Consider the following 144,179-nt stretch of genomic DNA (forward strand, 5'->3'; position numbering starts at 1 on the left):
GTTTCTAAAAACTAAAAGTGCATCCTCATTATTCTATATGGTGTCAGGAGTATTTTGCATTCAAGATGGAAAGTTCAAAACTACCAGAGCCGATGAAATTTGATGGAAATCTTGCTTAAAATTGGCAAAGATGGCTGCAATCATTCGAAATATATGAAGTAGCTAGTGGATTACATAAATAAAGAAGAGAAGGTAAGAGTTAATACTTTTCGTCATGTAATAGGAATTGGTGGTGTTGAAATATATAATACATTTTCTATGGAAGAAGCTAAAGAAATTATTAAGTGAAATTAAGACAAAATTTACGGAATATTGTGTTCCTAAGAAAACATTATATATAAAAAAAACTTATATTCTTTACTAGAAATCAAACCGCATCAGAAACCATAGATAAATATGTATGTAACTGACCTTCGAAATAAAGCTCGAACCTGCGAGTTTGCACAATCAACGGATAATTTAATAAAGGATAAAATTGCTTATGGTATTAAAAATGATGTAGTGAGCAAGATTGTTACATGAAACAGAATTAACATTAGCTCTTGATATATGCATATCTGCTGAAATAAGTGCACATCAAATGAAAATCATAAAAGATGAGGAAACTGTTGTAAACTTAGTAAAAAAAAACTAAGTAAACATAATACGAATACCTACAAAGAGGTAAATACCGAGAAACAAAAGACAAAAGTTTGTTCTAAATGTGAAACATCTCATGAGTATCGAAAGTGTCCAGCATATGGAAAAATCTGTCATAAGTGTAAAAAGGCAAATCATTTCGCGAATCATTGTAAAAGCTATATAATAAAAAATGAAGCAGTCAAGGTAAACAAAAAATATAAACAAATTAAATTAATAAATCATGACTCTGAGGAAGAGTTAACATTAGCAATTATTAAACAATTTTATGTAAACACATTAAACCTTAATTCAGATAACAAGGAAAGAGAATGGACCTCAGTTTGCAAATAAAGAATTTTCAGAATTTGCAAAGAAATACCAATTTAAACATATAACAAGCAGCCTATACCATCCACAGTCAGACGGATTAGCAGAGCGTTCAGTACAAACAGTGAAGAAATTGTTAAAGAAAGCTCAAGCAGATCATACTGATCCTTATTTAGCATTGTTAGCTCATAGGAACACTACAACTAATGAGATGCTAGGATCATCAGCTCAACGACTTATGAGTAGAAGAACAAGAACGATTCTTCCTACATCCGAAGAATTACTAAAACCTCAAGTTGTGAAAAGCGTAAAAGAAAACGTCAACCAAGAAAGAACTAAGCAAAAGTCATATTATAATCGCCATACAAAAACATTACCATCGCTAAACAAAGGAGATTGTGTTAGGGTATATCAAGATAATCGCTGGAAACCCCAGAAGTATATAAGACGCCTAGATAATATATACTGAGATCAGGTGGATCAGTATTGAGAAGAAATAGAAAAGACATTAGAGAAAACAGTTCAGCTGTTGAAGAGAATAGCAGAGGAACAGAACAAGAAGTTAATGCACAGAAAACAGATGTAAAAGGATATGATTCCAGATATTCTCAAAGTTTAGAAGAACAACTACCAAATTCTGCTAACTCAGAAACAAAGGATGAGAGCAAAGAACTAGAAGTGGAAGAATGATTAGAAAGCCGGCCAGGTATTTGGACTGATTTTAGAGTGTTAAAAAAAAATCTGTAAACATAAATTTTATGAAGCTATAATTCGTTCTACGTGCATTCAATGTTACGAAGCCATACGCACGCAACAATATTATTTTCTCTTTTCGCTCTTTAATATGCTTAGAATCGTCTTGATGCTATCTTCAGTAAGAGTTTATGAACGGGTTAATAAGAAAATATAACATCTTTATTCTTTAACCTTCTTTCGTGTACTCATGCTTAAAAAGACAGAAGAGAAATGAGACAAGTGGAAAAATACCAAGACCAAGGGAAAAGAAAGGAAGAAGTTTTGGGGAAAATATTTTAATTTTCAACTTAACTGGTGAGAGTATAGGCAAGTAAATTTAGGATGGAGAAAACATAAGAGAGTAAATAGACAACAAAAGAATAATTGTAAAAATAGCAATTTAAAGCATCCTCTAGAAATCTACATACAGGGGAAAAGGCTCCATACTCAGCTAGATATGAAGGCGAACAATTAACCTTTTGAATTTGACATAGAAAAAGAAATTCGGTCTAGAAACTCTATATCATAGATGTTTATGCAATGTTGGCTATATCACAGATGTTATATCTATATCACTTACTGCGTACATTATGGTGTTGATGTAGTTGTCAATGCCCGTATAATCGATGTTAATATAATCTTTCTTTGTTCAAAGTCTTCGTCTTCAACAAACATTGAAACAACAGGTGAGTAGTTACCGTCAGTGCCACAAATTAGTAACTGTTTTTTTTTTCGAATACTAGAAATGAAATATCCTAATGTTTAGCCTATTTCTGAAAACCCTGACTTCTGTAGAAAAATAATTGCTACCTGATATGTGAACTGAACCGTATTTATAATCCTATAATGTTCAGCCAAACTCAGGTAGTTCAAATGTGGATCCCTGTAACATTTGACAGGTCTTGCAGTTAATTCTGCAGGTCAGCTTTTCTGCTTCTTTTCTCTAGAAGCGTAACGTGTTCTTCGAATGATATCTGTAGGCATCTAACGGATTTTTTGCAGTCCCCATTAAAATGATGTCGTAAAGTGATTCTACAATGTTTAATTCTTGTAAACTATAATATTACATCTAAATTTTACCGATACTCTTTTCCAAAGACTGTAACGTATTTTTACCGCATAGTCTAATTGCGACTGATCTCGAATGAAAAGTAGTTTATACTTTGCTGACACGTTTAAATACAGACCGAGCTTAGGCAGCAGCTTTAAATTCAGCAAATGAAGATTAGTGACAGTAGATAAGATAAAATTCAATCAAAGAGAAAACTAAGCATTGTCTCACGTTGGCAGCAGAACCTATGAGATGGAGAGAGGTAAATCCATGACAAAAATTGTAAACTGATAGGAATAATGGAAGCTAGAAGAAAAACAACGAATGCAAGCACACCGCGAATGGTGATATGTGACAATGCTGCAAAGAAAACGGTGCAGGAAATGCAATGATGTATGCAAAGAAACAAAATACAATTCAATAAAACCGAAGAGAATAAATTCAAGTAATCCGAAACAAAATTTGAATCAGATAAATTGAAACTGAACAGTAATAATAACACTGCACATTTATAATAGAAGGCTATAAGATATTTTCTCCCTCTTTTCTGCATGCCTATGCGGTGTAAGGGTAGCCCACTCGGCTCGTATTCGAGAGGTGCAGGTTCGGGTCCCGAAGAGGGCATTGCTCATTTTTCACGTCTTTAGCAACGAATTAACCTAATGACTCTACAGTGGCACCAAGAAGGTGGTAGATGATGATTCTTCACCATCAGGATATGGCGATGGGGTCCCCTAATCCCCAGGATTAGGTGGATTAGGGCGATGGGGTCGCCCTTCAAAAAGGGGAGTGTATAAGGTATTTTCTGCCTCCTTTCTGCATGCCTTTGTAGCATGCTCGGCGTGTGTTCGAGTCCTGGCGAGGGCATTGCTCATTTTGCACGTTTTCAGCAAAGAAATAACCTAATGACTTTACAAGGCTATCACAAAACTGTGGTCCTTGAGAAGATATTTAGGAATAGCATGATAAACATGTGTTCCGACATGGTTTTTAAATGTTGAGGAAAAATTGCTTGTTTATAATATGTAGACTTGCTGAAGAGCTTCTCATTGCATATGATGAAAAAAATTGGCTATACAATCAATCATATCATTTTGATTGATTTTGGAAGTTTGCTCCATATATTCTATCCTGATGATGATATTCAGTATTTATTCTGCACAACTTGCAATGCGTAAAAGTAGAAGACGGATGCTGCAGTCAACACCAATGACGTATTGCAGGGAATGGACCTCATAATCGTAAATTTGTTGTTTATGACTAAGATGATGGTTTGGTTTGATTTAATTCATTATGGCAAAGGACACTAGGGATATATGCCTATGGGTAGGGTGTCTTCGCGGAGAACTTTCTAAGAAAACTGGCTCATATACACATGCACTTGACGAAAGCCATGAAAATGTCCATGCAGCCATCCCATTCGCCTGGAATCGAATCTAAGTCTGAACTACCAGTTTACCAAGCTACCAGTTTACCAAGGATAAAAGTTTATTGATCCTCCCAGTATTTTTATGACAGGTCAGATAATCTTGTGATTAATAAAATTCACGTATAATTTACATTAATTACCAGTTTCAAGTTCGAATGCAAATTGTACTACTCAGCAATAGCACTGTTAGACTACAAAGATTTTACTGAAAGTGGGGATGTCTGTTAACACAGCAGAAGCTAATTGTGGCTGAGCTTCTACCCGGGCAAAGTCACAGCACAAAATAAGCTAATAATTGAATCCAAGCTTAAACTTATGAAACCCCGCACCGTTAGAAATGTTTCTGCACGTAAACACTTCCTTGATTCATGTTAAAGGTACAATGTTAAAGGTTGAGAAAGAAAATGGGTGACTATAACTGACTTGCTGCAGTACTTCAGCTTGCAAATCAACCTTCTATTCCCGACGTTGCCAAAGGCTTTCGCCACACCTAGCATTGAGCGAATAGTGCAATTTTATGAGGGAGAGGAGTATTTATCAGTTTTGTTGTCCTGACTATTTGTTTCATTACTTGTGAAGCCGCTTTGTTCTTCCGGGATTAATCGGAGAAAAGGCTGAATAAAAATCTTTTGCCACATCTTCGCTAAACTTAATGCTAGTTAACTGCTAACTTGCAGCAAGCTAACTGAGCTGAATTGTGCCTCAGTATCTCAGTATATTACCTTTCTCTGGCTTAAAGAGAGGAAGACCTTAACACATCTTAAAGGAAATGGGAAATAGTGTTGCGAAAGACCGTACCAAAAATGCACGTAAATTTAAAAATGCCTTTTTATGCGTATTCTTGATTATATTATTCGTAATGCCATCTGATTAGGTAGTCTTCTTTGGCAAAGTCTACGGATGATACCTAAGATTTCACCTGGTACAGTTAGCAATAGTTATGTTCCACAGTACGAACTTTTAGCCACTGATGACCATACAATTACATGATGTCTGACCGTACCATTCAGGTGAAAGCAATCTGCTAGAGCTCTTGCCCGTTCTTTTTTTTTTTTTTTTTAAATTATCTCTGTAGATTATCATCAAATATGTACGTTTTACCTGCATCCGAACAAAGTATTTGATTTTCTGAGAAGAGAGAATGGCTCTTGTTTTTAAGTTGATTCGCAAACTTTCAGAATAAATCATTGTCCATTTCTAAGGCAATTTGACATCTACTTCGTATTGCAAAGATTCATCCTTGACTTGCTTTCAGTATTCAATGAGAATTAGGATCTTCTTTAATGTCTGTTCCTTGTTCTGATGAACTCCTAGATCTCTCTTGGGAATTTGGGTAAAGTATTTGTAAATTTCGAAATATTGGTAGGCTCTTGATAGGCATCACTGAGCCTGACTGTTAAATAGTCAATGGCTTCTAATTCAGAAGTCAAACAACAGAAAACAGCGTTATATTTACAAAATTAAAACCATCGAAACTAGTCCCGTGAAAATTTTGTAAATACGCTGATTTTTGTTGTTTGACTTCTGAATTAGTATTTATTCGGCGTGTTATTGTGTCTTAATTAGTCAATGGCTTCGTCAATGTCGTGTTTGTTCCAGTACCATTAGATTCCGGAAATTTCTTTGAGACTGGGATGTCAACGATAATAGGTTTATTTTTTGAAGCACGATCCTTGACAATTCTAAATAAACCGCGGTACACAGAAGTATTGCTCGAGCATCTAATAGCACAGCAATACTTCTGCTAATAGCTATCAAACCTAGATGATCGGGCATTCTGACAGTCTTCCATTTAATTAGTTCTTTATTAACTGTCAAGCAGTGTAATAACATTTTCTATCTTAAAACAAAAAGCAACAGTGTTAAATGTAATTGCTTAAGGATTTGCATAAAATCATTTGAGTTTAATGGTGAATGTAGTGAAAATATGTGTGCGAAGTATAAGCGTCTACTACAAAGATGGAAAACTTTAATGTACAGTAGAACTCCAATTATCCGAATCAACTGGGACCAGACCCCCATTCGGATAATTGGATTTTTTCCGAAGAAATGGTCTATACAATTTAATTAATTACTGTATGTACTGTGTGTTGATAATGGAAGAAAAAAAACTATTTTTAAATAAAAGGAAGTTAAATAAAATGAAAAGACAACACTTTTACGTACATGTTATATAGCGTACTGTGCATTACTTACGAGTGCTGAAAGTCATTACTTACTGAACATCTCGGGCAAAGTAAGCTGTTTGACTGTCTTCATCAGTTTCCGGGCAGCCAAGTCGCGCGTCCGCCTGACAATGAGAAGTTGCATGTGGTCGCACTCGGGCTGACGCTCCATCCACTTCAGCGCAGTTTCAAGGCCGGCAAACGCTTCGCTAGCAGATGGTCTCGTTTTTGCTTTAACTTCGACATTAAGATCATCTCCTTCCCCGACACTTTCTGCTCTCACACTTTCAGTAAATTCATCATTTAGAATTTGAAACCTAAGGTCAGACGAATTACACACCATCCATTCTGCTGTATCCTCAGCACTAACTTCTGAAAATCCAGGAATTTTTAAAAGAATGTTTCTTAACTCCTCAAGTAACACGTCATCTTCATCTTCTCCTGTATCTTCCCTTTTCTTTTCTTGAGCATCTTTTTACTTTTTCTCCTTTGCCTTCTCTTCTTCAGTTGATTCTGAAATTCTGAAAGTGATTCGATAATCGGAGTTTGGATAATTAGAGTTGTACTGTACCTGAAAGCGACAGTATAACAAACTAGGTTTTTCAAGACCCCATGTAGCTTTCAATACTTTTCTTACCAAGCAATATTTTCCCCTCAAAATCAGATATTTGTTGCCAGTTTCTACGTACAGTTTATGCTTAAAGACAAGACTTAGTTTTATTCAAAGATCAAAAGGGAAATTAAATAAGGTCACGGCTAATCATAATTTTGAAAAGCTGTCATGGTTATTTTTTAGTTAGCGGAGGAGTGGAGCTGCTTGAGTTAACACAACTTATTCTTAGGTTCTGTTTTCTGCGCATTTTGGATAGCAGCCGCTTCATGTTCATTAGTTCTTTTTGTTTATGATATACGTTAGTTTGAAATGATAAACTCGAGCAAACAGAAATGAAAAATGTTAACTGTTTTAAAATGAAACCTAAAGCTTTGAAAGGTATTGGTAATGGAGAACTTGTATGTTGAAATAATGACTTCAGAAAGAATTATGGTGAATGATTGTGGAGTTATTTTGCTTTAAAAATGTGATGAAATGAAAGCAAAACGCAAATGAAAATTTCTGATTTAGTTTTATTAGATAAATAAACACTTATTCGATATCTGTATATAAACAAATACACATTTTTAAAATCTGATTGGCTAATTATAAAGTTATTTTGCGCGTTCTTTTATATTACCAGTAATTCCTTTATCCAGCTTATGGTCTGATAAATCAGGTGCCTACTGTAACGCTTTTTCAATTACCTAATGTCATATAATATTTAATTATATCATATTTCTATGTCATTTTATTTGATCCACTAAATGATAGCCTTGATTCACAATCTTGCACCTCTTTCGTATTTTAAGGAAAAATATAAAGATTATAGAAGGGTAAGTTATTCTACAAGATAGCACAGCGAGAGTATTGACAAAGATAAGGATATTCAACAGTTTTTCAAATAAAAATTTCAGAATATTATCTTTTGAAAGGTGAATTTATTTTAAGAGTGTTGATAATTGTCTTAACAATAACAACTTTGACAATTGCGAAGATTGCTAACAGATACATTTTTTGACATAACTAACGATGAGCACTTCTTCAGGGAAATGTAATTGCCAAATCTACAGCAGTGCAACTGTTGTTTTCATTAAAAATTGAAATGATCCCTATATTTCGGCCAAGAAGAATAACAAGATAACTAAAACAAGAGATTTTATACAGCCCAATGGAATAATCGCAGAAATGCAGCCTTTCATATAAATTTCGGTTATATGGCTTACTCAAATTCCAGTACATGTCTATAAATATTTAGTATACTCTCCACAAGCATGTTCAAATGCACATACTGTCGGGATATTTTTTCATCCTCCTTCCGAGGTATTTTGATGTTCCTGTGCATTTTGCAAAAATAATATACACACATATACTGACAGCATCCATGAAATGTTCAACTAGATAGAAATTGAAGAATATGTACACCATGTCATGCAGATAATGTTGAGAGCCGACGCTTCCAATAAGGTATCGAAGCAGAAGAATTACATTAGCGTCTAGTTTCGCTGACATCTATATTTTCCATATTTATATATTGCTTTAAATGCCTATGTGCATATTATTTCACAACCACATGCAGGTATTGCAAGCTCAGCGTCTTTCTGTTGCTGTTTTAAGCTGGTAGATATAATATGGGTCATCGTACATACCTAACAAAGATAATTTTTAATGGTAATGTACAGACTTCATTGAATTTCTTTAAAAATGGTTCTATTATTACCATTAAAATTAAATTTAAGTTCTAAATCTAAAAAAAAAAAAAGCTGTTGTACTGTAAAAAGTCAAATGCGGTGTAATGTGCTTGGTTTGTAAGTTCAAAGCTTTAGAAAAATTTTCACTTGCAAACAGATACGAAACAAGTCTTTAATACAAGTGCTTTATACGTCTAATAGTTTTGTGAATATCAAACTATAAGATGTATGCGTACTAAGTTAAAAGATTTTGAGACAGCATTTTTGATCCTTCGTGCTACTAGATGTGGAAATTCTGTACTGGGATTTGTGACGATGATATAGCGAAGTGTTCGAACTTGCAGTTAGATAATAATGATCTTCAACTGCGAATGGAAATACCTAGAATATTTTGTCGTGGGGCTTCTCTATTGTAGACCTTTGTGTAAACTTCGGGAACAGTCGCAGCAAAATACTTGAAATGTTACAGCATGCATATAACGATGAGACTTTTACCCATACTTCAGCATTTCAATGATACAAGCACTTCAAGAAGGCAACACTTCAGTGATCGACAAAGCACATTTCAGCAGGTTAACAATGATGGTTACAGATGCCATGACGACAAATAGTAGACATTGACTATTAAATAAACATCTTTTTTTTTTTTTTTTTTTAAACTTTTGCATTAAACTATGAGAAAGAAAGACCGGATTTACTCAAGAAACAGTGGTTTTACTCTAAGATAATGACCGACAACACGTTGCTTCTGTGGTATTGATAGTAACGTCTGAAATCAATCTGTCAACACTAGAACATCTGCTCACAACCTAGACTTATATGTTGTGATGCCTGAACATGCTTAACACTGAAAAGGCAATTATGCGGAAATAGGTTTCAGAAAAGGAAGTTATAAAATCACGTCCACAGTGCCAAAGATGTCACAAAGTAGCTTCATGTTTTTGGATTGCTTATAAAATTTTGTGGAAAGTACAATTCAGGATGAAGAACTAAAATTTAGAAAAATAAAACAATAAAAGGCCTTTACAGTCCTTTAATTCTGAATAAGACAAGGTTGCAAACTTTTCAGTTAACTTGGGGCCATTTATTTCAAACATCAATAACAGAATTTAGGTCATAGAATGCAGGAAGAAGATTATAGTCAAGCTACAAGTTGTACCCGTAAAGAAACTTAACTAAATCTGAACTAAAACTTTTCTGTAAACAGGCCTCCAGACGAGAAAGTAGTTAGTGCCTCTGACTGCCGTATTGAAGGGCCTGGGTTCGAATCCCGGTGGCACGGATGTAAGTTGTCTGTCCCTTCATACGAGCTAACGACGGCTGCCTATTAGATGTCTTCATAATAAAATAACCACCGCTTCTGGCCTTATTAGTGGCTAAAGCTTAAAATAGCTAGGGTCAACCATAAAGGGAACCTTTCTGTAAACAGAATTTTTTCTTCTTTTTTTGAGGAAAGAAGTAAGTTGCTTTATGAAATGATAAAAGCAATTTAAGTACATTACAGGTTAATTAGCATTTACTTAAATTATGTTAGATCCATAATTTGTTAAGGGCTCTGGGCCTACTGCAAGTTTATACTTTATGCTATGATATATTTCACTTATTTGCATAGTAAATTAAATATTTTTCAGTGGACTAATCTTTCTTATCACTAGAAAACAATGTTTCAGTGTATGTAAGTGGGAAAATTTTAGAGGTTATCTTATTAATTTGAATAAAATGAACACTACAAAAACTTAATTACATGTTTTCTTGAGATGTTCAGTAATTTGTCAGCTGACCAGTCTTTCCTATGCAACTTTTAATAAGTTTTTAAGTGTTTATTTACTTGCATGCAAAAATACTAGCAACTGCTTGATTTCAGTGCATTGTGTAAACACTTGTGTTATTATTCCTTTTAAAGTTATGTAAAGAAAAGACATTAATCACTTATATCTACAGGAGTTTTATTCAAATATATGATATCAACACATAAATACATGATTATGGCACAATGATCTCTCTATGCTGTACAAAAATATTCACATGTACAGAGTTTCCATAAGATTGAAATAATATTTTTGTTACATTTTAGTGAATATTGCATAGCTGCGTTTAGTTTTATTACATATCTTGAAAGTATAAAAAAGGATATTAAACATCTCTTTTTTTTTTCAACTTCTTAGTAAAAAAAAAAACTTAAATCATATGACATCAATGTTTTCTTATGGAAACATTACAAATAAAATCTAAAATCTGTATCTATCAGTTGTTACTAATTTTCTTTAAACAGTTAAATTAAAATATTAATAATACAGAATATATCTCTAGCTGACTGACTGCTTTTAAGCCCCCTTTGGTTATATAAAAAAGTCTATATATAGCAATATTTGATTTCTAACCATTATTAGTAACAACTGACAGGCTTAGTATAAATTGTAATATGTTCATGTATATATATACAGTATTCATTTGTATATATATATATTCTCTTTGAGAATGAACCATAAATGTTACTCATTTTTTATTTACTAAAAATACTTATTAATCTTCACTTGAAATTTTGTTCAAAAACTAATTTCATGTTTCATTACTGCAAAAGATATGCTTAAATGGCAAAAGTATTGCCTTTTGGAATAACAGTATCACATTAGCAGGATATTGATCTAAATGTAATGAGAATTTTCTAAAATGGATAATTTAACCAGACATTCTCAATCTTTTCCCCCCCTCTCCTATCCCAAACCTGAAAAATGCATACACATTTATTTCAATTTAGATTACCTTTTTAAAATGTTTTTATAAATTAAACAACAAAAAGGTATAGAAAAGATTGATAAATATCAAAACTGAAATATAAGTAGTTTTTTTTTAATATATTCATTAATTATAACTAAATAGTTATAGGTAAATAAAAAGCTCACTACATCCCCTCTCCTGAAATTATGAAATGAGGGTGAGAAGCTCCCGTTTGAGAGCTCCTGCTTTCACTGCTGTTGGTTCAATGAAATTGACAAATTAGTTTTCTTCACATGACAAATACTCCACTGCTTTACATTTGGTCATATTATAAAACTGGTAATAGAGAATTAAGTTTATTGCTAGATGTTTTGTTACTGGTGAACATCACAATTAAAAATGACTTCATATTATAAAGTCAAATGTTATGTCATATAATAATATATCATGTGCATAGGAAACTTTTTATCACATTTACATTGCATAAATTTAACAGTCCCAGTTTCTCAAAAATGCTGATAATTTTTATTTGTGCTGACTAATGCTTTACACAAATGGGAGAACTTCTTGAAAGAATACAATAGGGATGCCCAGTTCTTCAAGTTACATTATGAATAACTTTTCATCATTCCTTAAATTTAGTTCTAATTCAACTTTTGATTAGAATACTAAATATTACAACTAGACAAGAATAATTTCTTCTGTATTTATATGAGCATACTGTCAAAATTTTAACATACCTTAACCATACAGTCAAGATTTACTTAAATATGAAACATAAAATCATTATCAACTGTGAATTTTCAAGTCACTTTTGGAATTTCTTCATAAACTACTATGCCAAAATTTTACCTGAAATACTAATGGAATGACTTACTGCAAAATAAATGATACTAAGATGCAACATTACATTTTCAAATGATTGCATAGACTTTTTTATTACACTGGGCAGCATAAATTAGTTGAATACCCCTCACAGAATTTTCTTTATTATGAAGGATGAGTTTGTCTTGGTTAATTAATATATTAATAGCATGAAATTAATGTTGCTTACATAAAGCATGCTTAATACATTTCAGGAAAACAGCAGCCACATGGATTAGTTTTTAAGATGGTTCTCTTCTAATGTACAAGTGAACTTCTTTGTTAAATATTTTTGAGTTCATTTACATATATATACATATAATATTTAATTAAGAAAACATTTCTCTGAATAAACATTATTGACAAATAAAGAAAGTTGCAAAATTGGTCCTCAGAGTAAGTGCTATTGCAATACATATCAAAAGAGAAGGAAATATATTTTTCATTAGAAAAATCAAAATACTGATAAAAAAATTAATTTAAGCATTTTAAATAAATTACTATGTGGAAGAACTCCAGTTTCGACCATTTATTAGATATGTCAAGAACTTATTTAGTTATAAGGTTCAGAATATTGATTTCATGTAGAAGCGATCATTAATCCATATTACAGTACAATGTGCATGACTTAAGACAATTAAGTATTTACAGTCCAACAGATAAATTCAGAGAGCGAAAAATAGACTTTCCCGTCGTTGGCTGTGCTGCTGACAGTCACTGTTCAACGGCTCAGAAAAGTTTTTCGTATAGTGTCGCCATCTATTGTTACACTTGAGCAACAACTTCAACATGGTTGTTCGATGTGGCGACAGAGGGCGTTGATCGAACTGTGTTTTGCGTCGCAGCCGAGGAGACGACCGTTAAGGAAGAAATGACATCACTGGGAAGGTGATGTGAGCTTGATGTAGAAGGATTATTGATCAATTCCACATCCTCCGGCCCTACTGGACTGGGTTGACCCGCAGAGCTTGGTCTGGAACGGTAACTAGGAGGTCTGCTGTAATCCGAGATCCCAATGTTCACTGGGAATCTAAAAATAAAAGAAAAGTGCATTTTAAAATAATATCGCTAGAAAGGGAGGGGGAAATCTGATTATGTTACAACTGCACATCGATTACTAAACAACGACTGAGTGCAAAGTTAATTTCCAGGATTTTATTCAAAACTAAAAAACTGGTCTAAATCCGACCAGACACTTCTGCATTCGATTCATACTTTGCACGTGTTGCTAAAGTACGCCAATAAATATACCCAATAAATCAAAAAATTCTTCAAACTTCATATTTCTTCAAAGTACTTAACATTTCAGCACAAAAATATAGTAACGAAATAGTGATTGTCTTAATCCTACTCTTTCGAAGTCATATACGAAATTTTGTTTTAAATTAGCGAATTGAAACATATGACAAAGGTATACATATAAGAAAAATTAAAATAATAATAACATATATATATATATATTACATATATGAAAGAAAATATATGCACATTTTTTCCCTTTCAGAGAAGGGACATACAGACTTTCTTTTTTTAAAATAAGGTATGGTTACAAATAAAACAAATTCTAACTTTTGTTTAAATATATATATATATATAGTTCTTATCTTTACACTGCATAATGAAGAAGTAAGATCGATGCTATATACCCGGTAAGATGCAATACGACAGGAGTGGCTAAATATCGTGTTTATACAAATGAATTCTCAAAATATTTGCTTCTAGTTACAAATCGTTTTAGAAACGTAATGCCTGAACAATTAACTATAAAAATTGATCATAATATACAAGTGACTTTCATTGTTAAATGTTTTTGTGTTCATATACTCACAGAAACATTGTATTTCCCTATGCAATTTTCATAAATAAACCTTCTTGTGTGTAAACATAATTATCTATAAATATATAATATTGTTTTTGCTATTAATTTTTGGAATCTAAGACTTTTAAAAGCAAACAAAATTATCCCGAGAAAACAATTCAGATTGCTGTAAATTTTGAATAAAATTTTGTCGATTTCCACAGCGATCAGACGTAGGTTCTTTTCTTAATGAATTAAAAAAAATGAGATTAAATTTCTGGTCGCCTTCCATATCTATGCCAGTCTAAGGTTGCTTTGCTGCTTAATTTTTAAATTTCACATTGGCATGTTACTCTTTCATTTAAACAAGAATAAAATTTTCTTTAATAACTTCATAAATATATTCTAACGACTTTTTTTTTGGGGGGGGAGAAATAATTTTGTAGGAAAGTTCATGCTAAGAAAAATAATATAAAAATGGGCAAATACGTTTAAAAATGCTTTACTGTTCTTCAAAGAAAAGAATCTATTTGCAACGACAGGAAGAACTGCTCTTCAAAACTTCGTATTTTTTTTTTTTCACTTTTTTTCATATATAATTGTTCCTTTTACAGAGTGTTTTCGAATATTGCTTAGCTTAAAACGCACATTTATTTGAAGTTTACATTCATTAAACATCTGAAACGCCAAATATGAAATTTTGACACATTTAAACTTATATCGCAGCATTAAATGACCTTAACATATTCCTTCATGTAAACATTATCTCATAAAATAACATTTTTTGAATCATTTCTCCTGAAAAATAAATTCGTAAATAAGACACTGGATTGTTAAATTTAGTTCAAGGGTATGTAAAAAAGGCTGTTTTGAAAATTTTCTGTTGATGGGAGTGTTATTTTGTTTAAAAGAAAATTTCTATTTTGTAACAGCATAAAATTATTAAAATAAAAATTCACTGTCAGAAATAAATCAGAAAACGAAGCACTGTTACGCTTATTTTTACGCAAATTAAATAAAAATTTCATATTGTAAATTAACATCCATTAAAAATGACAAACTTCAGTGACAAACAAAATTTAAAAACTGCGCAGAATTTTACTCTGCTGAACAACTTCATAAAAAAAAAAAAAAAAAAAAAAAAAAAAAGGAATAACTGAAAGGTTTTAGATCTTAAATTATGTCCAAAGAGGCGTTTTTTTAACATTTTGTCTGTTGTCTTTATTTATTAAATACAACTTTATCAAAAAATCAGTAAAAATGTATTATATATATATAAAAAATGACAATGAAATATGCCAATCTCTTAAAGCAGTGACATAAGAAATACGATGAAAAATTGTTGCCAAACCCATATTTCTAAAAAGAATGAAACGATTCAAAATGATGCGATTTCATCAAAAATCTATCAACAACAATAAGGAAGGAAAATTGTTGCCAAAATCACATTTTTAAGGAAGCTTCATTCAAAAAATTTTTAAAAAATACAAAATATTATCATTTTTCCAAAATTCTTTTTGTAAAAGAAGTCGCAAGGATGAAAGTTTAACGTGTCCAAAAATCAAAGAAAAATAAACTGTTCATTTTTAAAAATAAACTTTAAAAAAAAAAAAAAAAAAAAAAAAAAAAAAAAATCCTGTTGAAAAGGTGTTAAGCTCACTTTGTTAAATAAATTCGTATTTAATCGATTTATTGAAACACGAAATTTATTTTAAGTTCGTAAAATAGCTAAGTGCCTACGTTTCCTGACGATGTGAAAATGGAGTGTGTAGAGTAAAATCTCACTTTGTTATAGCCCATTATGTCTCAAAATGACACGATTTTGTCACAAAACATAAAATAAAAAATTCGAATTCGAATTTCGAAAAAATCGCTCGCTTCGAGGTGCACTGGCTCTTATCTAGATGCACCTATGTACCAAATTTCGTAGCCGTGGGCCTATTAGCTTACGCGCAGCGCGAACGAAAGACCCACACACAGACAGACTCTTTTTATCATTATATGTAGAGATGAATACATATCTTCATGTGCATTAATATATTTTAAAGTCTCAATAAAAGGTTGTTAGTTAAAATACAAATCTCATGTTCTAGCGTTCAAATTAATCACACTGCTTAATGTTGGAGGGGAAGGAATGAGTTTAATAGTGTTCATCTGACGTATTTAGAATTAAATACAATAGAACTTAATCTATTGTTTCGCAATAATCCTTTTCCCCACGGCAAATTTTGAAACCCTGGCTGATTTTTGTGGTACCCAAAAATTTAAGGCTTTTTTTCGCTTTCATTTTTTTATTTTATGTCATTTTTACAATTTGCGGTGCCACTGAAAGTTAGTACTATTCCCCCTCTATTCTGCTATACTTCAAGAATTAAACATCCATACTTATCATAAAACCAGACTTTTTTACCGCTATTTTTAACAGATTCAAGATTTTTAGTTTTTCGTTAATGGGCAAAACATATCACGATTTCTCTTAAGCTTACACTCACTGGTAACATCACGACGGGTGCAGAAAGGAATGAAACGAGATGTGTCTAAATGCACGAAAGGGGCAGTCAGAAACTTTGATCGCTCATAATGACCATTGTAGTCCTCTGTTGATATTTTTAAAGCCATCAGAGATATGAGAACTCAGTAAAGTATGATTCTGAGGAGCGATCTGTATTGAGAATGTGTAATATCTTAATATTTGCCACTCCGAAATTTATCACTTTCATCTCCCTCCCATTTAACTGCATCCGTTCAGAAAGATACGCACGTGGTGGAGGAAGGCAAGAAATCCGGTTCACATCAGCATGATGCACGTTCTCATTCTCATGATTACCCTGGGAATTTAGAATATATTCGCTTGTTTAAGTGGCTGTATTTTACAGTTTCAAAATATAACAAAATTTGTAGAGACATTAGGATTTTTGATACTGAGAGACGTGAAAAATGAGCAATGCCCTCGCCGGGACTCGAACAACGGGACGGGCCTCTCGAATACGCGCGAAGTGTGCTGACCTGTACACCACGAAGGCGTGCTAAGAAGACGGGAGAAATACATTATAATTTTACTTCATTATTACTCTATTAACAAAAGGCTCGTTGCTACAACGAATTCGCCAAACTCTAGTTGAAACAGTGCTGTATTAAGGCTAACAAGAACCTATAAAAGCTCTGATTTTAGCAAATGCCTCTCGATATCGATGTTTGATTGTTCATACAGCGTAAGATATATGCAAACCAAACCTTCTCAAAAGTTCTTTTACGTATGTTCCTTTATAACACGTCCCACCAGCGGCCGAACTGTAAAATCGCTGAACACTGGTAGTTCAGACCTGGATTCGAATCCAGGTGAACGGGCTAGCTGCATGGGCGTTTTCATGGTTTTTCCCATGTGTAACGTGTTTACGATCTAGTTCCCTAGTAAAGTCCTCCAAGAAGGCATCCCCTTAGCCCTAGAGTGCTCCGCCATAATAAACTAAACCATGTTTGCCCGTAATGTACCATGAAACCATGTACCTCGCTTTCTAATACTATATTTTAAAGATATCTGTAAATAATGCTCAATAATGGATTCACCATGTTATTTCAAACATAATTTATTGATTACAAAATTGTTATTTTCCCTTCCTTCCACGGAAACAGAGAAAACACAAACATTTAGATTTGATATAACGCGATTAATACAAAACAATGAAGACTTATTCAAACCATGCAAATATATTCGTTTAATGCTCATTCCTCATTAAAGCTATTCATGAAATTCAGTTAACTTCAAAATCACGAAAAAATCGGCCTTTACAAGTGCGGTAAATAGGGACATTTTCTAAAACAAACATTTGAATATCTTTAAAGGTAATTTTATAACATGATCACTTTCAAAATGATTTCTATGAAAAAATTCGAATGCATACGATGCTCCGAAATGACATGATGCTCCTAATTTTCATCTTAATTATATTTTCTATAAGTAAACGTGCTTCTAGTTTTAACATTTTTTATAGGTATTGTCTGCTTACTATTTCGTACTTAGTAATTTAGTTAATGAATGTGAAACTATCTTCCTACGATTTAATTCCTTATAAAAACATGAGTCCAAAACTGTATGCTATGGCGTTACAGACATTCCCATATGTTGAAAATTGCGTTCACTCAGGGCACATATTTAAAATGAAAAAGAATTTAGCACTGTAAAGTTATATTAAACAATTAGAAAGCTGACAATATTCAAATCAGTACAAGATACATTAGAATTACTTTTGTGTTCCCCCAAAATCAAAACGGCACTTTATTTCTTCTCTCAGCGTGTTACCTGTATATGAATAATAATTTCATTAGTGTGCATTATAAAACGAAGAATTTAATTTCCTACCTAGGATACACAGTCGCTGGTCCTCTATACATGGGAGGAGGAGGTGGTGGTTGAGGAGGCGGTGGATGCGTAGCAGGAGGTGTCTGTCTGTCCATTAACAAAAGACGCAGTCGGTACTCTTGCATCGAAGCCTGGTATGAAGGAGGTGGTGGTCGAAGCGTTATATCCGGATAAAGCATTGCTGTTAAAAAAATATATACTAAAGTTAAGCATCTAATGTTCCACAGTGTCTGACACAATTTAAAAATTATCAGGGAATAGCATTTAATTATTGCAATAATTAAAAAATACAAAAACATTATTTTGTAATAAAATCGTCATTAGTTTCAGACGCAGCTTTAATTTCATCACAAATGTTACTAGTTAACTAGCCTGTTTATGAAACTGAGTATAAAAACGATAATTAAGCGATGATTGCGAAAAGAACAGTCGTCTCTCGTAAGTTTTCAAATGGCATTTGATTGAGCTATTTGAATGCCACTAGCTTGTATCACTAGATTTATAATAAAATATTCTAAAATTAGCAACCTCTTCCAACTTAGGAATTAATCACAATAATGAGTAACCCTTTAATAGTATAAAGGACGCTTCTTCTTGTATTTCCTCATAATGAATAGCATGATTTTGATTTTAAAAAATTTATTTAACTTAATAATTTTATGAAATCATTGGGTTATATCGATGCTGGAAACTGAAAAATGTGTAATGCCTTCGCCGGAATCCGAACTCTGAATATCCCAAATATGCATCAAGCGCACTTCTAGTTACACCAAGAAGGCAGGCGGAAAGGAGGGAGAAAATGCAATTTTTAAACTGTTTTATTTATAGAGGTAAACATATGTAGTAAAACGAAGTGCAGTTTTTCTTGCGCTCTGTTTGCAAAGCTCTTACAGAAGCAGTTTGTTAAAACTCTACACGGAACATGGAATGAAAGTAAATCTTAAGACAACTCTTATGACGTTAGAAAGCTTTGAAAATCCGATCTCTGAGAAACAATTATATTTCTAAGACAGCCTTTTAAAGTTCACCTTTCCTGTGATGATGACCTGAGATCCATTCCATTCTTAAGACAAAGCTAGAATAAATACAGAACCTTTTTACAGAACGAAATTTCGAACAACCATTTAATATTTTCCGATACATCTTATTCAGAAATAATAACAAATGATAAAATTGTTGTATATCATTTGAAATATGTTAATAAACTCGGAAAACAAAGCGAAAATGAATAAAGTTCGTTAGGCGCAAAATCAATCTAAAACTAAATGAGCACAAGACATAAAATTATACTCAATGGAAAAGCAGAGCAAATCAGATATGGATTTTATTCAGTGATGAATGAAGAAAGGCAGTTCTTTATTATATCCGCTTATTCTTTACGATAAGAAAGGTCCTAAAAGAGAAAAATCTGCCATTTTCAAATAGCTCTTTATTTTTAAATAAAAGCTCACGTCTAATTAAAAATCGATATATTTATCCAGAAAAATACGTTAATTTATGTGATCCACGTGGCTTAATGGACAAGGCGTCTAACTTCGAATCAGAAGACTGTAGGTTCGAGTCCTGTGGCTCATTATGAATTTAAATTAAAGCGAAAAATATGAAAAGCATTTATTGCATTATCTAACATGACATCAACGTCTCTTCAAATTTTGATTCATAGCATACCTTTATAAGGTATTTTCTCCCTCCTTCCGCATGCCTTCGTGGTGTAACTGGAAGCAAATTCGACGCATATTCGGGAGGTCCGGCGCTCGAATCCCGACGAAGGCATTTCACGTTTTCTGCATAAAAAAAAAAAAAAAAAACTAACGGCTCTACAAGTGGCGCCCGAAATAAAAGGTGGCGGACGGTAATTCGTCATCACCAGTATTTGACAATTGGGTCCCACTATCTCCAGTCACCCTTTATGACTGAAGATACATAATGTATTTTCTCCCTTTTCCACCTGCCTTTAGAACACATTCGACGAGTATTCCGGAGGTCCGGCGATCCAATTCCGATGACGGTATTGTACATTTTTCACGTTCCAGCATAAAAACCTAATGACTGTACACAAGTTCGTTTCACGACAAGATAGTGATTATTGAGCAGTTCACACCAAGACAAATGAAGTGTTAACTCCTATAGTAAGTAACTAAAAGGCAATAATAACTAGGCTTATTCATTTCATTCATCAATAGTTAGTTTTTGGTTAAATTTCATCTTAAACAGAACTCAGAAGTAAACTTAAATTTAGATACATAGCGAACACACAAGACTGTTAATAACACAAACATAATATAAAATAAATAATAACCAACATAGGCAAAAATATAAATAATAGAAAACTAAAGTCAATTCCTAACCACAACTTATATAAAACTATACAAACTAGAATTTACTTCAGATTCTGCAAAAGCTGCAAGTCTTATCAATTAATTTCCTTCTACAGAACGATCCACTTCTTTACAGAGACATCTATTAGTTATTACCACCTTAGCTCAGCTTTACAGAGACATCTATTATTTATTACCAGCTTAGCTTAGAATAAAGTAATAAAACTCGTAAACCGTTATTTTGTATCTACAATTACATTTCACTTACAAATCCCAATTTAAAGCGATGTTTAGATCAAAAGGCCACAAACAAATTCTCAGAAATGTTAAGCAAACAAATTATTAGCTGATAGCATTTTTAAATCAGCATTTAACAATAACATGATTCATGATTTTTGTTTCCTCTTACATTAACTGGCATCTTCCGGATAGAATGAGAAATTTTTGATAACCGAAGACAGAAAAAAGCGACTAAAAATTGTTAATCAGTGAATATAAATCTTCTTAAAACCTTGAAGATTAATTTGCAATAGAGTTGCTGATTTACCGAAAACCATCAAAAAGAAATTTGGCAAAATAATAAAATGAAGAGCTTATTTGAGCGCTGCAATGCGCTTTTAGCAAATTCAAGATAAGAAATGAGGTTGTAGTGAAATATTACCTAATATACTAACTGCTTTAAAACAGGCATTTTGGAATTCATTTCCAAGATAAGATTCTGATTAAAATTGCATTTTTGGTCCGCTGTGGTGAAAAGCACTTCCCCCCTCCTTCCTTTCCGTAATGACTCAAGCAATCAAGCATTTTCTGCTCAGCATTTAAGAGCGAACCTAATAATAAGATACTAATTCATCACCTTCCACAAGAATTCCAATTTGCGCCATCATTAGCACAGTTTAATACTTTTAAAATATCAGAATTAATTAAAAAAGCAATTAACTTCAACTCTGGTGGAAATACGTGCAAGCTCACTTCATTCCAATTATTCGTGAAGTGCTTTTTGTGATATGGCTTTGCATTTTAGGCAGATTAATTTTTCCTTTGTATTCTATCAGATTTTGCACTTTTGTTAAGGCATCAAATCTAAAGCCGACTTTTTAAAATAATAACATCGAACATATATGTATTTTTTACCTTATCTATTATCGTTATTCAACATGCATACGATGTATTTGTAGAACGACGTTATATTAATTTTCTCAGAGCTATCTGTGCAGTTAAGGGAATGACGTTATATTAATTTTCTCAGAGCTATCTGAGCAATTAACGGAGAAGCGTGATACAGTTTTCAAATGGTTATGTACATCATACAGCAGTGGGGAAGAGAATACATAGCAAAGCAATGAGCTTGATTCTTCTAGCTCCACCGCATTGCTATGAAAACGATTCTTCATGTGCATGAGACGGAAGGAAACACACTTACCACTAAAAGGATGCGGCCTTCCGTAATGAGGCACCCTGGGAACAAACCTCCTATGGGGTTCATGTCTCGCCCTCCTCAGACCGAACATAGCTCTGCAAGAGGGAGACTCTCTAGATGTGAGACGCCATGCCACGCCACTCATCGATACTAGTACGATGCCTAGACCTGAAAAGCAAATTAACATGATTGATTTCATTTATGGGTATATTATTATTTATTATACACAGTTTCATTATATGCATTAGCTCAACTTCAGTGAAGGAGGAAACTCAATTTTCGTACAATAGAAGTGTAACATTCTCGTCAATAATTCAGATTACTAGATATCTTTTTTTTTCCCCGATATGAAATTTCAACTGGTTACATATTAAACAGATAACCTGAAATACATCAGAAAGTTGACGTATTTTCTCCCTCCTTATTACGTGCTTTCGTGGTGTTTGGAAAGCACGTCCGGCTATCATCGTAACATCCGAAGTTCGAATCCCGAGGAGGTCATTGCGGATTTATCACGTTTTCTGTCTCAGAATTCTAGATAATTTTACAAGTGGCGCCCGAACTAAAAAAAATGTATGGACGATAATTTGTTACCACCAGGTTTTTGCGATTGGGTTCCCACTTCCCCAATACCCCTTTAAGTGGGGAAGAGTGTAAAATATTTTCTCCCTCTTTACCGCGTGCCTTCATGGTGTAATTAGCATGCAAAGGTACGGTGTTCGAATCCCAGCGAGGAACATTTGTCACATCTCCCACTCCGACGTAAACCTAATGATTTTACACATTTAGTGAAAATAGTACCTACATGTGCTCAAGTTTTTACATGTTATCAATAGAAAGAAATAAAATTTTCGTTAGCTACCATAAATTCTGAAGATAATATATATTTATAGAATAGGTATGATATATATACAGAATAAGTATGAAGAAGTGTGTGTGTATGCAAAATAGGTATGAATAAGTGTGTGTGTGTGTATAGTATATACAAAATAGGTATGAATAGGTGTGTGTGTATATATGGTCGATAGGTACGATATAAAACAAAAAAGTGAAAACAACTCTGAATTTCTGTGCATAAATAATAGTTCATTCTTTAAATTACAAAATGAATTATGCTTTATATTCCAATTTTCTTTATCTCCATTCTCTTCCTATTACAGTTTAACAGAACAAAATCTGTTGGTAATCCCCATTTGACAATCGTCACAAATGTGTCATTGCTGCATGAAATAGAACCCACCCAAAGCATTCGACGCAATTTTCAACATTGCATTATCTGGCGAACAACAGACGAATTTTAAACAATGGATAGAAAGTGAGATGTGGGGATTTCGTATGAGCTCTTTTGTTTGTGGCGAGGGGGATTACAACGCCCTCGCGAATCAAATATAGACACAAAAGACCACAACATGTGTTGCGCAACCTTCACGGCAACCGTAACGGATCGATGGTGGTGAGAAGAGAAATGATTATACAACTTCAGCTCAAAAAGAAAACCACCAGTCACGTAATTTGAACGGTCTGGTACAGGATTCAAAAGGGTTGGATCTGCTTTTGTTTAGTAATCCAATGTTTCTTCCCACGATCGACGCATAATCGGGATTGAAGCATCGAGAATAACTATTCAAGAAATAAATTAGTTGCTGAATTTCCGGAAATATCTCTTACGACTATTCTACAAATTTGCTCATTCCAAATATTAATCAGCTATTCTTTCTTTGTTGCTTTCCTGTTTGTTTGCTTCTCTTTTAGTATTTCAGGAATGATATTCCGTATATTTCTGAGCTCATGTATTCTCATATGAAAAACTTTCAAAATGTCTTCACTCAATTTACATTTGTGCACAACGGACCCCCTTTTTTGTCTGTTTATGTTTTTATTACAACTTTAAACAATTTATTTTTATCATTTCAGTCGTGTGATCGAATTAAACTCTTTGCATAAAATACAAAAAAGCAATAAAATCAAGATACATCATACAGTTTGATATCATCAGAAGACAAAGAACATTAAATTATATGAAAAAACAAAACCATTTTTAACGATGCAGCAAATTTTAATATATGTTACATACATTACATATCATGAAAATATCCAAAAGGAACCAGGGAGTATACTGAAGACTACAATACTCTAAGAAGATCAATTTCATATAGAACATACCAGTTATATTTCTGCTTACTAGAAATTTAATTGAGGGATGTCATCTTCGAAGTAAACTTATATCCTAAGCAAGATTGGGAAACTTGTGATGAGAAAGGTTATAATTAATTCGTCCTTATATTGTAAAGAAATTCGCAGTTTTCAAGCTTTTTCACTTTTTCGATTGGACGATGCTGAATCATGTCAGTATAACTCAGTTTAATAAAGAATTCAAGCGTTTATTAAAATTCCGTTGTTCAGTTTATTAGAACCAGAGTTGTTAAAGAAATATACTTAAAGATTATACATATCTCTGTCCAAAAGGTTAGGCACAAAAATAAATAAATAAGTGAAAAAAATAAAATAAAATAAAGAAAGAAGAAAACAACCGAGCAGGATTTCAAACCTGCAATGTAAAGTAGGATATAATATTTAGGATAATACATTCCATCTCGCAATAAACTGTCATTAAAATTTAAAGAACATAATCACGAATATGCAGTTTCAAATTTCAAACCTTATGGATTTCATGAAATATGTATCGTCTCCATCTACCGTTAGACGTTCCGATTTGGTATCACAAACTCCAGCACGACTTTTGGTAAACAAGTACTTTAATATTGCCAGTAAACAACATCTACTCTAAGCAATAAATAAGCAAGTTTTAAATTACATAGCAAAAATCGGCAAAGAGATACGCGCACTTACTTCGAAATAACGCGCTATCAAGATTTTTACATCGTGATTTTCCAAAACGAAATACGGAAGTGAGGGTAAGTAGTTATAATTTCTTGTTATATATCTTGGAACATCAAGGATAACAGAGCTTCACGCAATGGCTGCAGATGTGAAACTTATTTGTAACAAACGTGCTTTCAATTCAGCCTTAGGTGAAGAATCTTTAACGAAACTCTCTACCATTGTCCATATTAATGGTAACGAAGGCAAAGTCGTGGAAAAAAGTGCCGTTTGTCGAAACTGCTTTATGCTATTACATCGCTTCACGTTTTCTTTCCTCGGCGAAGCAGTTCTTTGACAGCCTTGTATAATAAAATGTACTTTAAAATAGACAATGCACATTAAGTAGCAGCCCACGCTGTTTGCCGCAGCATATGAATTGTAGCTATCACTTTATTCCATCTAAGCTAATTCCAGAATTTTTATAGCCCATTCTTGAAATTACATATAGCTCCTTTTTCTCAGGGAGGAAGGAAGAGGTGAGTGAAAGCCCCTAACATATTCGAAGTCAGTCTATGTTTTGCAGTTTATTTAAATTTGTTTTCTTAATTCAGTTTATTGAACCATCAAGCAACGTGTAATAGTTCAGCACCGCTTATAATTCTATATCATTCTTTTCTATTTTTAATTCTATGTAAAATTTTTATATCTACTATGTGATGGCAGTTTCAGTCACAGAGATTTTCTAGGAAACGAGTTCATCGTTCAGGAAGGAACCAGTTCTCTCTGATGAATCGCATTCTAGAATCCTCTATGGTAGAAAAATCCTACAATGGACTAGGTTTATTAGCTTACGGTATAGCACTCTGGAGCAGAGTTCCTCAAACTTAGGTACTACATGCAACAATAATGGTACATTACATTATTTTTATGGTACATTATTTACGCAGAAGATTTTTATGAATGTTCAAGAGGAATGTAAAATCGTGCTAATTCCAACCGGAACATACTTTTATGATGGTACATATATTTTTTATTCTTATTTATAAGATACAAAATTTAAAATGTTTGAGAATTGCATTTGAGCTTTCTGCCGAAGACAAAGGAACTCGTGGAAGATTTTCTACGAAAAAATGGCTTTGTACGTCACACGTAAGACAAACACAAAAATTCTCAGGCTACCAGCTCGTTCAAAGGGATTTGAATCTAGGCTGAAGTATCAGTGGTCTTATCCGCTCGACTGCTAGTGGGCCTTTCCAGAGGAGCAAGTTCTGCCAGTTTTTTTTTTTTTTTTTTTTTTTTTTTTTTTGTAAAAAGTTAGAACTATTTTGTTATATTTTGACAAATATAGATTCTAAAAATACAGCATTTATTTGCTCATATGCTTGTAATGCTATGTACTTTCTTAACTTACACAACACTTTTAATCGAACAGACAGTCAGCTTAAAAATTAAAGCTTCTTTACTTGCGCTAAATGAAATCCTTATGCTTACAAAATTTGTTCAAGTGCACAGTGAAGTAATAAAAGATATTTTTACGGTGAAGTAAAGGAATAATTATCCATTTACGATACGGTAGTAATATAAGAAGCTGCCATGTTATACAACAGCAGTTTTGCATAGTCGCTAACATCTCGTTCACATTAAATTTTACTCAAGATACCATTAAAAAATTCCAATGAAGTGAAAATTAATGAAATAATTATTTTAGCAAGGACTAATTAGAAGTAAATCTTCTGATAACTACAGACAAGAAGTCTTTCCCCCACCCTCTTAGCCAATCGAACTCATTTCTCCTTCAAAGAACCAAACGACTGAAAGAAGTTTAAAATTCAATTCAATTTCTTCTAGTTTCTTATTGAAAGCTGGACAGAGATTTACTGCAGCTGTAAAATTTCTAACACAGTGAGCACGCGAAACTGATAAAGAGTAGAAAACTCCTCCGTTCTAGTGAAGTAAAAGATGAATACAGAAAGAAGGGGAGGGGTTGTTACAAGAAAGAGGGAAGAAGCGGAAAACAAAGAGCACTTTTATTTGCGAAAGAAAGGATTAATTGGACAAGAACAATGGGACAAGGCGGCAGTTGTTATACCCATTTTAAACGGAACAACTTCGAAGATTGCGCGTTACTCTTATCTTAAACATATATTGCACCGTACATTTTATAATGCTTCGGAAATAAGTTCATGTCACGGAACAGAGAACACACACTTTTTTTAAAAGACTTTATCTATACACTTTGTTCACTCTTTTTCAGTTTTAGAAGCATGGGTACTTTCTTTGCACTTGTAGTTCCCCCCCCATTACTATTTATTTTATTATTATTATTTTATTTTTAGACTACTCAGTGAAATCACAGCTGTGTCCACAGGCTGAATTTGAATCACATATCCTATTTTGTGTAAATACGAGAAAAGAAAGTAGGGGAAAATCCACATGTTATAAAAACGACATTCTGATAGCAATTTTGAGTAAATATACAAAGACTATCTTATTTTTTAATATTACGAATGTTGCTTCAGCCACCTTTGATTAGTACAGCGGTTAGCGATACTGGCTGCTGTATCGTTGGTCCTGGGTTCGAATTTCCTGCGTTCACAATGATATTGCAACTATGGGAGTGGCTTCCAAAGTGGACCAATGGGCTTCTATTGCAAAATTCACTCACATGAGCTTACGTGAAACGGTGAAACATGAATTCATTTTCTGCTAAAGTTCTTCTTAGTATCTACCATGCATTTATACTTTTTTAAAAAATTTAATTAATCATATACTTAATTCTAAAGTTCGGCCTCAATTCTAACATGCATTCAGATTTTTAAAAATTCAGTTAATCATGTACTGAAATTTTCACATATAAGCACTGAAACAGTTTTATTGTTGAATATAATCAACGGCAAAATTATGATGGAACAACAACTTACTATTTGCCCCAGTGTGGTTTGCCCAGTTCCGCTGCCCCAGTGTGGAAAGATCCCTTCCCTATATTTGTGATTATAATGTGTAGTTAGGAAATTTGTATCTTGGAAAAAGCTTGAATATATATATATTTTTTTTTTTTTTTTTTTTAAGTAAATAATGTCTGAAGGCACTTAAAATTGTATGTCCTCTCGAGAGGTTTGGTGATAAGAAAAATGGGGTAGGAGAACCTCGACCCTCGGCGTGTTCAACAAAAAAAAAAAAAAAAAAAAAAAAAAAACTGGAACAGAACTTCTTGTTCTTGCGGGTATAAAATCGGTCGCCCCTGACGACAATGTTCTCATTGATGAGATAGCTAAATGACAAACGTGATTTGGCCATTTCCGAAGAAATAAATTACAGGTGTCTGTGAATTTGCCAGCCGAGCTTCGATTAGCAGAAAATGAAAGAAACGGAAAATAATTCGATTCATCAAAGCGTCAAGTTAATCTCAGGCATTTTACACTTAAACAGCAGTTGCTCTTCTAGATAGATAGATATTCATATTTAAATATATCTACCAAATCCAAATCGAAATCATTGCATACACTAATGGAACACATTATTTAGATAAAAACTAAATATTGAAATGTAAAAACAATTAGGACTTTGAGTTACGCTGTTACATCAAGTGAAATGACAAAAGAAATTCTGGGGAGAATGAGGATAGCAGGAAATAATGATATAGGTGAAGAATCCAGACATCACAGATTCACTTGAAAATAATGGAAGTATTGAAATGCTTCCTTTGCATTTGAAAAATATTGTTCTCCGTGTCAAGAGTAGAGTAAAATGATGAATGCAAACAACGTAAGAAAAAGCAATACTTTAAAGACGATTTGGGTTCTTAAAAAAATATTTTCAACTATAACATAAAAATATCAAAAAGCCATTTTTCTTTGATGTCAAATTAAAATGACAATATTTTTAATGTTCTATTTGAAATTTTTTCTTTAAAGAAACCAAAGCGTTTTTAAGGTATTGCTTAAAAATGAACGCAATTTGGTTTCTTAAAAGAAAAATTTTCAAACAGAACATAAAAAATATCAAATATCAAACAGCCATTTTTTAAATATCAAGTTAAAATGACAATATTTTTAATATTTATTTTTGTATACTCAACAGCATTGAGTGCAACTGTTTGTGGGGATGACTAAATACCATGACCCAGTGACTGAGGATAATATCCACTAACTTACCCTCATCGAGAAAGAAAAGAAAATTCGTTTTATCAAATTTTCGTACAGCCTATTTTATTTACCTAAAAACAGAGAAGGTGACAGAAGAAAAATCCTTTAAATTTTGACAAGAATTTCTCATTCTTCGAGCTATTTTCAAGAAGAGATAATATTGTACTGTATACGTATAAATTGTATTAGCAATAGAATGTGGGGGTTACATGTTAAGTTTCTCTCCTGTGAACATGTGTTTGGAGGAAACGTAGACCAAGAGAGTCAACACTTGAAAAAAAAATTAGGCTCAAATATTAATTCCAGGAAGAGAGCAGCTCATTTTGCTGTTATAAATAAAGTATTGGCTTATTTTTTTAAGCAGATTTTCTTTTATCGCATTTTTTTAATCTTCTTTTATTTCATTATTTGTAGTTTTTTATTTTCTTTCATTTCATGTCGAAAATTTATAAATTCACTTAAGAGCCATTTTTATTTTACATTTTCCTGTCGATTTAGAAAGTCTAAAATTTACACTCAGTTTGCTGCTGTATCCCTGTTATTAACCAGACAGCTTATACCATTTCAAGTGCCATGTCAGCTTCCTTAGCTAAAGAACCCTCCTTCTCGTATTTTATTTCTTTTTTGTAATTTATAGATTTCACCTATACTGACTTGATCATACGCATAGTGATGAATATATCCTTCTAGTTTTATTAATTTAGTGTGCTGGGTTGCGCTTTGCATTCGGTTTGATTTTTAAAAAAAAATTACTAATCATACGTATGACATAATTTGGAAATTATCACGGCTAATAGACTCTGAAGCACAAAACAGTTGAAACTTGCAATCATAGCAGATTTTAATTATTTAATTTTACTTGAATTGACAATTGCGGCCACAAGTAACTTGACAAACTAACAGCGTTTATCACATATAAAATGTATAAATGGGCAGTGCACTGGCAGGTCTTACATTTGTATTCAAGTTATTCATGTGAAAAGGTCTCTGACGTGGCCGCATGAGGGGAATTAACAGATTCTGAATGCGGAATGGTAGTTGGAGCTAGACGCATGGGACGTTTCATTACGGAAATTGTTAAGGAATTCAATATTCCGAGACCCACTGTGTCAAGAGTGTGTCGAGAATACCTAATTTTGGGTATAATCTCCCATCATGAACAACGCAGTGGCGGACCGCCTGCACTTAATGACCGAGATTGACGACGTGTGCGTAGAACGTCAGTGTTAACAAAGAAGCAACACTGAATGAAATAACCGTAGAAATCAATGTGGAACATACGACGGACGTGTCTGGCAGGACAGTGCGGCGAAATTTGGCTTTAATGGGCTATGGCGGACGAAGCTCGAGTCTAAGTCTTTAAAGGCCTATGGCGGAGGAAACCTTTACTAAAAGAATGACATCGCCTGCAGCGCCTCTCGTGGGCTCGTGACCATATCTGTTGGACCCTAGACGACTAGAAAACCGTGGCATGGTCAGAGATATGGCGCAGACCCCACGATGCCATGGACCCAAGTTGTCAACAAGGCATCGTGCAAGCTGGTGGTGACTCCATAATGATTTGGGCTGTTGTTTCATGGCATGGCTTGTGTCCTCTGGTCCAAATGAGCCGATCATTGACTGGAAATGGTTATGTTCAGCTACCTGAAGACCACCTGCAGTCATATTCATGGACTTCATGTACCTAAACAACGATGAAATTTTTATGGATGACAATGCGCCATGTCACCGGTCCACAACTTTTCGCGATTGTCTGAAGAATATTCTATACAATTCCAACGAATGATTTGGCCAGGTACATCGCCTGACATGAATCCCATCGAACATTTATGGGACATAATCGAGAGGTCAATTCGTAGACAAAATCCAGCACCGGCAACACTTTCGTAATTATGGATGTCTATAGAGGCAATATGGTTTAATATTTCTGCAGGGGACTTCCAGCAACTTGTTGAGACCATGCCACGTCGAGTTGTTGCACTTCGCTAGGCAAAAGGAGGTCCGACACGGTATTAAGAGGTATCCCATGACTTTTGTCCCCTCGGTGTACAATGTAATGCTATCACCGTTCCAACCACGACAACGACTTAAGTGGTTTTCTCATCGTACTCTTTCTAAATATCACATACATACATACACACACACACACACATATATATATAATTCTGCCATGTCCGCTAGAAATTGATTTTTGAAAACTTTTCTCTTCTGCAATCTTTCTTCCGTTGCACTTCCATAAACTAACAATACTGAAAGACGCCTAGTGCTCCGCTGCAAAAACATGTAAACTCAACAACTTTTTAAGAGAAAAGTAATGCAAATAATAATAATAATAATAATAAAATCTGAATCATGTGGCTTAAGGTTTGGAAAGGTAATGAAAGGAAGAAGAAAGTCCCATTTTTAATAAAATTATTTAAAAAAAATATTTAAATATTTGGGATAAAGATAATAGAAGTAATTTGATAACAAAGTATTTGACAAGATGATTAATATCTGCGTGAAAAACAAATAAACACTTTTTATTTTAAATACTAAATTACCATTTACAAATTAAATTTAGAGGCAATTAATAAGCAATTAATTCATTCGCTAATGATTGCTTTGAGAGGATCGTTGTTTTATTTTCCTTAATTTCTCCTCAGTTTTCCCAAGAGAAAAAAGAAATACTTGCAAGTAACAATTAAAACGGGAAAGAACGATAATGATAATCCGATTATTCAAAACCCATTTGATCTTTTGCGCACTATACGAAACTTTTCTTAATTGTTTTTTGATTCGCAATGAATGACAGTATCAGTAATGAGTTAAAGCTGCATAATCAGCCATATACAGTCTAAATCCTCTGAATTCTAAAACGCCCAAAAAGACGCTCAAAATTCCCTTTAGATTATAACACGAGTACCAAACTAATATGTTTAATAAATGTTTGTTCTTAAAGAACAATCGACGAAGTTTCCGAGTTTGAAACAGCAAAAGTTTTCGCATTAGTGGAATAAATTCGGTTGGCTCATTATTCAATTTTTACACACTTATTAATAGTATTAAATCGAGTTACAAATTACACTTCGCAACTTGATAATTTCAAACCTTATGTGTTTCATTATCATCATTCTTTTAAATTGTATTTGGCTGAAAGAATGTATTATCTTTATGGCAGAAGTAATATATGCTGCAGATAAGATGCAAAGGAAAAGCATTATTACAGAAGCAATTATTATATTTTACGACGTGTATTTATTTTATAGAATTAAGAACAATTACCTCGATGAAATTATATAAATAATAGATTTCTTTATGTTTTTATTGCGTAATAATAATAATAAAAGACCTTTGAATGTCTTCCACGAAGGTCTTTGAAAGGTCCACGACCAAACCACGACCTTCTTGTAGGCGGATAGCGCTCGAGTTGTTTTGCCTTAATTAATAAACCTAACCTAACTAAAAAGAGACAGAAAAATAAGAACTACCTATTCTGTTTTCAATATCTAACATGTCTATTTCGAAGTTTCTATTACAAAACCAACTATTTAAGTTTTATTCAAATAATACGAAATCTAACATAGTTTAATATTCATAATACTAATTTTTTCATCTTTTTCTAAGTATTTCATCATTACAACAGTTTTTGGTATTCCTACATTTTTAGAAGGGAATGTATATTTTTACTTTTTTTTATTAAATTTTATATAATAAGAGCAGAATGTTTTCTAACAACAGAAAAACAGCTCAGCAATTTGTGCTACATAACAACTATGATCTTTCGCTTTCTAGCTTACCTATTTTATAATTTCTCGCTCTAATTAAGACAAGGTCTTTCGAGTTCCAAATAAATTTTAGACATACAAATCTAATTCTGGAATAATAGGTAAATAGCAGAAGAAATTATCATTCTGGCTCGACGAATAACAATTTCATGCTTGAAGTAGCATGAAAGAGCAGTGAAAGTGATGTTTTTAAATCATCTCTCAAACAAAGCGTTGCGTTGGTTTGTTTTGAACACGGCATTCAAGATCCTTAATTTTCTGCTAATATGAACACCCTAAAAGAGTTTAAAAGTAGTAGGTTGATATCCTATTTATTCTGAGAGGTTATTTTTCTTATATATGTATAATATATAATTTTTGTAACAGAGATTTCTCATAATTATTATCCCCCTTTATTTTTATACTTCTGACAGCATGATTCTTTACGATTAAAATCCAACAAAACGGAAGCAAATATTTGAATTAGGATATAATACAAATTATCGTTAAATTACAAATAATAAGAATATAATTATTAAACAATAAGAAAGTTATTCAAGAAAACATTCCGCTTAATTAATTAACTTGAGAATACTAAAAACTGTAAAAAAAATAAATAAATTGTGAATTATTAAAGTACAGAAAGAGCTTCGAAGAAAATTATGTCTACAGAAACATAAGTAAAATGATAAATTTTATCCTTAGTCTCATCATCTAAATTCAGTTGCAGAAGTTATTTTGCTCTTATTTAAAATTATTTAGGAATTTCGATTATTGAAAACTTGTATTGAAATTCTTTTGAAATTAGGTACTACTGTGAACAACTAATATGTGCGGCTGCAAAAGCTAGTTAGCATAACTGGATATTTAATTGTTGCACCCGGATCCGAATCACCATTAAGGTACGGACATTAGTTACAACACAGTATCCCTAGGATGAGATGCACGTCAAAATCTGCCGGAACGAAACTCAGAATGTGTCGGTAGGAAAAAAAAAAAAAAAAAAAGGCACGAGATCCCCGGATTCCATTCCTTTGTCATGTTTTTGATAAAAATTGGGATTAACCTGAACATAAAGTCATTCTGCCCAAAAGCTCAACAGCCTAAAACCTTTGCCCGTAAACCTAACTCAATTAACTTAATAAGCATTTTAAACGTGATGCCATTCGAAGGGCTGATCACTGCCTAAGACCACAAGATGCGGATCTATGGCTTCTCACAAGCCTGTTTTTCTTTCTTTATAAAAACAAGGAAAGTGACTTTTGGGGGCCTCTGGAAGAACGCTGCGCCTAGGATTGTAGACTGTCATGATCTTTCTTTGCCATACAAGGAAGGGGCACATGCTTGGACCTGGGAAAGAATTACAATTAGTACAAGCTTTTAAAAATTAAGAAAATTAAAATTTGGATGACATTTGTTTTATGAAAATTTTTTGAAAATGCACACTAAGTTCGTATTTGAGAGGTCCAGGTTCGCGTCCCGGCGAGGGCCTTGGATATTTTTCACGGTTCCTGTCGGGGGAGGAGGACAAAAATTGCGATTTTGCCGCTATAACAGATGTAATAAAAAAAAATTAAAAAAAAACCTCTTTTTCGCTGACCAGGGGAGGAGCAGAAAAACTGTGGTTCTGCCGCTGTAACAAATTAATGATGTAAAAAAAAAAATTATGAGACTGAGCTTTGGAAAATAATTCAGTTTTTTCCAATCGGTAACTAAAGACGATATGTTTTGCACTAATGTTGATAGCTTCTAATAGAATATTTAATTTAGGGATAATTGTTTCGGATATGTGAAGAAGACTTTTATTTATTTATTTATTTATTTATTTATTTTTTCGGATGGGAGATAGTTTTAATAGAAATAGAGAAACTATTAAAAGAACTTAATGCAACAAACTCAAGTTTATAACATTTAGCAACAAGAAATGGCAGAAATAACCTTTTCTCCTCCTCCAGCAAGTATTTCCGTATTGGACTGATTACCGTAAATTAGAATGCTTTATCTTCCCCTTTAACTGCACAGGTTCCCTCTGCCAAACAAGAGCGCGGGAGGACAAGTTTATGCTAGAATCGTGATAGCAAACTCAAGCGTAGGCTGGAGGCGGGATGAGTGTGGGTGAACTTGAAGCGTCTGGGAATGGACCGGATCTCTGAAGTGAGAGTTATTAATGTCCAGGAGAAGAAAAAAAGAGAGTAGGAATGTAGAGGAAGAGGAGAACAACCACACCGTCAACGAACGAACTCGTTCCTTCCGCGCTTTTTTCGACGTCGCAATATACGAAGCGAGGAATTCGTGGCTAAACACGCCCCGTGGCCCTACACCTGAGCTCACGTAATTTCAACCACCCTCATACGGCTGCTCTTTCGCATTCGTGGCATTTCTTTCTTTTTCCATGTTTTTTTCCCCTTTCTCCTTCAACCGCCATTCTTCGACGAATAGAATAGGAAAAAAATGGCAAATAGGGTATAATGTTTAGAATGGCCCATCGGACAGAATGCGGCTAAAATGAATCTAATTAAAAAGGCACTTTTACCGCACTTTTCTTTTTATTTATTTATTTTTGCGCTTTTATGAAAAAGAAAAGTACTTCAGCTATGGCGAATTTGCGTTTGTAAAATTACAATGCAGTTATTTTGCAGCATACACGCGTTTTTCTTTTGGCAGCAACTCAAGCAGCATGAAACTGCAATAGGTAATTTTTCTGTTTTCCGCTGTGTAACAATTCCCCATTACAAAATTTTTCCTAGGCTTTTATCGCTTTTTTGCTATCTACTTTGTGTACGGCAATGCAGATCAATAGGTGCAATGTAGATCTACCTCCTAGTAGTGCATCCTGGCAATGTAAAAATACGGCTAAGTAATCTACAAACTCGGCTGACGTCTAAGCATAACCTTATTCCAACTCAACCAAGTGTTAACTTGAACATTTTAAAGGTTGTCATACTCTCTGATTAGCTGCTTTTCTAGCCATTTCTTCTTCTGAATCACCAGTGTCTGTTGATGTTGTAAAATGTCCGCAGTTTCTAAATAACGTAACTCAGGAGGATAAAGAAGTTGCCATTCAATGGATATCACCACACTACGGCCTTCAGGGAAATGATAATTCAGATTTGTTGGCAAAGAAAGGGGCTAATATGCTCCAAATAACTGACAACCACATCCCTGTTTACACTGCCAAAAGACTAATAAAAAATTACTAGAGAAGCTTTTTCGAAAGACATTGTAAGGATTATGTTAATTTTATTAACAGTCAAGTTTTAAGTTAAAGTTCCTTTCCTGTCAAATTCTTAACTTCAACTTACTACTTCCAGCCAGAACGTAGTTTTGGAATCTTTCTGAACTTTAATGAGGAGGAGCGGTATTTAAATCGCGAAGTTTACTTGCAGAGTTAGAGAGAATCAAGAGTTTCTGATTTACGCGCGTCTGCCTTTTGGCCACTAGTTTAATTCTTAGTCTCTTAAGTTTAAGCTCAAGTGTCGGCTTTGATTGTACCCTCCAAGACGGGGTTTTGTTAAATCTTATTGGAATAATAAAGAGTTAGTTACACTTCCATCTTGTTTCTTGTCACACGAAATTAAGCGATTATTCTCTAACTAGTTCGCTTAAGATTCGTCACTTTCTACAGTAACTGAGAATTACACTAAGTGAAAATCTTACAACATTAACGAATGAAACATTCATAAAGTATGGTTTAACAGTTTTTTGACACTTCTTTATGGCCAGTTTTGTTCTGAGCTTTTATGCATTTTTGCCTTGCCGCGAATTGAGAACTGAATTTATTGAATTAGAAATACTATATCTCTAATGGAATTAGAGAAATGAGTTTAAATAAAGTCAGCAAATAACGTGTATAACGTTTAATAAATAACGTAACAAATAACGTTTAGTAGGCAGTGCAAGGAAGTCATGTAGTGTCCGCATCAGATATTTGAATTAAAATTTGAAAGGAAAGACGTCTAAAAAAAGAGGGTGATAAATTTAATGAAAATTCGCTATTCTTCCATTAGATGAAAAACTTCGCAAAGGAACGATCAAAGTGTTATCTTAAAACTTTAATTCAAGTCAAAATACATTGCTCAACAAAGTCTTTATGCTAACATTGGATTAAACACAAAAAGAGAAAAGAAGATAAAGCACCAAAAGAAAAGAAAGAAAAAAAAGAAAAAAAAAGATAAGAGTGGAGTTTCGGAATGGCAGAGGATTATAAACAAAGAAGATAAGAAACATCTTACAGTTAATGATACGATTCATCTTCCGAGAAGTGGATTAGATAGCAGCGCCCCGGAAATGCTGCAAATTTTTTTATTCCGTCCAAAAAAAGATAAAGAGAATTACATTGCCAAACGGAACAAAACGCCAGTGACCCTGAAAGCCACTCACAGGAGACTCTTCTAACAGTGGGAAATAGAACGTTCCCTTTAAGAAATCTAATTTTTCAACTTTCCGAGAGCTTATGCCTTTCTTTTCAAAATTACTGAATGAGGTTGAATGTTATAAGCTCTTTTTAAAGAAATGGTGCTCATTCCGCGAACATAATTTCGTTGAAATTTCTTCAACAATGGTTCTATAGTTACAACGACTGAATAACCACATGAAATTTCATTGATGGAGCGCTATAAAAAGACTGACATTTTAATATGAAATAAATTTAAAATTTCGTATCAGAAGCTTTATATAAAACACATGTACACCCTGCCCTCCCCCCAAAAAAAAGTTCTATATCTTCCGTTGTCCAGGGCTTGTCTCGAAAGCACGACTTAATATATACTCGATTTATACATAAAATCAATATATATTCTAAGTCTAACATAGGTATTCTGACACAAAATCGGACTTTTCTGAAATGACATGCCGATTTTTTTCCATATTTCGATTCTAGAACTTAAATCATGTCACTTTTTTTAAAATCGTACGAGTATTTTTTTAAAGATCAGCTGTCAAAATTTTAATTCCTCAGTGTTAATTGAATTTCTATACATTTAATAACATCTCTCCTTTTTTTTATTAAACTTACTTGATTCCTTCTTTCACGTTTCGAAATTGATATTCAATTCAACTTAATTTCGCAACTATTTTCTGATTTGTTTTGAAAACTTGTATTTTATAAATTTTTCTTTTACCATGATCTTATAGTAGATGTATTTCTAGGCAAACCTGCAAAAAATTAGAGTTTTTTTATTCAAAATTTTAGAATATATACCTGAATTTATATATTGCCGCTTTCTGAAATTCGGCATATTTGTTATAAGCGATACTAACGCCAGATGTGCTTTATGCACTTCCTTAAAATTATTTGAAAGAATGAAAGATGCACTCTTTTTTTTCCGTTCATACACAATGCAAGAGAAAAGAAAATAGGTTACTATAAATTAAGATTTTCGCCAAGTGAATCATTCTTGGCGCAAACTGAAAAAAGTGCGCCAAGATAAATTAATTTCTCGGTAATTTTCTCATCAAATTTTACAAAACTCACTATTTGGGCGTAATGGGGTCGTAGAATCGAAATATGAAAAAAAAATCCGCATGTCATTTCAGAAAAGTCCTATTTTGTGTCAAAATACCTATGTTAGAACAATGATATATGTATAAATCTAAATATATAGCCTAAATCGGGCTTTCAAGACATGAAAAAAGCACGTTAAATAATTTCATAATTCAGCCCTGTAGGAACGGGAGATATAGTACTGTCCCTCCCTTTTTTATGTGTGTGCCAGGTGTAGAAAGTAACATAGTGGGAAATCAAAATAGTAGTTTGTTTACAACATATTTATTGTAAACAATGAAATGCCCATGATATATACGCTATTGAATATAATTCCTGTTTAGTGCAATCCACTGAGTTTACACTAGTCCCATGGCGCGAAAAGAGGGAAAAACGCTTTCCGCGTATAGCAGTTCACACCTGCGCGGAATTCGCTCTAAAAGTTATCATATGCGCACAGTAGATGGCTCTTCATATCGGAAACTCGGGGAAAAACGTGAATTTTTGTGTGGCATTTTGATTTTTTACGGTTATATTTTTTAATTAAAATGGACTTAAGAACCTTTAAAATGTATCTACATCAATTAAGATATTGAACAAAATTTGCCTAAACAAAACGTACAAGAAATGTAATATACAGAATCTTACACATAGATATATAAAAGATGAATTTCATTTTGCGATTGGTTTGCGCAGTGGTGCTCATGATAAGTATATATCAGCGTACTTAACAATCTTTAACTTTTGAAAAGATCAAAAGAATTCTCAATCGATTAGTAATTTCTGAAAAAATGTCATTTACACTAAACGAATGCCTTCATTCAAGGAAATCGTTAACTATCACACTAATGACACTAATCTTTCATATACCATGCTTTAGAGACTGACAATTCGAATGAATAACATTTTAAGTAAGATTAATATTATGTATTACTTATCGAAATCAGATTATTGTTATATTAAATTTTTATTCCATAAACTTTTGGTAATTTATTAATAAGGATTTTTTCTTGCCTGGACTTCAATTAATTCCATGTTAATAACCACTCGCGATTACATTTTCTAGAAATATTTATCAATATATAAATGTAAGATATAATAAAATACTATGGCTGCGCTACGAAATGATTGGCGACCTCAAAATTGACTATCCTAGATTTTATGTTCTCCCCCTAAGTTCCTCCTTTCTCCCAAATTCGAGATCTTTCTAAATTATATAACACTGCTTGAAAAGAGAGCTAAAACCTAAAACTAACCTATCGCAGCTTAGCTGTACATATGCACCTGCCTAGTATAAATACTGCTTTGCGAGCAATTAAGTCACCTCTTCTTTACTTCTCCTGCCATGCAAAACCTCTGCGCTGCTATGTTTACTTGTCTAAGATGAAGTCGTACATTTAAACCTGTTTATCTAAAAATTATTGTAATTGCTTATGATCGAAAAATACCTTATCCACAAAAAAGATGATTTGAGAAAAAATAAAGATTGCGATTCTTCGAATTCAGTTTCGTCAGCTTCTTCTGTATGCCTTTACACTCAGCCATGTCGCCTGCCAGAAATTAAAGTACCGGGTTCCTTCTACGCATATATATATATATCTTGTTTGCCAACAGCGAATACGATGAACATTTCAGCAAATATAAAATTCAGATCATTACGCCCAATAAGAATAATATGAAGGCAGCATTGCTTACAGCTTTCATATGGAGACAGATTACTGACCCCCATCTTTTATTCCATACGCAGACAGACTACCCCCACTAAAATATTTGTGGAAAATTCTATCCATCCACTCAATACAAAATACCGAAACCACTGACCCGTTCGGAATTGCGATTATTGTATGTCTCCTACTGAGTTTCGTTTTCACCAGACGGAGGAGACCTCCCGCAAAGCGGCACGAATAGCAGTAGACAGGACAAACACAATGAATAACTAAGGGAATGAATGAATTCGCTGAATTTCTTCGGGGAAGACGTAAGCTCCTTGTCAAGACGAGGGGTGTTTTTCAAGTGGACGTTTATCCCTAGGAGATGTTCCGAAAGCCTGGGAAATGATTTGAACGATAAGAGGACTTTTTTTCTTTTTTTTTTTTCTTTTTAAGTTTTTGCAGAATACCATTAACGATAGGATGGGCTCGACTTATCCAAAATGTATTTTACAGGGATGGAAAGAGATCCTTTTCGAAGCAGGTCCGAAGATATTTAGTTTCGAATGTAGAAAAGAATTTTCACCACTAATATGAACTGAAGAATTTTAGCAAATGTTTACGTTGAAATTGCTGGAAAGGTATAAAAAAAGATTTATTTATTCATAATTATTATATTAATGTATTTTGGTCAGCAATAAAACCAATCTTCTAAAAAATTAATATCTAGCCTAATAATACTGAATCTTGCCACGGTGTGTCTTACTCAGTTACTTAAACATCACTTTATTCGAAGTTTTGCATGATAGAAATTTCAGTTACGTTCTCGGGGAAGGGGGTTATCCAAAAAATTACACTGTCAATGCCAATAGAAACGTCCATAACACCCATTACTCACATTTATCGTGGTCAAAGCTGCTATCAAATGGGGGCAACAAAAACAGTATCTAAATAATAGCAACATTTGCTCAATAAAATATAAAACAAGCATATTAAAATATTCCATGATTTAGTCTCTTCTAGAATTTGAAAAAAAAAAAAAAAAGTTTATAGATAGAATCTACAAAATATACTAGTTTGTATATTCATACAATCCATGAATGGCGGTTTTAAAATTTATTAAAAAAGTGACTTGTATATTTTAACTTCGTTTCTGCAATTTTACTTTCGGTCCTGATGCAATAGCTTCCGAAATGGGGAAAATAATAGTAGTAGTTAATACATGAATTCTCTTCAATAAAGAATTCCTATTAAAACCATTAATGATGTAATTAAAATTATATTCCGCAATAATTACTTTTAAATTGCATATTTTAGGCGCGTGAAAGTGCTTATAATATAAAACCTTTATTCAGCTTCTTAAAAAAATAAAGAAATTTGATTTAAAAATACTAGTAATATTATTATTAAAAGTTATTAATATTTATCTCAAAGCTAAATGCGAAATAGTATATCCACTGAAACAAGTTAAGTACTATATTCCTGCGATAATTTCTTAACTGAATGAGAAACGGATGAAATTTCGGAACCTCATACACATTCTTATTTGCTCCTCAGGATAGTACTTTTCTTTTAGGTCATCCTTCCCAATACCAATAAGGCTGTCAATGGGGAACCATGATCAAAGCATCCGATTTCCTCTCCTGTTTAATTTCCCTCTGTTTAGGCAGATAGTCATCGAGTGCATTGTCAAAATCAAATAAACCGAAGAAAAACAAAGCAAACATATCTACTCTGCTTTCAGCAATCTCCTATAATCATCAGAGATTTTTTTCTTATCTTCACGTACAATCGAAATTTCTTATTTACCCAGCAACGGCTTCAAAGCGTAATACTAGCGATGGTATAAATTTTTTAAATTTAAGAGAAACCATGATATGCCCTCTTCGTTAGTGAGAAAGTAAAAATGTTGGACATGACAAAAATGGAAATGGGGGAAGAGGGAATAGTAAGCAAAAATTGCCAGGTTTTATGGTAAAAATGAATTTTTAATTCTCAAAATGCTGATAAATAAAGAAAAATTTCATGCTAGTTTTTCTGTTTCATTGCAAACTGCAAAAGTTATTGCCATAGTGAGGAATCAAAGGCTATTAAAAGAAGATACTAGATTTCCCCCCCCCACCTTCTAAACAAGATCCTAATGATCCTTATCCCATTTTTTCAAATTAATGCAATAAAACAATAAAGTCTACATCATTATATTACCTCCTCTCTTCATATTAGTTATTGTCTTATCATCACATATCTACAGATGTCACTGAATACCCTAATAAGTTAATATCCTTTTGCAGAAATAAAATTTCCTTGTTGTATATTATGTACAGGTATGTACCATAATTTTTGTTTCTATTGCTTTGTACCAAAAAGAAAGGTTTTTATTCCTACCCCTTCAAACAGTTCATAATGCTACTATACAGTACAGGAGCTAGCTATACTTCTTAATTTTTTATTCGCCTTTAACAAAGCAGCCTAAGTCTTACTATAAAATGTACATGAGCGAGGGAAAGAGTATAGTGCAAATTTGAATTACTTTATTAGTACAATATATAAAATAGTATAACTTAACGCATACTATATATTGCTATAGTTTATTAATGTTAATAATGCCCTACTGTGTCAGATTCATCAATTAAATTTCATCCGATTTATGTATGCTTTATGAATATCCTGTCTCTGTACAGTTTTTCTGGTTTTTATCTTTATGTGAATTTTGTTTTTTTATAATTTTGCATTTCAGTTTAAGTTTGATTATGAATTTGTTTTTATTATTCGATTTTAACCAGTGTAGTGCCAAATATACGTCGGGGTAGTTCTTGTCACTATGGGATTATTAGAAATATTATTTAGCAATTTTGGATAATTGATTAACAGCGATTTCAATCACATAATGGCAGAAAGAAGAAAACGTGTGTTCGGCACTCATTAATCATCCGGTTTTAATGTTTTAAATACAAACCCCTTGAAAAGATCTGCTTGAAGCATTAAGCAGAGGGTGAGTAAGAGTTTTTATTTGCTTCTCTCATTAATATTATTTCAAACTTTAATTACTTTTTAATAAAGAATTTTGAAGCTTTAATATTTTATCTAATAATTTAACATTTTACAACCAATTAACATGAGGCAATAGTAACACCATAAACAATTTTTCCTATGATAGGATAATCTTTTTTTTTTTTTAAATTTCTTATACTAATTTCTGTATATACACTCACACGCACCCTGTTACATTATGCGAGGTATGTGCTGGAACAAATTACTTGCAGATAATGGGTGCTTATATATGTTTTTATTCTATTTTAGGTAATATGTGTTTCATGCAATTTTTTTAAACAGTTCAGTTTCGCCTAAATTGTTTGCATTCTGATGTATTAGATATCCAATGATATATGAATTTTAATTTTTACTCACGACACTAAACATTTGACTCTATTTAACTATTAATTTATTTTTATTAAGCTTAGAACTTTAATAATTAAAAATTTTAAAAATTTGTAATGCTTAGGACGAAATAAATAAATGCGGAAATTTCTAATACATTAACTAGAGAAAGCAGCAAAAAATATGGTTTTTTTATTTAACTTACTGAGCGAATTCTAAAAATATCTGAACTAAAATAATCCTAAATTTCCTCACTGCAGTTACTACAATGCCGGATAATACTTTTGCTTCTTAATAAGATCATAAGGCGATCTGCTATCAAACTGTTTACGCATCAGGAACTCAATATTTATGATCAATATAAAAACAGGAGCACAGCCGCTAAGCTTCGTGAGTCAACAACTGTTATTCTAATCTAGACTGAACATAATTAGTCCACGAAAAGTATTCTGTTGTTTTTATTGGGTGTACAAGTGGTCACGGAACCTTGGAATCTTCAAGCGTGCTCCCAATTAAAGAAGATTTAGTAAACATTAATTACATTTATCAGACATTTTATGTTAAACAATATTCTCGATAACAATTCTTTATTACCTCAGTCAAGTGGATTAACCGCCATGGAAAATAAAAATAAATACTACGTGGGGTTAAATTTTACAGTACAAATAATACATATAAAAAATACTGTACACCGAATGATGTGCAACGTACAAATAGATACTGTTTTAAACTGTAGAGTTATTAGGTTATTTTGAAGCAAGAGACATGAAAAATTAGCAATGTTTCCGCCGAGACTCGAACCTGGACGTCTCGAATACACGCCGAGTGGACTACCGTTACACCACGAAGCATGCTGGAAAGAGGGAGGAAATTTAATGTGCGTTGTTTGTCTTCACTCTTTTAAACTTTTGATATTAATGTCATGCTCATCATATAAAAAGTTGGAACTTTAAATATCAGAAATTATTGCTTCGTAACATTATTATCAAAATTTAAATGCAAAATTCCCTAGATCATAAGGATTATTTCCAAAAGCAAATTTAGGTATTGGATAAAATTTATCAATACCTAAATAATGTCTTTATTTCTGTTTGTTTAAGAGCATTGTTTACTTCAATGATTTACAAAGATGTAAAAAAAAGTAGAAAGGCAAGGAGATTGATCTTAGTTACACTGAACTTCAGTAACCGACTTGGAGAATGGTCCGTGGATCTGTCCAGTTGCTACTTATACCTTTTATTCATTATCAAGGATGGAAAAACGTTATTTATTTCAAATTTTAGAAAATTTAACCAACAGTAAGCAATGAAAAGAATAAATTGTACAACAATATAATTCAGTCTTTTATATGGTAAATTTTACCAATCTGTTTTCTAAATCAAAAGTCATTGACCAACTTAAAATATATATATATATATATATATATATATTACAGTTAGTTTTTAAGCGATAGCTTTTACTTCTTTAGTATTTTTTGTTGTTGTTACATGAAGTTACATTTTTACTCAGGAACTACAATGTCAAATGTATTTTTTAGCATTACCTTTTAAACATTCCTCTTCTTTAAAAAACTTTGTAAAAATTTTGCAGCTCAATTCGCAAAATTCTTGACCACTAAGGTCTCTCTAGTTCATGTTATCTTTCTACTTATATATATATAAATTATAAATATCTATTGCAGGGAATAGGGCATTTTATTTATTTTTAATTTATAAATAAATAAAGCTTCATCTCATTTACATATGTTTCATGAATATCGCATTACACACATCGCTTTATATTCGATTTCAGTCCGTGGAATGCATTACCCACCAATACGTGGCACCAAGTTACAATGTATTAATCGCAAAGGTTCCTAGTAAGTTTTAAGAAGATATTTAAATGACAATACTATCTTAGTGATTCATTACAGAAGAATCCAGCAGATACTTGGAAGGTACAGCACTTCTTTGGGATAAAAAAAAAAAAATTACTTTTTGATTCGTATACTGATATATAAAAAAAAGCTTGCTGATCGTTTTGTTTGGGTTCCATATTGATTAAAATGGTGACATAAATCTTTAAGAAGCTCGTTGTAATATTAGGCCAATGTGTAATGACTCTGAAATAAAAGAATTTTTTGCCCAAAATGGATTATATATTTATATAGCATACCTGCGAGTGTGGTGCTTACCATTTTTCATTCTACCACAGATCGTGATAGTATCTTTTGCGGTAATAGGTGTGGGAATTATTTTAATAAATAAACATATTTGATAACTTTGTTTTTCAATTAATATGTATATTTAAAACCAATTAAGTCTCTGTTCATACATTTTTTTTCTAAAATTTAATTTCTTTCTATTTAGTTTATTTTTCGTCTTAAATTAAAAATAGTCTCATATTTCATTTGGAACATAAGAATTGTTAGCCCAAAAGGACGAAATGGGATTTTGTGTGGTCCCCTGCAAATTCGTTGTTTCGCTCTTCATTTCAGTCCGATGCCATTCGAAAAAATGTAACATATTATTCTTTTGTATTTAATCTATCTGTGATTCATAAAACAAACTAGACTATGATATATATCTTAAAAATATTATTTTTTTTAATTTTTAATCTGATTGATTTAAATAAAAATGCGTTTAATTTATGATATAGAAATTCAAAACAACAAATATTTTTATAGAATTACATTACATATTTTTTCTTTTTTTTAAATACACAGAAGATATATAACATTCCCAGTTATATATCTTTTAAATGTTAGTCTAATGCATATCCATCTAATATCCTTTAAAACATTTCGCTATTTCACCTCGGTCATCTCTATCGATAATCCCTATTGATAAACTATATTAAATTTTAAGAGCCCTTTTGGGAAAACGTTAAAATTTGAATCTTTTCTTTTCTTTTCTTTCTTTTTTTTTTTTTTTTTTCTCCCGGCCTGATTTAAAAAAAGTTTTCTTCGTGGTTTATTTAGACGAAATCATCTTATATGCGGTCAGGTCGTAAATTTAGAACCCCTTTTTTCACGGGGGGAGAGCTGAAAAGGAGGGGATAATCTTGCTCGTGGTCTTGAGAAAATGTGGGGGTCGTTTAAACATCTAACTTCTCTACATTCAGTTTTTATACAGAGGAAAATACAAATTGAATTCTTCGAATGAATGCAATTTTGTACAGTGAAAATGTATTATTGAACGATAAACTGTAAGGCAAATAACATCTTTTTTTAAAGTCATAGAAGTAGGAAGACAGATATTTGTTACATCAATGAATTTGTAGTAAATATTGAATTTTTCATTTTGAATGCTATGTTCCATGTATACGAAGTAGCTGAGTATCTCAGAAAATAGTCTTAAGCCAAATGGCCTTCAACCTTTTCACGTCTAAGGACTGTTTTTCAATTACATTGTGGTCGCTGCTTTTTGGTTAATTTTCTAATGGCATATAAACATTAAATTGTTTTTAATTTGAGACTTATGAATAAAATAACGCAAACTAGACTGCAGAAAATTCTTTAGAATGAAGTTAATACTGAAAAATACATTTATCCTATTATTCAATTTTATCCAACAATAAATCTTTTTTTAAAAGAGACTTTTTTTAAAACCATATAGTTATTTTCACCTAAAAGCTATGATTTTAGCAACAGTGATGACGAATTTCTGGGATTCTAAGAAACGCTGATGTATTTGCTAATTTTTTAATGCAACAGTTCCGTTTTCGTTGTATAAAGTGTTATCATTAAAATTGGTACTTAATCTTTTTCTGTCTAAGTATTTTTCCCAAGTTTTAACCTGATAAATCACTGCGCGTCTTACAGGCCAAGAAATTGAGGTATAGTATAAATCGCCCTTCATTTCGTATCAGTGCCGACGATTTCGATGAAAAAAGGGTACCTTTTCAAAAACGAACTTCTTAACGAAGAAAAGCCGTTTAAAATTGACTTAAATTGACGTTTAAAATTGACGTTGGGCTTAAAATTGAATGCCTTCGAGGAATTTATCTACGCAAAAGGTTTTTTTTTTTTTTTTTTTTTTTTTTTTTTTTTTTTTTTTTTAACTAACTTTTAAGTTTGAAAAACAAGCTCACTTAACAGCTCTTTTTTCGGAGCTGAAAAGAAAAGATGTAAAGGGGGATTTGGTGAGCCAAGGGTGGAAAACTTTGGCGCTAATGATCTGAAGGATTCGGCCAACTTCGGAACAAAAACGCTGCGGCTGCTATAAAAATGCATTTTATTGCCCATAAACATCAAGTACTTCTATGTCCCTTCACTGTTGCCAAAGAAACATCCGCAATCAAGCCTTCATGAATAAACCATCAACTGCTCTCTCCTGAAATTTCCTTTCTTCTTTCCTTCAGGTGCGCATCTCTTGAAGGCCTTGGAACGATTTATTTTTTCCACAACATTAAAGAAATTACACCCCCAAAATTACCGATTTTAAATCAACGGACTTATAACAGGTTAGCCGAGCCGAGTACATATATCTTATTCCCCTCCTTGAGGATAATGATATCAGACCATTTTCTTTAGGAATGTAATAAACAAACTTTTTAAAGTTAAGGCCCTAAAGATAAGCTGTCGTGTTACATTCCTGCATATCACAGAATGAGTATTTTAAAATGGGAATTATTATGAATATAATGTAACTGCTTCTAGTTCATTTGCAAGATAAGGCAAAACAGCTTTCAGAAAAGTTAACGCAATATGTATACATCATAGCCTAACATGTTTTTACAAGCAATAAGAATCTGTAAATTAACAAATTGTGTTAAAATAAAATTTGTCTGAACATATTTTCAAAAGCTCTTTTCTTTGAAATTTGCATTCTTTTCTCATATTTATTAATTTAAAGGTAAAGAAAGCTTTATTATTAATATTATTCGGTAATAATTTAATTATTAACTATATCCTTAAATCCATTCAATCGAGCTCCTTTTCTTTAAAAAACAGAAATAGACATACATACATGTAGAACTCAAGTAGAAATTGTAGAGAATAAAAAGTAGTATCACTAATATTTCATTGAAACCGTGAATTGCAAAAATACTGAATCATCGGTTCCTTTAAATGAATACTTAAATGTTAATGTAAATGCAATATCTATATAGAGAGAATACGCTTCAATTATTTTTTTCCTGGACTGAGGTCAAACTAAAACGCACTAAAAGTGAATGCAGACAGTAACTGGGGGGGGGGGAATCAAAGGTTTTAGATTTTAAAGCTCACCCAAAAGCGTTTGTTATGTTCTTTTACGCTCTCGCCGAATTCGCAATCTACTAGTCTCCAGTTACACTTACTCCTACTAACTTTTCCCTTTCCCCCCCTTTTTTTTCCTGTTTTTAGCTTTAGTATTGAGCATCATTTTCTTCGCACTTACGCCATATACAATTCAACCGCAAAATTACAAAAATTTTAAAAGCAGCATAACAGTATACATTTAGGATTTCCAATGCAGAGTTAAATTTTTTGTTTTTTTTTTTCTTTCTTTTCTTATTTCACCAAATCAATGTTCAGTTTCCTTACTAAAATGGCTTTACAAAACACTTTTTTTTTTTTTTGTCTTTTTATTATTAACGTTTTGTGTGTTTACTTTGTTTATTAAATATCACGTTCTTGGCAATTACGCCAAGCAGCAGCAAAATCACAAAATATTTAAAAACAGCACATCTTTAGAATTTCCGACAGAGAATCTCGCGCGCTGGGGATAAAAATGTTTTATTTTGTACAGTTGCCACTGCTCGCTTTGAAATCATTGAGTTTGTTAATCAAAAATGTGTTAAAGTTTTACAAAATATGAAATATATAATGAAACAAATTCGAAATTCAAAATTTGTGAGAGTAACAGACATACATTCATACTGATTCTTCATTATTTAATTTCTTCAAACAAGGAGATAATAGTTGGTTGCAACAATTTGAAAATTGATAAGAGGTTTATAGCGATTACAAAGCGCAATATTAAGAAATTTTATTTTTATTGCATAATACACTACACCAGTTGCTCTGTGAGGCGTTAATGAAGCGACTCTTAATTATATATACCAGACATTCTTCTCTAAAAAAATTTTGAACTCAAACATTCCGACAGAAAATCTTTATACATCGGATCAATTCCTAACTAATTATATATATATATATATGTGTGTGTGTGTGTGTGTTGCATATATGTTTTATTATGATATATTCTAAAAATATTAATTTCCTTAATCTTCAATTTTCGTATAGCTCCACTTTTTCGAGCTAACTGGCATCGTTCTGACAACATTTCATTGACATGCCAGCTAAGAAAATTTAAACTTAGGTTAAAGTTAATAAGGAGGCAAGTAATTGGGACTAAAAACGTTATTATTCATGGAGGGCGGTGTCTTTTTCACACGGAGGCGCGCCCCCGTCTGTCGGTCCAATAAAAAGGAATGAAATAAAGTAGCAGAAACTCGTAGATATGAACTCCGGCGGCGAGAAGGGAAACTGGATTTCTTCGAAAAAGAAACGGGATTAATGCAGTCGTAGAGCGAACGCGTTTGCTTCCATCAGGGCAAGCGCTGTGACCCAACCCAGAAAATATTTCTAAGAGGGGGATCAGACACAAATTAAAAAGTAAACCTGTATTACAAATATGTTTACTCCTGGATGGTTTACTAGTTAAAACTATTGCAATAATATAAAAAAAAATCACAAACCCAAAATAGCTTATAGTAAAAGTAGGAGCTGTGCTCTTGAAATGATAACAACGAAGCTAATACAGGCAGTGTGTAGCAAAACAAGAGTTAAAAAGTTTCTGCTGTGTTTATAACTTGCCCGAATCAATAACATAATTACTGAAAATTAGAACTGTTCACCTCCCCTCTGAAAAGCAGTTAAAAATGTGACATCATTTCATACTGAAATACAAAAGAAAGCAGTAGTAACAGAACACTGAAGTCTACCTAAGAAAACTATTCAGGGGTATATACGATTTTGGCCTTCTATGAAAGTGATTCCCTTAGGAAGGTAATATTCAACGCATTATTAACGTTGATGATTTCAAAAACATTAGTCTCGTTGAAAGGTGGTGGTTATGAAAGCTTTTACTAGAGATATGTATAAGGATAATCTTAAAAGAAATATCTGCAAGTTTGGGCTGTAGGGAAGGAAATTTGAAAGTTTCAGATTTTGACGATCGCCCAAAATTGTTAAAATTTTTTACGTTATCTCTAAGCTTGTAGTTTACCAGCTTGCTCCTGCTTATCGTTTATTTTTCGTCCTTTTAGCTTCATTATTCAAGTTCATTTTCTTCGTACTTTCGCCATATACAATTCAAAAGCAAAATTACAAAAAATTTAAAGCAACGTAGCAGTATACCTTTAGAATTCCCGATGCAACGTTAAAGTGTTGGCATACAATTTTTTTAACAGTCTTTTCTTAGTTCATGATATCAATGTTTAGTTTTCTTACTAAGAGGGCTTTACAAAACTTTTTTTAGTCCAAAGGGGCTTTGTCCCTGAAGGACTATTGTTTTTGTTTTGCGATTTTGCGTTGAATCACTATAAACGGCATATCACTTTTCAAATTGTTACCACCAAATGTTAGAGTGCTGCATTATATTTGAAGAAATTAAATAATGAAGAATCTGCATAAATGTATGCATGTTTCTCGCATTGTGATAAAACAACGGTACCTAGAGCCATCCAGTTTTGAATGAAGTAATCCTACTGCGAATATGGACATCTGAAAGCCAAAATTTGAAATTTGGAATTTCTCTATTATTATCGATTTCATATTTTGTAAAACTTTAACGAATTTTTGAGTAACAAACTCCACGATTTACAAGCCAGCAATGACAACACTCTACGGGGGGGGGACCCTTTTTATTTCCTGCGCGCGGAACAGTGTATCGATTCAGCAGCAAATTCACAAAATACTTAAAAACAGCATATATTTAAAATTTCCTATAGACAGCCTCGCGCGCTGGAGATAAAAACATTTTTTTCCTTCTTCCCCCCCCCGTATAGTGTTGTATGAAGTAAGTAATAAAACAAATTCGAAATTCGGGCTTCTAGGTGTCATGTTCGGGTGAAGAACTGCGTTATTCAAAATTTGATGGCTGTAGGTACTGTTGTTTTTCACACTGCGAGAAACATGCAGACATTCATGCAGATTATTCACTATTAAATATAACATAGGGGGATAATATTTGGTGTCTACAGTTTGAAAACTGATACCCCGTTTGCAGTGATTTAAAGCAAAATGCCGTTCAAAAGTGATATCCCATTCGGAACTAACGTACCTTTTGGGCTAAGCGTTCTCTATTTTATTTAGAAACGTGTGGGGGGGGGAAGACAGATGAAAAAGGAAGCGTTATAAGTAATACTATATTGTTACAAAACTGCCATTTGTTACCGTTGTTCAAGATCCGATACCTATACCTTTAATATATAATAGCTAGTATGTTTCATTTATTTCTGTAACGTTATTAATTACATTTAAATACCTTAGCAGCTCTACGCTTCTTCGATACTTCATTCGTATGTACCGAAGTTAAAGCATGGAAAATAAAAAATAAAAATAAAGAATTAACATATTTAAAAAAATTAAGAAGTACGAAGTATACAGTTGGAAAGATGTCAGATTCTAACTGCTGCCTAAGCGAGTAGATCATGTTAATAAATTCCAACGAAAGTTAATAGCTACAAAAATGCAACAAGGCCATTACATTCGCAGTTATTCTTATATTTCTCATCAACGGAGCAGATACTTAAGTAATGTACACCTTAGATGTTCTGTACATCAGCTCATACAATCCATATACACACAGCGCTTTACAAATTAAAGAAATCATATTATATCTAATAGTGCTGTTACAAGTAACAAACCCTTCTGCTATTTATGATCATTGAAAAATGCAATTTTTTTTTATTATTCCTCTTATTTGCCAGATTTAGCACCCGAGGACTACGGGACTACTGTCTGCATTTTATCAGGACTTTTTTTTTTTTTTTTTCTTTTTTTCAATTATAAGGTATTTCCCCCCTCTTTTCCGCATGGCTTTGTAGTATAACTGGAAGCACGTTCGTCGCGTATTCGAGAATTCGGATCCTGGCGAAGGCCTTACATATTTTTCACGAAAATTCTATCGACTTCTCATAGTGAAATATCATTTTAAGGGCCTTTTTGTAATGAAACATTATCTTAAGGATCTATTTCGAGAACTTTTCAGAAAAATGTAGCGAAGAAATCAAAGAATCATCTAACAGTTGATTGTTCATAGGTATCCATAAATTCTAAGACTGAGCCAAAAGACGCGTGGCTTTGGAAGCAGTATATGAAGAAAAGCTAAATTGTTCAGTACAAATCTCGACTTTTCATAGTTTTTGCAGACAGTATCTTTTTAAGCGTGTATCTTACTTCAGGGGAAAAAAAAAAGGGAAGATGTTAAAGTAACATTCTGGATAAAGAAGATATTCCTCCATTCAGAGTGCGTCTAAACTCAGTATCACGGTTTATTTGTGTAATGATAGATCCCACGTTCCGGAATCGAATAATTTATTGCGAACTTGTGAAAGACCTTTCGCACCGTTTCATCCCAATGCGTTCTAAACGCTTCATTGCAGAATACATGAACGGTGAGAAAATGCTCACGCTACTCTATAAAAATACGAAACAACTTTGCTGGTGTTATTTTTAGCTTTTGTATTCTACAATTGTTTATTACACTGAGTTAGGCGTGCTATGCAAGAAATACAACCAGCAAGTAAAAAGATAGACGTACTTCTATATATATTTTGCAATTATGATGTTTCACGGATAATTTTTTCGAAATAGGAGCTTTGCAAAAGTAAATAAAAAAGTAGTAAAAAATTATCGTTTGTAATATATTTATTCTTAATATATACAGCGTATTTTGCGATAAAATAGATGATCTTTTAACATACGACTTAAGAAAGCAAGTAACAAACATTCATGGAGAAAATGTCAAACAGAAGCCTCCTGTTCAATAGTTCTTCCCAATATAATTCTACGAAATGCGGTATGCATTAAACAAGTTCAGATTCACATAGATCGTTAAAAATAAAACATGCAAATAAATCTGAAAGGCTTCAGGTTTTAACGGTTGCCCCAAAGGGTTTGTTAGGGTTTTTTATGGTCTTGCTGTTTACCAGTTGGCTGTTACACTCACTTCTACTAACCTTAATTTTTTGGGGGTCTTTTTAACTTTATTATTAAGCATCATTTTCTTCGCACTTACGCCATGTACAATTCCACAGCAAAATTACAAAACTTTTGAAAACAGCACAGTAGTATACGTTTAGAATTCCCGATGCGGCGTTATGTGTTAGCATTATGGTAAAACATTATGGGTTTTTTTTTTTTTTTTTTTTTTTTTTTGTGTGTGTGTGTGTGTGTGTGTGTGTGAATTTATCATATCAATGTTCAATTTTCTTACTAAGATGGCTTTATAAAACTTTAAAAAAAAAATTACGTTTTTTGTGTTTATTTTATTTATGACGTTCCACTTACGCCATATAAACTTCGATTTAAAGGCAAACTCACAAAATATTTAAAAGCACTATATCTACAGAATTTCCGATAAACAGCCTCGGGCGCTAGAGATAAAAATGTTTTAATCCCTACAGTGTTGTTTGAAGTCCGAATTTACATTATTTTCATTACCTATAAAAAACGAACATGAATAACACACCAGAAAATCTTTAAATGGAACTAATTCATTTATGATGTAATATACATTTTATTCACAGATTTGAAGATGCAGATTTTATTAACTTTTATTCGTACTTTGCAAAAAATAAATCGGATGCGAATTTTTGCTTTAAGAATTTCTATTTGGGAATACATTTATATGTGAACAGCTTTTTTTCACAATTCAAAATTAATAAGAAAAAGAGCTCGATTAGCTGATGAGCATCTACAATCTGTGATGAAGATAATTTATAGTAATTTCTCGGTTACAAACGGGTTACAAACGTTAACGGAATCGAAGCACCATCAAGTATGAAGTGGCTGGAAAAAATAATGAAGTTTTTGATTATTTAAATACAAGCCAGTGTATTTTTATTTATGTGTAGGAGAAATGTTAATAAATATGACAAACAGACTAAATTATCATTATTTATTCCCGATTTTTTTTCCACCAGGAACACTTTCTCTGAAAACTTATAAAATTTTAATAATTTATGCATTTTTAGTTTAAATTAAAGTAAATTATTTAATGATTAATTAAACATGCTAGAATTATTTGAAATAAATGTCAGTTTGAAAAATGTAATATTTGGCTATCAGTATATTTGAATTACAAAGTGTGACTAACAAAAATGTCTTTCAGGTACCAAAAATTAGATTTCACATAGAAGATTAATACAGTAAGACCCCGCTTAACGCTGGGGATACGTTCCATCGAAGTAGAGCGTAATGCGAAACAGCGCTAAGCGAGGCTATCTTAACATGTAAATAATGGGGTTAGGGAAAGACGGATAAAAAATGGTTAGGCATTAAATTTAATAATGTTTTTTTAATAAAAATAAAATCAAACATTTATTTCTTACAAAAATAAAAACAATATAAACGCATATACTTTTAAAAACAAATAAAATTCTCAGTCAGATCATTCAGTCTATTCTGGGTTTTCTGCCTTTTTGTCAAGAAGGCATTATGATAGATTTGCTTAATGGCATATTGCGTTCAATTTCGTCGTCAATCCATATAGACAGTCGTTTTCCCATTTCCTCTATAATGTTATTTCTAGAACGGGTAATTCTAGTTGCAGAGCTTGACGTAGTTGCAGTTGCTGATGACAGTATTTTTTCTTTATTCTTAAGAATTGTCCTTATTGTTGAAGTTGCCAAAATCAATGCAGCACTAATTTGAGATTGACGTTCACCAGAATCTAATCTTCTAATCACTTGCATTTGAGTTTCCAGTGAAATGCTTTTTCTGGTTGCTTTCTTTTCTTGTTTTTTATTATCACCCATGATAAAAACTAAAGATCATAATATTTGTCACTGTATTAATCGTTATAGTATTATACAAATTTAAACTTACAATAATGTCAACAAATGTTTCAAATGATAAAAATGCGTCCACAAAGCAAGAAACACAACTACACTGTTTCGGATATGTTATTTGGAAACCTAGCGCTGCGCACAATTTCGGAGAATCCCCGGGTTGAAATAAAAGAGCGCTAAACCGAAACAGCGCTAAACGAAACAGCGTTAAGCGGGGTCTTACTGTATAAGTTTGAATTTTTTTCCTTTACGATATTATTATTATTATTAATTATGTGCATCTGATAAATATTTAGTAACAGAAATTTAAAATTTATTTTAAATATTTTTAAATTTTATTTAGAAATTTTAATTTAGTTTTCAAAGAAAGAAAGTGTGGTCCGTGAGCCATTTTCAGATCATGCATTTTGCTTGCATACAGTTTGAGACCACTGGCTTACCACATAGACACAGCTCAAAGTGCTCAAGACATATAATGACACACTAAAATTATATGTTTCAAAGGACTAGTCCAGAAGTTTCTAAATCATATAATAAAAACCTAGGGAAGAATATGCGAGTCACGCAAGGGGGAAGAATATGTGAGTAAATGCGGTAATCCTTTATTTTAAATTTTTAAATGTATGTTTTGTGAATAGATATGATTAAGTGAAACTTCCTTAAGAAGACAACTCACAGTTCCAAATGATTTTGGTCTTTGTGGAGAGGATCATTTCACTAGTCACTTTCAGAGGTGATAGGCATGAGAGGTTTCATTTTACGTGCTATTTCCCCAAAAGATACGCATTATTCCCACAGATATCCTTCAATACATACTCCAACAAACAAACGAACAAACAAAAAACAAACAAAAACAAACAAACAAAAACCTGCTTAAATAATAACCAAATTCGTTTTACTAATAAAAAATGTGGAATTATATTAAAAAATGAATTCTAAACGGTTTACAATTTTCTGCCTTTTTGTCAAGAAGGCATTATGATAGATTGGCTTAATGGCATATTGCGTTCAATTTCGTCGTCAATCCATATAGACAGTCGTTTTCCCATTTCCTCTATAATGTTATTTCTAGAACGGGTAATTCTAGTTGCAGAGCTTGACGTAGTTGCAGTTGCTGATGACAGTATTTTTGTCTGGATTCTCTCAAAGGTAACAAACTCAGACATATATAATAGTATAAAGTATACCTATCTCTTTGGTTGTTCACTGCTTTATATAGATTCAGTGAAATATATACGAAAATATACCCACTTTCAATTTAGCTTGTCGTGTCACTTTTGTCAATGTTAAAATATGAGGACGTATTATACAATACGACTATGAGGCAACTTTTCGATTTCAGGCTTCAATACCACTAAATCATCAGTGAAATCATCTTTTATGGGAACATGCGAAGCACATGCAGATCATGAATGTTCAAGACCAGACTGTTTTCCAGTGTGTATTTAAAATTCGTTAATTCCATAGTCTTGTCGAGAAACTAACTGGAAATAGACGTATATATATATATATATATATATTATATATATATATATTTTTACCCCCTGACATGATCTCGATCAAAGTTCAGGTGAAGCTGAGCAAAATCTTGTATTCACCATTGGTTCTCAAGGTCTAAGACCAACGACATGCGCTAATGCACCTTCCCATGACTTATTCATGAGACCTGTCCATGCGTCTAAGCCGAGACTTTAAAAAAAGGCAACAACAGGTTTTCCATTAAAAGTAGAGCAAATGAATCATGCGTTGTGAATACGTGGATTAAAACCAGATTTGGAGGTTTCTCCCTGATGAGGCCTTTGAAGCAATCCGCTTTCCAATGTGGCTTGCATAATCTTGTCCCGTAGTACAACGGACTGCAACAAAATACGAAACAGAAGGGAACTATGTAAACCAAAACGCTAAAAAAATGATGCAATCAAAAAACCTCTGATTGTAGTCTAACACTTCGCACAGTTTATCCTATTAAAGTTTCAAAAGTAAATAAATATAAATAAAAAAAAAATAAATTAAGATCCTAAAATTAAAAGAAATTGAAATCTGATTTGATATAGTATATGATTTCAGTTTAACACCCAAAACAATTTTAAGCTAAGCAGTTTCGATAAACCTATCAATTAAAAAATTAACCTCTTTGTCTCCCCCCAAGAACTTAAAGATGTAGATCATAACATTTTATACTTAAAATGCGCTATTTAAAACAGTAAACCCAAATGATAGGAGTAAAATTACTTAAAAAAATTATTTCATCATGAATTAGTGTCATGTGAAGATTTGTATAGTTACTTAATAAGAAGAGACTTTATTACGCAAGACCTAAATTATTCACTTTCTGTAATGTATCCTTTGTGCACGAAGCTTGCAACTAACACTTTCCTCAAGTAGCAATGCTTTCTATTTTGCCAGAACACGAAACTTACTTACTGAGACCAATCAACAAGTCTTAGAAGTATTAAAAAAAGTACCAATTAAAAGAATGTAATCAATATTTTAAATTGCCAGTATTAAAATACAGACCTTAGTTATAATTTCAACGTAGCCTTTATTATGAATAGTTTAGTGTTAGTGAAGCTTGTTAATGAAATGCTATAACGCGGGACATAAAAAAAAGCATCATATGACCCATCGATTTCCGTACTGCAAAATCAGCTCAAATCTTAGAGGGTAGGAGTTAGAAAATTAACACCTCAATTCTCATTCGCAAACGCTGTTAGACAAATATTTGTATGAGAGAAAAGTTTCACTTCAAAATATTACGCAAATGATTTGGAAATAAATAAATAAATTGTCCTTGATAAATGGGTATTGGTCCATTGCAGCCGGAATCTTTCACACACGTAATTTTCAAGTTTAATTTTTGTGTATTTGTAAGAAGTTACACCTACGCTACTCATACAGTGATTTTGTACCCACTTGTAGCTCAAATGTGGATTCAGAGAACAAAAGTTTCAAAGAACAAAAGCAGGAAACCTGAAAAATGAGCAATGCCCTCCCTGGGATTCGAATTCCGAAACTTTGATCGCTATCCAGACGTGCTGTCAGTAACACTATGAAAGCAAGCAGTAAGGAGAGAGAAATTGCCTTACAGTAAAATTAAAGAAAATCATCTCGTATTATTAACAATTATTAATATCAAACTGGATCAACTGAATGATAAGGTAGTCAAACGAAATACTTCATACATAAATCGATTTGTCTGTAAACTCATGATTCATTAAGTTTAGCAAAAAAAAAAAAAAAAAGAAAGAAAAGAAAAAGAAAAAAAAAGAAAAAGAAAGAAAAGAAACATCAAAAAAAGATAAATAAATTCCTATAAATCATACACTAATATCTAGTTGTTCTTTCCTTTATCATATAGTGGAAATCTAGAAATCGCAAGTAATTTCGATGCTCAATTTTCGAGCATTAAGCAATACGTGCTTTCATTACTCTGAGCCCAATTTATCCATTCTTGCAATGGATTTCCAGATATTCTTCTAAGTGAGTATAAATTAGAAATGGTTTACAGGAAAATTGCAAAATAATATGTGCTCACATTCTAATTCCCGTTCTTCGAAAATTGATTTAACGGGAGAAACATTTGCAAGCAAAATTTTAAAACTGAAAATGAAATCGAGTTGGAATCTTAAGAATACTTGCAGCTCGGTTAAAAAAAAATCGTATATCATTTAAAAAGCGCATACTCATTTACAAAAACACTCTGCTATACATTTCACAGAAAACAGCTGCAATACATGTGACACACAAAAAGTACTTGCATAACGTTTTTTCCATTAAGAATGCAAAGAAAAGGCAAAAACGTAAAGGCAATGACAACTCAGCTTTATTTGAGAATGTTACATTCTTTATAAAATAACATAACAGCTATTTGGACTTAAAATCCCAGAATTTTACATTTTTTCCCCCTTCGCCTTAAAAAAGTTCTTACATATTTCTCGTGCTGTGCTAATTAATATGACACATATATATAAATTCGGCATTCAATTTCTGCAGGAATGAATTCCAAATTCTGCAGGAATGAATATTATTATCCTGCAAAGAACCTGACCACGCAGAATTTAAAATTTTCTTTAATTTTATTGTGCTCTGTTTAACGGGTATAAAATTCTAAGTCGGTATAATGAGTTAAGAACAGAATGACAGTGCTATTTAGCAAGTAAACGAAGTAAAATTTTCTCTGTTTTTTTACAAAGATACGCAAAAAAGCAAACTTAGTTTGGCATAATTTTGAACAAAGCTTTTGATATGAAGGCCGATCAGAGAATGATCCCTCTTCTTCCGGAGAGAAAAGGTGGATTGCGAAGTTTTTTGCTCCTGAAGAACAGAGACCTATGTCTGATCACTTTCAAAATCTATCCAAAACTAAGATTTTTTTTTTTCTTTTTTTTTGCTTGATTTTAAGTTTTACATTGGCATGTCTCTCTCACACATGTCGAATTCACATTGTTAGCTACGTAATGAGCACATAATATAAATAATAATAAAATGGCATGATGGAATTCCGTTTATAGTATATCTACGGTAGACATATTAAAAACATCAAATTTCAGTCAGAGACAGCGAGAAGGGAAAACTGAGGGTAGTGCCTAAAATGTTGGAAAAAAAAAATATATGATCCATTTACTAACAAATTATTCCCAACATGTATCTACTAAAGTTATTTGAGTGTTTTCAATAGTTTTTGAAAGAAATTGAATTAAAAGAGGTACAAAAAATAATACACGACAGAGAAAAACCTCAAAGGACTTAAATTGCACGCATGATACCCAATAATTAAAGCAGCATCGCTTTCGAAGCATTTAAACTGCAGGTGCGTTATGCTAGAAAGTACAGCAACAACTGAATAGTGGCTGGAAGGGGGATTCTCCCAAACACGCCTACTTTCGAAGTCCCCCTCCACTTTTCGTCCATCTACCTGTTCCTCATAAGGAAGGGGGAGAAAACAAGATTCCATGAGAGGTCAAGGGTGAGCTGAAAGAATGCGCAAAGGATAAAACCGCCACAGCGGGGAGTACTGACATTCCCACGTCAGCCCCGTACTGGTTCCAATGCACATTTTTTTTTTTTTTTTTTTTTTTTTTTATAATATTTATTATTCTGTTTCTTCTCTCCCACTTCCATACTTTCGGGGAGAGTTTTTTCTTTATTGGTGTGTGTACTCTTTCCCAGCAGACGCTTATCATGGGGTTCATGTCAGCAGCGTGCCTGGACATGTCGAATGATGCAAAACGACAAGAAGCTATGTGTAGTTCGCAAGTTGCAAGTTCGATGAAATAGTATATGTGGATAAGAATTACCTGTTTTCTCAACTCGCTTCGGAAATGAATGTAAAGAAGGAGCTTCGGTAGATTTTTGCGATTGCAATACTTTAATACAAAAATGATAATGGAGAATTCGTATCGTATTCAACAGCAAGAGTTTTAATCTAATAATTAAAATGTTCATTGATACGGCCGCTTTCTTTCAGAAACAAATTATTCTGCGTAACATACGGATTTTTAAGATTAAGATGTAAATAAACTGATGCCAGTGTTTATTTAGATGAAATGTAACATAGACCTAGTTTTCTTCTATTTATTCTACGAAGTTCAGAGCTTAACGAATAACTTTAATTATATTCGTTAAAATACTGTACAACGTATTTCTTTTTAAGCATTTGAAACGCTTGTAACTCCTCCGTCAGCAAAACGGCAATATCAGCAACACTGATGTTACATAATATAATTTTATTAATCTGCATAAATATGACGCTTTTTAATCTGATGAAAAGCGATAATGATATGTAAATTTAATAACTCACATATTACTAACAACATATATTTCAGACACCATTGTTTTCATTATTATTATTGCCAGTTTTAACATTTTACCCCATTTAATATTAAACTCTTTCATATTATCATTAGTTAAAAAATATTGATAAATATTTAACAAGCTACTTCCTTTAAAATGATTTTAAAAGATATTTTATAAGTAAAGCTTCCTTTCACGAAATAAAAATAGTCGGCTATCTCAACAAAAATACATTGTCTACTGAAATTGAAGACTTATTTGCTGCACATATCAATACATGCGTTAACTCATTATATGTGATGTCGCTTTGCCCCGTGCATACAAAAAACAGCTTTTCCTAGATCATTTACTCATATGACGTAGGCGAAGGTAACCATGGCAACAGCTGCCTGCTGACCTCTTCCATAACAGCCGCCCACAATCCGTTGTTGCTACGGCAGTATGAACTTCCCGATTTTCTCGGGGGGGTCCAGAAAACAAAACATAGTTAGTATGTTTTGATTAGCGCATTAATAAAATAAGATTGCACGTCGGAAGACCCTAGATGATCCTTATATCCCAACGTAAGCAATACAGCGCAATGAAACGTATTTAAAATTTCGATGGTTTTGTTCGCTTTTACCGTTCAAAAATTCAACGTAGAAATTTTCAGCCTGAATTTTGTAGCGTCAAACACTTGAAAACTTTTTAATGAACAATTCGAAAATTTCAAAACAGGTCAATTTAAAATTCCTTAATATCTATGTTTTCTGATAGATCACGACACTAACTCACTGCCCTCGAAAAATGACATAAAAAGTCAGAATACATTTTTTTTTTTTTTTTTTTTTTTTTTTGCAATATAGATAATCAGAAAAAGAAAATTTTTATTTAAATAACGAAGGAAAAGCAAATTCTGAATGTAGAATTTGAGGCAAAATAATAAAACAACTGCAATGATAATTGAGGCTTGTATTATAACTTCAGATTAAAAATCACTTAGAAGGAACTAACTAGTCCTTACTAGCATCTGGAAACGTAGATTATACGATGGTCACTATTACGAAAGTTGATAAATTATCCTCAACTGGGGTTTTTTAAAATTTGTTTCTATAATGGAATAGTAGCTATAACGGGCGATTATTATAACGAGCGTCGACTGCACTTGCATGACTTTTTAATCGCCTACATGCATAACAGCTGCATACAGTGGTTGCGTTTCCAGTTTTAAGCAAGCAAATAAAATATTACGAAAACACAATATTGTTGGTACTGGGCCAAAGCTACGAATGTGCAGTTTTTACTGATTTCATTAAAGCGCACTTTCTGTATTGTTTTTACGTTATTCTGCAAGAAAAAAACAAATATGAAGGAATTATTATAACTAGAATAGGCCTTTGTTAGTACCAGAGGAACTATTCTCGATCTTCACTATCTTTTCCGATGTATCATTTTCAAATGAAAGTCGGTCATACACATGTAATAGAGAGAGAAAGAAGTTGATCGTCCTTGTGCTTATAGAATCGATATTGTTTTTAATTACTATAAATATTTAAATTCCATCAGTTACGTTTATAACGCATATAATTTACTTTCATAACGCTTGTAACTTATTAATATAAAGCTTATAACTTATCCTCACCTTTTCATTGACTTTAAAGTTTATCAATCCCGCTTATAACCATCTTCACTTTTGAGGTTTTCAAATCACACACGGGCGCTTATGTAGCTCTCAAAATATCGTACTATCGAATATTTGTTTTTCGGACGGTAACATGTTTTGCTATGTGCAAGCTTAGCAATTTAAAGAGATTATGGATTTTTCTCGTTGCTGACGATAGTCCTATCGTTAGGTTACTGTAACTGGTTACCTAGAAACGTGTACTCTGTGTAAATAAAACGTTTGAATAAATCATAAAGCAATATTTTATGCAAATATAAACTCAAAGCAAACTGTAAATGGATAAAGTAAAAGGTAATGCTCAATCACTTAAAATAAGGAAATTTTAGTTTTATAGATTTTCGAGGGAATTTTAACAAAAACTAAGAAACATCACCCATCTTCCAATGGTATTTCTAAAACTTTCAGTAGTTCCATTACGAAAATGACTAAATTCATAGGAGAAAGGGATTTTCCCGCCAGAACATCATTTCCTTCAGCTGATATTTTATGGAAGAATGGGGTGGAGCAGTTCCGAAACTTTACGCTTACAGTTACTATTCAAAAGAAGCAATTCCAAGGAAAGTTACCGGATGGCAGTCTCCCATAGCCGCTGAACAATGAGATTGACTGTTAAGCTATTTTGAGGGACTGTGGGCGTTAAAATCCCTTTTCACTAGGTCATTTGCTACTCTTTTCAGCTTTAAAAAAGACTCGTAAATCTTCGGCTGGATAAGGAACGTTTAGGGTAACCACTTTGTACGCAGACGATAGTTTTGTGTTGTCTGCTTTTGACTTCACGCAAATCGGAGATCGCATTTCAAAAGGATAGAGTTGTTTACGGCTCTCTTTCAAAACTAATCATTTAGCTTTACTTCGAACATATTCTTCAAAATTTAGGATTGTTAATTTTCTGAAAAGAATTGTCTGCACAGAAAAATTTATTACACATTGGTAGAAAGCTGAACAAAGTTTCTTCTACTGTATAAAAATTACAGTTGCACAGTAGCCTACAACTGCTTTCTAGGGAAAAAAGTGTGTATTATAAGCATGGAAATCTGCAGTCCTAGTATTATAATTATAAACTGGCGATTAATTACAAGCTGAAATTGCGGCTATCATGAAAAAATATACAAAATACTTTCAAAAATGTAATGTGTTTAAAGCGCTGTTTTATTTCATTACAGAAATTTTCTCTTGTATATATAAAAAAGTAAATTATGGTGGTTTTTTTTTTTTTTTTTTTTAAATTTACATAGCTTCATTCCCCCTGAGGGGAAAAAAATCAAAACTTATTTTCAAATTGTAGTCCTGAAAGAGCTGTCAGCAAATTTTCTTCCAAAAAAATTTCGTAGAAACTATTATCTCAAGCAGTTTTATTGGCTTAATACAATTTGCACAGACAGAAAAAAATCCGCTAAAAGAAGCAAAAATACGTAAAACATCTTCATTAAAAATTGTAAAATACAGAAAAACCTAAAACCTAAAACACCAAATACAAGTAAAAAATACCCCCCCCAGTTAAAATTAAAGCAGCATTATCACCGTTATCTGATAAGTGTGTTCAATCTTTGATTAAGTCTGTCTCCCTAAAAAAAATCACCACACGACTGTTTTGTCTATTAAATTATACATAGTTTTGCTGCCTTTCACTTAAAACTTATTTCTTCGAATTTCAAATTTAGATATACTTCTCATTCAATTAGTTCAGTTCTCACAACACCAAATGCAGTCAAAGCAGTTTAAAAAAAAATTACAATTAAAGTTTTTACACAAAAACGAGTAATTCAGCTAGCGGGCAGGAAGACAGATTTTTCGGAGCACAAAACTTGAAGTTTACTTTTGGTCCAACTCGGCAAAAAGACACGGAAATTGGTGCAGAAACTGACTTAGTTCACTACTAAAAGTTTCAAAAGCACTTTAAATTGCTCATAATTCTACAACTACTGCATGCAGATTAACTAAAGGCATAAAACTCTTACCGGATCATACGAACAACGTAATTAAATCACTTTTAAAGCAAAAAATGCACAATTTACCGACATATAAGAATAAAGAAAGAGCTCATCGAGACGGGTTTCTGACATAGCATCGCTTCTTCCTTCGATATTGCAGGGAAACATAGTTTCAATGCTACGATGCTACTGCGTCATAATGAAATCTACCGCGTCATTTAAAATTTTTCCCACGCCAAAAATTACATACATTTTTCTCAGCATTTTATTTTAAGAGTTGATTACCTTAATTTTATTGGGGCACGTTCATGTATTCTTTTATGGGGCTTTAAAGTTTTAACATAAAAAAATGTACTTGTTACAAAGATTTGAAATTTTCAAAGGTTATGTAAGAAAACAATCTGGAAGGTGCGAAAATTGTTGATCTAAAGAATCTAATAGAGAATAGTAATGTTCACAAAAATTATCTAGAATGAGTAAAAAATACAGAACACTCAACTGTTTATGGATGACAATACAATGTGGTAAACCGATTTTTTTCATACAATGTAGCAAACCGATTTTTTTCAAAGTTTGTTTGCTTGTTTTTTATTTTTACTGTATGCACTATGGGATATAGAGAAAAAAAAATAATGCAGTTTATCTAATTTTAACGTAGTTTCTAACTTTTTTTGGCGAATTTTAAGAAATCGTTCGATTTTTTAGAAAACTTGACGTAAAAGATTATTGGATGGAAAAGAGTAACTTTGCATTAAAATTTCTTTAAAAACGACGGCTTTTCAACTAAATAATTTGACTGACAATGTAGATATCACTCAGACTAAAAAGATGAACATAAAAATAAGCTAATAAAAGATTTTATAAATAAACTTTTATTGAAAACTAATAAAATAACTAATAAATTGAAAGAAGAAAAATATGTTATCATATAATTTAATGGAAACACTAGATTAAATAATTCTCTTTACAAAATTCATCTGCAATTTTATGGCACGAATAAAAGCTCAATGCTCCCAAATAACGAAATGTACCAATCGAATTGCATTGTCTAAAATATAAGCCATTACTTTTAACGCTGCAATTATTGCAGATAATTCTATAAACAAAATTATTTATTATCTTGTTCCCATTAAACTATATGATCATTAATATTTTATAAGTTTTAAATAAAAGCTTATTTTGCAATTTTTAAAAAAAACCTTATTTCATTTAATACTGAAATATCCTTCTATTGACATCTAGGAATTAAAACTATTTACTATTTATCAATCCCAGGAAACAATAAGGTCTATTATTTATTATCGTATTTGTGTTGCTCTGCTTAATCATATGGTCTTCAGATTTTTTATTTCAGAGCTATTTAACTAAAATTTATTAAAAGCTTTGTTTAGAAATGAATGATATAATTTCAAAAAATTTTTAAACTTCAAAAAGTTTAATTATAAATATTATCACGATTTATTTAAAAGTCGAATATACAATTTCCTCTGACCGGCAAGGCCGTAAATAGAATATTTTTTGTGACATCTTTAAGAAAGTATACATACACTCATCTTGAAATATGTTCAAAAAAATTAAGGCAATATATTTAACGTACAGTACTGGTGAGTACCTCTGACACGTACAGTCAAAAGGTTAAAAGATTATTCTCATTTCCAATACAGTTGTATCAAATCTTGCATTCTACGTGGAATATAAAACTTTAAAAAATGATATTTATTACTTGCAAAAGCAAAAAATAAATTCTTTCAAGATCAATGTTCTCTTTATTAGCCTCACATCCACACAAAGCCAGATTTTTTTTTCTTTCATTACGATAGATTTTGGGAAAAAATGTACTACATTATACACCTCCTTTGCCTCAGCAGAAAACAACATAACTCAAGTTCTGTTTCAAAAGAGCAACGCTCTCTGCGTGACACAACTGCCTACGAACTGAGGTGGGAGTATAAAACAGTTACAGTTGCCATTCCTTTACCATAAAAAAAAAAGCATATAATTTGACATTTTTAAAAAGAATTAATTAAAGTATTGATGACAAACAAATAAAAAGATACTATTTTTAATTATGTAAAAAAAATGCTAATCATGCCACCTTTAAGGCAAATAACGGTAACAATGAAAAACATTTAGAGCTATTCACAAGCTTTCTTCAGTTTCTAAACTGTGGTACGAGTGAAAAAGATAGTTATGAATATGATTTGTTTTCCATAAAAATGCAAATAATTTAACATTTTTAAACATAATTTATTACAATTTGCTGATTAAAGGAGAAAAAAGGGTAATCATTTTAATTTATGCCAAAAAATATGCCACTATTTTTAATTATGCCACTTTGGTAGGAACAATGAAAAAATATCAGAATGGTTTAAAAATATTCTCGACAAAAATATCCGTGATGCACTGTTCAGTTTAAGAACTGTGTTAAAAGTAACAAAGATATCGTTACGATTGCATTTTCTTTCACATAAAAATGCAAATAATTTAACTTTTTTTAATGGATCAATTAAAATTTGTTGATTAGACAAAAGAGGTCTTTGCTTTTTATTATGTCCGTAAAATTTCATTGTTTTTAGCTCGGCAATAATGATAAAAATTCAGAATGGTGTAGACGTATTCTGAATAATGGGACAAACTGGAGTGTTCTGTGAGGCACTCCAGTTTCTATCACAATTCAAGTCTCATTTTTCTATTATCCTAAGCTAATACGAATTTACTTTTAAATTTACTATACATAGCTGAAAATATCGGACAGTTACATGAGCTTAATTAATTTAAAGAAATTATATTTATTTGTTTTAAAATATCTTATATGCATAGCATTACGCACATTAGCTGAGTATTATAGTATGTCTTATCTTAATATTTAAAGTACAACATAACAAAAATCCACATCTTTTAATCTTACTTTGTTCAATGATTTTCAACACTTTGCTTTTGATAATATCAAAAACAAATTATTAAATTCCCTTTTGCGTGCATTTTTATTGACATAATAATATGTGACTTTCTTCTTCTCTTCATCGTGATAAAAAATAATTTAAAGATGGAATTTCATCTTAAGCTATCGCGATATCCCAAGTGTCCTTCACGGTTCAGTAAGCACAGGCATTTCTCAAGTTATTAAAACAACAACAACAAAAAAGTACCTGTCCTGTCAGTAGTTAAAAGTTTTGCAGCATTCTAACAAGGTGCTGTGCATTATAAACCAGTTACTATGTAGAAGTAAAGCTTGTTGGCAAACGATCGGCTACTGAACTTGATAAAAACGATAGAAATCAGAATTAGAAACGAATGGTACTCCTAAGAATGTAGTTCAATTAAAAGCATAATGCGTGCCTTCACAGTAAACATGCTCACATATAGCCATTAATTTTCTTTGTTTCCGAAGTGATTGAAACCGATGGTTTTGGATCATAATCAATACTAATCTGTTGTACAAGATTTCATTAATTTTTTTTTTTTTTTTTTTTTTTTTTTTTTTGGGTCACTGTTGATTAAGATGCAAGAAAATTTTAGACTACGGCTACATGAATTTAAAAATTTAAAAAAAAATTGAAAGCTTTCAGGTTTTATATTACGCCCAAAGGGGTGTTTTTTAAAATTTACATACACATACACGTTTTGAAAGTATTTCAGTTAAAAATGTTTAAATACAGCATATCTTTGGAATTTTCTATAGACAAACTCGCGCGCTGGAGATAAAAATGTATTATTCTGTACAGTGCTGCCACTGCTCGCTTTCAAATCGGAGGTCATGTTAATAATAAAACCAACTCGAAATTCAAAATTCGGGCTTCCAGATGCTCAAATTCGGGCGTTATTCAAAATTTGATGGCTCTAGGTACTCCCCTTTTTTTTACAGCGCGAGAAACATGCATACATTCATGCAGATTACTCACTATTTAATTTCTTTAAATATAATACAGGGCGCTAATATTTGGTGGCAACAATTTGAAAAGTGATTCAACGCAGAATGCCGTTTGAAGCATGGAGGTAGGAAAGGGAGGAGGGGCCATTCCGCGCTAGAAGTGAAGCACTGCTTTGAAGCTTGGGTCACCAGACGGGGTGTTTTTTGTTTACATTCAGAAGCTCGCTTGACAAAATTCTGATAGTATTTCGACACACGACAGTTCCATAGAAATCGAAAAAGGGACACTCTCGCATGAAAGAAACATTCATAGTGTGATGGATAATAGCAATTTGTATAGTTTACTGACATTTACGCAAAAATCACATCTTGGTTATTTTTCGATAACTAACAACAGCGATTTTGATTATGAATTTGTTTTATAAAATTCTAAGCTGTTGCATTACAAAAATATAGATTTTAAGAAAATTGCTAAAAGAGATCTGCCAAAATTTATTTTCTAGAAGATTTGAAAAGTTTGAAACTTGATGGCTAAATGTAAATATAAAATTATGTATGTTAAAATATTTGTAATTAGGCACATAGGTCAGATTAAGTTTTTATTAAATAGAGTAACGCATGCAAGGGCTATCTGCCTAAAGAGAGAGATGCCATCGTGGAGGAATTTTGAAGAAAAACTGACCTTTGAGTGGGTATTAAAAATAATACTTATAATTTTCATTCAAATTATATTCATATATATTTTTTATGTAAAACTTTCGGGTGTATGCTAAATTAGTGTAAATTACTTTACACGAAAAATATAGTGAATGCACAGAAATTAAAGATTTGCACATGCCGGAAATGATAAATAGGAAATATGTATGGGTATTTATGCATGTGCTTGCAAAAAGCATGTATCTGCCTTTGACAAAATACTTAAATATTCATTAAATTATTTATAAATGTATTTGAAATGAAGAATTTATTCACTTATAAACAACTGTGATAGTACTGTGAAGAAATCTAATGATTAAATGTATCTAATTTATAATGATTATAAATGTTATCTAAATATATAATAACCTTAATATTGAATTGTAAACATAAATTGAAATCATGTTGACAAATATGTTATAAAACTATTTAAGCAAGAATTGTTCGTATTGGAAAGCGATCTGTTAAAAGGTATTGTAAAGCAAATGCTATGAGATGCGCACTTAAGAACGTAATAAAGAGTTTTGGAATATGTATTGTTGAAATGAAGGGTAAAAAAAAATCTGATAAGTATAATTAAAAGAATTATTCCTTTACATTTTATAATAACTCAGTTACAAGTTTTAAATAATACTTAGAAAAAAAAAAAAAAAGAAAGAAAAAAGAAAAAAAAAAAGAAAAAAAAAACTTATTTTATTCCCTTTCAGAAATGTTCAGAGAAAGTCAAATACTATTTTCCTAATAATTCTCTAATTTAAAATGAACCGAATAGAGCATTAATTATAAATTGACTTACATTTTTCGATTTAAAAGAAGCCAAAAAATCATGTCATATTTAAGAAAGTATTTTAGGAAGAAGCTCTATAAATAGAAAAGAAATAATGCATAATTTTAATATTAATAATACAATAAACTTTGATCTTAATTTTTGTACCTTAACCGAATAAAATCGAATTACCTTAATTTTTTTTTCTAATGTAATTAACGAAAACATGTGAAAATATTTCATTCAAATTAAACCATTCTGAGAAAACTGTCCTGTGAAAAGTATAGCATTTAATTCCGTTCAGAATGAAATGTTGTTTAAAAATATGTTGTTTTCACATACTTAGGACTTTGAAGTGTTGTAGAAAAAGAAAATATATACATTTATATGTATATTTGCGACGTAATTACAAAATATTTACACCCGAACGCGTCAAATCCCATAGAACTCAATGGTAAATGACCCAATGTTTTGGTCACCACGTAGGGATCGCCGGTGCTTCAGAGCAGGGTACGGAGAAACTTGTTTAGGGCGACTCCTTCTTACTTCCTACCTCCATGGTTTGAAGACTAATACCCCTTCTGGGCTGACGCTAAAAATTCGGCTAAAAATCATATGGTAAAGAATCTGACAAAATGTTAAAAGTCAAAGAACTGCAGATAAGTCTTAGCTTAAAGCATGTGAAAATTATTACAATACGACAAATTTCATAATTATCGAGTGGCTAGACCTCGTTAGACTAACAAATGACTAAAGCGTCACCAATTATTCCATTAAACAAGCTAAAATACATTACGTACTTCAATAACAGATAATGTAGAGAAAACACGTGCCGTTTGTCACAAACCTCAGGAACCAGAGTAGACAATATGAATTGTGCATAGCTACCACGATATCAAATATAACTTTTGCCCAGCCACATCCAGATTTCATCATAGCGTAAGATTCGAGAGTCTCTTAAGCTCCGTTCTAACATCAGTTTCACGAAGGAACTTTCATACGGCCCGGATTTTAAATTTTGCCACTCGGTATGGAGATTTTCTGATTATTCCCTTTTCAAAATGTCATTGTTCAGTCATGGAAGATACCTGTGAATTCCCCTATGGTTTATTACACTTAACAATCAAATCAATACGCACACTGGTGTGAAGAAATTTTAGAATGATGCATAAAATGTAAAATGTAATTCTATTTTTAATTTTTTTTTTTTTTTTTTTTAAATTTGCATCTTTATAACTGCAAGGATGCCCTTTTAAAATGGAAGTTTATCAAAATTTGAATTAATTAAAACGGAATATGGATATCTTGTGCTAATATTAGCATTCAAAGGCAGGTTTTATATACATATAAAAGAAATTTATGAAGTGACTAGAATTTATAAAATAATTTGTTGAAAGAGAATAGTTCTATATATTCGGAATCAAATGCTAAGCGATGTGAAAACAATAATCCATCTCGACTAAACAGTATTTTAATTGATGAAAGCAGAGGTTCACTGCGTCAGAATGTGATTTTTCGAAAAGAAGATGAATTGGGAAAATGGGAATCGATAGGGGACGGCAGCGGATGAATCGGTATGATTTTAAGCAGAAGCAGAATCGAGAAAAGTTGGACCGGAATTAAGCCCTCTATATGGATAAAGATTAAAATCTACGTTCATAGCTTATCCAGTAGCCTCTGTTGGCTGCTATAAACTGCAATGGAAAAAATACTTAATTCTTTTACGTAAAATTTAATAACTTTACAAGCAAAGCAAAAATAAAAACATTTTACAAAATATAGCCTAAAAGTTTCTTATTTTGAATAGAAAGAGATTTTAAGAAGTTACTCTCACACTAAATTACGGGAAAATCTAGCGATTCTGTTGTTTTCTGAAAGTTAAATTTATACTGCATATTTGCATAAACGAAAAATTTGCAGTAGAAATTTATTTTTAAAGCAGATGTAGCAAAATTTTTTTAAAAAATCTATCTATTCAATTGTATTTAAATTTGAACATATTTGAATTAATGTAATCAGAAGTTCTAGTCCATAAAAATACTTCTTATGTATTTTATTCAAAAAAAAAAAATTTTTTTTTTTTTCAATTAAAAGAAAGCTTTATTATTTTTTGTTCATTCCCCTTCCATTTATTTAAAGCTACATGGAATCAATCAAATTTCTTTTGCTTTGTGAATTCTTAAAAATTACTAAGATTTTATTTCATAACAATAGCCGCATCCATTGAACGAAGAAAAGTTTAAATGATCCAAACATAAAGGCAAGCATTCAGTGACACATAGATAAAGGTAACACCGTAAAACTCAGAATCATTTTATGTAACAGATAAAAGGGAAAAAAAAAAAAAAAAACTTGAAAAGAATTGTCTAATTCATTATTGTGTTTGTAAGACCCATACCTTTCAAAAATCCTATTATCCTTGTTATCATTACTGACGTAGGAGCAGTTTTTTACTGTTAGAACAATCAAGTTAATTCTTATTTATGCGACATCGTGTATTCGAAATCCCACTCTGTTATAAACTCCGTATACTTAGTTATCCTCGTTGCAAACAGACTCAGAAAAAAGGAGAAAACATCGTGACAGGGCTATTTGCTGGGGATTGGCGTAAATTTTCTGAGGCTCTTGCTACGGAGTTTCACGCCGCTAATTAGGCGGATATTAAGTTCTGTTAACAATTGCGAATTGTGCTGGTATAAATTAACGATTTCGAAAACTTTCCTAAGAGGAAATGCGTGAAATATTTCGTAAGATGCCTCCTCTCCTTATGTCTTGCATTAAAGCGCTTCGTACGAATAAAAGGCATTTCTTTCATTGAGAAAAGCTGGCTTTTTTATATGAGGAAACAGATGCTAGATGAAAGTAAACAATTTTTCAATAGAAAAAAGAACATAAATAATAAAAAAAAAAAGTTAATTAAAATCTGAAAATTTCAGACTACGGTCTTAAAAAATATTTAAATATTTAAAAATACAGAAGATATTTTTAAAAACTCTAATCTCTTGCTGATTCCAATTCAACACCTAAAACAGCTTTAAGCCAGTTACGATTAACCTACTTAGCTTAGAAATGATCCGCCAAAATCTACAGATATAGAACATAAAATCCTACATTGAAAATGAGCAGTTCGCAATAGCAAAGTCAAAACTATAGGAAGAAAATTGCTTAATTTTTCCATACTAAGTTAACGCAACAAGGAGACTATAGTACAGACATTTAAAGTAGAGATTTAATTATTCAACAGGTAGCAGTGCACTTATTCCAGTGCAACAAATATTGCCCCGACTAAACTTGTCCTTTTTTTCCGACGAACTTCCTGAGTTGATGCTGCATACTGGGGAAGTATTAAAAAACACGTCATTCCTAAGCTATGTTTGCTACAATATATACGGTTAACTACCCTATGCATTGGTAATGCAATACATTCATAGAAACGACAAACCGGTAAAAATATATTTAGTTCCGAAGACAATAAGGCTGTTATATAGCAGTTAATACAGGTCTTCAAAAGGTTCCAATTAATTAGACAATAAAACAGATTACCTGATATTCTTTTTTAATACACCTACAAACAACACATTTATTAAATAGCAGGTACCTCCTTGGAACACTGCAGTTTCCTCGCTTAAAGCATCAGCCATTAAAAAAACAAGTCATGGAGGACAATATTTTTTTCAGTTAGAAACTGAGAACTTAAATTTCTAGAATAACTAACGCGAGAAAGTATAAAAACCTAACAAAAGAACATGAGGGTAATGTATAAGCTAAGACTAGGAAAGTAACTAACTACTTGCACTTATTTTTAGCCCAAGGCAAATTAATCTTGAATGGGATATTAGTCTCGAAATGCCATTTTGCACTGAATTACTGAAAACGGGGTATTACTTTTCAAATTATTGCCACCAAAGATTATAGTAGTTCTGTATTGTATTATATTTAAAGAAATTAAATAATGAAGAATTTTTATGAATGTATGCATGTTTCTAGCACTGTGAAAAAACAACAGTACCTAGAGCCATCAAATTTTGTATAATGTAGTCCTCCAACCGAGCATGGGCACCTGGAACCCGGAATTTTGAATTTTTATGTTTTGCAAAACCTTAAAGAATTTTTGATTAACAAACTCAATGATTTTAAAGTAAAATAGGCAACATCTTAAAAAAAAAAAAAAAAAAAAAAAAAAAAAGAAGAAGAAGAAAAAGATTGTCTCGAAAATTCTAAAGATATGTTGTTTTTAAAAATTTTGTGATTTTGCTGTTGAATCGAATTTTATGTGGCGTAAACATTAAGAGCGTGATATTTAATAAATAAAATAAACACACAAAACATTAATAAAGGCAGAAAAATGTTTTGTAAAGTCGTCTTAGTAAGAAAACTGGACACTGATATGATGAACTGAGAAAAGACTGTAAAAAACTGGCATACATTTTTGTGTAATAAACAGAAAAATGTTTGCCAACACTTAAAGCTGCATCGGTAATTCTAAACGTGTACTGCTATACTGCTTTTAAAATTTTGTAATTTTCTGTTGAATTGTACATGGCGTAAGTGCGAAGAAATTGATGCTTAATAATAAAGTTGAAAAGACCCCTCCCCCCCTAAAAACTGGGGGTTAGTAGAAGTGAGTTAACAGTGGACTGGTAGACTGCGAGCTTAGCGAGAAATAAACCTTTTTGGTTTATTTAACCTTTTTGGGCGACCGTTAAAATCTAAAACCTTTCAGATTTTTTTAAAAATATTATGATGATTATTATAAAAATGGTTTTCGCTTTTGCTTCTTATTCCGAGGCTTTAACGGTAGCAGAGCCATGAAAATTATCGAAAACAGTGCATTCGCTTTTGTTTATAAACGTGGATACTAAAGATGACAGCATGACTCTGCCCATCCAATTTCTTTCATCGAAAGCATCCCATATGGTGAAATCGAAGGTATCTTCATCATACACATCCACCAATTTTTCGAGAAAGCTTTTTAGTTAAAATATAGGCATAGCAGTCCTACATGTTCATAATCTGCAGACAACTTCGACTTCCGGACCTTCAGCATGAAAGAAGCCTATACTAATTAGTATACCACTTTGATAGCAAAGACAGAAGCAGATTTGATGACACACTGCAAAGCGCATAGACTATAAAACCTATATATAGACTTGGAGAAGATATGAAAAAAAAAATAGGTTTTTGTTACTTATTTACAACAACACGTCATAAAAATATACACACGCTTTAAGATGTTGATATAATTTTGAGCAACCTTTTTCATAGTAAATATATTCTACTTAACACAGATTAAAATTTCGTCTGTGACAAAGGCTGCTTTTTTCAATTTGATGATCCGAGTCACGCAGCTATGGACAAAATCTGAAACAAATAGCTTTTTGTTGTGTGATTTCGCAATCCCTTGTTTGAAGAACTTCGACAAGAGTAAAAAATGTAAAGATGAACAAGCACTTCTCTTATTCCAAGATGGGGAAAACTGATATTCCCTCGTCGAATTTTCATGTCATGGGCTTGAATGAATGACACTTATTGGATTTCTCAAAAATAGTATGCGATTAAATAAAATGTGTTGGCGGGATGTTTCTTTGTAGTATGGTGAACTGGAAGAAGGAAATGGGTGACCGAAAGAGCCTTAATGATATATATATTTATTTTTTTAATATTTCTGTTGGCTTTCATTTGCTTAGTTTATAGTGACAGATAGAAAGACGTAAGCTTTATTTATCGCAACGGCAAAAGAAACCACAGTTAAAACGTTTGTCGTTTTTAGACATATTATTTGTCGTTTTTAGACATGGATTTGCTTATACAAAGCACAGTGAGATTAATTTTTCAGAATTTAAGCAGTATTTTAGCTTAACTAATTGTTTAAGCGTTTTGCATCAATAAAAAGCCTTGTTTCAATTGATTAGCATTTTATATTTTTCATCTTCCCTGACTGCTTTTACTGAGATTAATTCAGGGCCAATAAGGTCCTAAGCTATTTGAGATATAAGGCCCTTGATAAGTCCAGACATTATATGTCAGTGCCAAACATTATTTCCGAATTCCTAGAGGGTTTTTTGGGGGCCCCCAAGAAAGCGGGGGCCCTAAGCGATAGCTTGTGTAGCTTATATGTAAATCCTGCACTGGATTAATTAATATTATAAATATGAAATTTCTAATAATAGTCTAATTCCTCCGCATTTATTAATAATATTACCCATTATTTACTTTCGACACATACAAGCAACACATTAGATAATTAAAATTTCTAAACGGTTTTAGACCACACGATCCCAGGTCAAATAGCAAGTAAGACTGCAAAGAAAGTTAGTTTTTGCTGTGCTTACACAGGAACTTAAGTAATTGTATACGCACGCCCAAAACACTGAATGTCTCTAACTAGAATCAAAATAGCTGGAAGGTTTTGTTCCGTCTTCATGGGAGAGGAAAATTATCGTCCGCCATTTCCGGACGTGGCAAACAAGTCTTACCACGGCGTCCTTTACCTTGTAAAGAATGATGCAAAAAGAATACAGTTCCCTCTGGCGATATAAGCCGAGAGCCTGGGAAAGTACAAACTTACCATTGCATGTCATCCTTCGCATCAGTAGTTTCAATTTTTTTTTTTTTTTCTTTTGGTCAATGAAGAATGAATGGAATACACTAAATAAAAGAATCTTCTCTTCCACGACGAATTCTTACGATTCCATTAAATAGGATATTAAATTGGAGAAAAAAGAATTGCTCCAAAAAAGTATGTATTATTCGCACAAAAAGGAATTTAATTATTACAGACGACCTCTATGATCCTTTTTGATATTTACCGTGATGGTTTTATGAATATTTTATGCACCACAGATGAGATATTAATAATTAGAGCTTACTGAGGCTATGTACCTATCATTAAACTTACAAAAAAGTAAGAAGAAATACTAATAATAACCTTTGTGAAATAATTTTAATAAATAATATTAAAAAAAATATTTACGTTTTGCTACTTAATTTCAAAACGGTGGAATAATTTTTTTATTCAATTATTATTTAGTTCATTATATCATTGTGCTCAGTTATCTTAGTAAGAATTCTTACACAACTTTTTTTTTTCTTTGCTTTTTTAAACATTGCTTTCTTCGCAGTTACGTCACATAAAATTCAACAGCAAGATCGAAAAATATTTAAAAACTGCCAATCTTTAAAATTCTCAATAGTGTTAAGTATTGCCACACAATTTTTTATATTCGCAACATTATTTCTTTAAAAATCGTACATGGCAATAACACTTGGTGGCAACATCCTTTTATTAGTGTTGCCATATTTTTTTAAATATTCGCTACATTATTTCTTTTAAAATAATGCATGGAGATAAAACTTGACATCCTTTTACTTGAAAAGTGACACGAACAAAAAATGAAGATCGAGACTAATAGCCTTCAGCCCGACCAGGTGCACGCCTTCCTGTAGCCTAGCCCCTGTATTATTCGTCATAAAGGACTCTTTTTTTTTACCTATCTTAAGCGCAGGATTCTCTTGCCCATTACCACAACTTGATCTTACCTCGCACGTGACTACTGAAAGACTTGATTTGTCAAATAATTATTCTTTTTACGAAATTAAACTTCGGCCTTCTCCCAAGCTCACCATCTTTGCTATGTTAGCCACAGAAAACGATACGGTTTACTATTGTACTTTGCTCTACACAGGATCGGGTTCCTGCCCAGAAGCCTGTAGTAAAATAATATAAGGTTAGTAGCATTTCTGGCGCTTTAACAAAAAATCCGGTACTTCAACAAAAAATGTTTCATCTATGCAAAATGGAAGAGCGCGCTCTTTAAAATCCATACCAAACAGAGATTACAGAATATTTTCCCTCTATATTTTGTTTTGACAATTTTCTAATTTTTTTCCTCAGTTACTGTAAAGAGTCAGTTCAGAAATATTGCTATTGGTTTACAAAAATACATCTTCAACTGCATATAGCTCTTGCGTACTCTGATACATTAGTTTCAAATAATCTATGGCATACATGGATAATTTTGTATTAAAAAGTGAAATTATGCGACACTTCCTCCCTCCGAAAATAAGGTACATATTTAGAATGTATTTTTGCCCGAAATTACGGTATACATTGAGAGCTGTAATTATACTGAGTAAGTTCCATTGATGTGAGATTTAGTCTTTTCCAGAGCTTTTGTGAACACACTATAATAGCTCGTACCCATCCCTCACGACCAAGCTAGGAATTATTAATATAAACAAAGAATTTCCTCCACGCAGATTCTACATTTTGTGTTAGCAAAATTCCATTAGGTCTATTTCTCGAGTTTCGCTTACCTGGTTCTTGATAAACGATAAGCCATAACCCAATTTTTTCATCAAAAATTATTTGCGACAGGGGATCGTAACGTGATTAAGAGATAACAGCCATTTAACATCAGACGATGAAATTTTTGGCGGGTTCTTCATCTAGCATCGTCAAATTTTCCCACCACACCCACGGGCAAACTCACACTCTCCTAAGTACTGGCTGTTCCTACGTTACATTACCTTAGAATGTTCCCCAAGAAGGCATCCCTCCCCTCCATTGCTTTGCTATATTCAAATAAACTAAACGAATCCTACTGCTGTCTAATTACACCACGTAACCTTGTTGAAGTTTTTGATACAGAAAAAATCAAGTACCAGACATATATATCTCAGTTGTTTGATTACCATACGAATTTACACATGAAGACAATTCTTACTTACACCTCATTAACCTTTACAACTTTTCCAAATGTATACTGTACGGAATGAGTATTTACTTGTAGTTAAAATTCCAAGGTATTTTAATCATCATGACTATATAGTTTCATAACTTTTTCATACAGTGCTTTTCTTTTGTGTTAGCATCGCTGATCACTGGTATTCCCACTCGGGTCCGAATCTCAACGAATGGGCTAGTTGTATGCGGATTTTTCCACGTAGAGTAAGAATACAGGCTAATTTTCTCTAGAAAATGCTGTTCGAATGGCCTTCCTCCCTTTAAGTAGATGATCCTCACATATTTTACCACCACTTAACTAAACAACAATTTTCATTTTCGTGTATATTAACATTAACATTAGAAAAAGATATAATTACTTTAGATTCTAATTTAACTTTCAGTTTTTACTCCCTCCCCCCCCCTCAAAAAAAAAGAAAGAAAAAGGGTTTGAGTTTACACTGATCTGCTCATTTGGAAATGTGCAAAACCATAAGTAATATCCATAAAAACATTTTGCAAAGTCCGTCTTATTACCGAAACTGCAACACTAAAATTAAAGTAAATTAATACCGTAAGTATTAAACATTTAAAAGTACTTCGAATTCTTTCCTGGCGACCATCTTCCTATGACAGCAACTCCTGAAAACGATTAGTATATCTCACAACATAATTGGAACTAAAACATTCCTCTCTAAGAGAAACAATACCACAAAAGAACTGAAGGCAATCGTCTTAAAGAAGGTTCAATATCATAGTTATAATGTGAATCATATTTTTTTCCTATATCAATGGTTATTTATAAAGTTGTAAAGCTATAAGAGCAAAATGACTCTTCAGATAGAAAGTTCTCCCGAAATATTTGCTGTTTTCTGAGGTTCTAAAATGCAATAAAAATTGCACGAAATATCGTTCTTACATAACATGGCAAGAAAATCACAGCTCCCTAACGATGCTTTTAAAGTTTTGAAATTCTGCCCCTTCAGATAAATGAGAATGCTGAAAATTTTCAATTAAAGTGCGTAATACTTTTCCCATCCGAATATCGCCTGCTCTTCTTTTCTTCATTGAGCGGGAAAAAATATAAAATGTATAGATAAACCATCAAAAGACATTATTTAATAAAAAAAATTTGGCGCCAAAGTGCTCCTCCCTTCTTTTCCTTTACAATGTTCGAAAAGAGCGCGAAAATGCCCGAAGGTTGAGGAAAGAGGGGAGTGAAACAAAATCCATGGGAATCAGTGAGCGGAGTGGCGATGAGATGGGGCCAGGGACAGGTAAGGGCACGATTCTCTGCTTCGTGCCTGACCCTTGACCTCTCAGCTCAAGTCTCATTCTGTCTGAATTGTTTGAGTTCCAGCAAATGCTTGGATGATGTATTTTTCCGTGTACTTCAAAAATCTTTTCTTTGTGTGGTTGCCGAAAAAATTTAGCTGAAGTGTACCGGATATGCTTTTTTTTTTTTTTTTTTTTGTTTTTTTTTTGTTTGGTTGTTTGTTTTCGTAGAGGTATAGCTTTGGAATTTCACCTTCTTATGCTTATTACACATACGGCGAATGTTAATACTTAGCACTTTTTCATAGAACATTTCAACTTTAAATCATATTTTGGGTGAAATGGTAACTTAACATGCAACAAATAAAATAAACTATTGTTCACAATCGACTTCATGTCTGTAAATGACTGCAGATTGCTTTTACCGTACTCTTTTACACTCATCAGAATATCAGAATACCCTGTCATAGGTTTCAAAATAAAGATGATTCCATACTACGTCACATGTACCTATACCAGAATACGCTAAAAATAAAATCTTTGCAAGGGTCCTTCCAGCTGTAATCACTAAGATTTCGGTTACAACTAATTTAATATTCACTCAGCCGCTCACTTCTGAATAATGATCTTTTGGCCAGGGTTAAAAGAAAATGGGCGGACTGCCAGAAATTAAAGAGTAGAATTATGACAACGAAGACAAGAAAATTCTTCTCAGCAGACAACTAAATGCATCTCTTTATACATCTCCCTACACCTTCAAGATGAACATTACTTGATACATGTAACTTTGCTATCTTTTTCATTATTTTCCTAAAGTCTTATCCAACAAACAATGTATACATGTAACTTTACTATCTTTTTCATTCTTTTCCTAAAGTCTTATCCAACAAACAATTACGGTTTCGTAAAATATGAATTTGTAGACATTTACACAGAAACACAGAAAAATTCTAAGTTTTTTTGGTATTGAGGCAGAAAGTGACATTGAGGTATCGCCGTTACAACGTCAAAGAATGGTCGTTACAACATTACACTAATTGCCGCCCAGTCGGGAAAGTGGTTAGTGACTCTGACTGCCTAACCGAAGAGTCCGGGTTCGAATCCCGGACAAGGCATGAATGTCCGTCCCTTCATACGAGGTAACGGTAGCTTGAAGCCTCCATAATAAACTGACCAGCCCTTAGCAATGGGCAAAGCCTATAAATGGTTACAGCCCGCCATTGGGATTAAAAAAAAAATGTGCTAACTTCGTTATTACCTACAGCCATATAGTTGACATAGCTTTATGCATAGTATAATCTTACTAGTTTTAAACAAAATTTACCCGTTATAGCAGGACAGCGATTATACTAAAAATACAGTAGAACACCGAATATCCGAATTTTGATTAACCGACGTTCGTATTATGCGAGCCCAATGAAATAAATAAAAAGAAGCCGTTAAAATATCCAAGCTCAAAAGGTAAATAATCTGTAGATTTGGGTTTTAGTAATAATTCAAACCGCAATCCTGAATAGCTAGATGTCACGTAAGCAGCCGACTTTATGACGTTGCGGCATCCACGCAACACGAAGGGGAAAAAAAAAAAAAAAAAGGCAGCACAATGAAACAGAAGCCTATTACTTTTTTTTTTTAATGTGTGACACGCTATGTGTACTGCACAGCACTTCATTTATATTTTTCAAGTACGTATCATATTTAATACTAGGATATATATATATATATCTGTACATATATCTAATATCGTAGGCCCACCAGCGGCCGAGCGGTAAAATCGCTGAACACTGGTAGTTCGGTCCGAGGTTCGAATCCTGCAAATGTGAGTTTTCCCCATGTGCAACGTGTGTACGAGCCGTTTCCCTTAGAAAATCCTCCCTCCCCTTAGGCTAGATAGCCCTAGTGTGCTTAGAATACGGCAGTATTCTCAATAAACCGATATATTATATCGCTATGTACCTGCAATTTTCTTTGTATCAATCCATGTTATCTGAGTTCTTGCTTATCCAAATTATCTCGGTTAATTGGGGTAATCTACTGTATTAAGGCGTAATTTCAGATAATCTATGGTAAAACGTAGTTCGATTAAAAAAAAAAGAAAAAAAAAAAAAAAAAAAAGTGGGTCTGGGAAAGAAAGGAACTTTTTTTTTTTTTTTCTACACAAATTATTTTTATTAATTAAATGTTCCATTGACGGAGATCGAAAAGAATGAATGTTTACAATAAATCAACTCATGAAAATATAAAAGAAAAAATAACAAACTTGCGTTTCAGAAATCCTCTATTAAAATACAGGCAAGATTATAGATATTTCATACAAAAATATCCACATAGAATGGCACTTTTTTTTAATAATTTGTACAATTTTTATGCCTCCGTTTTTAGTAGTTAGTTTACTTTCAGAAAACTTTTTTTTTTTTTTTTTTTTTTTTTTACAAAGCAAAAGTCTATAGCCATAATGATTGGAATTAAACTGTAGATTTGTATAAAAGATAAAGAAGCATTTATTTTTATAGAGAGAGACTGATATGAGCGTGACAGGTCAGGATTAATCACTGACAATAGCAGTCTCTAATTAATATATTGCAAAAATTATTTTCAATACTTTTTTTTTTTTTTTTTTTTTTCCAAATTAGTGATATTTCTGTACAATACTTTCTAAAAATTTTCTGAAATCTCACACTTTACGTATTGGATCTTTTTTCCGCGCTAATAACTGTACTGATTACAAAGTATTAATTATCTTCATTCATATAAAATATTTTTTAAAAACTGGAGAAAGATAAAGCAGTTCGCTTTGTTGCTCTTGATGTTTAACATCATATTTAACATAACGATTTCATTTATTGTTTTTAAACGTTCGTTTCAAAGTATGGCAGTATCAAGAAATTAATTATAAAATCTACTATTATAACTAATTTTTGTTAACCTTTACTGTTACTAAGCTTTGTTTCCCATGGTTTCGGGAAGTTATATTATTAGTGTACACACATCATCGTAAAAACTGCATGTTAAAAAGCCTTTTTTTTTAAATTACAAGTAAAGATATTTAAAAAATATTTAAGCAAGTACTTGCACACATATGAAAATTACTTGAATAAGTAAATAAATAAACAGGATCTACCCCACATCATTTCCGCTAACAAGTAACAAATGACGCAGAATTTTATTATTAAATGCTCGCCTACTACCGTATATAAAAGAGAGTGATTCTATTGAAACACTTCTCACTCATGCGAAACACCAGATGGCAACAACGTATTTTCCCGCGAAAAACTAATGCAATAATATATACTACGGGTTTTAAGCTTGGGAAAAGTTATTTAACAGAAAGAAAATCTCAATCACATTTTTATGTTCATGTAAAATTTCGACATACAAAATTTAATCAAACACCAGTTCACAAACAAGCATAGATAAAATGCTATCAAATTTTTAATTTACGATTATAACCAAAAATTTTGAATCCTGAAATATGAATTCGCAAAGACGATCTGCAAAACTTATGGGTCATTCTTTTTGTTACAGTATAAAATTATTATTCAAGTTTTTAATTATCATGAAGACAAAAGATTACTAGTCACAGTTCGAATAATTAAAACTTAAGACTAATAAAAGGTTAAGTTTATTACTAAATTTATCATTATCTATAAAATATTTATCCTTCTATATAAAACATACGGCTATAATTTTTAAAAGGGAACATCTTCTCTTTATATTTTAATTTTATATTAAGCTGCTTTGAAATCTTTTAACGGAAAATTAATTTTATAAAAAAGAACAACTCATGCTACTTTATTCCGCAAGAATATTTACAGGTTTTTAGCTGGTGTGCATTTCTTTATAGTAAAGAGAGGGGATATAAGTATCCACGAGGGAAAAGGAGGGAATTTAGGAGTAAAAATGTAAAAGAAGATTCTACTAAATTTTCTGCTTTTTGTACATTAGTAAATGATAAAAAGTAGATTAATTTATTTGCAATATTTATAAAAATTAGAAATAATAGATTTTTTAGATATAGCAATACGGCTAACGATAGGAACTGGTAAAAAATATTAGAAACAATAATATAAAAGTAAGTGTTAAATGTGACGATTACTTTTACATTTTTTTAAACAATTTAATAATTCAAAGAAAAGAGTATTTTTAAAAATTGCCCTCATATATATATGTTTTATATATAGCAGAAAATCGTGGCGTAACCTTGCATGCACTTTTCATAAATAATTGCATCTATTTTCGCTGATGTTTAAAACAGCTTGGTTCCATGTCTAATTAGACCCCAGAAGGCTTCCCGCATTAAACCTCCATGCACATTACAGCAGCCTAGTTCTGTGATCTGAATGGATAACGATTATATCATTGTTCCCAAGGTTAGGAAATTGGGGTTCAGCCAGAACGTAATCAAACACCCGGCCCGGAATTAAATATAAACGCATCAGCTGTCGAGCTAAAGGGATATCCGTTACTCTGCATATGGCGCATGCAGGGGCGTCACGGACTGACACGCGGCGCGCGACGCATGCGTGCCAGGTGACCGGGGCAGATGTAACCCTTATTTTACAGCTGCGCACCTATATCCCTTCTGATTACGCATGCGATACGAATCTTCAATGATGCAGGACTAAACTATTAAACTCCAGAAGAAAAATGTTATCTGAAATTTCTTAAACTATTTCCTAAATGTATGCAGAAAAGTATTTCTTCAAATTTTCTTCTCTTTTGTTGTTATAAATGTGTCATAAATGTAGCAAAAATAAGTATACACTGTAACAAAGTAAGCATACATTGTAACAAGATAAGCATACATTCTAACCAAAACAACTTTCTGCCCAAAATTTATAAAACCCATCGCATTAAAAATTTTAAATAATTCAAGCTTCATAACTGCTAATAGTATAAATTGCTATATATGAGCTAACAAAAGATGCCATCAAAAATTTTAAGCATCCATTTATACATATATTTTTAGAGAAAATATGTATTAAAAGCATACTCATTTGTCTAATTGTCAGGATTATCTATATACCATTTTTTTTTCAACCAAACTCATATTCACATTTGATTCTATACAAATACATCAAAATATTATATATATAATTTAAATATTCTGAGCGAAAACATAATATACTGTAATGTACAATTATTAGAGTATTTGTAAGAAAATTTCGCATACTTCATACAAACACATTCTAAATGACACGAACACTAAACAGAGCGCTTCCTATACTATTTAATGAATCTACCATGCCAAAACAAAAAAATGTCGGACTTTAGTTAAATCGTAAATGGAATCCATTGGCAATTCCTAGAAATTAATTATTTTTAAAAATTGTTTCACGTTTAAATTTTATTCTCTCAGGGATTAAATCAAATAAACTCATTATTAGTTTTAATTTTATTACAATTAAAACAATGTTTTTAGAAGCATTGTTTCCTTCCTTAAAATTAAAATACTCGACGTAATTGAAAATGAAATTTCACTCATACAATAGTTCTGAAAATTCTAATATAATAATAATATAAATAATCATAATAATAATAGTAGAATAGAAATAAATAAATAAATAGAAGTTTTGCGGGATATTTAAATACATTCGGCAACAAGGTCTTCGTAAAAGAGTTTAGCCTTTGCTAAATTATCAGATAATTCCCTTTAAGGCACAATAAAGGCTGAATGTGAACGTTTCTAGTTTCTTTCAAACAGAAAAAATAAAAAATACAACAGAAAATAAAACGTATTTGACCTCCGCCTCCTAGCTGATCACCGTTCTGGTTGTGTGAGTACAACTTTCTGGTTCTGCATGAACGTTTTACACAGAGAATGAAAGGTCATAGTATTAGATGCACTTACATGTTCTATAGAATGATGATAAAAATTAAAAATATATAACTCTCCTGGTTTGAATATTATTTAAAAGATGATAAACATTTAGAATTTAAAAGATAATTTTCCATTTTGCAATTAAAGTAAGTTTACAGTTTGATCTAAATAAAATAATCAAATGAACATTCTGCACTTAATAATAGCAATACTGAATTGTATTATACAAGATAACTTAAAACATACCTATCAGAAGTAGCGCTACAGTGAGATGTTCCCTTCCAGTTGCTTTTACTACTCCAACTATCGTTCCAACCACGGAACATAAAAGTCCTAAAGCAGCTATAACAACAACTAACCACCTAATTGCAACGCTGTGCGTTGCTAATAAACCACAACACTGTTTACGGGCTTGTCTACGTGGAGTCACCAGATCTGGAAGAGGGCACTGATTTAATACATTTTGCGAAGGAGAAGTCACAGTGCTCGGCCTCCAGCAACTACTGCTAGCCTGTTGTTGATTAGACCAAGTTAGACTGTTGTTGGCATTATGGTGACTACTGCTAGGGGTGTTACTCAGTTGTCTGTCCATCTGAGCATTCCTTGTCACCCATGGACTGGCAGTGGTATTACTATTCGATGTTGGTGGGTCTCTTTTCCACTGTAGATTTGCGGAATTAGAAGGTTCTTGTCTTTGCTGGGGCAAAGTATTTACTTGATGCCGTGTATTGCTGGTTGTTGTAGTATTCAAGGAAGAATGGTGTAGTCCATCTTGCTGACTTCTAGCACATATAATACCTTGAGTAGAACTTCTGGAAACAAGCTGAGGCTGATGTTGTTGTAAATGAATATCGTAAGAACTGTTCGATGGTAACCTAGAATCATAAACTCCACCTACAGGCACCGAACGTGTCCGGGCATGTTGAATATTGGTCGGATTCGACTGCGTGTGGTGAGTGACATCGGGCAGTCTGCCCATGCTAGATTCAGCTCGACGAGTAACGTCCGGCTGATGATTTTCTAAAATTCCTCTGATTCTCCAAGTGTCCCCAGCAGAACGGGTGGAATGAGAATCACTGGAGTATCGGATTAAACCGGAATTGATGTTTGAATTGTAAAATCCTGTTGTAGTAGTGACAGGTCCTCTGTTCTGATATTGATGTACAGAAGCGGGAGATGTATAAGAGCGGCTAGATCTTCTGCATAAGTCAGGATAACCACTGGTCCTTCCTTCTAGGACATTATTGTTGTTGCTCAAATCCGGAGGAGGACGTGTAGCCTCCCAGAACTGGCGAGATATGTGACTAGGATCAACTCTACATCTTGGGCAAGATACATGATTTCGAGAACGGTTTCGAACTTCAACTGGGATACTAAGGGAGCGGTTGAATTCCGCCATCTTGATAGGAAAGAGTTGAGAAGAATCGATCGTCGAGCATCACAAACGCTTCACCACACCGAACTATTCTCCGTCCACCAAACGCAAAGATGACACTGAGAATACAGACTCGGCTGCAGTGAACGGCTTTTCCACTCCCTGTCAGAATAGGAGAATGATGCTATTGCCATCTATCGGTAGCGCAGAGAACGAAAATGTATCGAACAAATTTTCGGTAGGAAACACAGTTCGAGAAATATACAACTCAATTTCTGAAAATTCCTGTCGATACATGTATTGCTAAATGTTACAACTTTGCTCAAAACTGTTACTCTTTACAAACTCCAGGGAATGTTTTCTTCCTAATTGCAAAATGATTTTTATTTAATAATTGTATGATTGTATTGTGTGATCGTCAATAAACTTTCTGAAAATCCTAAAATTTTAAGAGACAAAAATTTGATTTTGCGGAAAACAAATAAATAAAACTGAAGAAAACCTAACAAAATAGTTTTTAATACATGAATAATATAAATAAATAAAATAAAAATTTTGTATTTTACCAGAATACTATTGCAATTTGAATTTTATATTATAATACATGAAAAGTAAAAATAAATAAATAAATAAAATAAACTTAGAATTTCTTATGAAAATACTAGCTTAAGATATTTAATTAATCGGTTTTTATTTTAATTAGTTCAGTTGCGTGTCTGTCATTCAATGGAAGAATGTAAAGAAGCTCTTAAGATTTTAGGACATAAATTTTTCAGTCTTGATAGAGAATATATAGTAAATTTAATCATATCTAATCATCTAACCGTCATTATATATAGTCCATCTAATCAACATCGTGATAATATAACCACTATTATAATATTATTATTAATATATTTTCTTCAAATTTTAAATGTTCTTGGAAAAAATTCGTCAGGTTTCGATGCGCAGACAGAGAAGATTTTTATTAAATATTACATATGACGATTTTTGCGAGGGCTTATTGTGTCCTTTGTCATCGAATTCCTGTAAAAATAAAGAAAATGAAGCTGCTTATATTTAAACCAAAATTATTTGTTATCATGCACTGAAAAATAAAATATGATATCTAACATAATTTAAACAAAATTATAGAATATTAGGAAGTTAAAAAAAGATGATTCATATTTAATTTCCTGTACTTAATCATTAAACAACAAAAATGTTCTTATGCATTAAAAACCAAATTAACATAAATAAGTTTTCGAAAAAAAAAAAAAAAAGTTGGTTCAGTAATCTAACTCTGATCTTTTCCTTTAGTTCCTCATTTTTACTTCCTTGTACGAAGTAAAAAGGAAATATTGTAATCGCGAAAAGTTTCAGGTAGCATATTTCAATGAAAATATCCATTTTGACCGCTATCGAATGCAATTTAACGATGTTTTTGCGTGATATCTGTACGTAAGGACAGAATAAAATACTCTTTTCCTTCAAAAAAATTATAAAACTGCTTTAAAATTAATTCTGAAGAGAATTTTTCGTGGCGTCTGTACAAACGAACGTACGTACGTACGTATCTCGCATAACTCAAAAACGAGTAGCCTCAGAACGTTGAAATTTTGTATATAGGACTGTTATAACATGTAGATGTGCACCTCGCATTTTGATTGCAATCGGTCGCATCAGACGTATATAAATATATTTATATACATATCCGCTCTGTTACCCGGCTCAGTGATCTCAGTTTCTTTACTCTTATATGTTTGTAAATTGTTCCTTTTTTGCTTTAAAAAGGATTGTATTATGTTGTTTTTATCTTCCGGTTAAGGTTTTTATGCCTTTAGTAAATCTGTATGAAATATTTTTAGAATTATCAATAATTTTAAAGTTATCTAAGTGCCGCTAGGCCTTTTTTTTATGGCGGCCATTGATGTTTACATTTGAAACAGGAGACTAGTAGATTTGTTGCCAATCTAGAGAAACTTAGCTTCACAACAACAAAGATAATGCATTCATTTATTATTGCCAATTAAATCATGCTTAATTCTTTCTGGATTTTTTTTCCAGGAAATAAGTGTTTAAGATTTACTTCGTAATTTTTAATATAGATATTGTGAGTTTTTATGTATTTTAGCCTTCTCGCGAAGTGAGAACTGAATTAATTAAATGAGAAATACTCAATCGTCTGTGAAAAACTGTTTCTTTTTTGTTTTGTTTGCTTAATTTCTTTTATACATCATTCTAGCTTTATTATAGTATTTGAATAGAACATGTATATATGGCAGCGATTAGATAATTCTATTCTTTAAATGATATAAATTTTGTGCATTATGAGTTATAATATGAACGAAATGTATAAGTTAACTGTTATATAATTATTGGATTATATAACAGTTAACTTAGTTTCCGTTATATAATTATTATATAAGTTAACTAATTATTATATAAGTTAATACTGTTAAGTGAATCTAGCGCCAGAATGTCGCTATGGTAAACAAATACTAGAGTGAATTTTAAAGAATGCATTTATTCTATGTTTATGTGCTGTCGGCGAAGTAGATTTAATTCAATCCAATAAGATTACATGAAATGCAAGAAAAAATGCGTATAATTTAATATTCCGTACAAGGAAGTCATGTGGTGTACACATGAGATTTTTTACTACTATGCTGCTGCCATGAACGTTGATCGTTCCTCTTGTATTGTCATAGCATATGCATTTATAAGGAAAGTATCTTTTCCGCGCTACAAAACAACTACATTACAAACTTCTCTTAAATCTAAATTTCTGTTGCTCTTCATACAGTCATACGAGACCTATTATACTCAACTTGAGCTTTTCAGATTGCACTTTTTTAACCATTGTAATTGATAAGCATTTGCACACCTTGCACACAAAATAAATAATTAAATAATAAAACTTAAAGCTTTCAGATTTTATATTACTCTCAAAGGAGCGTTTTTTTAACGTGTTGTGTATTATCTTTATTTATTAAATATCATTTTCTTCCCACTTGAAGAGCATATCTTTAGAATTTCTGATACACAGGCTCGCGCGCTGGAGATATATTTTTTTTCCTTCGTAAAGTGTTGCCATTGCTCGCTTTGAAATCGTTGAGTTTGTAAGTCAAAAATTCGTTGAAGTGTTACAAAATATGAAATAGACAATAAAACAAATTCTAAATTTCAACTTTGGGCTTCCAGATGCCCATAAGACTACGTTATTAAAAATTTGATGTTTATAGGTACCGTTATTTTTTCACAGTGCTTACATTCATGCAGATTCTTCATTATTTAATTTCTTTAAATATAATGCAGAGGTCTAATATTTGGTGGCAACAATTTGAAATGTGAAACGCCGTTTATAGTGAACCAACGCAAAAATGCCAAAACGAAATTAATAGCCCTTCTGGGCAACTGCTCTTTTGGGCTTAAGGAATAAATAAATAAAAAGAAAAGAAAATCTGAAAGGTTTCAGATTTTAAATTACGTCCAAAGGGCGGTTTTTTTTTTTTTAAACATTTTGTCTGTTATCTTTATTTATTAAATATCATTTTCTTCGCACTTAAACCATAAAATTCAGTTCAAGAGCAATATCGCAAAATAGTTTTAAATTGAGCATATCATCAGAATTTCCGATACAGAGTCTCGCGACAAATAATAAAAGCAATTGATGAAATTTCCGCGAAGGAACTTGTGGTGGACATTTATTGACAAAACTGGGTTAAGTGAAGGAATTAGTGTATAAGGTAATTTCTCCCGCTTTCCTAGCGTGCCTTCGTGGTGTAGTGGCTCTGCACTCTAGGCCGGTATACCAGAGGTCCGTGGTTCGATTCCCGGCGAAGGCGGTTGCTAATTTTTCATCTCTTCTGCTTCCAAAAATTACCTGATGTCTCTACAATTGAATCACAATCCTGAAGAGGTGAGAGACAACACTCTTGTTAACATTGATCAGGAGCGGAAAGTATGAACGGTGACAAATTTACAGAGGGACTAAGAACTGAGCTTTCAGAAACGAAAAGAAATTTCAAAAACTGTTTCATATTGTTTCAGAACTGTAACAAGAAATTATGAACTTCTATCCAAATCTTGCAAAGAAGCAAGTAATGAAGTTTTGTGAATAATTAACAATGGGTCGAAACAAATAAAACGTAAAAGAAAAAGAATGGAAGAAATAAATATCTAAATTATTTTAGATAATGTTTTGCTTAAGCGGAAGAATGTAAACTTTTCTTATATCGTAAACATATAATACTTCATGATTTGTTTTGCTGTTTTAAAGTAAATGTTAATAATAATAAAGTAATGTAAATAATTTAAATATTAATAAATTTAAAGAAAAATACTAATGTTAACAATAAATATAAAAGAATTTTTGATAAATTAATGATAATTACTTTTATGTACTATTTTTAAATTTTCGCCTGATTCCTTGAACTGAGAATTTCACCATATTTTCAAGTACTCGCAAAGATTAAACACCAGTGCCATAAGCCGCAGCACAGTCTACATATTAATGACATTATCATAAAAACGTTAATTATAGTAGTTAAAGTATTTGACTTAATTTTAATAGTAAGAGTTAGGTTTGCATTTTATTATTATGTCGTATACGCAAGCTTTATTTAAATATAAATTCTTGTTTTCATTTTCTGAAGATATTAGCATAAAACAAATAAATAAATAAAGTTCTACAAACTTAAGTTTTTCATACAGAAAGACTGTCATCATTCTTCGTCTATCGCAAATGACATTACAAACATTTCACTTCTCATCCTGACTATCCCAGTTACGTTCCTACGCAATTAATGTTAAATCATATCCCAAAAAATGAATATATCCCATATATGTGAAATCACATCTGGTAAAATGAGCTGGCGCATGGAAACTTTCGTGGTTTATCTCGAGCGCAACGTGAGTACAAGCAGTTTTCCTTAAAAAATCTCCACGAAGAATTCATCCCCTTAAGCAGATAGGCCTTTTGTGCTTTGTCAAAATAAAGTAATTCCAGTTTTCATACGCAGTTAAAGTCTGCACTTAGTTTGTGGTAAGTCATTTATAATTACAAAGAACGCAAGTATAACCTGCTTAAGGAAGAATGCATCGTAAAGGAATTTCTAAAGAAACTGAGTTATGTTTATGCTATATGTGAAAAAAATACCGAAAATTCCACGCAACCAGTTCAGTCAACCACTAGAAAATAGAAACCGGACAAACTACAATATTCTGTGGTCTTTTTCATTCTGCCGGTGATGGGTATGATTGTATTAAAAAATGGACCGCAGGAAAAGGTGGTATCTCCCCCCCTTTTTTTAATAATTGGATAGCCATGAAGTTTTAGTGCAAGAATAAAACCATAGTTCAAAAAATATGCTTTTCAGTAAATATGGAAATCATTCAGAGACACTTTTAAAAAAATTCTCTGTAAACGAAATGAATAATAAATCTAATTTCTTCTTGCACTCAGAAATTAAACGGGACTGGATTGTTGGTTATGTCAAAGCACGCGAAAACATTCTGCATAAGGTGAGGAATGCCTTCGGGAAAGACTTACTGACGGAAACTAGTATTCATGTTACATTAGAAATTATGGACTTCAAAAAACATAGTATTCTTATGTAACAAAGAATATAACTTTAGATTTACTTCATTTCATGCAGGGGGGGGGGACCCACTATCAAATTTAAAATCATCTTTAGGTTGACATTGGTTTTATTTTTTAAAAAATGCATACTTTAAAAGGGTGATAAATACAGAGATCCTTCTTCTTCAAGGAGCAAATTATTCTTTCATAAGAATTAACAGAATATTTTTACAAATTTTCTATGTGTTTCGAAGGTCCCCGTGTCTACCATTCTCGAAGAAATCCAGCATTTTGTATAAAACAAAATCTAAGGTTGATTTTCGCCTAATTTTAAATTTCTTCATCCTGTTTTTGAAATTCTAATTAGGAAAAAGAACTCGCAACTGAAAAATTATCAAGAATTCTTTCGTGTATATGATGACACTGGTATGAACCATGCTGCAGTATACTAAAAGCATGTTCTCAAAATGCAGAAGTTTTATTGCATGTGCCAGTTGTCTCAAACAGGCGCCCTGTGGGCCGCATTTGACCCCGGAAGCAATTTTGTATTGCACACGAATGCCTTTCAAAAATATATTTATTGCAAAAATTTCAAGATTTTAATTATTTGAGATCCGAGTTTATATTATTTTCATTTCCATCAAAATGAATATAAATAACGCACAAGAAAACCTATAAAAGGAGATTATTAATTCACAATATGTTATAAATCTTACGCAAGAATTTGAAGATACAGATTTTATTAATTTTTTTTTTTTTTGTATTTTTCAAGAAATTAAAAGAGGTTTTATTATGAATATTTGCACTAATGAGCCCCCTTTGTTTTTGAATACATTTATATGTGGACAGGAATTTTTTCACAGTGGAAAAGAACCCGACTGACCAAACGAGCATCTCCAATCCGTGGTGAAAATAATTTCAAGCAATTTCGCTCCAAGGTTACAAATTTTATCAGAATCTAAAATCCATCAAATGCCAAGCTATAGTAAGAAATAAAGAAGTTTATAATTATTTAAATACTAATATACTGTAACGTGCATACGGGTAAGTTATGGATTGAATGCACACAGAACCGATAATAGTTTAATGAAATTTATTTTTCCGAAAACACTTTACAATTCTAAAACTTTTCAAACACTCATATAACTCTTCTAAATATGAAAGAGCTCAATCAGTAATATTACCATTTTAAACTACAGTAGAAGTCCGATAATCCCGCACGTTCGGGACCGGCTCGGTGCCGGACTACCGAAAATTCCGGTCTATCGGGCGGTAACTATAAGAACAATTAGGTTAATAATTAAACTAAAAATACAGTATGCAAATACATACAACAAAGTTTATTTTACATTTCATATAATGTATGTACACGTACTGCAAAACATATTTCACTTAGATTTAAAAAAGTCACGAATGTCTTTTTGTTTTCTTGACTTTTGGCGTTTAGTATAAAATTTATTTCTAATGATATGGAAATCAATAATTTCTGAAGCACTGTAGCTAGTTCTAGCCTCGGCAAAAGAGATAAACTTATTTAGTGATTCTGCACTAAATAATTCTGCCCAGCTGATTTTTTCCTTTTCTTCCGTTTCGGCATCTGAGTCATTTTCTTCAAGATTTTGAGTAGGCTGAGGGTTTACTACAATGTTGATAATGTCCTCATCGGTTAGTTCTTGTTCAACAGGCTCATTCTCTTCGATTAAAAGCCACTCCTCTACCTCATCTTCAGGCAGGTTTTTCAAGGGATTGTCAGTACTTCTAACGACATCCAAAACCTTGGTCAGAGCGTCTTGATGGTTTTCTTCCTCATCAGTCTGTAGAGTTAGGTCAGATGCAGGGTTTGCAGCTGGCCAAAGTTTTCTCCAGCATTTTTGGAGTGTTGTATTTTTTACCTGGTTCCAAGACTGTGCAATAGCATAGACGGCATCTTTTACTGTAAACTTTTTTTGAAAATCAGTCACGTCACAGTCGGCATTTAACAGGCCTTGAATAAAAGACCTTCTATAAAACCATTTAAAATTTTGAATAACCCCTTGGTCCATGGGTTGAATCAAAGATGTTACGTTAGGTGGGAGCAGAGTAGCAACAATATTTCCAGAAACTAACTCATCTATTGGCGGATGGGCTTTGCAATTGTCCAAAAGAAGGATGGCTTTAGTATCTTCTGGTAGACCAAGGCTTTTGAAGGATTACTTGACCTCAGGCACAAAGTGGTGAAAAAAACCAGTCTTTAAAGAGGGCGGCAGTTATCCACGCATTTGATTGAGCATCGTATTGGACAGGCAAGTGTGTAACATTCTTAAAAGCCCTGGGTTTTGCAGATTTACCTATCACAAAAGGGGTCACTCGGTGGTTTCCAGACGCATTAGCACATAGCAAAACGGTTAATCTGTCTTTGTTTTTTTTAAGCCCTTGGCTGCTTTTTCTCCTCCCCCAGCTAGTGTAGATGTTGGTAAACATCGCCACAATAGCCCTGTTTCATCAGCATTGTAAATCTGTTCAGGTGTTAAATCATTATCAGCCACGATTTTCTCAAACTCGTCTTTGTATTTTTCTGCAGAGTTTTGGTTTGCTGAAAGGGTTTCTCCAGTTACATCAAGTCTTCGAATTCCATGCCGAAACTTAAAGTTTCTGAGCCAACCATCAGAATAATTACATTCACTTTCAGCAACTCCTAAATCTTGGCCGAATTTCTTTGCCTTTTCAACAATCATTGGCCCTGTTACCGGCTTTCCTTCAGAACGTACTGCACTAAACCATTTGAACAATACACTATCTAGCTGTTCCAGTTTTGGTTTTTTTAATGTTTGTCTAGAAGCCAATTTTTCAGTTGTTACCGATTGAGAAGCAAACTTCATTAGTTCATCTTTTTGTTTTTTAATGTCATAAATAGTTAATGAGCCAATATTAAACTCATTCATTAAAACATTTCTATTCTCGCCTTTTTCTAGCCGTTTGATGATTTCTAGTTTCTGATTGAGAGTCAGTGTTACGTGTTTTCGTTTCTCTCCTTTTGAACTCGAAGGCTTAGGTTTTGAAAACATGGTCACTGTACAGTTAGAACGAAAATCACTTTTTTTTAGAAACAGTTTCAAAAGTTACGTTTACTGCGATGTGAAAGGACACAAAACAAAAACGCACAAGAAAATGGCGAAGACGCTTCGTGATTGATTAACGGAGCTGCACTGCATCTGAATTTGTTGTGACAGCTGAGACTAGCCGGCCGCTAATTGTTTCCGAACAATACTGAGCGCTTCCGGATGATCTCGAACTACCCCGAAAACTTCCGAATAGCTCTCGAGCGGTTTTATTTGCTTTAAAGACACACTTTTGGAGAAAACCAAAATTTTTACAATTTTCCGGAGCGATGCCGGACTATCGGGCATTCCGGACTGTTGGATGCCGGACTAATGGACCTTCTACAAAAAGCTTCAAATGAGTAATCTCGCACCGTGATCTCTCAGTTCTCTAAATACTCGGAACTAAACTGAAAAAGGTGCACTCTCATGTCTTATATAGTCTTTTTCCCTCCGTTGAGAGATTTTCACTACCTTCGATTTCTCGAAATTGCTGGAAGCCATAAACAGTTATAATTATAAAAGACCGGATAAGGTTACAGTTACATAGGAATCGGATCCGTTGAAGTTACATAGGGATAGAACCAAAATGTTGTCAAATGGTGGCTAAATTTGGCATTTTGATGATTTCTTTCCAAATTTGGCGACAAAAATTTGTTGCCAAAAACCATCGCCAGCTTGGCTTTGTCTCGACAGTTTGGCGAGCTAGGTACTTACTTTAACGTTAAATGGACTTACCCATGTAAGCCTGTTTTTCCCGCCATGCTTCGACTCTTGAGCCCTTTCATGTTACATTATACAAAAGCTACTGTAATTTACCAATAATTTCACTAAAATCATACACATATATACAAAATGCACAACATTGCCCCTTTCCGAAGGCCTACACATCCCGGGCAGTACAGTTCCTGGACAAGAGGCCATACTTATAACTATGGTTAGCTTAATATTAAATGCAGTACAAAATAAATAACATGCAATTAATAAGATACTAAGTGAATACATAAATGCATCGATTTACAAATTTATATACACATAGGACCATGGTCTTACACTCTTTACACTATACACTAAGGTGCTACGTAATAAGCCCATAATAAAGGGCTAACCTGTCATAATAAACTATTTTAGGCTTCGAATTTGATGACTTACGGATCCGAACTACTTTATCGATCAGCCAGCTTAGAACTGTGTAAGGACCTTTTCAAGATGATTGTAGTTTAGAAGAAAGTCCTTTCCATCGAAACGGATTCCATAACCACATCTTGTCACCTTCGTTGAGTCAATGCTTCTCGTGTCGTACCGAAAAGTTTCTGATTTAAAAAATGCAATTTAAATTTTTCCCTTTACAAAACTCTTCTCGCTATGAAAAATATCGTTTGTTAAAATGTATTGCAATATCGTAACGAACTGGGGTATATGCAAACTCCATAACGCCAGAACATATGTTTCTGATCCTGCATCTTTGTTTGTTGATCGTGTAAAAAATGCAGCTGTTTTAAAGTGGTTGTATGAGTCTTGCTGGACGCTTAGACATTCAGATAAGGGATAAAGAGAGGGCAGTTTTGCCCAACTGTACGACATACAGAACTATTCATTTAGACCTGGTAACTTCTCTAAACGAAAATTCTTTGCTTTTACCATTTCATTGTTTTATTACAAGAAAGGAAAGGTTTATAATCATATATTCTGATAATGGAACTAATTTCGAAAATGCATTTAGTAACTTCTAAAACTGACTGGAAAAAGTATCTACCAAAGCAGAACTGCATCATACCACTTATAAATTCAGTCTACTGATAGCTGCTTGGGGAAGAGGATGAAGGGAAAGGCTTATCAGAATTACAAAAGAACTATATAAAAGAATGTTAGAAAGAGCTGCAAACTCTTATTTATTACAGCTGTTCTGTAATGAATTCACGTCGCTTTTACGAAGAGATTAGAAGATACTGAGGATTTAATTCCTCTTACACCAGCTGTGTTTCTACTTGAGAATAAGAAATCTAGAGTGATGACGTTAACCTAGTTGATGCAAGGCATATCATAAACGAATCCGTCATCTAGCCAAACTCCTGGAATATTTCAGACTGTGTACTCGTCGTGAATAGCTATTTCGAAAGCAGAATAAAAATATTGTATGTACTATTATCAAATTATGAAAAATTATTCTTAAAACAGATGTTAAAAAAAGTTGAATTGGCTTCTCGCGAAGGTTATAAAATTTGTACCTGATGAGAATAAAAAATTGCAAAATATTGAACCACGAGCAAGAATGGCTGTTATAACGAATCCAAATTCCAGTGAATAGACTGTCTGGCTGCCAACTTTCGTGGTTTTCTTCCGATCCATTTTCCCTTAAAACATCCTTCATTAAGGTAGACGGCTGTTAGACAGGTAGCTCTCGTGTACATTACCGAAATCCAAATAATTCAATCCAGTTCATATCTGTGGTAAAAGTAAACTAATTTTATGAGCACAAAATACCAAACTTAAACATAACTGAAGCCATTACCGATGTGTCTCCTCCTTAAAGTTTCAATATAAATTGTCGAAATTGGAATTTATTTAAGAAATTTCTCGGCCCATTGACTGGGATTCAGAACGCATTTCTGTGATATGTACAAAGCATGATCTACAGATCGCGAAGCCAGTAGTAATTTTCATGTTGTATTCACTCCTTACGAAGATACATCCTACGAATCTGGGGGCCATTCGACAAGGTAAGATTGCAGATGAAAGTGTAGGAGGTCATCTAAAAAATTCTGCATCTTATCTTTGTATTTTCTCTTTTATAACTAACTGAAGTAGGTAAGTTTCCAAGTTTCCAGAGAAGATCAAATCCACTGCTGGGGAAATACCAGATGAAACTGTAATTAACATTGACGGGGTGTTTAAAAAAAAAAAAAAAAAAACTTCCACTAGCATAACTCAAAAAGGAGTAGTGGTAGAATGTTAAATTTTATGTATGGGACTCCTACAACAGTTAGTTGTACATCATGCTTTTTCGTCGAAGTCGCCAAGCCAAACGTATATATATATATAAATAAAATTATTAAAAGTAAAGAAAAGTATATAATTTTAATTCCTATGAAGGCCCTAACAATTCTTTCTCACTTAAAGTAGTAACCCAAAAAGATAACAAGTTAAAATTATATATATTCCATTCCGTTACGTGGCTCGGTGAGCTCAGTTTTTTATTCTTATATGTTGGTAAATTGTGCATTTTTTGCTTTAAGAACGATTGAAATATGTTGTTCTTATGTTCCGATTAAGGTTTTAATACTTTTAGTTAGTCTGCAAGCAGTAGTTACAGAGAGGCCACCGTTTGTTAACATTTGAAACTCTTAGTAGAATTATTAATTAAGACAGTTGGTGCACCAACTTCAGTGTCTTTTTTACCCAGTGGAACCAAAAGTTAACTTTCAATTTTGTGCACCGAAAATTTTCTGTTCGCTCACCGCATCGCTTGTTTTTGAATACAAATTCTAATTTTAATTGTAAAAACTTTTTTTTTTTTTTTTTTTTTTTTTTTTTTTCTGTTTTTAACTGTATTTGGTGTTTTATGTTATTCTGTATTTTATAATTTTTAAATTATAAAATACAGAAAATGATATAATTTTATAATGGAAAAGTTTTGCTTTTTATGTGTTTTTGCCTTGCCGCGAAGTGACAACGGAATTAATTGAATGAGTAATATATCTCTAACAAAACTCGAGGAAATATGTTTAAATAAAGTGCAGCAAAAAAATGCATAAAATTTAATAGGCCATATAAGGAAGTTTTTGTATAATTTTACAAATAATACGTAACTGTCTATTTGCTTTTAGACCTGTTTCAAATAATAAGAAGAGTTTCAAGATGAATTAACTGAAATCATGTATTTAGGCAAATATGCTTCAATTGCTTTGCTGTAATCAGCTAAATAAACAAGTGATAGGTCTGATAAAGTACTTTATTTTGTATAATAACATTAAATAACGAATCACACAGTTAAAGGGAAAGTTTTCGTTTGCGCTTTGTAACAGTCACTTATATAAATAAATGGTTGGTTAACTGATTAAGGCAAAACAACTCGAAAGCTATTTGTCTTAAATAAATAAACAATTCAGGTATGTTATTTTATTTATATACCAAGATTAATAGATATTCTCTGATTCTTTAATGTTCCATTAATGTTCGTTCATTAAATAATTCATTAATTCATTCATTAAATAATTCATTAATTCACTTATTCGATATTAAGAATATTATATGCATCCTTTCATAAGCCTTTTTTTTTTTTTTTTTTTTTTTTGCATGTTATTTAAATCATCAGTTTTAAGCAAGTTTTGACATATTAAGCTCATTTAATTAAAAATCAATCCTGCATCTTTACAAAAAAAAAAAAAAAAAAAAAAAAAAAAAAAGAATACTTGTTAATTTATACTGTAGAGACATTAGGTATATTTCTAGAAGTAGGATAAATGAAAAATTAGCAACGCCTTTGCCGGGAATCGAACCACGTACCCTCTGGAATACCGGCCCAGCGTGCAGAACCAGTACCTCACAAAGGCACGCTAGGAAAGCGGGAGAAATACCTATAATACAAAGAGGACAAAGCTTTAATATAACACAAACCTATAGAACTTATATAAATAATCAGCATGAACATTTTCTTTCTAATAGATTAGCACTAAATTTTATGTTTGTTTATTAGAGCACGTAAAGCGCATGGAAATTATTTGCTTAAGGCAAGGGATACCATCATGAAGGATTTTTTTTTATGAGAAATTGGATTATATTTATTCGTGAGGGTCAGATTAGGTTTTTTGAATATGCATGCAAGTGCTATCTGCTTAAAGTGAGGGATGGCTTTGTGGAGGAATTTCTAAGGGAACTATTTCGTATTAACGTTACAGATGGGAAAAACAATACCCATGAGTGAAACCACAAAAAAAAAAAAAAAAAAAACTTACGTGGCAAGCTCTTTTGACTCAATTCAAACAATAACCGAACTCGCAGTATTCAGCAGTCTTTTTTTTTTTTTTTTTTTTTTGGTCTGTTTAATCAATTACGAAAAACATGTTTAGTTTAGTTTAGTTTACGAGTATGCTGTAACCCTCCTGGCCGATAATAATCGGCCTCGTGGTTTACGCAGCACACCCGACGCAGACAAACAAAAAATACAGTTAAGAGATAAAAACAAAAGATTAAAATACAGATTAAACAAATAAACACAGATTGTGTTTCTTTAAAAATACACTCACACAAAACAAAATAAGGAAAATCATAAGAATAATCTGTTAGAAAACAAAAAATAGTAAGACGACACATAACTCACTCACCCAACACATAAACTTGTAAACAAAAGAAAAACTATAATATTTAATGTCCTATTCCTATGATAGTCTTGTTTTCATTCACAATCCTCATAATTTCTGTTGCATAGCTATTCAAGAATTTTCTTTTTTCAATTACATTCTGTTCATTTATTCTTCCAAATCTCGGTCAGTTTACATTCTTCCATAAAATGAGCTGCATTTCCGTACTTCCCACAAGCCAAGCATTGATCATTGCCCTGGAGATTAAAACGTTTTTAGATAGGCCGGGAATCTACCATGATCCGTGATAACTTGAATAGTATCTGTATTATTAAATAGATCCATTTTTCTTTTTATGGTCAAAATTTTCAAGTAACTCTTATTTTTATTTGAACCATTCCATTCCCGAGCCCATTTTTCAATTATACTTGCTTTCCTCTTCCTCAAGGTAATTCTTCTGGAATTATTAATATCGTCATAAATATCACCCTCTCCCAGGGCTGCCTCTTTAGCTAGCATATCCGCGTATTGTAAAGTACTGTTTTAAATTTTTATAACTCCACCGCAGTGCCTCTCTAATTGCAACCGCGTCAGCTTGATACACATTTATTTCCTTCAAATCGTATTTTCTATTATAGATTTCGACTCCATAATGAAAAATAACAAAAGCAGAACCAGTTCCATCTTCATATCCGGAGCCATCAGTATATATATTAATCATGCCAGTATTCATATAATCTTTATCGTACGATATACCCTTAAAATCTTTTGAATGTATATTAATAAAATCTTTTCCTGTCAAGGCGTTACCGTTTAAAACATCACCATTTTCATATGTTAAAATCTTTCTAAAACCATAGCTGAGGAAAAATATTTCATAATAAAAGTTGAGAGGGGCGGAATGCCAGCACGTAAGCAAATAACTTCTGTAGAAACAGTACGGAAAGCTCTTGTGATTGCAAGCAGCCAGCTCCTTTGTAATGAATCCAGTTTAGTTCGCAGTCTAATCAATTTCCCTGCCCGGCAGCCCCACATGCCAATACCACATAAAATGTTTGGCCTAATAACATTTAAATAAATATCTCTAAGGGTGGTGCTTTTTAGTTTTAAAGTTTGTGAATCAAAGGTACTTCTATAATATTTTAAAATTTTCTCTATATCTCTGTGAATTGCCTTTAAAATGTTCAATAAAACTTAGCTTTTCATGAATAATCACTCCAAGATATTTAAAGTGACTTTTAAAGTTAATCTTTATACCATTAAATTTCAACTTTGGTTTTCTAGTAGCCTTACCACCCCTAGGAAAGAAAATGGCATTTATTTTTTCATTGTTAAACTCTATAATTTTTCTCTACTCCAGTTCATAAAATTTTCCTCTAAACTCTTAAAAGTTTTTTCGAGTTCCTCTAAAGAGTCATCATAGACAATAGCAAAATATCATCTACGAAGCAGAATAATTTAACACCAGCCATGTTAATAAAAATCAGCGTTCCTCATTTTTGGTGTCGACGACCCAAGCGTGAGATCAATCCATCCAACACCCACCGGCGAGGAAAAGATAGGAATCACTATCGAATCACTATCGTTAACAAACATGCTAGGGCCCTTTGTCTAAGAAGAGAAATGCCTTCTCGGAAAATATTCTAAAAGAAATTGAATCGTAATCATTTTATTTATACAGAAAACGGCGAAACGCCTATAGTGCCATTCCATTGGCTGCCTAGCGAGAAAAAGACTAGAACTATTGCCTCTTTATTTACATATTTATTTACGTGGCAGTCATTTTATATCCAGCAGATGTTTAAAGCACTCTTATTCAGCTGTAGTGCTGCTGAATTACATAGTTTCTTTACCAGGGTTTGTCTGTAAATAAACCTCTATCTCAAAACACTACTCACAGAGCAATATTAGATGAGACTGGTCAAGAGACTACTCTATTCCGCTCCATTATATTCTTTTTTTTTTTTTTTTTTAAGAATTCTCAAGTAAAATTCAAAATTTCAAAATTCCATTTCCTTCCCCTTCCAGTTAGTGGGACATTATACTAGAAAAATAAATAGACAACGAAGAGCAACTGAAGTTCTAAATGATGCTGTACTAACAGTTATCTCTCACTGAATAAGATATATGAATATTTCAATTACCCTTAATGTATCACAATTAACAGATCTTTTCCGTCATCGGACAATACTCGCCAAATAATATTTTACATAAAAATATAGGCGTCAACATTGCCTGTTAGCTATAATTGAATTAAACGCGTTTATCTTAACTTTTGTAATAGTGTTATAAGGTAGCTTCTCCCTCCTTTCTGCATACTTTCGTTGTGTAATTGGAAGCATACTCGACAGATCTAGGGTTCGAGTCCCGGCGAGGACACTGCACATTTTGTATGTCTCCTACTTTAAAACACACACACACAAATGGCGCCCGAATTAAAAAGTGGTGGGTAATAATTCGTCACCATCAGGATTTGGCCATTCTTTTAATCCCCAGTTGCCTTTTAAAAGGGAAGCATGTAAAGTATTTTCTCACTCCTTTCCGCGAGGCTTTGTTGTGTAATTGGAAAGCATATTCGACGCGTATTTGAGATGTCCAAGTCGGGACAGGTCAGGGTTCGAGTTCCGGCAAAGGCACTGATCATTTTTCATGTCTCCTGCTTAAAAAAATCCTAATGACTCTACAGTGTCTTTATTTTCAAACTAAGTTTTCTCAAAAAAAGTGTGTCATTCTATTCGTTCTTTTTTTACTAACAAACTTCAGAGATGTATATCTTATGTTCAGACAGTTGTACGCCTAAGTACAAGTGCAGGTAAAAGTATAATGGGACTCCAGCGATATATGACATAGCAGCTGATAATAATTTCTCATATTAACCACCATTAAAAACAGTAAGCCTGATAAGAGCTCACAAAACAAAATTTTGAGCTCCGCTGAGGTGGCGTTCGGAGTTTACCATAGAGTCTACAGCAGGAGTTGACAAAGCCGCGCCCGCGGGCACCAAGATGCTCGCAAAGGAATTTTAAAGTACTCGCAGTTCTAAATTTTGAATTCTAGATATTCGGACAACAAACACTCTTAATTGTAATGAATTATTTCAGTGAAAATTATTATTATCTTTACTAATTTAACAAGTGTACGAACTTCACAATTAAACTTTTGACAAAAATTTAATGTTATAGATCAACAACTAGATCCACATGCAAGGATTAATCAATATTTGACAGCTAGAAATATCTACAATGCTAAGCTTTACATCCGTAAACTCTTATACATACATAAACGGCCATTTCATGAATATGTGTTTCGAGAATTAGTTCCTTTTTTGCAATGTATTCTTCTTTTCAAATTAGAAGAAAACGAAAAGACACAGACATTGCTTCTGCAATGGTTACTGCTAAGAAAATAATTCCATTTCAGTTGGTTATTGCGTGTCAGCGACTTATTTCAATGCACAAGGGCCACAATTTACAGTTTCTGTGCCTGGCTAGCAACATTTATCAACAACGTGTTATAGCAGAATGTTTTCATAAACGTTTTCACGGCAAATTGTTAGAACATTGCAACTATTATAATACAAGTAAACTAATTTTGATATAAATATATATTTATTTTTGATATTATTATTATATGTTTATTTTCATTTAAAATGTGTTGTTATTATAACGCGCTCACGGTGCCCACCGAGCTTCCGTATTTCTGAATATCCACCCCTATTAAAAAAGGTTGTCAATCCCTGGTCTAGAGTTTACTTGTAGTGGTACATCGTGCAATTCTATCGTCTACCCTGCTACCAGCACTTATTAAAAATAATCCTTTGAGATAGCGGAATTGCAACACAATTTCAATACTACTTAAGATTCGTGAATTAAGTCGGAAACATTTGTTTTGGTGTAAACAAAAAGATCAGATAAACAAAAGCTTCCTGTTATTGAAACAATAGAATAAGTTTTGTTCATTATACAATGGAAGCACAATGGTACAATGAACAAAACGAAAATACGGGCTCAGAATATTTTCTAATTATAGTACACCGATCACTTAAATCTTTAATTATTCTCTCTAGGTTTTAATTTTCGCCAAATTTCTTTCAACCTTTTTGGTGACAATTGTTCCTGATATTATGCAACACAGCCTGAAGAGACAAAGTTTTAATGTATTGGAGCAATACCTTTTTCTGTTCTGTTGTGAAGTTTCTGGTGCTCGATGCACTTACCCACTTTTACCTGATTACCTGTTTATATATATTACACACACACATATCGTTTACTTCCACTTTGAAGTACGCTCAACTTAGTGTACGCCGCCCTGTCTAAACGTGAAAATTTTTTTGGTATACGACTTTTATTTGGAATATCACTAGAGTTCAATGAGTTCACGTCTGTGAATATTGCACTTGTTTATTTCTTTCGAGACAGTGCCCATGAGCATCAATACGCTTGTGGAAGAATTTTTTTAAATTAATGTATAAACAATGAGTTTTAGCAAAATTATGAGTCATACAAAAATTTTTATTTCTTCTCATTAAATTTCTTAACAAATGTTTTTCACAAAGTTACAAATAAGTAGTCGATTTTTCATGGCCGGGGGGATCAGAAGATAGCCCTCCCCAATATTTAATAGCGTATTATATTTATCTTAGGAAGTAAGGGCATATATTAATGTCTGGTTATATGTTTCTGTTTAAAAGAAGATATAACGAATAAACTATTGCAAATTAATTCTGATTCTGTTTGACTTAATATTATAATAACTGCTTAATTAAATTTAGTAGTCTGAAAACTGAAATTTAATCGTTTTATGCAGTTTCATTCCTTCTCAATCGTGTATCATCATATTTTTTATTATTAGCAAACACCTCATTTATCTCATTGTCTAAACAAAAGAACCAGATAAAAGTGGTACCATGAGAACAATATTTCCATTAGCCATTGATAAATATTAATTATAACTCATAAAAGCATAGTATTGTATAATAATTAAAGACTGAAATTAAACATAATAATTGGAAATTAAATACAATACCTTCAATTTATTTTCTTTTCCTATCGAAGAAATTCATGGCACGAAATAATAATCATATATATTAAATTCTGATGCATATGCAATAGAAAAAATTACAAGGACGATAATAATACGCTTATGAGCAGACAATCGCTGTATAGTTGGGTTGAGATTATTTTGCAGTCAAGTGTATTTTGGTTCTTGCACTAAATTCATGAATCAGCTATTTTTATCATCGGAGCATATAAGGCTGCTTCTCATATTATCAGCATCTTTGGACGTTTTTTATAATTTAGAATTTCATAAAACAGTAAAGTCATCTACAGACAGCTGCATGTAAATGTTTTTGTCTGGCATTATTATTCAAAGAAAAGAAACGAAAATTTTTGCGAGTCAGTGTTATTCATACATGTCGTTCAGCGAAAATAAAACTACAGGAATCCCACCTAAACGTCATTTTGCCAAAGCGTTTCCAAGCAAAGAAACAGGAAAATTCACAAGCATAGATGTCTTCGGAACACGCATCTAATAACAAGGATGGATTTTTTGGTAGGGAATGTATGCTAAATACACCCGGGATTTGGCTATTGTATACCGCATGTCGAGTCTGATGATGTCTACGATTTTGAAAAACAAAGACCTATTAAATCAGCTAATCTTGAAAAGGGAGGCGGAATCAATTACCAAACAAAGATCAGAGACGTTAGAACATATTGAAAAATTGTTTTTGATTTTGATAGCAAAAAAAGCATTTATGTGCAGTATATATTTTAACCACTGCATTTGTATTTTAGCATTAAACATTGTTATAATAATTTTTTTTTTCAAGAACAGGCCTTAGAAAGTTCGTTTGGTATACGTCCACTCTCATTGGATGTCCAAGGATCTGGAACGGATTAATGACCTGTACCTATGTACAACTGTATGTATATGTATAATGAAAACGACTTTGCAGTATTGATGTTCTACACCATCAATACTGCAAAGACGTTGTCATTATAGAATGATCAATCCGTAATAATACACAAGAATTTTGATGGCGTAGAATTTAGATCCAGAATGAGAAAGACACCGACAACCGAGGAAGATTAAATATTTATCTTTATTTTAAAAAGCATGTTGCGGCCACCAACAACTTGGCGCACTACTTGTGCCTATTTCAAAATGTGTGCATTTTTAATAGCTTTGCAGTAAGAAGAGAGCCGCAGGCAGCAATCCACCTAGGCCGAAGTGTAGAAAGCAAGTGCCCAGTTATTCAACACCGAAGCTCATCAAGATAAAGGCTTTAGCTCTGAAAACTTTGATTTCAAGCTCCGAATCAGCTACTTCATCAGCGTTACGCATGTCATATTTTACGGATTGATCTACAAATGACGCAGCCCATAAAAAGGCTTTACTACTTTTAGAATAGAGAGAGGGACTTAAGGGACTATTGCTAAATTAAATTATAAAGCTGATTTTACATATTATATATATATATATATATATATATATATATATATATATATATTATAGATACAGATAGATATTATGTAAGGTTTATATTACCACATAAAAAGAGAAGTAATGAATGTAGAACTCATAATTTTAACAAACTTTAGATATTAAAGGAATTTTATGAATAATTGATAATATAATATTTACATAAGACTTATTTAAACATGTAGTTCTGTGGCTTAAAAAAAAAAAAAAAAAAAAAAAAACGAATAGCCCCGTTACCATTTCTACAGTCTACTTGTTCCCAGTCTCGTTGCATACTTTTTGCTTTTATTTGAAATGCATAGTTACTCACATAATGCGTTTAAAATCCAACATTATAAAACATCCCATATTTAAAATGATACTTCTGCACTGTAAAAGAAAAAGGATAAAAGTCAATAAAATTGTCATATTAGATTAAAGAAATATTCCTTTCGAGAAGGATCCCCAATAGAAAAGATATTCCGCACAAAGAGATTATGAACATAAAGAACGGGAGGGTAAAAAAAGCAAATGGAAATCTTCACTTAGTACGTTATTTCTAGCTGTAGTATGCACCAATTAGTTAAAAGTATAAGAAGAAAGAAACCGTTGCTCCTACCGTTGAAGATATGCAACAATTCCAGAAACAAAGAGAAATAAATGAATAATAACAAAAGAATGCGATAATGGAGCATTTCACAATAGCTTTATTGTGACAGTTCTTCTTCCACTGTGGATCCGTAATTCATCCAAATAAACGCGGCAAAGTATTTTATCCTCACGAGCTTTCTCTTCATTAGCGGGAGGGAATTTCTTCACAAGAAATGATCACTTTCCTGGGGAAGGTAGGGGGATATAACAGAAGAGAGGGGGTGGAATCTAAGACGGGCAGGTACAGAGCGTGAGAAAGCAAGGCCAGGAAGACAAGGTCAGGTGGGCGTCATCCTCATCATCTGCAAAGTCATCGGAGGGTTGATGATGCCCCGCGGTGCCTATACTTCTTGATGTACGGGAGTGGGTACTCATTGCAATCCCGGCAGAGTTCTTTTTTAATGAATATTTGGAGAGATTTCCCCTTCCTAATGGTTTGCTTTTATAGCGGGATGCGGAGTAAAGTGAATAAATGTTTAACTGTCACTTTAGGAGTTTTATGGCACGTTTCCGATTATTCACACTAAAGATTTTTTTTTTTTTTTTTTTAGATTTCAAGCAGTGGCTTAGAATTATATCTAAGGCTAGCAAAAACTGGAAGGAGTCATTTTACAATGTATAACTGTATTCACGAAGATAGAGAAAGACATGTACTTACAGAAAGTTTTCAAAAAAGCGTGCGGGATATTTGCTTGTTTAAAAGTAGATATAGTTGGTAAAGACGTATACGCAAGAAAACATACAAGTATACATAGTTATATGGGTGGAAGAAGGTAAAAGATATTACGATAAAGTAGATAGAATATTTGAATTTCCCTATTATACTATTTTTATTTTTTTTTTTCCTTGTTAAAAATATTTTTAAAAGAAAAATACTGAAATAATAAATTCCAGAATCAAAACTCGTGTAACTTAATTAATTAGCTACCCCATGAAGACAAAATGTCTCAAGAATTTGTCACTTTTCTCTAGGCAACTTATTTCATCTGACTGGCTGCACGGGCGTTTTCATTGTTTTTCCCATGTGTAATGGGTATACGAGCCAGTTCCCTTAGAACGTCATCCACGAAGTCATTCCTCCCCTTAGGCAAAATAGCCCTCGAGTGCTTTTCCATAGCTAAATAAACCAAACCTTCTTCACCTGAAAAAGAAGACGGAAATGTGGGTGAGAAGCATTTGGTTACAAGAACCTTGGCCGCTGTCCTGCTTTCGCATACTTACAGCGATTGGAACCAACACTGTACGCCGAGAATATTGCAATTATGTACAACGTGTCCAGCTCCTTAAATACCAATAAATGCCATGGCTTAAATATCCTACAGAGCGGAGAGGGAAAAGGATGTCACCAATAAACATGTGTTCATGAGATTCTTGACCAGAAAAAATCAGATTAGAAACTAAATTGAAAAAATGTGATATTGTAACTGAAACTCTAAATTGCCATTCCAGTAAAAATTGAAGATATTAAATAAATTAAGTGAAAAATGCATACAAGAGTCATATACAGTGTCAAAACAAATATAGAAGATGATAAAAATAAAATATGTATATAATAAGCACACGCAAAGTTAAATGAGGAGGCTGTTGTTTTCAAAGTGGTAAGGTATGAAAGACTTTAGATCTTTGTTCTGTCTCAGGAATTTCTAGAGAAATACTCAAGTATTGTTCAAGTAATGATCAGTGTAGAACGCTTTTGCAGAAATTTATGCTAATCTGATTTATAGGTTTATCTATAAGCTTCAACATCATGTATACATGATGGCTTAAAGTTGGTCAGAAGTTATATTCTATAGAATATAGTTAGTTTAATTATTAAGTTATATTCTATAGAATACAGTTAGTTTAATTATTAAGTTATATTCTATAGAATATAATTAATTATATTATATTATATTATATAGAATATAATAATTATATTACATTCTATAGAATATAATTTCTGACAAGAAATTGTGAGTGTGCAAAAGTACATATTAGAAATTATCAGATATTTTAAGGTTTGGTAATTTCGTGCTCATTCGTGGTGACCCAGATCAGCGTAGTGTCTCAAAGAGTTAACCGATTGGACATATATAAAGTCTTTTCTCATCTTGAAATATCTATGTGTGTCATTATATAGCATACAGTGCGCATATTGAAAACAAAAGAGACGCATAAAGCACAAAGACTTCTCTAATAGACTTCTCAATATTATCCAGAAGGATGGAATCAAATCCTGAATACTTATCAGTAACAGGAAACAAACGATTTGTAATTCTGTTAGCTTCGATATACACGTTTTTAATGTTGTCAGACCACGTGAGCTTGTTATTAATGACCAGTCCTAAATATCTGGCTTTCTTCCTCTGAGGAAAAGAGTAAGAACTGAGCTCTTTATTTTTCTGTATTCAGTGGCCTGAGCTTTCTAGCGTGTACCCCATTTCTTCTGCAAGGGCAAAAGGAGTGAAAGTGGAGGCATATGATTTGCGCATCCACTTTCAAATGGGCCTCAAAGTCCTTCTAAATCCTGTAAAATATGTAAAATGTTATGCATGTTTCCAATTTCAGGGTATATACTAGATTCAAAAACTACAGGAGAAGCCAGCAATAGTTTTGTCCTGGGCCTATAATTTCATAAATCTGATTTAATTCCGATCACAAGTTTAGGGTCGGCGGAAGTGGGTTTGCATGTCGGTGCGCAGCAGGTGCGCGCTACCCCAAAAAGGGAGCCGATAGGCGGTTAATAATAATAAAAATTGCTATTAATGATTTCGGATCTCTAATGCAGCATGTAGTTGAAATAGGAAGTTAAAAAATTATGCGTTTTCACACTATGTCTATAACGCTTTATGTAGAAATGTATTAGCGACTGTTTATTGGTTGATGTGAATGTTTATTGCTTGATTTTATGAATCTTTATTGGTTAATTTTGTCTGAAGGGATGACATGCCATCCTGAAACAAAGCTTAGGTGAAATACTAAAATCTAATGTGTTAATGATCTCTATAATATTCAAAATTTATATCATTTGTAGTGTACATTATTCTATTTAAAAATATAAAGACGAAAATCTACAAAATATTCAATATTTCTTAAAAGGTACAATTTTATTTACATATTATACCTAGAAGAATAAAAGATAGACTTTAGAAGGTCTATCTTTTAGAGCGTCAATAATTTGAGTGTTGTTTTTGAAATACTTCAGGAGGAAAAAATTAAGTCCCAATAAAAAGCAAAGTTTCCAAACCTTCAGTTTTAGATTGATAAAATAAAAAATAAAAAAAAAAAATAATAATAAAAAAAAAAAAGATTCTCTGCTTTGAAAAAGAATGGCATCACTTAAAAATTTAACTGAGATATGTGATACATATATATTATACGGTATTTCTCCCGCCTTCTTAGCCTGCCTTCGTGGTGTAGTGGTTAGCACACTCAGCAAGAGGGCCGTGGTTCGAGTCCCGGCGAGGGCATTGCTCATTTTTCATCTCGCCTGCTTGGAAATAACCTAATGTCTCTACAGTGGTGCCCGAACTATAACAAAAGGTGGCACATGATGATTCTCCACAACCAGGATTTGGCGATTAGGTCCCCTTATCTCTAAACACCCTTTAAAAGGAGGAGTATGTAAGGTATTTCTCCCGCGTTCTTAGTATCCCTTCGTGGTGTAATGGCCAGCACACTCGGCGGGTATTCGATATGTCTGTGGTTCAAGTCCCGGCGAGGGCATTGCTCATCTTTTACATCTCCTGGCTTGGAAAAAACCCTAATGCCTCTACAATATATTAAAAAAGGAGGAAAAAAAAAAAAGGTGGGAAAAGGAAAAAAAAAAATCTCTCAGAGAATATCTCAATCAGAAAAAAAAAAATGTAAAAAAAAATCTGGAAGGTTTCAGATTTTAAATTACGTCCGTGCAAATGGGCGGTTTTTTTTTTTTTTTTTTTTTTTTTTTTTTTTTTACGTTTTGTGTGTTACCTTTATTTATTAAATATCATGTTCTACGTACTCAAACTATAAAATTCAGTTCAACAGCAACATCGGAAATTAATTTTAAAATTAGCCTATCTTTAGAATTTCGGATACAGAGTCTCGCGCGCTAGAGGGTTTTTTTTTTTTTTTTTTTTTTTTTTTTTTTTACAGTGCTGCCTTTGCTCGCTTTGAAATCATTTAGTTTTTTTAATCAAAAATTCTTTGAAGTGTTACAAAATCTGAAATCGATAATAAAACAAATTTCAACTTCAAATTAGGGCTTCCACATGCCCATATTCTATGGAAAATTACGTTATTCAAATTTTAGAGGCTCTATAGGTACCGTTGTTTTTTCACAATGCAAGGAACATACATACATTTATGCCGATTCTTCATTATTTAATTTTTTTAAATATAAGACCTGGAGATAATATATGGTGGCAACGATTTGAAAAGTGATACAGCCTTTTAAGCTTTGCGACGCAAAATGCCAAAACGAAATTAATAATCCTTCAGGGCAAATTGCCCCTTTGGACTAAAAAAAAAAAAAAAAAAAAGATTAATTTTAAGTTTTGGTATAAAACACATAAATTTTAAGTTTTGGGATTGCAAAAAGCAAATTTTCTAGCAAAAATTTAGCAGCATTTAAAATATTGTTAAGTGCAAAAAACCCTTTTTGCCCAGATGTGGTTGTTTTTATATAGTTTGTAAGGATCTTAAGTTTTACTAACGTTTATTTTATTTTAAATCTTTACTATCACTTCTTATTGTCTACTTCCGGCCAGAATTAAAAGCTTTAACTTATTTATGCAAATTTGTTGGCGAACGCCAAGTACTTAAGTTGTGGCTTTTTGCCAAGCGAGAGAGAGGAAGGAGTTAGTCGAAGCAGGCCGCTTGCCTTAGCAGTTTTTACTCGGTTGCTGGTTGCCTTACAGGCCAGAGGTTTAATCCTCTTGATAATTGTAAACGTATTGTAGTGTTAACAGTGCTCTGTACTACATACGGCTTCCTGTTAATATATGGCCAATCTTCCACGTAGGCCCTTGTTTATTATTCCAAAGCTAAGTTAGAGTTTAGTTAATATTTTTATATTCTTACGTTCAGACCACAAGTGGTTGGTCTCTGTATTCCGATGTCCGGAAATTATTGTAAAGAGTGAAAAATAAAGGGTTTCGTATACCCTTCCTGTGTATCTTGTCTACTTCCCACATTTATTGAACATAGCTTTAGTAAGCTCCCTGTTCCGAGTCAGGTTCTTCAATGTTCCCCAAGCAAGTAAGGCGGAACAATGAACCTGATAAGTTTAACTATCTATTTAGAAGCTAATATTTTAGTGTTATTTATTTCTAAAGGAACAGAATGATCTCTAGAATTTTTTGCCTTCGTAAGGACTTTTATGCGTTAATTAACCAGCCTTTAGTATAATTTTCCCTTTTTCTATTCCTCACCATAATGCAAATGAGTAGCCAGTATTTAAACTGAGGTTTGGGGATTTAAACTCAGGTTTGGGGATCCTGCAAACTCTGATAGTTGCAATTATTAAGCTTATCTTTCTTTTACTGCCGACATTTAAATTCTGATGCTCTGGTAGAGTAGTGAGCTAGCTTCTAGTATAGTAATTTATTGTACAGTATCTGATTATTGTTTCACGTTTAACTTAAATTTGATTGTTCGATTTATTTGCGTCACCACGAGCCGAGGTAGACCAGGTACAAGTATAGGTAAAAATAGAGGGGAACTCCCGATGTTCCATGGGTCAAATGGTAATACAAGAGAATGTCTTAGTATTCCAAATTCTGTTTAAATAAAAAGGTCATTTGTAAGCCTTTTACGGCTTTGTTGTTGTTTCAGAAATAGCGAATGGGTTATTGCACTAACTAGCATTACCAGATCAAGTGAAACCGTACACTTTATTTATTTCGTTCTGATGAAAAGCATACATGTCTTCTTCCATAAACTGTTGCGTTTGTCACTAAAAGCAAATATTTCCGTAACCAGATGCAGTAAATATAACAAATGGCTGAAATTCACAAATGGGTAGATAATACAAATTAAGGTTTTGCTCTTATATATTCGTCTATTTTTTTAAATTTTCGTTTTGAGGATCCAGCATCTGAAGAGGAATTAGGACATTTGGAATTCTGGAAAATCGCAAAATAGCGCTGTATCACCAATTATCATTTTAAAATATTTTTAGCAATGAGTCTATAATGCTGTAGAAGGTATATTTTAATCATTATGTGTTTTTAAATAAGCAGCTTCATGTACAGCCTTATTTTTCTATGCTCCATGCGCGCTGCTGCTTACTGAATTTTGTGAACTTTCCTTGAGTTTTTACTTTCTACACTCAATTAACTGAAGCCAGGTTATCTAAATATGGCAAAACCATGAGGGCTATCTGCCAAATAGGATGTCTCGTATTCACGTTACAAATGCGGAAGCGAAAAACCACGAAAATAAACCATGCAGCTAGCCCCTCTGCCTGCGTTTAAGCCCAAGCCAGGTCGAACAAACAGCATTTAACAGTCTTAATCAGTCGACCACAAAAAGGCATGTAGAATGCGACATATGCAGGGAAGTCACAGAAAAACTTCCCCGATATATAAACTCCTAGCGGCCTATCCGTTCAGACCACAGAAGTCAAATTTCAGTTATTGTTATACAAAATCGTGAACTCGAGATTGTGATAGTTTAAAACAACAGAATTCTCCCAATTACAGTTACAGTGAAAAGATTTTTGAAAAAACTTAGAAAAAAATTGCAGGCGTGAAAATTTGGAAAGAAGAGAATCATAAAGGAAATATGAGAGGGTAGGGGAAATAAAACTTTTATTGAGATGATTTTTGAACACGTGAAACATTTCAAGATAGAGACATCTCCCGTAACTTTGCAGTTTCGTGGCTATGGCGATCCCCCGACCTCGCTCCTACGGATTTCTGGTTCTGAAGTTATCTGAAATCTAAGATGTACAGATCAAATCCACGAGATTTGTCATATTTGAAAGAAGCCATAAAATGTGAAGTTATAGAGATTCATCCTGCGATGTTCCATTCGTCATTGTTATCAAGAATGTCTCGCATGGAATGTGTTAATATGTGCGAAGGTGTGCAAGCTGGAAACTTGTGATTCCAATAAAAGTTTTTTTCTCTCTCCTCTCTGGCTTGTAATTAGTCCTTTACGATGCTCTTCTTAGCAAATGTTTTACGCTAGCAATTTTCGTCATACGTGTATCGTTCCAATGGCCACTTATCTTTCTCCAATGCGCTGATCAATTTGCCAGGGGAAAAAAAAAAAAAAAAAAAAAAAATGGATGTTGCCGTTCGTCAAAATTTCGAAATGTTTTCACTGTAATCATACTCATGAGAGCTCTATTCCTTTAAAGTGCGCATACCTTCTAGTAACAATATCTGAAACATCATTTCGATTGGTTTAGCGGATAGGCCGCTAGGGGTTCGTATATCGGGGAAGTTTTTTAATGACTACCCTGTAAAGCATTCATGGTAATCGAAATAATGTAGTGCACCCCTCCTATATTTCTAATCTACGCAGCTAAATTTTTGCAGCATAGAATTGCATATTTCTGTGTTATGACTCTGTTTTCTGTTATGAAATTTTAAAGGAATATTGACTAGAATTAGTAGACAGTTCTAAAATATACACCTAAATAAACAATAGAAGATCACTTTTATAGGATTTATTGTATAAATATCCTGAATAATATATTGTAATAGTGCAAAAACATTCTTTTACATAATTTACTTGTTTAAGATTTATAAAATAATTTTTTAGCATTTTCTTTACCGTTTTAAATCACAGTTAGCTTTTTATTTATACAAGACTTGTAAAAAATACACTGAACACTCTCTAAGAGTTTAAATTTCTGAGACAACCTATCTTTGAAATATTGACCTGTGCTTCTGAGAACACATATAACCATCGCTGTTCATCATTAGTTCTCTGAGCTACTCACGTGATCAAAACCATCTGGAATTGTGGGTGGTCTTAAAAAAGATTAATTCTGTTAAAAAAAGGGGTGATTTTTATAATATTTGTATCCATGGTTTTATATATAATTTCTGAAAACCACAGACTTATTTGCTCATTGCACAATTGTTAAATCATAAAGTAACGTAAAATTTTACTTTACGATTTTACATTTGTTAAATTGTAACGTAAAATGAATAAATAGAACAAAAAAAAATCTGTTTTAAAAATTTGTTTGTCTGTTAAAAAAAAAAAAAAAAAAAAAAAAAAAAACAGTGGTAAAATAAATTGGACTATCCACTGAAAAAAAGGCGCCTAAAGACCGTCTGCTTAAGGAAAAAGTACCGTTGTGTATAATCTTCTGAAGAAAGCGGATTCATATTATTTACATTCCACACGGACAAACCAGGAGAACTGAGGATTTTATCGAGCCAGATTCTTCAGTCCGATTTGAGGCTTGCTGCCTTTACATTTCGTCAGGTACTTAACCAGGTCTAAGCAGCTGACGAAATGTAAAGGCAGCAAGCCTCAACTCATGTATATATGTAAATATCTCTAAGCTAACTAACCCTTTTTGCTAATTTTAGACTAACATTCCCAAAAAATTGTAAGTTGGAGCACCCAACAAAAGTAATAACTATTGTTAAATCTGTTTATCTATAATAAGGTTGAAAAGATAAACAACCAAAATAGGTTGCTGTAGCAACGATCAGAATAACATGACTGACCTGCAGTGCCCATTGAGGGGTGAAACAGCTGGAATAATGATAAATAAATAAATAAATAATGAGCTCAGCCGAACTCCTAGAGTTTAGGTGTTGGTGTATTTAATTATGGCAAAGCACACGAGGGCTATCTGCCTAAGGGGAGGGATGCCTTTCGTGGAGGACTTTCTAAGGGAAACTGGCTCGTATACACGTTACACATGGGGAAAACCACGAAAACGCCCATGCAGCCAGCCCGTTCGCGGGATTCGAACCTCGGACCGAACTACCAGTGTTCAGCGACTTTACCGCTCGGCCGCTGGTGGGCACCCCTAGAGTTTAGAGCGTCTTATTCACTCAGCGGCTGTTCGCACAATTAAGTTTGTCTATAGCATTTAATTTAGACTGTGCATTTAATTTAAACTGTCAAGAGCATCAAATTTGGGCTGAAATCAGTAATAATCGTGTGCAGTCATTAAAATTAAAATGTACCTGTACCATGCATATCAACGACATTAAAATGAAAGGTTATTACTTATCAGTAATATTTTTAATTTATAAATAATTCAGAAGCTGAAGAAAAACTGCAAATGAAGAATTATCGAAAGAAAACATTTTAAGAAAACAGTGAAAGTATATATAGATTTGAACAGATTTCGATGATAAATTACAAACAAGTTTTACAGGAAATGAGAATTAAGAAGAAAAGTGAAATATTGCCAAATCAACGCAAATGTGGAGAAACGTATATTATAACATAAAACTGCTGGCAAATGCTGAAAGAGCATATTTATTTAAATTTTATTTTCAAGGTTTTTTTTTTTTTTTTTTTTTTTTTTTGGTGGCTTACTTTGCCCATCTTCTGAAAAAGATACACGAAACACAAACTGTCAAAATTTGCCAAAAAACTTCACTCAGGAATAAAACCGATTTAAAACACTGAAATACCTTGAAGAGGAATGAACTTAATCGGAAAAAGGAAAATACTCTGTTTTCAAATCCAACTTAAATTTGAGGCGGCGGCCAGAGTTCTCTAGTGTTAGTGGTTCTTTGGGTCAATCATTAAATATATAGCATCAAAAGAATAAGGAGAAGTGCTTAAGTTTTCTTGCATTATTTCCTAAATTTCATACATTGTTATTTGCTAATTCTGTTTACGGAAGCTCATATAGAAATAATCTGACTGCAAAACTGCTGCATATGTTACTTTACTGTAGTAGACAGCGGAATCACAGTTTTACGAATTATATGTAATATAATAAGGTAAAAGCTTTTGTTTATTCTGAAACTGGCCAAATGCTATTCTAAGTTCTTTGGTGGCACCCTTCATGTGAGCAAAACAGTACACACGAAACTATTGTTACGAAATTTGTACATATGCAAATAATTTTTAGTGAAATGATTTGTAAATTATAGTATCCCTTGTATGACATAACATGAAAGGTCTCAAGAATGCTAAGCTCCGTCGGAAAAATAAGGTTACAGGAGTAAGTCCATTTAATATTGAGGTAAATGGCTACGCCAAGTCGGTAATAATTTCGGTGACTAATTTTGTCTCCAAGTTTGGAAAGAAATTGCCAAAAGTTGCCAAGCTTGGCGACATTTCGGTCCGACCCCTGTATAACTGTAACTGTGCCCGGCTCTGTATAACTGCAACTGTACATGCCTTCCAGGAATTTCGAGACATCAAAGATATTGGGCATTTTTCAGAGGATGGGGGGGGACAACTATATGAGATATGACAGAGCATCAGTTTAGAGTTGGGTTCAGAGTTTAGATTAGAGTATTGAGATCACTGCGCGAGCTTACGCATTGAGGCTTTTTATATTGTTTTGTGTTTAACGTTCTTAGTAGTTTGAAGTGGAGCTATTGATTTTGCTGTGTCATAGCGAGAAGTGCTTTATCATTACTTTTGTGAAAAGTTCCGAAAATGCTTCTTTTGGGAAAATAAATTTGACCAAACTATAATCCATTCTGTGTGCATTCAATCCATTACGAACCCGTGCGCACGTAACAATTTGAGGTGTCAAAAGTGGGTTAGGGTTAGGAACCAAATGGTAAAGGGCACCACACCTTTACCATTTGGTATTTTTTAGAGACATTACGTATTTTTTGGAAGCAGACAAGATGAAAAATGAGCAACCGCCTTCGCCGGGAATCGAACCACGGACCTCAGGGAAAACCGGCCCAGCGTTCAAAACCACTATACCACGAAAGCTCGCTAGGAAGGTGGGAGAAATACCCTACATAGTTCAGCTGTTATATCCAACTTAGCCTTGAGAGTTTTATTCCCAACTAGCCGCAGAAGGAAGAATTCAGTTATTTTATTCCTAAATAAGCTCGATCTGGAATTATCCTCTCGTATCATTTGTAGCTTTTTTCCCCATTTTTCCTTTATAATTAATTGAAAATGGAGTCAATGTGCATATGAGAGTATTTCTATTACAAGTGGTAGATTAACAGACCCACTGCCTATTTCAATTTTCATAGACATGCTTATAAAATCCAAAACTAACCTAAAAGACTTCTCATCAAAATACAGAGTTATGGGGCCTTTTAAGAAGTATATATTTTCTAATTTCTCTTTAAAGAACTCCTAGCATAATCAGTACAGCATAGATCACAAAATTAACAAGAAAAACAGAAGGGAAAAAAATGCTATTAAAATTCAGTTCTTAAGAACTATAAAATGCCCGTGTTGTTTAGTATTAAAAAGTGGACTACAAACCCAGGCCTAGTACCCAAAATTTTAAAGGAAACCAAATCGTACTGCAATTCTTATAAATATGATTTTTCCTCATAAAAACAAAGTTTTGAAGAACTTCGAAAAAACGTTTTAATTAAAATCTATACTAGTTTCATCGGTGCCTAGTAAAAAAGGAAACGGAAATAATGATTTCAAGGGGCGACGTTTTATTCTCTCTTTGGATTGAGAAGAAAAATTTTTACGGTGAAATTCGACGATCGTAATTTAGCGCAAACTTGAGAACAGCAAAGTATTCATGAAATAACGAAGCGGGTCTCAATTTTTATGTACAAATTATTTTGTGAATAATCATTTATTTTTTAATACCTACAAACAGAGGAACATGATCAAAAGTCTATAGCTTTTTTGCCTACCCATCGAAGATTCTCTGTTTTTATGGATACGAAGCAGCTTTTAATAATACCGAACCACTTCTAAAATTTGTCCTCTAGAAACAAAATCTCTTAATCATCTCAGCGGTTAAATGCAAAAAAATTCAGAAATTTTAAAATGTCAGCTTCAAAAACTCTTGAAAATTATTGAATCTGACCGGTACTTTCATCAGTATTCTGAATTTATGATACTATCCGGTTTTCTCTAACTAGCGAAACTTGTATATAGTTCTTAAACTTTAAATGATTAAAATCAAAATTTTATTGGTGTTGATGATTTAATGAAATCAAGTATATCATTCCATTTCTACCTGATCCATGTTAAATGTGATTAAGCATCACGTATAATAGTTCTGTAAAATAATAATAAAAGAAATATTATTGAGAAAAGATAAGATTATTTTTGTATATAGTGTTATCAAGCTGTTTATTTGGCTTATATAAGTGACATTCGTAATACTCAACAAGATCTTTGATTACGTCAGTATTTTTAACAAATGAAGAGAAAAAGAGATAAAAAGGAATTAAAGATGTTTGGAAAAAATTCGCCTTTTGAGCAATTATTATTTATTACTTACTTATTATACACTTTATTTTTATTCAATTATTAATTCTTTAATTTTTACTCCATTTTTCTTCCTTTTTAATTCATGGCATTTTCCATGTTGTTTGGAACTTTAAAAAAAATTATATTTTTGATGTGCTTTTTCAATTTCTTTGCCGACAGAAATGTAAAATACATTGCAATGTGGAATTTTGTCGTGTTATCTTTATATTTTGAGTAATATAAATAATACGTGTATTTGACTTTTTAAAACATATTAGCGAAAAGATTCTTATTTAGTTAAGACTCTTTTTAAACAAGTACTTCTAATGCTTTAATCTGAAAACTAATGCAGAGAATAAGAATTTCTATAGTAGCAAATGATATCTCAATATTTTATATTTTTCTATTATTTATTTACTGTTAAGTTTATAAGGTTTCGTTTAGTTTTACTAACCATTTTTTTTTTTTTTTTTTTATGTTCATTTGCTTTTCTGTCCTCCTGCCTCCCTTTTTTCCTGTCAGAATGCCGATTTTGACATTGCGAGTGTTCAAATGAGGTAAAAAGGAGATAGTATTTAAAGGAAGTTTTTTAGAGGGTAGAATCAGAGCGTGTTCCTCTTGCTGAATGCCACAATTTTAATTGATTCACTTGGCAGCTGTATTCTGCGACGTTGCATTATTCTCGCTATTAGGCTTGTCATGACGATCTTAGGCAAGAGCCAATTTATGCGATCTCTACCTGTGTGGCCGTTGGACTAACTTACATTTACTTAGAAATTTAAAAAAAAAAAAAAAAGGTCCTTTACACCCTTTCTCAGCTGATATCCTTTTGATACTTTAGATAGTGATAATTCACTTTCGGTCTTAGAAGCTACTTTTATTTGATGCTACCAATGAACACGAGACTTCAAAAGTTGAATAACTAAATCGATCTGGTAGACGTAATAGAAGCAATCAATACAATTTTCAGATCTGTAAATTAATGTTTAAAAAATTTTAATGAAAATATTAATCGCCCCTATAGTAAAGTATTGTAAATTTTATTGCATATTTATATTGTAAACATGTTTTCATTGTCTAAAAACTCTCTTCTGAGCAGTAAAAGTGGTCTGTTTTCATGAAGTGTAAAATGACACAACTGCGAGCTTTGACTATTTTACAACATAGTTTTTTTCAAGTGCGAAGTGTTAAAATATTACATTATTACTCTTTTTCTTAGGCGATTTTGCTTTGTGATTATAATGAAATAAGATAGGCTTCTACGTTGGACCGTTAGCTCAGTTGGTTAGAGCTAAATAACGCGTAGGTCATGGGTTCGATACCCCCATGGGCATACTTTTCCCCCTTTCCCTACTCACATCGTTTAAATCTATAATAATATGACACATGCATACAATTAAATCACTATACGTATTGACTTTGGTTTTGCAACTTAAAATTTATCATTTTGATTTAAATTTTAAATTTCTTCATGTTGACTCCGAGATAATTTCTTTACTGAAAGACAAAATTTGTGGATTTATTGCATTTTTAGGTTGATCTTTACATTATGGTAACTTGGCGTTTTTTTGGCGAAAATTTGGCGACCAACTCTCCTACAGCAACCCTCTATTTTTTTTTCCCGCCGCCATTTTGCCTTCACGAAGTAAAGACATGTTTCTTTTCTTTTTATCTACTGAACACTTCTTCCAACAATCTACTAGCCGAATTACACGTATGCTAGAAATTTTATCTAACAAAACTGCTTAATCATGATAAATGTTCACTGCAAAATTGGGAAAAAGTGCACAATACCATACTCCTTACGCGTTTTTCAAAATAACACATACACCATGTACAGGCTGACTTATTTTTACTTAAAAAAACATCCCAGAATTGCACAAAAATGGCATTGCGCACACTCTTCACTATATCCATGTACACTGCTTTTTTCTCATAAATTAGAAAAATTTCACGAAAATATATAACGTTGCGCGCCTCTAACTAGCACGCAACCAAGAGGTGACTGTGAAAGCTTGTATAAACCACAGAGTCTTATAAAGGGTTTAAGTCCCTTTTTATTCAACGTACTAATTTACAATTGCGTTCTCTTGACGCTTACAAACGGTGCCAACTCGGCAGTCAAAATAAAAATAAAAACCTGAAAAGAAATTAAAGACAATATTCTAACTACGAGGCTCTCTCAAATAACTAACTCACCGCGTTTTACAATACGGCTGCTAATTCAGCAGACTTGAAGCTCACTGGAACAATTGCAACTACTTCCCGCCAAGCACATAGGCCGCAACGCGGGGTTTTTCAAATCTCTATAACTACCTCCGCGCTCGCTAAGTAAGAATAACTCTCTCTCACCGAACTTGTTTCCTTCTATTTAAATCATACTACTTCCGCTGATAATTTGAATGCTTGCGCGTTCTACTCAAATTTACATATTCTGGCATTGGCAGTTCCAGGGGAAAGTAAGGATTGACAGGAAAGATAGTTTAAACTTAAAATAATTGTTAGTTAAAATAAATATAAACCCTACATTTGCCGCTGCCAGAATTTGGAAAACTTGGAAGCAGGTCCTACAAACGACCTGTTGTAAGTTTATCTAATTCTGAACTAACTGGCGAAAGCCTCGTTTACACAAAAATAATCTTATGTAACAATTAAAATTCTGTTACTCTTTACAAAGGTTTCTTCTTACAGCAACTTTTCCTGGACTTCATCAATCAATCTTGGTCTTTCCTTCCAGCATCTGGAAGGAATAAGTATCAGTATCTTTCTACATACATTATAATTTACACTTTCTTGACACAATAAATTTTTGTTTTTAACGTTTCGTTTTTCTTAGTTATTGCTTACTTCACATTCATTCAATTTTTCAAGCATTAATTTAACTTTACCCTGGCTCTCCACCGTGTGTGGTGTCAAACGGGAATATTCGTGTTTTAGTCTTACAACACTTCCCCTAACCACCATGATTTGTTAGAATTCAACAACCAAATAGACACACCTTACTCGACATTCTACAACTCAATGAGCTACTTTAATATTCTTAAAAATTCAAATGTAGGTGGAGAACCCTACAAAACACATTCATTCTAACTTCCCCCTCATTCATCTTTTAAACATGCAGGCTTTCGCTCTAAAGCATGACTTTACAGTTTAATACTTAAATTTTGACTTCATTGCTTTTAAGCATTCACTTTTAGCATCTACAATTTTATGCTTCTAGACTAAATTCTACTTTTACATAACATGCAAGTATTTACATACATTTACAAAAGTTTAATACATATGCTTTTTACAATTTACCATAAAATGATTAAGAGAAAATAAATTTTTACTTTACTCATCCTTCGCCAAGCTGGCGGCACTGAAACTAAAATTCTTATTAGTACATACAAGAATACGAAGTTATTTTTATCTCCGGCCAAATTTTGGCTTTAACATAACAGAATTAGTCTTTCGACCAACAGAAAATGCTTGTTTTTAGCTTTTACACTTAAAGAAAATAATACTTTTGCCTTAGCTAAATAAAGTAAAACAAAACTAAGTCTCAACCGAGACATATTGACTTTCGTCAAAACATAGAACTTCGTACTTATGCATAACATTTCGGAACAAAAGAGAAAAATATTTATAGAAGGTTTTAACTTATCTTTGAGTTTTCGATGCTTGAAACTCCGTCATCCGTTTTTGACAAAATTGATCCCAAGTTAGAGGTGTCATGGATGTCAATCTTCTCCTTGTTGATCTCCAATTGTCGTCCCCGTTGATCTTTCTTTTGCGTCCTCTACATGCTGGCCTCTTGACGGAGTAATCGTCTGGTTGTTGGCTTTTGCGTTTCTGCCTGGGACGGCTGGTCTTGACGTCCTCCGGTCTGGAGTCCTTGAATTTCTTCTGTTCCTCGTACTTCTGTGCTTCCTGTTGGCGTTTCTGTTTCCGGAACGGCGGCCTTGCTGGCACCTGACTCTGTGGCCGTGTGCGCGTTCTTCTTGATGTGTAATTCCTCCTGCCATCCTTTGTAGGTGGTGTTTCTCTTTTTACCACGGTTTCTTTACCCGGTTCATCTGTACTTTTGTTTTTCTTAAACGCCGGAGTTTGATAATCATTTTTTCTTTTTGATACCGACGTCCGGGTTGTAGAAGTGCTAGGTCTCTCTTCAGTTCTCCGTTTCTTGGGTGGTGGAATAGTTGTTGCAGTCTCTGGCCCTTCTATTTCGTTTAGACTTGAGTCCTGCAAGAAACTTTTAAGGATTTCAAAATCATTGGGATTATAGTATTTTTTCACCTGGTCGGGACTTGCTTTACAGATTTCCCCTCTCTCGTTTTTAAGATATAAAACTACTCCTTTGATTTCCTGAATTACATAGGGGCCTTCAAACTTTGGAGCTAGCTTTGCCATAAAATTGTCTGGGGCACTTGATAAAGAAAATTTCCGTTTCAATACTTTATCACCAACTTTAAAATCTGCTTCACGGCGTTTTTTATCGTAATAAATTTTCTGCCTATTTCTTGCCGTATCCGAGGTTTTAAGCGCCTGATCAATTAGTTTTTGCACGTCCTTTTGTTTGAATTCCTGCTCTCTTTGTTGCACAAAGAATAATTTATCTAAAGGCGTAATTAACTTTCTGCCTAAAAATAATTCTGCTGGAGTTTTTCCCGTAGTATCATGATGTGCCGTTCTTAAAGCATAAGCTAATTCATTTATGTAGTCATCCCAGCGCTTGTGATGTGTGCTAACGTAACTGCGAATTATTTTTACAATGTTTTTATTAACTCTTTCTGCTATGTTAGCCTGTGGTCTATACGGAACCATTTTGATATGGCGTATATCAAGTCCATTGCATATGTTTTCAAATATTTGACTAATGAATTGTTTTCCGTTATCGCTAATGACTTTTATCGGTGCACCGTATTTTAAAATGTATCTGTGTAAGAATGCATCTGCGACTGTTTTGGCTGACGCGCGTTTAAGTGGAACAATTTCTATCCATTTTGAAAAATGATCTACTATTACTAAAAGAAAACGATTTTTGTTTAACTCGCTCTGGGGGAAGGGACCAAGGAGATCTATGCCTAAAATTTCATTCGGAAATGTAGCGCGAATGCTATTTAAGTACCCGGCCGGGCTGTAATTAATATCATTTATTAACTGACATTGATTGCAGGACCTGACATATGCCGTTACTATTTTGTATAATTGCGGGAAATATACCGCCTCGCGTACCCTTTTTAAAGTCTTTCTGACCCCGAGGTGGCCCACTGTTTTTTTTTCGTGCAACTCCCTCAAAATGCTTAATCGAAGCGAGGCTGGGATGACTGGCTTATACTCAAGATTTTCGTTCGTTGTTTTCGTATAGAATAATAAATTATCTATTATTTCATAGTTTTTTGCTCTATTTCTTATCGCATCGATATCTGTATGCTCAAAGCCTTCGGGGTCTTTCAAATAAGCATAGATATTTCCAAATTCAGGATCAGCTTTCAGTTCAGTAATAACCGTATCTCTAGAATCTAAAATTTTTGAAGTCAACACAGCGCATTTAAGTTCATTACCTTCCTCGTCCAGTTTTATACGAGAAAGTGCGTCAGCTACATTGTTTTCCTTACCCGGTTTATATTTTATTGTGATATTATATTCTTGGAGTTTTAAAGCTCATCTTATTAACCTGGGCGTTAGGTTTTTTCCCGAGTAAAGTCTACCAACAGCCGCATGATCCGAAAAGACAGTTACTGGCGATTTGCCGAAATAAACTCGAAATTTGTGTACAGCCATTAATACGGCTAATGTTTCTCTTTCTGTAGCTGTATAATTCCTTTGTGTTTGATTCAATGTTTTACTAAAAAATGCCAGCGGATGGTTATTTTGCATAAGAACCGCACCCACCGCATAGTCTGATGCATCTGCCGCAATTTCCAGGTTTTCGTCCCCCTCAGGGAATTTTAAAACAGGGGCATTAATAAGCGCTTCTTTTAATCTTTCAAAAGCCGTGTTAGCTTCCGCTGTCCACGTAAATTTACTCTTTTTTTCTTTTGATTACTAAGAGTGGTTCAACAATATTAGCGAAATCTTTTATGAAAGATCGATAGTAAGAACATAGTCCAAGGAAAGACGAAAGTTTCTTGGCGGTGTTGGGCGGTGGGAAATTCTTAATAGCTTTTATTTTTGAATCTTGCGTTTCTATACCCTTTTGCGAAATTTTATAACCGAGATATTTAAGTTCTTTAGTTGCGAACTTGCATTTTGAGGCGTTAATTGTAAGACCGGCCTCTTTTAATAATTTAAAAACTTGTTCGAGATCACTAATGTGTTGTTCCAACGTACTACTCGTTATAATTATATCATCTAGATAAATTAAAGTTGATTTTCCTAGGACAGGCTTTAGAACAATGTCCATAGCTCTCTGGAATGTTGACGGGGCCCCACACAACCCAAAGGCATGCGTAAAAATGCATAAGTGCCCGATTTTGTTATAAACGCGGTTTTATGTATATCTTCGGGTCTCATAGCTATTTGATAGTAGCCAGACGTTAAGTCCAAAGTAGACATATATCTCGTCGATTTGATCTGTCTAATGATCTCGTCTATAACCGGCAAAGGGTAAACTGGGAATTTAGTTATGCTGTTTAGTTTTCTATAATCGATAGCAAACCTCCAAGCCCTTTTATCCGAAGGAGGAAACTCGTTCTTTTTCCTACATAGTACGACTGGACTCGCGTATTCACTATTTATGGGCGTTATTATTTTATTCTTTAACATCTCCTGAATATGTTCTTCGATGATTACGTCTTTTTGTTTGTCATAGCGGTAAGGTTTAGTCCTACAAGGTTTTTCGGCATTTAATTGAATCTTGTGAGTTACAATCTGACAGTTTCCCGGCTTTTCTGAAAACAAATGAGAAAAATTACTCACCACTTGCTGTATTGCTTTACTTTCCTGGTCATTCAAATGGCTAAGGTCCAATTCAGGTGTCTCCACCGGTTCCACCACCCTCTGGTCCATCTCCAGGACCACGGAACTATCTTGAAAATTTAATTTGGCCCTCGCGGCCCTTAAAAAGTCCATACCTAAAATAAGAGAGTGTTGGAGGTGTTTCACCACAAAAATTAATACTTTGAGATTTTCCTCTTTTACCTGTACGTTTAATGCTACTTTCCCGATGCAGTGACATGTTTTTCCTTGCGCCGCTATAATTTCCGTATTTCTGGTTTTAAAGAGTCGTATCCTATAAAAATTCTTTTTGAAGAACTTTTCACTCATGAAATTGCCTTCTGCCCCTGTATCGATGAGGGCTTCTACTGGTACATCGCCAACCAGGACTTGTATAATTGGTAGCTGTGAGTTTTTTACGATGACTGTATTTAGATGTCTATTTGAGGGTTTTTCTAAAACTTCCGGGGTCTGGACCCTCCCTTTCACAGGCCCCTCTAGTCGTTTAAAGCTTTCCTTTCAATCTGTGTCTTCTGGGTACGCGGATGCTTATTTTCAAATTTTCTTTTTGGGCCTTGCCCTTCGAGTTTCGATGCGTTAGCTTGATAGTTCTTTCCCCCATATGAGCGATTTCCATTTCTTGTTTCCTCCTTCCTTCTGGTACTTTGAGAATATGTTTCCCCTCTCGCTCTTTCCGCGATTCTGCGATTTTGAAACTTCACCGCCAATTCGAAAAGTTCCTGCAATGTGGTTGGGTTTCTAATTTCAAAGTAGTCTTGGACAGCGGGTAACAATCTTGGTAATATTATTTCAATAATCTCCGCATCGGGTTTTTTCCCATACAACATATCCGTTAGCTTGATTTTTCGTAAAATAAAGTCCGTCAATTGTGCTGTATCCCGTTGATAGAAACTATATAGCTCGGCTTCCAGCCGTGCGCGATCTTTCACTATGGGGAAGGCCTTTACTAACGATTTTTTGAAATTTTCAAAAGTATACGTCGGGCTTCCAAATTCACCTAGAAGAAATTTGCCTATATTTTTCCACCATAGCGCGGCCTGTCCTCTTAGTGCTGATGTGGCGATAGCAACTTTTTGTCTTTCGGGCACAGGATAGAGCTGAAAGTGGTTTTCTATACCTTCTAAAAATACGGACACCGAATTTTTTCCGTCGAAATAGACGTTTGGCTTGATTGATGCTCTCAAAGTCTGGACCAGGTATCCAAATCCTTCTAACTGTGCTGTCATTTCTTGGTGTTGTCCAGCGGCTTCCATCCAGTTTTCGGCCATTTCAGTTCGATAAGTGTTCGGGCGCCAATATAACGTTGCGCGCCTCTAACTAGCACGCAACCAAGAGGTGACTGTGAAAGCTTGTATAAACCACAGAGTCTTATAAAGGGTTTAAGTCCCTTTTTATTCAACGTACTAATTTACAATTGCGTTCTCTTGACGCTTACAAACGGTGCCAACTCGGCAGTCAAAATAAAAATAAAAACCTGAAAAGAAATTAAAGACAATATTCTAACTACGAGGCTCTCTCAAATAACTAACTCACCGCGTTTTACAATACGGCTGCTAATTCAGCAGACTTGAAGCTCACTGGAACAATTGCAACTACTTCCCGCCAAGCACATAGGCCGCAACGCGGGGTTTTTCAAATCTCTATAACTACCTCCGCGCTCGCTAAGTAAGAATAACTCTCTCTCACCGAACTTGTTTCCTTCTATTTAAATCATACTACTTCCGCTGATAATTTGAATGCTTGCGCGTTCTACTCAAATTTACATATTCTGGCATTGGCAGTTCCAGGGGAAAGTAAGGATTGACAGGAAAGATAGTTTAAACTTAAAATAATTGTTAGTTAAAATAAATATAAACCCTACAAATACATGACAATTTTCTCAATCTTTAAACCCGGTAAAAAGAACATACTCGTATATGAAATTACCTGATCGCGAAAAAGTATTTACCCTTTCCAAATATGAACATTTCCACATATAAAATAAATAAAATATCCAAAAACTTTTACCTCTAAATCATCTATTACATTATACACGTCACCAACGAATTCATACCGCAACCATTACAAATACTTATTATCAGATATTTAAATTATTTCCATGCACGTTTACTTCAACTAAAACGTATACCAAATTCCTACAAACATAAAATTCACAAAATAACTATCATTTAATTAAAATATAATTAAATTCAAAAACACTACTTAAAATATAAATGAGCACATACATTAAATTAATACATACATAAATACCCATTTCGAATTCACTTTAGTTACGGCCATGGGATCCAAAAATTCACGAACACTGTTTCACACAACACAGAATAAAGCCAAATACAAAATTTCCAGATTTTTTCCCGATTTCCCCCCCCTTTTCCGATTAAAGAACCGTAATTCGTCCATTAATATCACATGACATATCCCATGATCTCTCATTTCCCTCACACAAAATAATGCGTAATCGGAACTGAGTACCGCTCACATTATTACCAAAGTGCCAGGTAGTAACCTTTATCGCCTCCAAAATGTCGCCAAACTACCAGTTACCATATTGTAAAGATCAACCCATTTTTAATTACTCATATGATAAGTTTAAAGAAAAGCGTAAAGTAAATTCCAAGGATTTCTAATTTTACGAACTGAAATACAAACCAGCAAAAAATCATACAAGTGTATCCCTTCTCTCTTTTTGAGTAAAATTATCATTCTTGATAGCTAAAAATAAATAACTAAGTAATAAATAAATATCTTAAACTCAACCAACTAAAATTTACGTTGTTTTAATTCATGTAAATACTTATTTGTTTTAATGTTGTAGTTTATGTATTTTAAAAAATTATCGTGCATTGTGTTTATTAACTTATTACCGCACAAATAACATATAAAATTAACATATAAAATTACCGCACAAAATGCACTAAATTAATAAATTAGTGCATTTTGTGCGGTAATTTTATATTTATTTGTTATGCATTCTGCAAAATATTTTCTTCATGGCTACTTATTTTATTCGTCTCGTTCATATATTATTATACTGAACTTGTGGGCTGGCGTTTGAGGAAAATAGCTTAAACAGGAGAAATATTCTGAAGACCGCCTGTCTAGCATTAGCAACATCTGACAGTTTTTCACCAGTTTGGAAATGTTTCATCTAGAAGTTTCCAAAAAACACATTTTAGAAGCCTAATATGACTTTTCTAGTAGATTTCCGTAATTCCTTCTTCCCGAACGGCAAAGGAATAGAACTCAAATATAGTAAAGATATAGAGCTCAAATCTTATCTGTGTGATTTGATTTTGTAATATGCGATGTTTGTGGTCTGTTAAGAATATCAGTTTATTTCTCTGCACACGAGATATTTTCAGCTTATCTGTAAAAACTTTAAACTCATTAAGTTTCTTATTTTCTTCTTCAAGTGGCCTGATTATTTGAGAATGTAACGAATCCGTTGTACGCAATGTTACAGAATGTTGCTGTAAAATTTTATTATCATTTCTATGGAGGAGAAAAAAAGAGATCTGACATCTGAGGGAAACGCGGGGTTCTTCAATTTCTGACTAACTACCTCCGCGCTCGTGAAGTAAGAAAGCACATCTCGAACTCGTTTCCTTTCTATTTAACTCAGAATACTTCCGCTGATAATTTGAATCCTTGCGCGTTCTACAAAAATTTACATACTCTGGCATTGGCAGTTCCAGGGGAAAGTAAGGCTTGACAGGAAAGATAGTTTAAACTTAAAATAAATGTTAGTTAAAATAAATATAAACCCTACAAACTAATAGAACATTTCAAACAAGCAATTTTCTCTTGCAATTTTTATGCTTTTTATTTGTGTAAATAAGTAAAAAAAAATTAAAAAAAAAAAAAAAAACTTAAATATTTAAAAACGAATTTTTAAAAGTTTTGTTTAAAATTCTAAATTGCGTTGCTTTTTTAAAATTATATATGAGTATTATAGCACAATTTCTATAAAGGTTATACATTTCTATAAATTCAATTATATTTTATAATACATCATACTGATTAACACTTTTGACTCCTTAAAAATTTTTATACATTTAATTCTAATATTAAAATTGTATTTAACCGTAATAATTAATTTTGCTTGTATTTTATAGTGATTATTTTTTTAAATTTATTTTTAGTTCTGCATAAGATTTTTTTTATTTACTGTTAATTTAATTTGTTATCCCGAAGGGGCGGTAGCTTAGAAAGGCTGTTAGTTTCGAAGCGGCATTTTGCGCTGCTTTACTATAAATGTCCGTGCCTCCTTGCAAATTGTTGTTACAAAATATTATCGCCCTGTATTATATGTAAAGAAATTAAATAGTGAAGATTCTGCATGAATACATGTATGTTTCTCGCACTGTGACAAAAACGACAGTATCTAGAGCCATCAAATTTTGAATAATGTAATCCTCCACCCGAAGATGGGCATCTGGACGGCCGAATTTCGAATTTGTTTTAATATATTTCATATTTTGTAAATTTAACGAATTTTTGATTAACTAACTCAACGAGTTTACAGCGAGCACTGTACGGAAAATAACAGTTTTATCTCCAGTGCAGAAATTCTAAGGATATGCTGTTTTCAAATGTATGTGGTTTACGGGCGAAGAACATGGTATTCAATAAATATAGGTAACACACAAAACTTTAAAAGAAGTTTCCTTTTGGGCGTAATATAAAATCTGAGTGCTTCTAGATTTGATTTTATCTTTCCCCCCTTCATTACACACAGAAAATTTTATGCTCCAAATTTCATAAATTACTAAAATAAACAGTTCACTTTAATGTTAATAATTTAATAATGATATAATAAAATAAATAATCGTCTTGGGAGTCCTGCCATGCACACATTTTTCTGATTTTTTTCAGTCTTTTTTTCAGTGCATCATATCAATATTCAGTTTTCTTACTAAGATGACTTCTTTTTTTCTTTTTATTATGGACGTTTTGTGTGCTGACTTTATTTATTAAGTATCACGCACTTGGCCTTACGCCACATAAAACTCGATTCAACAGTAAAATCACAGAATATTTAAAAACAGTATATCTTTAGAATTTTCGGTAGGCAGTCTCGTGCGCTGTAGATAAAAATGTTAGTGTTGCCACCGCTCGCTTTTAAATCGTTGAGTTTGTTAATTAAAAATTCCTTAAAATTTTACAAAATATGAAACAGATAATAGAATATATTCGAAATTGAAAAATCAGGCTTTCAGGTGTCCATGTTCGGATGGAGGATCACGTTATTCAATATTTGATGGTTCTAAGAAACTTTTTTTTTCACAGTGCGGGAAACATGCATACATTCATTCGGATTATTAGTCCAAAGGTATGTGAGTCCCGAAGGATTATTACTTTCGTTTTGGCATTTTGCGTCGGACTCCTATAAATGTCCGTTCACTTTCAAACTGTTGCCACAAAATGTTAGAGTCCTGCATTATATATGAAGAAATTAAATAATTTAAAAAATCTGCATAAATGTATGTATATTTCTCGCATTGTGATAAAACAACGGTATCTAGAGCCATCCAATTTTGAATGACGTAATGCTATTGCGAATATGGGTATCTGAAATCCCAAATTTGAAATTTGGAATTTGTTTTATATTAATTTCATATTTTGTAAAACTTTAACGAATTTTTGAGTAACAAACTCAAGATTTAAAAGCGAGCAATGGCAACACTCTACTCTACTTTTTATCTCCAGCGCGTCAAACTGTGTATCGAAATTTCTAAAGATATGCTCATTTTAAGATTATTTTGCGACATTGCTCTTGAACTAAATTTTATGGTTTAAGTGTAAAGAACATGATATTTAATAAATAAAGGTGACACACAAAACATTAAAAAAACGCCCCTTTGGACGTAATTTGAAATGTGAAACATTTCAGATTTTTTTCATTATTTAACTTCTTTAAATATTGTGACGTCGTGAACGGAATCAACACTGATAGTGGTGATGCATCACTTTTTAATAACACAACATATCACAGATACAACATTAATACATTTAGAAAACTTTAGTAGATATCCGAGCTGGTGACACGAATCAGAGACGTTAACGAAGATGGTACTCGTCATCACTCGACAAACAAAGTCTCCACACCTCAGCTCGCTGGCGGAGCTTCCCAAAACTCTCTCTCACAGGCCTCTCAACAGAAGTCTCATCTCTTTACGCATGCGTATTCCTCAGTTAAGTCGTTGCCATTCACAGTTCTTTAAAATAGGCGTTAAAATGAATTACAGTACTCGTAATGTGAGGAGTTTGCTAACGACGTTCTCTCTAGTCAAAAGCATCATAGGTCTTTTTAGTAGAGTTCAGGAGCGTTCTTTACAGACTAACTCCTTCCGCCTCCAGATTTTGTTTTCCTCGGACACAGAGGAAACAAATTTTTTTTTTTTAAGTTCCTACGGGATAAAATACAAGTTCAGGCTGGCGTTTACACACAAACACCTTCCGCCTCCAGTTTTTGTTTCTCCGGACACAGGAGAAGTAAACCTTCACAGTTCGCAGTTTCTGGTTTCAATAGAGATTGTTCAACATTTTACCAGTTAATTCTAAACCACACTGTTACAAAGGTTCTCCACTCTCATAACCAGGCCATCATAAAAAGAACACATTTAAAAATACATATACAATATATGCAAAACCAACACAAAAATTTTTGTCTTTAAGAATAAAGCTAACAATTTACTATGTAGTATGAAATTTAAAAAAAATACAATATACATAAGCAAATAACAAGACAATTTAAAAGAAATGATAACTAGTCTATTTAACTGGCATGTACAGAGTTTCTACTTAAGCAGTCTACATTTAAGTTGTCACTTCCCTTTTTATGATGTATCGTAAAATTATAAGATTGCAAGGCTAAGGCCCAGCGTAATAATCGACCATTTCTACCTGCATTATTTTTTAGCCATACTAGGGGATTATGGTCCGTTTGAATTGAAAATTTAGTCTGCCCATCTATATACCCTTTCAATTTTTTTATTCCACACAGAATTGCAGCACACTCTTTTTCAGTGGTGGAATACTTCCGCTCACTATCAGTAAATGTTTTACTGAGATACAATATGGGATGTTCTTTTCCTTTATCATCCTTCTGGGCTAAAACAACACCATATCCTTGATCTGATGCGTCTGTCTGTAGTATAAATGGTTTAGAAAAATCGGGTGCATGTAGCACAGGCCTACTAGATAGCTTTTCTTTTAACGATTTGAATGATTCATTACATTCATCATTCCAAACAATTTTACCCCTTTTGTTATTCCCTTTTAACAAATCTGTCAAAGGTGCGGCTTTAGCAGAAAACATAGGTATATATTGTCTGTAGTATCCAGCTAACCCTAAGAAAGCTCTAATCTCAGTTTTAGTTGTGGGAACAGGAAAATTTTGAACCGCTTCGATTTTTATTTCTGCTGGAGAACGTTTTCCTCGACCTACTATGTGACCGAGATATTGCACTTCTTCTTGTGCAAACTTGCACTTAGAGGGTTTAATAGTTAAATTGGCTTTTCTTATTCTTTCTAAAATTTCATGTAAATGTTGTAAATGTTCCTCCCACGTTTCAGAAAAAATAGCAATATCATCTAAATAAGGGGTCGCATATTTCTCACATCCGCACAATATTTCGCTCATCATTTTACTAAAATAATAAGGAGCATTTTTAAGCCCAAATGGCATTCGCAATGGCCTATATACGCCAAAATTTGTAGCAAATGCAGCGATTTTCTGAGCCCTAGGGGTCAGCGGAATTTGCCAATAACCTTTAGTTAAGTCTATCAAGGTGATAAATTTGGCTGCTGCAACAGTTTCAACACGTTGCTCTATATTGGGGATTGGGTAGAACTCAGTACGCGTTATTTCGTTTAACTTTCTGTAATCAATACACGGCCTAGGATCCCTACCTGGTGCTTCAACAAGGATCATGGGTGAAGTATACTCAGAGGGTCCTGGTTCAATAATCTTGTATTTTAACATTTTTTCAATCTCGACTTTAACAATTTCGTTCTGTCGATTTGTCATTCTATAAGGCTTATGCTGTACGCGTTTGTCACTGATTAGTTCGATATCATGTTCGACTAAATTTGTTTTCCCTGGAATATTCGAAAATATAGCAGAAAACTTTACCAACAACTTTCCCAACTGCAGGATTTGTTCCTCACTAAGTCTTTCTTTAAGATTATCTTTTGCTATTATTTCATTAAAATCAAACACATTGGGGTCGGTTAACATATAAGGAAAATCCTCCTCTAATTCCGAGGGTTCAATTATCTCCTCGTTGTCAAGGAGCACCATATTCAAAAATTCAGGTCTCTTATGATAAGGTTTTAACATATTGATGTGATACACTTTATTCCCTTCCTGATTCCCTTCAAAACTAACCACATAGTTTGTTTCTGATAATCTTTTCTCTATTTTCCCCGGCCCTTTCCATTTAGGAGCGAGTTTATGGGGTTGGTTCACTGCTAATACTAATACAGAATCTCCTTGCTGGAATTCCCTTTTCATGGCATTTTTGTCATACCATTTCTTCCTTTTGTCTCTCACCTTTTCCATTTTCTCTGTAGCTAATTCTCTACTTTTCTTTAACCTATTGATTAATTCGAAAACATATTCTATTACGGTATCTTCTTTTTCCTGAAGATCTAACCATTTCTCATACAATAATGCGACAGGTGTTCTGAGGTTGGTCCCGTACACTAATTCAGCTGGACTAAATCCTGTACTATCATGCGTTACTGTTCTCAGGGCAAAGAGATCGGCAGGTAATTGTACTTCCCAATTTGGGGCAGCTTCAATACATAATACCTTTAAGACCCTTTTTATTGACCTATGGAACCGTTCTACAGGATTGCTCTGGGGGTGGTAAACCGAACTTCTGGAAATTTTTATACCAAACCTCTTCAAAAATTCAACGGTTAAGCGACTCATGAAAGATTTTCCTTGATCAGTTTTAACCTCCCTTGGAAAACCCATCCGACTAAATACCTGCAAGAGTGCACTTACAACAGATTTCGACGTTATATCCGGTACCGGGACGGCGTCAGGATATTTAGATGCTAAGCACATAACTGTAATAAGATATTTATTACTTTCAGTAGATGTAAGCATAGGCCCGCAAGCATCTACATTAACCTTACTAAAAACTTCCGATATCACAGGTACCATTACCAACGGTGCTTTCTTTTTGTCACTTGTTTTTCCTACACGTTGACAGGAGTCGCATGTTTTAACGAATTCCTCAATGTCTTTATAACAATTTGGCCAGAAAAAATGTCTTAGTAACCGGTCTTTTGTTTTCAGAACTCCTAAGTGACCTGAAGTTCCTTCATGACAAATTGCTTTAATTTGCTCTCTGAGGTTTTCTGGAACAACAATTAAATGTTCTTCTCCTCCTAACTTATTTACCTTCTTTTTTACTAAAACCCCATTTTTAATCCCATAACTTGTTTTACTTCCGCTTTTTACTAGTTCTAATAAAGGCGCAAGTTCTTTACTTTTTTGTTGTTCATCAATAAAAGTACTTGAGTTTATTTGAATTGCAGGACTTGTGGGGACACAAAGGTCGACAGGAGGCAATATCTCTCCGTTTTCTGACCTCTCATGAGCATCGTCCTCCTCTTCCAATTCTAACTCATTCTGCTCAGAATTTTGATTCGTCTCACATAAATTTTCCGCTTCCTTAATTGTCGTGCTTGAGATCGAGTAACGACCGCATTAACATTACCGACATACGACGAGTAGGTTTTCTCAGTTCCTCTGAGAAGAGCCGCTGTCTGGTTGCCTAATATATATCGTCCTTGGTCTAAGTGGTCTCCTATAACAGTTGCTTTGGTGGTTACTGTACCCAAATCGCATTCAGTATCTACTTCAGCAACAGGTAAACAAGTCATATGATCATCCAACAAATGTCGAACCCACACATGTTCCCCCTTCATTCTATCTCTGTCTACATATTTCTGACAGATAATATCTACCATTGCTCCCGTATCTCTTAGAATAGGTACTTCAAAACCATTTACTCTTCCATTTAATGTATAGGGATCTAACAGATTCTTCTCTGATCTCCCGATTATCTGATACAAATCTGCCTTTTGAGTTTTTAAATTAGGGCACTGAGATCGTAAATGGTCAAAAGATCCACATTCATAGCACTGAAGTCTTTTTCTCCTATCAAAATTCAAGTCCGACTTTTTCCCAACATTGCGTGCGTCATCATCTTTTTTTAATTGTGTGCCATGAGGGTTTTTTCTATTTTTGAAAACGTTATCAGGTTCAATGTTTCTTCTAACCTTCTTCGGAAACATACAATGACCTGACTAGAACAGAGAGCTTACTAAAGCTATGTTCACTAATTGTAGTAAGTAGACAGGATACAGACGAAGGGTATACAAAACCCTTTATTTTTTTTCTTTATATACAATGACTTCCGTACTTCGGAATACAATGACCCTCCACTCGGGGTCTAACTTAAAAGATATCAAAATAAAACTAAACTCTAATTTAACTTTAGAATAAGATTGGCCTTATAATAACAGGAAGCGTATGTAGCACAGAGACTGTGAACACTACAATACGTTTAATTTATCAAGAGGATTAAAACCTCTGGCCTGGAAGGCAAAGTAGCAACTGCGTAACTTCTAAGGTAAGCGGCCTGCTTCGAACTCACGGCTTCCTCTCTTCTGCTTGGCAAAAAGGCCACACTTAAATACTTGGCGTTCGCCAGACAACTTTGCATAAACTCCTTCACGCTTATAATTCTGGCCGGAAGTAGAAAATAAGAAGTGATAGTAAAGATTTAAAATAAAATAAACGTTAGTAAAACTTAAGATCCTTACAACGTTACCAGTGGACTGAAAAACACCCATTTGTCTACCTGATATTTTCGTTTTCAGTTCACCCAATTTCGTTTTCCCAACCATCGTCTTTTTCGCATCTTCAAATTCCTCTATTTTACCCACCAACTGTTTTGGTGAAGTGATCGTGGCCCATTCATCTATAAAATGTTCCTTAAACTCATTAGGCGTGCGCCTTTTAATCTGATCTACCAACATTAAACCCTTGAGTTGCTCAAATGTTTCGACTTTTAATCCCTTGAGCCACCCATCTAAAAATGTCTTAATTTCGTGATAAAAATCGTACCACGTAAGAATCCGGATTTTTCTGAGTCTTAACAAGAAGTTGTCGAAACTTCTCCGCACTTAATTTAAATCTTTTAAGTAGTAATTCTTTAATATGTTGGTAATCTCTAGCCTGTTCTTCAGGTTCCCTAGCAATTATATTATTTACCTCAACCGGAAGGACACCAATGAGATATGACACCCATTGATCCGTGGGCAATTTTAAAACTTTAGCTTGCCTCTTAAAAAGTTCTAAGAATAAACTGATATCATCAGTCTTTAAATTAAACTTGGGCACAAGTTTCTGAAAATTCTGATTAAATACCGTTTCACCTCCAGGTTTAGCAGATTCAGTGTTCTGTTTTGCTTTAAGGCATTCTAGTTCTAACTGTTGTTTTTCAATTTCTTTATTTTGCTGTAGTATCTGAAATTCCCTCTCCCTAGCTTCCTGTTCTAACTGTAATTCTTTCGCTCTTGTTTGCTTCTCTGAGTTTTCCTTTTCTATCCTATCAGTCATAATACTTTCTAACAAATTTTTAACAAATTCTTCCTCATAATTTTTACTATTCGTTATTAAATGTTTTAAATCTATTACTTTCATATCTTCTAAAGCTATTTCCCCAAGTTCTGAAGCGACAAGGAATAGATCCATTTTCTTAGCTTTCCCCAGAAATGCCATTTTCACAAAAGTAATTGTTCAAAACAAATAACTCAAATAGTTACTCACAAGTAATATACATAAAAATATATCAGAGATATAAAAAACACTTTCTTCTTACTTACAAAATTAGGCAAATAAAAATAAAAGGTTAATAAAAGCATTAATCATTTTGGATTTATTTCCATTCAAACACACACACACACACACACACACACAAAAAAAAAAAAAAAAAAAAAAAAAAAAAAAACCTTACTGAATACTTCGTATAAAAAAATAATAACAAATTCTTTTCATTTAGTACAGCCAGACAGAAAAAAAACCAGAGTGGCGCCAATAAATATAAACACCTTTAATTAACTATCGTTTCAGATACTTCCGTTAGCAACCACATGGCCAACGCAAATACTACGTAAATTCGATAGGCGCAGGTTTAAATCAGAACACTATTAGAACATTTCTTTACTGCACAAAGTTTTAATTTTTATACAATGAAATGATAAAAATTTAACATTCTACTTATCCGAAAAAACACATCATATTAAAATACAGCACTGGTGTGCTTTCATGAGAAAACAAAAGTAACAAGTTTTTAATATATTCAACAACTTATTTCTTTCATAAGAATTTAACATAAATTTTCTTCTAATGACTTAGAAATGAAAATTGCAATATTGCACTGATGTGCTTTCACATATACACAAAATAAACAGTTCAGATTCTATCACACCAATTTATAACGAAATGTTAAACATAAATACACTGATGTGCTGTTTATTTACGGGAATGGATTTTTCCCATTATCATACAAAAGAAAAATATCTCGTTAGATATATAAATGCAACACTTTGATTGTTTTAAAAAACCTTATGCACTGATGTGCTACGTGTTAATGGAAAAATGTTTTCCCGAATATACCACAAAAGGAAAATATCTTGTTAGATATACTATAAACCAAACACATTGAGTGTTTAAAACTCTTATGCACTGATGTGCTACTTCTGCTTTGGGAATTGATTTCCCGAATAAGTAATAAATAACTACATTATACACTTCAGGCCTGGAAATGAATATTGTGGAGAACACATACCTGGTCTCTTGTCACACAAATCTCGGTGGAACCTCCAAATTTTTTTTTATTTCTTTTCGTCTGTGACGTCGTGAACGGAATCAACACTGATAGTGGTGATGCATCACTTTTTAATAACACAACATATCACAGATACAACATTAATACATTTAGAAAACTTTAGTAGATATCCGAGCTGGTGACACGAATCAGAGACGTTAACGAAGATGGTACTCGTCATCACTCGACAAACAAAGTCTCCACACCTCAGCTCGCTGGCGGAGCTTCCCAAAACTCTCTCTCACAGGCCTCTCAACAGAAGTCTCATCTCTTTACGCATGCGTATTCCTCAGTTAAGTCGTTGCCATTCACAGTTCTTTAAAATAGGCGTTAAAATGAATTACAGTACTCGTAATGTGAGGAGTTTGCTAACGACGTTCTCTCTAGTCAAAAGCATCATAGGTCTTTCTAGTAGAGTTCAGGAGCGTTCTTTACAATATAATACAGGGCGATAATATTTGGTGGCAACAATTTGAAAAGTAATACGACGTTTATAGTGAAAAAAATACCATTTCAAAACTAAAATCCCATTCGGGACTAACGTCCCTTTTGAGGTAATAACATTAATAATCCTTATTTTTTAATATCTGGAAGTTAATAAAATATACAACGTGATTTTCGTATTCACTTCAGACCCAGATCTATAACAACCGCAACGCACTTTTGGGACTGCTCCCTTTTTACGGACAGGATGTAAGAGAGTATTATTAGGGGCTATTCCATTCATGGAGTCTCTGTCACAAAGTATCACATTCTCCTATACCCAACGGGCAAAAAAGGAAATTGGAATCGATCTTTTAGTGGCCCTCTTTTTGTTTATTATACTGTCGCAATACAGTATCTTCCCCTCTCTTACATCTAAACGGGGGGGGGGGGGGAATCTGCTTGTTAAGATGTAGTTTTTCAACGTCGAAAATGTCTGTCTAAAAGATGATTCTCCGTATGTAAGAGAGAAAAGCAAGTAAATTGTTTGTTTGCATAAATTTCGGAGATAGCCAAACAGGCCTTAGAGAACAGAATTCTTTTCTGTTTATACACGTAGGAAAGATAAACAACAATTTTTAAAAATTTATTAGATATGGACGTGCATCTTTCCCGCTGAAAATCGTAAAATATATTGAAAGAAATTATTTGTTGTTTCCATGAATTTATTGAGATGCATTTTATACTACTTTTGTGGAATGACTGCATATTTCGGGAAGAAATATGCTATAGTTTTTAACTGCTGGCAAAGCTGCGAGGTGAAAGAATTTACCGGGGATTTTAGAAGAAAATGAATAATTAGTTAAAGGACTATTTAATTATATTATTTGTATGTTTGTATGTAAATCAGTAAAATATATACATAGGAAAAAAGAATAAAACAGTACAGTTTACAGAATGTTCCTCCTTTTTCCCTTCTCCTCCCCCCCGCCTGCTTTTTTTTTTTTTTTTTTTTTTTTTTTTTTTTAAGCAACAGAGGTCTTAATAATCTCGCTCCTCACTTTTCACTTTTTTATCCGTATCACTTTTCAATTGTGTTGCCATTCGGCAATGCGTACGATATTTGTCTTTCATATTTAATAAAAGAACTCAGTTATTTAAAAGAAATATGTTGCCACTGCCTAACGTAGAATACTTTTCTCTTCTATACTCTAGTTTGTGGCCATTTGGCGAAACGTGAGATATTTCATTTTTTAAATTAATATGTCCGCTATTGATTAACCAGCTAAAATAAACGTGGTTCGCTATCTCTGTTAATAATTAATAGCTGAACCCGTGAAATTAAACTAATTGCATTTATTAAAAGCATTATATATCTTTCCTTTTTTACTATAAGAGTTTTAGCTGGCACCAGTGGCTAGTTATTTGAAAAGTGAAATAATACAAAAGTGAGGTTCAAGGCTATAGCCCTTCTAGGCTAAAGAATGCATGACTACACTGATACTGCATCGGGAGTTCTAAAGATATGCTTTATTTAAAAGTTTTCTGATTTTACTGTTGAATTTTATGTGGCGAAAGTGATATTTAATCAAAAAGTTAAAAAGACAGAAGAAGTTGTCTTGTAAGAAGGAATGAGTTCAAGAGCAGAATGATAAACTTTGATTTCAGCGGGAGCATAAAAAATCTCATCGCACATCGTATTCCGTAAATGAAGGTATTTTAATATCCAATTTTAGTATCTAGGTAGTTACAATCTCCATCATCCTAATTCAAGGCCATATTAACATTTTTGGTGTCCCAATATTTTTTCCTGCCGGCCCTGCACAAAAAATAGATAACAGAAAAAATACTCCCCAAAAATTAGAAAATGGAGAATAAATAAATAAAAACATAAAAAGAGAAACAAATTGAAAGCTTTCAGATTTTATATTATGCCCAAACGGGCGTGGTTTTTTTTTTTATTACATTTACAGACAATACACGTTTCAAGAGTATTTGGGCTAATGCCACGTTGGGCTAAAAATATTTAAAGCAGCATATCTTTAGAATTTCTGATAGACAGTCTCGCGCGCTTGAGATAAAAATGTTTTATTACTTGCAGTGTTGCCACTGCTCGCTTTGAAATTGTGTTTTAATCAAAAATTCGTTAAATTGTCGTAAAATATGAAATAGACGATAAACGAATTCCAAATTCGGGCTACCAGGGGCCCATGTTCGGGTGGAGGACTATGTTATTTAAAATTTGATGATTGTACACTTGTTTGAGAGAAGCATACATACATTCATGTAGATTCTTCATTATTTAGTTTCTTTAAATATAATACAGGCTCATAATATTTGGTGACAACAATCTGAAAAGTGATTCGGACATTTAAAATGATTTGACGCACAGTACCGTTTCGAGACTAACAGCCCTTCTAAGTTAACGCCTACTAAAACGTTCCTGAATTAATTACTAACTAAAGCACGCATTTGTTGATTTTTATTAATTTTTTTTCAGTATAAAACAGAATTATAAATTTCAGTTTTTATTCGAATAGAAATAAAAACAAATAAAAATGTAGAATTTTATTTTATTCGAAATATAGCAAAATCTGATTATAAACCTACGTTTGATTATGTACCATTACATCCACAGAATTAGAACTTTTTGATCGTATCTCATAAAACTAAAAAGCGAAATTTATTTTATTAATTCTCAAAAAAGAATGAAATTTATTCAAAAATTCCTTTTTCTTATTGCTTTCAGTTCTGAAAACTGTCAATTATTTCCTCATAAGTGATATTGTTGCGTGCGTAAGGGGTTCGTAATTGATTGAATGCACACAGCTTCGATGATAGGTTGATAAAATTTATTTTATAAGAAGAAACACTTGAGAGATCTGAAAATTCCACAAAATAGTCGTACAACTCTTCACGGTATCACGGAGTACAATCAGTAGTTACACTTCAAACTGCCATGAACGTTAAATACAACGGAATGCAAAGCACATCTGAAGAGCGAAGCTAACTTGGAGATATCTCAATGCTCTGACTCACGCGGAACAAACAACTTACAACAACTGAGAGCAGATTTTTGCTCTCTCCAGTCTTACTATACAGTTTTCATTCGGCCGCCAGGGCACTTCTAGTATTTTCTGTTTCATGAAATTATTGGAAGACATATGCGGGCCGAATTACGGTTACAGCTAATACAATAATCAGTTAAATTTATTCAATTATCAATTAAATTTTACAATACCTATTACGGTAATGCAAATGCAGGACCAAAATGTCACCAAACGCGACATTTTTGCTAAATGTGGTGACATTC

At 32.9% G+C, this 144,179-nt stretch overlaps 1 protein-coding gene across 1 annotated transcript; it reads right to left on the reverse strand.

Annotated features, from left to right (window-relative positions):
- Positions 1-10,536: 10,536 nt before the first annotated feature.
- Positions 10,537-87,339, reverse strand: LOC118189456 (uncharacterized). The gene is made up of 4 exons (XM_035360058.2): positions 86,082-87,339; positions 22,093-22,257; positions 18,352-18,532; positions 10,537-13,223 (listed from the first exon to the last, which is right to left on the reverse strand). Exons 1-4 carry the CDS (start codon positions 87,232-87,234, stop codon positions 12,959-12,961), a joined length of 1,764 nt encoding a protein of 587 aa, XP_035215949.2. The 5' UTR covers positions 87,235-87,339; the 3' UTR covers positions 10,537-12,958.
- Between the last annotated feature and the right edge of the window lie 56,840 nt (positions 87,340-144,179).

This window comes from Stegodyphus dumicola, chromosome 5 (genome assembly GCF_044657685.1).
Source record: "Stegodyphus dumicola isolate Sdum_Otavi_A_Nest chromosome 5, ASM4465768v1".
Classification (NCBI taxonomy): domain Eukaryota; kingdom Metazoa; phylum Arthropoda; class Arachnida; order Araneae; family Eresidae; genus Stegodyphus; species Stegodyphus dumicola.

Excerpts from the sequence above, each read along its gene's own strand:
- LOC118189456 (XM_035360058.2), bottom strand. The coding sequence starts at position 87,234 with ATGGCGGAATTCAACCGCTCCCTTAGTATCCCAGTTGAAGTTCGAAAC. Across the intron at positions 22,258-86,081 it reads TGTAGCGCTACTTCTGATAG|GTCTAGGCATCGTACTAGTA; the intron begins GTATGTTTTAAG and ends TTTGCTTTTCAG. Across the intron at positions 18,533-22,092 it reads AAGGCCGCATCCTTTTAGTG|CAATGCTTTATCCGGATATA; the intron begins GTAAGTGTGTTT and ends TTTTTTTAACAG.